Source organism: Phodopus roborovskii, unplaced genomic scaffold (genome assembly GCF_943737965.1).
Source record: "Phodopus roborovskii unplaced genomic scaffold, PHOROB, whole genome shotgun sequence".
Classification (NCBI taxonomy): Eukaryota; Metazoa; Chordata; class Mammalia; order Rodentia; family Cricetidae; genus Phodopus; species Phodopus roborovskii.
Window position 1 is genome coordinate 12965580 of NW_026126567.1, and position 143689 is coordinate 13109268.

At 46.2% G+C, this 143689-nt stretch overlaps 4 protein-coding genes and 1 non-coding gene across 5 annotated transcripts in view; 3 read left to right on the forward strand and 2 right to left on the reverse strand.

The window, feature by feature from the left end:
* Positions 1 to 7, forward strand: part of CUNH8orf76 (chromosome unknown C8orf76 homolog) — a 15617-nt gene extending 15610 nt beyond the window's left edge. The window contains exon 6 of the mRNA XM_051202566.1: positions 1 to 7. This exon is cut by the window's left edge and continues 243 nt beyond it. The gene's annotated coding sequence lies outside the window, so the exon portion shown is untranslated.
* Positions 8 to 14954: 14947 nt separating this feature from the next.
* Positions 14955 to 37378, reverse strand: Fam83a (family with sequence similarity 83 member A). The gene is made up of 4 exons (XM_051202447.1): positions 36849 to 37378; positions 30635 to 30802; positions 28688 to 28812; positions 14955 to 15483 (listed from the first exon to the last, which is right to left on the reverse strand). The coding sequence occupies exons 1-4, from the start codon at positions 37329 to 37331 to the stop codon at positions 14958 to 14960; spliced, it is 1302 nt and encodes a 433-aa protein (XP_051058404.1). The 5' UTR covers positions 37332 to 37378; the 3' UTR covers positions 14955 to 14957.
* Positions 37379 to 49143: 11765 nt separating this feature from the next.
* Positions 49144 to 49216, forward strand: Trnam-cau (transfer RNA methionine (anticodon CAU)). Its single transcript has one exon. It is a non-coding gene; the product is annotated as a tRNA-Met (tRNA).
* A 4536-nt stretch (positions 49217 to 53752) lies between these two features.
* Tbc1d31 (TBC1 domain family member 31) lies at positions 53753 to 104418 on the reverse strand. Its single transcript, XM_051202521.1, has 22 exons — positions 104288 to 104418; positions 98296 to 98442; positions 94015 to 94130; positions 92361 to 92539; positions 84375 to 84526; positions 80547 to 80706; positions 78820 to 79020; positions 75611 to 75787; positions 73705 to 73784; positions 73478 to 73624; positions 70153 to 70286; positions 68261 to 68394; positions 67522 to 67701; positions 66181 to 66413; positions 65550 to 65702; positions 63499 to 63634; positions 60792 to 60884; positions 58328 to 58468; positions 56910 to 57104; positions 55954 to 56092; positions 55518 to 55613; positions 53753 to 54182 (listed from the first exon to the last, which is right to left on the reverse strand). The coding sequence occupies exons 1-22, from the start codon at positions 104362 to 104364 to the stop codon at positions 54049 to 54051; spliced, it is 3204 nt and encodes a 1067-aa protein (XP_051058478.1). The 5' UTR covers positions 104365 to 104418; the 3' UTR covers positions 53753 to 54048.
* An 11288-nt stretch (positions 104419 to 115706) lies between these two features.
* On the forward strand, positions 115707 to 140749 carry Derl1 (derlin 1). Its single transcript, XM_051202437.1, has 8 exons — positions 115707 to 116033; positions 124936 to 125047; positions 130350 to 130414; positions 131344 to 131370; positions 131852 to 131947; positions 132972 to 133024; positions 134927 to 135037; positions 138584 to 140749. Exons 1-8 carry the CDS (start codon positions 115881 to 115883, stop codon positions 138720 to 138722), a joined length of 756 nt encoding a protein of 251 aa, XP_051058394.1. The 5' UTR covers positions 115707 to 115880; the 3' UTR covers positions 138723 to 140749.
* The last annotated feature ends 2940 nt before the right edge of the window (positions 140750 to 143689 follow it).

Sequence of the window (143689 nt, forward strand, 5' to 3'; positions counted from 1 at the left end):
TTACTTTAGACGAGGTCTATGTAATCACTGAAAACTGAAATACAGATGATTCTTTATATAGCTTGTAAAAACTTCTCTCCTGGGTTATTTCAACCGTTTCCAGTTCATGTTTATTTTTGTGTTTCTGAAGCCCTCAAGTACTGTCTTGTAGGTCTGTGACAACTTAGCAGGTGCTTCTTGGGAAAGCGATAAAGGGACTGTGCTAGCTTTTTTCACTGCTGACGTAGAGCTTTAAGTTAGAGGGTTGATTGTGGCTGATGGTTCCCGAGGTTTCTGTCCATCACAGTGAGGACAAGGCTCACAGTGGCCAGGAAGCAGAGGGAGACAGAGAAGGGCCTCAAGGTCATGCCCACAGGGACCTACTTCCTCCAGCTAGGACCCACCACCCAAAGTTTCTACTACTCCCTGCAGGCCCTCCAGCTGGTGACCAAGCCCTCAATGGTGGGTCTGTGTGGAATTTCCTAGTCAAGTCCTGGCAAAGGCTCTTACTGTACTGTCAAAAGGCCATTGCAAAGGTCTGTTGCGATACTGCAGGAGTCTATAGCTCAGGTGCATCCATTAGACATGGCCAAGAATACTGAAGTGTAGGAGTAAACCAGCTGTGTCAAGAGCTGCAGAGGGCCAGGTTTTACCTCCTTGCTAGCTTCCTGGATGCTGGCAGAAGACAGGACACTCTGAGTCAGAGACGGGATTCTGTCACTCAGGGCCCAGCAGGCAGAATGAGCCCGGGCATATTTGTGTCCGCTCCTTTTGCCTCTAGGTCCCCAGGAGGCTGGCTGTGCATGTGGGCACACAGGAGTGCTTCCTGACACACTGCGAATGGACAGTGCTGTAACACACGTGACCTTGCCCTTCAGGAGAAGAACCCTGGGCTTAGCAAGTCCAGATTACTGGAGTGAGCAGCTCAGCTCTCTGACGTATCCTTTAGCCACATGTACCACGACCCCCAGAATTGTCTGCATTTACAAAGGGCCATTTTCTTACTCAGGGAACTATCCAGGATGGAGTTGCTCACTTGTAGGGGATAAGGTAGTTCTCACTCCGTGTTATCTTTTATTCAGTTTCAGTGGAGAGATGTTCCCAGCCCCCGGGGGCGGTTCCCGGGATTCCCTCTCATCCTGGCTGGCTTCACCTTCCCTCTGCCCTCCCCAGACAGACGGGGCTGCCGGCACTGAGTCTAATGACTCTCAGTGAATTGGTCAGCTTGACCAGCAAATGCGAGTTTACTTTCTCACATAGGAAACAAGACTGTACAATTAACAGGCATCAAAGTTTCAGAAACAGTTAACAATGGAGCACCCATTCAGCCATTGGTTACTGAGCGCATATTACATGTCACTCCTTGTATGATTCTGAGGGGACATGAGCTGGAGTTGGTGGTCTAGCAATGGATCACCCTCGGGGACATGAACTGACATGGCTTGCCATGCCCCTGCTAGTGTAGCCACCGGAGCTCCCTTGTCCACAGTTCCTCCCCTTAGCCTTCCGATGGACCCTTCTCCATCCTCATCAGGTGGCCAATTCACAGGTTTGGTTTCCTAGAAATCTCCCTGACCCACAAATGATGTTTGGCCTCCTTTCATTATTTCCAAGGCTGTTTTCTGTGATAGACTCAGCATTTCATCAATAGAGAGACTTCCTAGTTTATACCTTTATCCCAGGGAAAAATACCGGTGTCTTACTAAAAGATTCACTTTTAAGATTGCTGGGCGTTGGTGGTGCAGGCCTTTAATCCCAGCACTCGGGAGGCAGAGGCAGGCAGAATCTCTGTGAGTTTGAGGCCAACTTGGTCTACAGAGTTCCAGGACAGGCTCCAAAGCTACACAGAGAAACCCCATCTTGGCAAACCAAAAATAAATAAATAAATACATAAATATTAAAAGAAAAAAAAAAGAATTGCTGATACTTTGGGTTTGCATAAACGCTAATGTGCCATAGGTCTGACACAGGGCCGAGGAAGCCCCAGCACCTGCCTGCTTCTCTTTCTGCAGCCAACCCCTTTTGCCCTGTATGCCTACATTGCCTGGGATTGCTTCCTGCTCTCCCCCAGCCCTGGGCCCTAGCCCTCCAGCCTCACTTAGCCTGCGTTCAGGTCTTTGGTCTCCCTGCCAGCCCTCCACCTCCACCCCGTGGCCCGCTGGTTTCCGGCACGTCTCACACACAGCTAACTGGCACCTGGACTTCCTGGCAGTACAGCGCTGACGTGAGAACCAGGCTGATCGAACTCCAAAGCCTGAGCTGTCACTAAGGGCGTGAGAGGCGTCAGGCCAGGGTACCTACCTGGCTTTCATCACCCGAGTTACTGGATCGCTTCCAGCGCAGATGGGAAAGGTAATGAGTTGGGTCATAACTCTCTGCCTCTGTCTGTTCACACACCTCCACCCTCTTGCCAACGAGTGAATCACCCGCGGTGAGTGCATGCCTGCGACAGGTGTTACTGTCTGATCTCCGGCAGATGTCGAATTAGCTGCTCCTCTCTTGTGCTGACCAAATATGGGGAAATGATCATTCGGGCTCCGAGTTGGAGAATACAGTCCATAATAGCAGTGAAGGCCTGGGAGCTGGCATATGAGGCAGCTGCTCACGTGGGGTCTACAGTCAGGGAGGAGAGATGGATGTGTGTGCTCACTCGGCTCCTCTGTGTTGTCTAGCATCTCTGCCCTTGTGGTGATGCAGAATGCATTTACCGTGAGTTGCCCTCCTCAGTTAAACGTCTCTTGAAAAACCCTTCAGACACACCCAGGAGTTTGTGGCCCAGGTGATTCCAAATCCTGTCACGGTGACAATGAAGATTAACTGTCTTAGAGACCTTGTATGCTTAGATGCCGTCACTTCAGTCTCTCTCCCAAATAGGACTCTGTTTTGGTTGAAGGACACTAGCAGGCCAGAGCATGGCAAATGTGGTGCTGACAGGTTTTGCCTTTTACCCTTTCCCCCATTGCTAAACCGTTAGATGACATTCCTAAAGCCAGTCCCCAAGGTTCATTTCTTTATTTGGCCACTGATTCATTCTTGAGATAAAAATATCAGAAGGCCGACAATCAAAATTCAAAATTTATTATTTGGGACTGGAGAGATGGCTCAGTGGTTAAGAGCACTGGCTGCTCTTCCAAAGGACCTGAGTTCAGTTCCCAGCATGCACATGGCAGCTCACAACTGTTTGTAACTCCAGTTCCAGGACATCTGATACCCTCACGTAGACACGTGCAGCAAGACACCAATAAACATTAGACAAAAATCTTGTTGTTGTTTTCGGGACAGGGTTTCTCTGTGTTGCTTTGGAGCCTGACCTGGAACTAGCTCTTGTAGATCAAGCTGGACTCAAACTCACAGAGATCTACCTGTCTCTGCTTCCTGAGTGCTGGGATTAACCCAGCTACAAAAATAAATCTTAAAAAAAAGTAAATAAACAAAATTCATTATTTGGCTAATATGCCCAGGATTTACCAAATCATCCTCCCTAACCCAAGCTTCCCCCTTTCCTCCTTAAAAACCCACTTCTGCAAATAACAAACAAAAACATCTGTTTACTGCTGCTGGTGGTTCTGTCTGCCTTCGTATCCTCCTCCATCTCTTTTGTGCTGAGAATCTGGTGTCTGGGGGTATCCGAGGGGGCCGACCTCCCTTACACTGGTTATTTGAGCTGGTAAATGTCTTCTGTCAATTTCTTCCTTACACATCTACAAGCTTCCAATGGGAGCTAGGATCTTACCAAGGCCATTCTCAAACTCCTGCATGGTGGCCTCCTGCCCACTGGCAGCCCAGCTCCCTCTACTTCCCTTGGTATTAGCTGTGGCTCTGTTCACGTCCCTGGGCTCTACGACCCCACGCATCGCCAGCTCTGCCCATCTAGCTGCCTCTACTGGGAACTCTCTCCAGCCCGTGTTTCCTTCCTGAGGATCTCAGTGTGTTCCCGAACCCTACATTTGTTGGGTCCCTGTTCAAATGTTGCAGTGCCCTGTGCTTTCCCAGAGCCTGTGGAATTAATAATGCACTGTGGAATTACCACTAGACAGAGCATCAGCCCTAGGACCAGCTCTTTTGTTTGCCTTTTATGTGGGAGCCTCCCTAGAGTGTCAGCCCCTGGGAGAGGCCACTTGAGGTATGGTGGGATCGAAACTCAGAAGCCAGTCCCGGCAGAGTCAGGCCACCAGTGTCAAAGATGTTTCCAACATCTGTACAGCATGACACTTTATAATAGGTGTGCTTTGCTTTGGGGAAACCGTGGGTCATCACACCCTAGCAAATGAATATAAGCTCGTGTTTACAGAAAGATGGTCTCCAAAAGCTTAGTGCACGGAAGTATTTTATTTCCACCCAGCAGCTTTCCAGAGCCTTATGGGTTGGTAGGAAAGAAAGCAAGCCAGCAAAGAAACAAGGGGACACAAAACCTCACAAAAGCCACTGCTGCGGGCCATGCACTTGTCAAATCGGGCTGTGCCTTCCAGGAGTATGGCTGCTCTCTCCTTCCCTGATTCTGTCTTCTGGCTAGCTTAGCGTTTAGGACCCAGCAAAGCTAATAGGAATGTCCTGAGTGAGCCAAGTGGCAGTCCAGTGAATGGCACCTCAATTCCATCCTCTCCTATTTTGGTCACTGGAAGACTGCTGCAGGAGTTGGGAGCCCAAGTGGGAGGGGGGATAGGTGGATTGGAGTGGTGGGGTGGCTAGAAGATACTCTATTTTTCCTTCATTCTTCCTTCCTCCTTGGTACCGGGCGGCTTCATCTTCTGAAGCTTTGGTAGTATTGGTGCTGCTGCTCTTCTGGGAGAACTGGCTTCTCCTGAAGTGTGTTTGGGGGGCATCTGGCCCCGAGAGTCAGACTATTAGAGGAGTCAGAGAGAGTTTTCTAACTCAACCATGCTCAGCTGCTTGGGAGCAGGCACTGCATGCTTCAAAGTAGAAAGCCAGACGAATAGATCTGCAGAGAGAAAGCATGGAAGATGCCCCAAGGCAGAGAACAGTCATCTTTGCTAGTGGACTCTAGGGCCTTTCTCATACCTCCAAAGAAACTCTGAGAAGCTGCAGGAGAAGGATGTCCCCCACCTCCACCCGAGTTATCCAGGTTCTAATACCCAGGACCTGCAAATACATCAGTTTATGTGGCGAAGGGGAGGGAGGGTTGCTAAACAGCGGAGTTCAGGAAGTTTATCTGGGAGGATACAGGCAGAAAGGAGGAAGTCACCAGATCTTGAGAACTGGAAGGCGGAGGCATGTGGAATGAGTCAGCCAGAGAGATGCTTCAAAGATGGGGTAAGAGGCGACCAGCCAAGAAATCCCTGTAGTCCGCAGAAACTAGAAAAAGCACAGAAATAGGTTCATTCCTAGAATTTCCAGGAACATAGCTTTGTTGATCCTGGGTTTTTTTTTTTTTTTTTAAAGCCCAGACTAAGCGTCAGTTTTCTGGATATAGAATGGGTAGGAGACCCATTTGTATTAGGTTACTGCCATTGTGGTCATTGGTTACAGCTGCAAGAAAAGTGAACGCATGAAACAATCCCACCCAGGATTTATGGCTGCCTGTGCTGGCTTCTATTTTTTTCTCTAGGTTATCTCAGAAGTCAGAAGTCTATTGCTTTTCTCTTTTCCTTTCTTTCTTTCCTTCCCCTTCTTTTTTTTTTTTTTTTTTGTTTTTTGTTTTTTGTTTTTTGTTTTTTGTTTTTTGTTTTTTGTTTGTTTTTCAAGACAGGGTTTCTCTGTGTAGCTTTGGAGCTTTTCCTGGAACTCACTCTGTACACTAGGCTGGCCTTGAACTCACAGAGATAGACCTGCCCCTGCCTCCCAAGTGCTGGGATCAAAGGCATGCGCCGCCGCCACCACCACACCACCCGGCTGGCTATTGCTTTTCTAAATAATACTCCTTCAGTCATTTGTTCCATGGTGAAATCTTGACTAAGCACTGTAGGAGGCATCAAAGAGAAGAGGCAATACCCGCTTTTAAGGGGGTCACAGGTAGCCAAAAGAGGAGACCATCAGAAGGAGTGGAGGAGAAGGAGAAGGGCCTGGATATTGCAGACGTACAGAGGAGGGCTGCAGCTTTCATAGCAGGTTCTGGAAGGTGGGGAGGTCTGAGTTGGATTTTGGAAGAAGAGAAAGTCTGCAGCGGGCTCAGTGGGCAACGAGACAGCTGCCTCTGAACCCTCAGTTGAGGCATGGGAGGAGCAGAGGCCTGAGGGGAAATGAAGGCTGGCCAGCGGGATTAGTGGGATCGAAGGGTGGATGATGAGGTGTCGGCACAGTTAAGACAGCTCCATCCAAACTGTAGATTGTCAAAACCAGGCTAAGTCTGACCTTCTCCCGGGGCATTGGCTATGGGAGGTACAGGACAGGGTTGTTTCCCTTTGGCTGTTTCCAGTTTCTGGCTGTTATGAATGAAGCTGCTATGAACATAGTTGAGCAAGTGTCCTTGTGGTGTAATCCTGTCATTGTAAATCTTGATTGTCAACCCGAACCTTGGAAACAAACCTTGGGCATGTCTACCCATGTTCCCAGTGAGGTTTGACTGAGATAAGCCCTACCTTGAGTGTAAGCAGCTGCTATGGAACAATCTTTGTACACGGTAAATATGTGTTGCTTTCATTGTTAGTAAAAAGCTGATTGGCTGATAGGTAGGCAGATTTTTGGAGCAGAGAGAACACTGGGAAGGAGGGTAGAGTTAGAGGAGTTGCCAGCCAGGTGGAAAGGAAACAGGACATGCCGGAGAGGTAAATGCCAGCACATAGACTAATAGAAATTGATGAATTTGAGTTGCAAGAGTTAGTTAGTAATAAGCCTGAGCTATCGGCCATCCAAAAGGCCCCAGAGCCCTAGAGAACTGTAGAATTTGTCAATCTCTAGAAGTTTCTCACCAAAGTTAGACTATAGCCAGGCTCTCTCCCAGGCCTGTGCCCACTGTCTGACAGGGTCTTCCTGCCTAACCTGGGGCTGGCTTCTCACTTTTACACCTCAATGCCTCGGGATCACCCTCATAGAATCCTAGAATCCTGGGAGTTTCTCCTGTAGTGGATTTTCACATCTCACCTTCCACCCCACAAGTGCTCTCCAACTCCAGTCATCTCTCTTAGCGCTCTCCATTCCCCTCCAACCGGGTCCCTCCTGTTCCCATTCCCGCCTGCCCCAGTCCACTCACAACACCTCTTCTATATCCCCTTCCCATGCAGATCCATGCACACCTCTTTGGGTCTCCCTTTTACTTAGCTTTTGTGGGCCTGTGGATTGTAGCACGATTATCCTTTACTTTCCAGACAATTTCCACTTATGAGTGAGTACCTACTATGTTTGTCTTTCTGGGTTGGGTTATCTCTCTCAGGATGATGTTTTTTTCTAGTTCCATCCATTTGCCTTCAAATTTCATGCTGTTATTGTTTTTTAACAGCTGAGTAATAATACTAATGCTGCATTGTGTAAACGAACCACATTTTCTTCATCCATTCTCCAGTTTGAGGGACAGCTAGGTTGTTCCCAGTTTCCAGCTATTATGAATAATGCTGCTATGAACATTGTTCAGCAAATGACTGTGTGGTGTGATGAAGCGTCTTTTGGGGGCATGCCCAAGAATGGTGTAGCTGGGTCTTGAGGCAGATCAATTCCCAGTTTTCTGAGGAACCACCACATTGGTTTCCACAGTGGTTATACAAGTTTGCACTCCCATCAACAATGAGAGAGTTTTCCCCTTACTCCACATCCTTGTCTTGGGTTAGAAAGCCGGGCCTCCTCTGGCACCTGAACTTCCATAAAAGGCCTGCTTGTTAGGGACTAAGTGGTGTGCCCCTAAATTCCTGTTGTAAGAGCCTAACCCCTAGTGCCTCAGAATGCGACTCCTTAGAGACAGGACCTGCAAAGTCATAAAGGAGCAGAACCAACAGACAAGAGGGGAAGAGAAGGAGAGGAGGAGAGGGTGACAGAGACAGAAAGGATGAGTAGCTAATAAAACACTGACGAGTCATGGAGACTGGCAAGTCCCAAGACCTTCAGGTGCTTCTGCAAGGGAAAACGGACTAGTTTCTGGATGTGGCCACGGGCTCAGGGACAGCAAACTGCTGTAGGTCAGGTTCAAAAGAAAAAGAGAGAGGTGCTTTAGCTTGAGATCTCAGAAGTCTCTCTTGGTTGAGGAAGGGCCATCTTTTTATTGCATTTGGCTTCAGCTCACTAGATGAGGCCTGCCCACTCTGAGGAGGGAAGTCTGCTTTTCTAAGTCTAGGAGTTAATCCTGGCCAGAGACAATGTCTTACCAGACATCTGGGTATCCCACAGCCTAGTCATGTCAACGCAAAATAAACCATTTGAAGCCCTCCCTTATCGTCCTGACACCCAGCTCCTTCCACCCCCCACTCCTTCCAACTGGACTAGTATACTTAGAAGGGCATTCGGGGACAGGCATGCTGAAGTAATCTTGTGGGTTTTCTTTTTCTTTTCTGTGCCGATGAATGACAAAAAGCCTTAAAAAACTGTAGGGAGCGAGAATCTATTTTGGATTTCAGAGGCTGCCGCCTGAAGTAAAACTGGCTCTGTTGTTTCTGTGAGGTCGAACATCACAGTGGAGATAGAACAAAAGTATTCACTTACAGCAGAGAGAGAGAGGAAGGGGTAGGAGAGAGAGAGACAGAGACAGAGAGGGAAAGAGACAGACAGGGAGAAACACAGACAGAAAGACAGAGATAGACAGAGACAGAAAGAGAGACAGAGAAATAGAGACAAAGAAAAATAGACAGAGACAGAAAGAGAGACAGAGAAATAGAGACAAAGAAAAACAGACAGAGACAGAAAGAGAGACAGAGAAATAGAGACAAAGAGAGAGAAAGACAGACAGAGACAGACACACAGACACAGGGAAAGACAGGCAAACAGAGACACACACAGAGAGAGACTGACACACATACAGAGAAAGACAGACAGAGACACAGAGAGAGAAAGGCTGAGACACAGGCTAGGTATTCTTTCAAAGGCGTGCCCCTATATCAGTTACTTTCCTGGGACTGTGATAAAACACCATGACCAAGGCAACTTATAGAAGAAAGAGTTTATTTGGGTTCATGATTCCAGAGGGATAGGGTCCGTGATGGTGGAGTTAAGGGAGGAGCGGACATGGTAACTGACACAGAAGTGGGGAGCACTTCTTAAAGTGCAAGCAGGAAGCAGAGAGCATGCTGGGAACGGCCCAAGGCCTTTGCACTCCCAGAGCCCACTCTTAGTGACGTAGTTTCTTCAGTGTGGCCACACTTCCCAAGCCTCCCAGTGTTGCCAACTTGGAACCAATATTCCAGTGCTTCGGACTATCTCGGGCTCCTCACTCAAATCGCCACATTTCCAGTGTCTTTGTTGTACAGCAAGACTAATTTCCATCACCTCTCGGTACTCTAGTCAAAATTCAGATTCTTCAGTAGATTCCGCCACTGGTTGACCACGGCCTTCAAGGAACTGATCATGTAGGGGAAAGCCCCCACAGACATCCCCAGAGGCAGCCTTTACCGTTCTCCTTGGAGGTGTCTTCCATCCTAAGTGGAGGGTCAAGATCCCCACCACAGGGGTCTGCAGTGGGACAGGGGCCTTCTATGGCGATCTGTTGTTTATAATCTAATAAAGCTTGTCCAAAGGGCCAGAATGCAAAGCCAGCCACACTAGTTAGCTATAGAAGCTGGGCAGAGGTGGCACACGCCTTTAATCCCAGGGCTCAGGAGACAGAGGTGATGGATCTCTCTGAGTTCAAAGCCACCCAGGGCTACACAAGATGGAAGCTTTCTAAAAGAGAAACAGAGCTCATGCCTTTAATCCCAGCACTAGTGCGGTATGTAAGGAAGAAGCAAATGAGCAAGGAGATTTTCCTTTCCAGCCACAGGGAGGACAGGGTCTCCCCAGCTCTCGGAAGAGGTAAGAGCTACCTTACCTTTGCTCCTCTGATCTCCAGCTTGGACCCCAATATCTGTCTCTGGGTTTTGATTATTCACGCTACAGCCCTCTGCAAAGGAGAGAGACACTGAGGAACAGACCCAGCTGGCTCTCGATCTCGGGTTTCAGAACTTGCTGCTGAGGCTGCCTGGTTGGAGGTTTGTGGCAGAGGCTCCATGCATGACCTGTCCCCTGAGAGGGTGCGCTCGCCCCTCCCCCTTGGCACCTCCCTTGGCCTTGCTACTTCCTCCACACTGCCCTGCAGTCAAAGGAGAGGCCCGGGCAGTGCTCCTCGGGGGAGACAGGAGACTGCAGGGCAGGGGGCCTGGGCGTCTTCACAAGTAGCTGCTTCAGTGGGAACATCTAGAAATCTGTCCCCGAGCTAAAGCCACTAGTCTAGAAGGCAGAGACCCCCTCTCCTGTCTCGGGGACGACAGTGAAGGGGCCATCCTCAGCCCTGCGCACACATGGAACCGCTGTGCTCCAGCCGTCTGTGCAGGACTTCTGTCGGGCACACCAGTCAGCGCTGCCCGGCCATCGTCACCATCTCTGCAGAGGGAGGATGGTTGGGCACTCTGAGGAGCTCACTCTACCTTAGGATACACTGGGCGACAGCTTGCATCTCCGCTCGCCCATACGTGTTTACATTCCTGATGACAGTTTTTCTGACACACAGACTCTCTTGAGGAGAAAGCTGAGAAAGTGACTGACAGTTTCTCTGTGTCCGACAGCTTTTTGGACCAAGCCCAGAAAAACGAAGTGTTTGAAGAAGCTGCTTTGGCATTTTGATGCCAGGCCGGCAGGGCAAGCTGTGAAGCCACACGAAGGTGGGAGCTCCTTTTCCCTGCCCTGTTGAGGCAGTCTTGGGGTGTCACAGTGGCCATCTGGCCTGCTGGAGGAACCCTTCCCACCAGCACTGAGCTGAGGAAACTTGTTAATACACGTGGGCTAGCCATGGCATTGCTGCTGGCCTGCTGGGGCCTGCAGAGACACTGTTGTCTCTGGGCTCTTACAGTATAGATGGAGAAATACAAGGTCAACGTTGTATGAAGACCAGTATTGCAACAGACACTGTCAAAGAGAGAGATTCTGGAAGCATGTGGTCATTAGCCAACGCGTCCAGTCAGAGCGGCATTCCTGTAGGTGAAGCACCCCCTTCTGTTGGACCCTCTGCAATACACAAGTCCGACCATTCCTTTCATTTTCTTGTGGACTCTCTGGAGACCTTCATGGGCAGGTCCTTCCTACGAGGCCTCAGGGTAGAGGGATGTGCCCGTGGAGGAGGTCCAGGTGCCATTGTTGAACTTTGCTCTGTAGTAGAGGCTGCTGATTAAGGTCCTGATTAAGGTGAGGGAGACCCCGAGGGGATTATAACCTCACATGGAATTAAAGATAGCATGAAAACAATAGGGGATGGATGGGTATGTGCACCTTTGTATTCCACTGTAAAACCACATTTATATTCTATATGGTACGTGGACATTATTAATCCTTAGCGCGTACACACTGCCAATGGCCTGTGTGTTCTGAGTTAACTCGGCTTCTAGAGGAGTATGGACAGGGCTTATACCAGCAAACACTGACTATATTCAGGGTTCCATGAAGTGCCCGTGTCCAGACATTTGGAGCATAAAGGAGCGCAAGAGATTAGGTAATGAGAGGGATTCAGGCACAAGACTCAGAGATGTGTCTGAGAAAATCTCATCGCTAGGCATGGGGTACTTCCCTAGAAGTTGTTATCCAGAGAGGCCCCAAAGCCTCTCCAAAAGTATAGGTTGATTGCCATCACTCTTGGTTGCCTACCAGTGCTAGACAGTAAGGCTTTATTGCTGAAGACACAACACACTTTGGTTTTAGGACACAGAGAAATGAAGCTCAAACTCACCTGAAGACTTCCTCCCTGCTAGCTAGCACTCACTGAGCTAAAAGGTGTTGTGAAGGTTGCAGGGGGTCAGGGGAGGGCAGAAAAGATAGCAATGCTAAACCTTTGGACATCCCTGGATCCTGTTACATCAACCTGCCAGGAAAGATGTGCCCACTGGTACAATATTGGCACAAAGGGTATGGGGGTAACCAACTGCTTTTGAACCATTAGGATTTGAAGCCTACTCCACCCAAGGGAATTCATGCCTGGTACCATAAACTTTGCCAAAAGCCAATGACTGGAGAGATCATAGACCTTAGCGGGAACCTACTACGGTTTTGCTATGTTGTCTAGCTGCATTCTGGCTGTTGATGTTTGTATTCGTCAGTCTTGGCCAGAGAAACTTCTCTGTGCAATGGTCACTGGTAAATGCAGAGACTCATCACTTTTCAGAGTGCTGAGAATAAATTACTATTGAGAGCCCAGCCTTAAATGGGACATTTACATCTACACACACACACACACACACACACACACACACACACTCACTCACACACTGCATGGCTCAGGAGCATCATGGGAAAGGGGGCAGGAAGAATGTAAGAGGGAATTGTTGTCTTCTGGGCATGGCGTGACCAATTTCACCCACAAATTCAATGGAGCTGTGGTGACTTGCACAAGACCTGGGTAAGATCAAGCCAGCAAGAACAGTCAGCATTCCAACTGGCAGCACCAAGTGGGCACGGTGGTTCCTGGGAGCTGGTTGTTGGGGTGTGTAGGGTCCAGTTTACATGTTTGGAATTGCCCAAGGTTAACTAAAAATGTTCCTTACAAAATATGGCTGACCGCTTGGCCAGAGGAGCAGGACTGACCCCCTGAAGTCCGTCTTTGTCCCCACTTCTCTGTAAAGCCTACTGGGTGGGAGATGGTATGCTAAGGTTGCTGTTTTCCTAGTCATTAACCCACTGCCAACTCAGTCTCAGGCTCGGCTCCTCCCTCTGCCCCTTGTGGCCAAGAGCAGGAGCTCAGGACCAAGCTTGGCAACACTTGAACTTTGGATGTAGTCTGGCTCTGATTTTCCACCATCCACTGCCAGGTGCTGAAAACTTTGGCTGCTCTGTGGTGGGAGTTGGGTCTCCAGAAGGGAGCTCCAGCCACCCCCAAAGGATGTCTCTGCGTCAAGCCAGTGGGTCTCAGAGGTCCTACCAGCCAGGTTAAGCTGGACCATGATGTAAAAGAGACACTCCCCACATCCCAGGGACGTGTTCCTTGACATCGGGTAAACACTGGAAGGCAGGTGATGGCAATGGGGGGGGTGTCCTATGGACAGGGGAGGGGGAGTTCCTATGGACTGAGGCTGCTGCAGAAGCGTAGTTGGCAGAGGAGAGCTTCAGCCTGTCATGTCCTTTTGATTGCAAACCACTCTGCCTGGTGGTGAGCCTTACGTGCAATGCTGGCCTACTGTCCCTCCAGCAGGCTGTCACCAAACTATTAATTAAGGCTCAATACAGTAGAAATTGTGTATTTTGAATAGCCTAAGATAGTGATAGGTCACTAGGGGAAACTTCTGCCTGAGAATGGCCAGGAACTGGATGTGTCTTCCTTCTTCAGGGCTGAGTCCATTCCAGCATACATGGGCAGGCCTTAGGATGGAGACTTTGGGGGGTTTTGCTACCTGTGAGCTCTCTCTGCTTTCAACTTTCTCAGCCAACTGTGAAATCCAATTTAGAACTCAGCCAGGCCTGGTAAATCCACCTTCATCTGGGTGTCAGCAGGGTAACAGCAGCCTCAGATGGTTCAGAGAGTAAGGGAACATGCCATCAACCCTCAAGGCCTGACTTTGACCCCTGGGCCCCACATGGTAGAAGGAGAAACCTGAACGCCATACACATGTTGTCCTCTGGCCTTCACACATGCATTGCACACACACACACACACACACACACACACACTACATACTTTTAAAAACTCAGAAGCCAAGTATGAGTTTTTTTGTGTTTTTTGGGTTTTTTTTAATTGTTGGAACTAAGAGAGAGCAAAGTCAAGGGAGGATGGAAACAGAATTTTAAAGAAACAAACAGAAACCAGGGTGGCCCTGCCTTTGCCAAGAGTGTTGGATAAACAGGGCAGAGGGATGGATGGGTTGGAAACTGAGTGTGCCATAGCTGTTGGAAACGGGACAGGAGGAAGGAAGGGCTGGTCTCCTCAGGGCTGTTAAGTCCTCCTCAGTAAAGCTCAGGGTTTTGTTGCGATGTGTTATGGATGACAGGAGGGGTGTGTGTGTGTGTGTGTGTGTGTGTGTGTGTGTGTGCGTGTGAGCGCGCTCCAGGTCCCAGGAACCTGCCTTCTTTTCGCTGGACCAGCCTGGAGTTTATCTGGTCCCCCATTGTCCCCCTCCCCCAGCTGTCCTAATGGAGGGTTAGCGCTCACATTCTCTAGGAATGAACTAATGATGGCCTGTGAGGCTTCCACATCTATTTCTCAGGGCATCAACAGGATGAGCAGAGATCCCAGAGGTGGAGGCGGGTGGCTGTACTGGGCCCACTGAACCTAACTTTGAAACGTTGTCCAAGGCTGCCCTGGGCCTTGCTGAAGGGCATTCTCGGGCGTGACAACTCAAGTCCCTGCAGCCAGCCCAGATTCCAAGGCCTCCCAGACCAGAGTCAGTTAAAGCGCCTTGTGGCATCGCCTGCTGGCTGCAGCTTTAGGTGACCCCACATAATCACAGTTTCTGGGGTCTCACTACTGATCCATCAGGTCTGGGGAACTCCAGTTTTAAGACACCTACTGGGCAGTGTCATTTCCTACCAGAAACATCCAGAATGTTCGCACACTTGTTACCTTTCTGAATCTTTGGGGGAAGAAGAATCTGTTTTATCAAAGTCCAGGATGGCCTTTGGAAGATGGGTTCTCAGTCACATCTTGTCACTGAGGGCTGTCCAGTGCCTCCCTGGAATCTTCTGGAATGAATGGGCTACTTAGGCCTACCGAGGAGAACCGAGGAACTGATACAGTTTGTCAAGAGGATGGTCTCAGGCCTGGGAACATTCAGAAGTGGTAATAACCCACCCCCTCCCCCACCAAACCCCAGTGCTTTTAGCTCTTAGGGGATCAGACTCGATCCTACTGGTCGTTAGGCATGGCCCGTGAGTCAGAAAATCCAGCAGTGCAAAGTCCTCACCCCCCAGGGGCAAGGAGGGGAAAGGGCCCTTCAAAAGTGAGGCAAGGCCTGTAAAAACGGCCTCCAGGGGTGAATGGCCCTGGGCGCCAGGCTGAGCTGCTGCAGCTGCAGCTGGGTGGGCCTGTAGGCGACGAAACTGCTGTAGAGAGGGGGTGCTCCCTCGGGGGGCCTCATGGGGACCAAAAGGGTCTGAGGGGCCAAGGCTCTCCGCGGGCCCTGATAGAGCTGGGACCTGGGAACCGCGGGTGGGATGGGGGTCAGGGCACTGCCCGGCCTTGGGGATATGGGCCGGCTGTGGTTGAGGGGATTGCTGTCGGAGGACAGGCTGCTGAAGGGGTTGGAGGAGGTGCGGCCACTGGCAGAGCCGCTGCTGCAACTGAGGCGGTCATTGGCGGCTCCCTTCGGGACCGGGACCGCTAGCTTCGGGGACTTAAGGCCCATCACAGGCTTGGAAGAGGCGTAGAGGCGTCGGAACTCCTCATCAAACAGCTCGATAGCCCGGCCGGTGAACTTGGAGAGGATGTTTCTGTGCACATGTCCACACAGCCAAGAGAAGCTGGAGGGGAGAGCAGACAGGGCATCATCAGTGTTGGGTTTGTGTGAGCCGCTCACCGGGGCCACCTCGGCACAAGCAAGCACCTGAGCAGGAGCCCTGATAATTGGTTATGGAAACCCTGCATATTGTCTCCCCCTTTGCAAAAGGCAGCACTGAGGCCCGGAGACCTGGACATGCTTGAAGATGAGTCATCAAGGTGTCAGAATAAGTCTTTGGCTTCAAAGTTCCTAACACACCCAGTGTATCCATCCATCCATCCATCCATCCATCCATCCATCCATCCATCCACACTCCGTGTGGCCTGTACGCGCACACACACACACACACACACACACACACACACACACACACACACACACACACACACACACACGGAGACAGATAGCCACCCTAAGGGCCAGAAAATGGCCGAGTGTGAGCTGAGTCTGCTCTACCTCCATTCTCCTCAGAGGAGTCACCTGATGGAGCTAATATTGGGGGTCTTCAGTGTTCCTGAACCTGTAACACAGGAACCTGCCTCCCTCCAACATCTGTCAGCTAGGAGAACAGCTTCCCAAGCAGGCAAAAGGGGACTGAGCGTTGGATGCCCCTGCTGTGTTTCCATGGGAATCTAGACTGCCCTTCAGGCCCGGAGGGGCAGCACTGGCGTTTTATCTCAGCGCTCAGGAAGTAGAGGAGGAATGATTGTGAGTCCCTGAGTCTCAGGCTAGCTGCATCACCCCAATGAATGAATGAATGAATGAATGAATGAATGAATGCTCTTGAATGAGGACTTAGCCCATTTTGCTCCTTGAGAATCGCACAATGGAATGCAGGGTGAGCCCACAGGAACCCCCTGGTAACTACAGCTGCAATTTATGAGAGAAAGTCCCCCAGACATCCAGGGATGGACACCTTCAAGGAAGGTCTTGGTTTGAAGTGGAAACAAAATACCGGAGACATTTATGCCTTCTTTTTATGAGTTTCTTATTCTAGCAAATGCTTTTCCATTTTGGACGGGCAACCTCGATTTCCTGAGAAGCTGAGAGCAAGGGAGATTCCCGCCAAGAGAAGGCTGGGGGTCCCAGGCTGCTTACCCAAATGGGCCACCGCTAGGGCAGGAACAGTGAACAGTGTAGGGGAAAAGTCCAGAGTCCCCGAGGTGTGGGCAGTGCCTGAACTGATGAGAGACTCTGCTCCTGCCCTCTGCCTGCCTCACCAAGCTGCAATGGCCCAGTGGGGCTCCCTGTACTGTGGGCAGGCCCACACAGGCCAGGATAATCCTTGGAACAATTGGGATGCTTTCTTTAAACGTCTCCTCCCACCCAGGAGCACCCAGAGCAGAGATGCCGGCCTCTGAGGGCTGAGTGCAGGCCAGCCTGGAGGCAGGGGAGGAGGTGAGCAGTCAGCCTTGCCGCCTTAGACTGGGAAACCAATCTTGCAGGGTTGTTTGGTATCAGACAAGATCAAGACACATAGGTGTGTACCTTGTTCCACAAAACATACCCAAAGACGCACCTGGAACTTCTTAGTACATGCAGCAAGCCTTTAATACAGTTAGTCCTCTTGCTGTGGTGACCCCCCAGCCTTAAAATTATTTCCACTGCTATCCATAAGTGTAATCTTGCTACTCCTATGAATCATAATGTGAATATCTGATTACAGGATATCTGATGCTCAGTTCCCAAAGGGGTCCCAACCTACAGTTTGAGAACCACTGTCTTAGGCCGGTCATGCCCCTCCATCCCCTGTGTGTCCTACTCACTCTGCACCTATGTTTTACGGGGCTCATACACTTCTTTCACCAAACTCAGGGGAAGGAATGACTTTTGCTGTTTGCTGAGTTTAGTAGCCCACTCTTCTTCCTGGCCTATTGATGGCCTATTTAATTAATGTGTTTATTCTTTTTCCTGTTTTACATAATGTTATCAGCGCTGCCGGAAATGAAAGCTAGCTGCCTTCAATGTCTTGTTTATTATCGTTGTGCATGTGTGTGTGATACAGGCAGCGTCTGCGGTGTGCATGTGGCAGCCGCTGGACAACTTTCGGGAGTCTGCTCTCTCCTTCCCTGGCTGGTTTTGGGGACAGAACTCGGGTCATTAGGCTGGCATGACAAGTGCCTTTACCCAGTGAGCCGTGTCACCAGCCTAGCCTCTGGATCCCAGCCCACACCTAGTCTTCCCAGCATCCTTGTCCTAGGGCCCTGAGCTAGAAAAGTCAGTGTAACGTGTCCCAATGACTATAGCATCTGTGTTAGTTACCCTGTCATTGTCGCGACCAAAACTGCCAGAAATAACTCTGGGACAAGAGCTTTGGTTCTGCTCACGGTGGCGAGGATTTCAGTGAGTCACAGGGAAGGCATGGCAGCGTTCCCGGAGGCTGGAACTTGTGGTGGAGATGTTCACATGGTGGTGGATTAGGATTAGGAAGCAGAGAGAGGCAGCCAGAGCCGGGGCCAGGCCATAACCCTCAAAGACGAATGTCATTTAGCCTAGTTCCACCATGGAGGCTCCACGCCTACAGGCTCCACAGCCCTCCAAACAGCACCACTACCGTAGAGAATCTACACCGGAACCACAAGTCTATTGGGGACATTTTTCTCAAACCATACTACTAGTCCCTGCTTTCCTAGTCCATAGTTAGACATAATGCTTTTATACTTCTATTTATTCTTAAAAGCAAAAGTTTTATTTTAGTTGTTTCTTTTTTAAACATATACACAATCTCCTAGGATTTTTCTTTTAATATTACATTGCTAAGATGTATCCACTTTGTTGCTTCTTGCTGTACACTTTTGACCGGCACATGCTATTCTGTTGGCACTGATTAGGCAGGCATCAGGTTGCTCCTGTCATCAACTGTACTGTTTTACATTTCCCATATGTGTATCCCATGTACACGTGAACAAGTTTCTCTTGCTATATTCCTGGGACTACAACTGTCAGGCAATAAGAGCTGGATGCTCACCTTGAGGGAAAATCCCAAACACCTTCCAGAGCCATCCTCTAGAGCAAAAGCATTTCACATTTTCAGGGTTTAAAACCTTCCCTGGTGTCACAGGCCTATAATCTCTGCCCCTTGGGAGGCCAAGGAAGGAAGGCAGAGGAAGGAAGGCAGTTAATTTTGATCTCGTGTCGAAATTCAAAGTAAAAAGAGGGCTGGGGACGAAGCTCTGCAGTAGTGCATTTGTCTAGCTGGATGACCACCTGGGTTTGCTTCCCAGGGAAGAAAACCAAAAAGACCGTTCTTGGATTTTCACCTAACCCTGCACACCCCAGCATGCTTGCATCCCCAACCAATGCAGGGCAACATGGACTCCGTGGAACATCCCATTCATCGTCTTCTTATCCCACCCTCTTCTCTGTAGCCCAAACAGGTCCAGAGTAAATAGCCCGACTCTTCCCTTCCCCAGACTAAGAAAGAGCTTCTAGACTTAGACAACTTCCTAGGGGAGGCCTTACCCTCTCTGAGGAGCAGATGGGGGGGGGGAGTAGAGGGAGCCGGAGGAGAGGAGGGAGGGGGAACTGGGATTGGCATGTAAACAATAAATTTAGGAGAGAGAGAGAGAGCTGCTAGCGTTAGGGCCAGTGGACATATGCCCAGTGTTACCTGTGCCTGCTGCTCTGCTGGGTACACACTGTCTCGGGAAACCTGGCCCTGCTCGCGGGCACCGTCCTCCAGTGAGCCCCACAGAAGGGATGAAACTCAGGAAGGGGCCTCTTCTCCTGGAATAATGCTCCACAAGCCATTACATTAATGTGCTCATAGTAATCTAAGTGTTTTTCTTATTCACCTGAACCCAATTGGAGAGGTCAGATCACTCTGGACAGGAGATCTGGGTGGGTTGGGCTGGTGAAACAAACTCACTGTTTAGCAAACCCTACCTGTAGTTTTAGCTAGCACAATACATGACAATGTACACGTCAATTGGTTGTTTTGAGACAGGGTCTCACTCTGTAGCCCAGACTGCCCAGAACTCATAGCAATTCTCCTGCCTCATCACTCTGGGTGCTGGAATTACAGCATGCAAGAGCCACTACACTTAACATCAGTAACTTTTAAATTAAAAAAAAAATAATGAGCCGGGTGTTGGTGGTGCACGCCTTTAATCCCAGCACTCAGGAAGCAGAGGCAGGCAGATCTCTGTGGGTTTGAGGCCAACTTGGTTTACAGAGCTAGTTCCAGGACAGGCTCCGAAGCAATACAGAGAAACCCTGTCTCGAAAAACAAACAAAAATAGTGTGTAGTGTGTGTGTGTGTGTGAGTGTGTCTGTGCATGCAGATGTGTGAGTGTGTCTGTGCATGCAGATGTGTGAGTGTCTGTGCATGCAGATGTGTGTGAGTGAGTGTGTCTGTGCACGCCACAGCTCTGGAGGGAGGTCAGGGGACTCTCAGAGGTCTGTCCTCCCCTCCCACTGTGAGCTCCAGGATAGTGGAACTGAGGTCATCAGGCTTAGTGAGATGTACCTTTACCTGCTGAGCCATCATGCTGGCCCTAATACCAACGTCTTAAGCAAACCTTTTTTTGTGCAGCTTATGCCAGGCAGTTAAGTGTCTGCCCTTGTCATTTACTTGATCTTCCCCGAAGCCTAATGGAGAATTATTCCATTTTGTGTGGATGAGGAAGCAGGCTGAGAGGGGAGTGCACGGCCAACAAGCTCAAGTTCTTATTCTTTTCAGGGAAGATGTGACACCTATGATTATGCTGACTCCGTTCAGAAGTGAACACAGTGCCAATTTGGGGATTAGATGCTGAAATGGTCTACACTTTGAGAAGTTAAAGATCAGCAGAGATTGTGTTTCCCTTGACACTCAAGGGGATGGCACAGGACCAGTTCTAATCTCCCTGCAACAGTTAAGATTCTGTCAGCCCCTTCAGCAACAGCATCCACTTTTGTTTTGTTTTGTTTTTAATCTCCCCATCCACCAGCTCAGCACATTTCTTGAGGACGATACTCCTAGACCCTCTCTCATCCTTCCTGGTGGTAGCTCTAACAGGCCCTGAATAACTGGTGTTTGAAAGAGACAGCAGAAGAAACAGAAACAGGAAGACAGACATTCCTAGGGAATAGCTTGTATAATTAATTAACACCCTAACTACAGTCCAAAACTTATGCAAAAGTGCCTACACACAGATGCAAAAACACTTTAAACAGGATAAACCAAGGATAGTAACTTTAGTAAGATTAAGACTAAAGAAAGGCAAACAGCATCTGGAGGAGGCTGCTGAGTATTTTCAGTCACTGTGGCATTAGATTAAGTGACTTCTTTGGTTAGGGTCTCAGGACAGCTGAAGCAGTCTGTGGTAGGCAAGTGTTCTGGGTTACGCTGCTTGATGGGGTCTTCTTCCCAGAGTGTCACCATTATGCTGAATACTGCCCCCCCCCCTTTAGGTGTCTCTCAAAATCCTTACACCCAAGAGTGCAGAGTAGCTGAAAGCCCAGGATGACCAGGTCCTTGTATACAACAAGATATCAAAACCCCTTCCATCCAGGGCCAAGACGCTCTCGCCTGATGCGATTCCCAGTGAGGCCACTGCATGCCTTGGCGTCAGATATCCTGACAGCTCTGTTGCAGCTCTGGTCATCTAGAGTCACCTAGAGCAGGCAGAGCTTTTACCAGTCCTGACAGGACTGCTTCGAAGGCACCAGAACTTTGTCATTTGCCAATTATCATAGAGAAAAGAGTATCAGACCAACACACAAACTAACACAAAACCAGCACGCCAAGCATGAGCTCAAAACAGAAATGTAAAAAGAAAGTGACCTCCAAAGAAAGCCACAGAAACAGCTAACCCAGGCTCATGGAAGCTCACACACAGACTCTGGACCGACGATTAGGAAGCCTGCATGGGATAGACATAGGCCCTCTACATATGTGTGACAGCTGTGTTGCTAGGTCTACTTGTAGAACTCCTAACAGTGGGGTCAGGCCTCTCCCTACTTGAGCTGGCTTTGGGGAATCTAGTTCCCATACTGGGGTGCCTGGCTCAGCCTTAACAAAGGGAGGAGCTTGGTCCTACCTCAACTTGATATGCCATGCTTAGTTGACACCCATGGGAGACCTCTCCTTTTTTGAACAGAAACGGAGGAGGAATGGATAGGGCATGGGCAGAGGGAAGGCTGGGGGAGGAGATGGTAGGGGAGGAGGGAACTTTAATTGGGATGTAAAATAAATGAAAAAAATTAATTAATCAAAAAAAGAAAAGAAAACAGTGACCTCAGAGTGTTAAGTGACCCTCGGGCATTTGAAGGGCAGATCAAGCTTTTGTTAATAGTTATATGTATGCAACTCCAGATGTCACTGCCTGCCCAGATCCTTCTCGAGCCAGTTACTAATGCAGAGTTTATAGAATCAGAATGGAATACCCTACAATGAATACCCTATAATGATGGGTGAATATCCATACTGCTAGTTAAGCCCCAGATGTGGGGACTGTCCTGGAACTCTCTCTTGTAGACCAGGGTGGCCTAGAACTCACAGAGATCCTCCTGCCTCTGCCTCCCAAGTGCTAGGATTAAAGGTGTGTGTCACCACTGCCCGGCCACAGATGTGGACTCTTTATTCCACAACTACAGATAAAGTATCTGTAGAAGCAAATGGCTGCAAAGGTCCAGGCACACACTCTTTCCTCCACAATTTTCAACTGAAACCAAAGTGGTCCCTATGCGATAAGAAGTCCAAATGTACCTTGATTGTCTCAAACCTCCTTACACATGAATGCTGACTGCCCAGAGAAAGTGCAGCCCACACCGCACTGAGAAAGGGGGGGAATTCCAGCATCCCAGCAGCTGCCAGAATTCCCAGTATTCCAGCTGCAGGGTTGTCTGGCCAGCTTGGAATTCACACTCCTGACTGGCTCTCCCAAAACTGCTATCGGAGTCTGGAATCTGTGCCTTTTTCATAGCAAAAGAAAACTGGCAGGCAGGAATGAGTGAAGGGAGGTGAATTTACTTACAGTTCTGGCTAGAACTGGGGCGAGAAAAGTTGTTAGCACGACTGACATTTTATAGAACAGATGACCAAAAGCCAGGAAGCATGCAGATAAGCATGCAGGGTCAGTGACAGCCCCTGATGGTCTGGACCTGCTCAGGCTGGACTCTGAGTAACAGGAGGACTGCTAGCAGATAAAAAAAACAGAAACTCAGCATTCCCCAGAAGCCTGTGAGGCTGGTGTCTGTCTGTCTGTCAGGAAAAGCCATTGCTTCCCTTCTTTGTGCCCTATAGCTAATGACCTCCAGCAATAAGCACCTAGCTCCAGATGAACTCAGACAAGCCTGTAACAGATCCAAGTCTCCATGCACACACGCACGCACGCACACGCACACACACAGAGACAGCCTTGGCAATTTGATCCCCAATAAACCTTTCTTTCTACCCACAGAGTGGTCTAGTTGAGTGGTTTCACTGTATTCTCCCTCACGCAGATGATTCAATAGTGAGATAACCAATCAGAACTTCCTGGGAGGTGAGACCCTCTCTGGGGTCATGCCTTCAGCCAGTCTCTCCCCCGGGGTGGGACCTGTGGCAGGATACAATTCTTTAGGGGCCATCTTCCTCATCATCCTTGTGATAATTTTCGTCAACTACTCTGTGGTTATGTGAAGGGAAAGCAGCCGATGGATTCTAAGAGGCACGTTTTATCTGTGCACTCTGTTTCTCAGGCTAGAGCAACTGTCAGCAACTCAGCCGTCGGCTAAACCAGCCCTCCTCTCTCCACAGAGGCAAAGCCCCAGTTCTAAAAGGACGCTGTGAGATGCTGCAGACGGACCATCCCAGTGAATGGCTGAGCAAGCTGTGGTACATCCATACAGCGGGACATTGCTGAGCTCTCAAAGGGATAAAATACGGATGTATGTCACAGCTGGTAGAATCCCCAGTCACAGAATAGTGCATGACTCATCTATGAGATGTCCAGAGCAATGAACTCATACAAAACACAGAGCAGTCGTCACTAGGGGTAGACAAGAAGAGGAAATGAGAGCGACTTCTCCGTGGCTATGGAGTTTCCTGGGGGTGAGGAAGACATTGCATAGCTGTATGGTGATGGTTGTGTCTGCCACTGAATCAAACACTTTGAAATGATTAACTTCATGTTACGTGCATTTCAATGTAATAATAATAGTAATAGGAAAATGTTTGGCTGGAGCTTCTAGCTTGGTCCCAAGAAAGCCCCACTCCTGCGTCTCCAAACTACCCCCCTCTCAGAGAATCTGCAACAATGGGAAGGCTCCAAAAAGCCCACATCCCTGGTGACTTTAGGGGTAGCTCCACCCCTAAAGTCCCGCCTAAATCGTATCATACTTGGGCACAAAGCCAGCTTGTGGCAGACACATCGTCACCCCTAGACTACAGGGTACGCAGGTGGCCTCCTTTAGTTCAGCCACGTGATTTTCTCTGTCCCTTCTCCTGCCTCAGTCTCTGGGGCCTGGAGGACTCACCCAGGCATTGCTTTGCCCAAAATAAACCCTCTCTTTTACTTTTTAAATTCAGCTTGATCTGGCTTACTAGCTGGTCAGAGAAACCTATTCCAGGGTACAGAAAACCTATTATAGGAAAGAGCTCAATAACATACTTCAGGCACATTTTTTTGTATCAAGGGCAACTGTCAGAGTATAGCAGAAAGTCTGAAGGTAGGGGTGTTATAGTTTGGATATGGTGAGCGTCTGCCAAAGACCCATGCATCAAGTGTAAGGAGGCAGGGCTGGAGGAGAGGACTTTAGGGAACGGCGAGGCAGGCCCTTGAGCGGCATTATGGCAGGCTGGAGAAATGGCAGTGGATGGCACCCAGATGGCCACATGGTGGCTCCCAGCCATTTTTAACCCCAGTTCAGGGGATCTGATGCCCTCTCTGGCCTCTCCAGGCACCAGAAGCCACAAGGCGCGCGCGCGCGCACACACACACACACACACACACACACACACACACACACACACACAAGCAAAACGCCCATATACATGAGTAAAATAATGATTAAAAAAAAAAAAAAAGCACCGCAACCCTGCCTTTTCTGTTTCTTACCCTGATTTTTGATGTGAGAGTTGGTTTCTACTCATACGCCTGTCATAGTGGACCACCTTCACCCAAGGCCAGGCTCATCTTCCCAACTATAAACCAAACAAAACCTTTCCCTGTACAAAGTTAGTTGTGTTAGAACTAAAAACAAACAGAAACCAAGTTCATGCGTATCTGATTAAAGCAAGCTGTATTTAGAACTGGTCGGCTGGCTGCCTCTCCCCGAGCCGGGATTTCAGAGAGCAGCCCCTCCGTGGCTTTTGAAGTCTCTTTTAGGGGAAGGGTTGGGGTGGACAGGAAACAGCTGTCAGGATAATTAGCTGTTAGCACCTGGAGAGAAGAGAGGGGGGGACTCAGGGCTCCATGCTGCGTGTGGGTAGTTAGGTGTGATAGAAGGCTCCAGACTGCTACCTGAGGAGTAGATAAGAGCAGGAGTAGGAGTCATCAGGGTATCTGGGAAGATGCCTTTCGGTAAAGCAAAAAGGCAATCATATACCACAAGTGCAGGACTTCGGCAAGGCAAGGGGGCAGACGTACTTCATGGGGTCACAAGTTCAGCGTAGGCTGATAAACATGGTTTGCAGGCTACATTAGGCTTAGGAAACAGAGATGTATTCTTGTAGGGGGTGTAGACTTAATAACGCTGTAGAACAATATAGCTCCTTAACAACATCGCAGCTCCTGATTGGGTTTCCCAGTAGCCTCTGATAATACAAATGATCTAGGAAAAGGGATCCTTGTGTTAGAATGCAATGTTGATGTCACAGGTTAAAAATCTGAATATGATGATACAGGCAGTGATTAGTTTCGAGGGCGGAGCTCGAAACCATGCCAGCCATGGTTTCGATCAGAAATTCCTTCCAGGGGCTCTGTCTGTTTGAACTCTGGTCCCCAGATGGTGGCATTGCTTTGGGAGGCTGTGGAACCTTTAGAAAGTGGGGACAACAGGCAGTAGGGTGCACACCTTTCATCTCAGCACTTTGGAGGCAGAGGCGGGTGGGTTTCAGTGAGTTGGGGGTCATCTTGGTGTACAAAGAGAGTTCCAGGGCAGCTAGGACTGTCACACAGAGGAACCCTGTCCCGAAAAAACAGAAATACACAAACGGAAGACTACAGATACCTCCCTCATCCCTTTCGCTGTGCGTGGGTGGTGAACACAGATGTTCTTCGTATGCATTATGATTTCATAGTGTATATTATGAAAGTACATCTGTGCTTCAGTCTGTACGGAGCAATCTGCTTGTAGCTCAGCACCTACACCCTGAGTTAACCTACAATCTATGTATCAAACACCAGGCCCAAGCTGAATGGAAATCTCAGTAGCCTTGATGCATGGAACCTTCAATCATACTATACAGAGAGATCCTAACAAGAACAGGCAGAATCTCAGAGGCAAAGTGGACTGCCTGACGGATGGGTGGACCGCCTGACAGATGGATGGACTGCCTGATGGATGGGTGGACCGCCTGATAGCTTTTGTCCCTCTTCTCTCTAATCGGCTGGCTGAAGATGAGATGGAAGACATCTTTGGGCTGGTAGTCCAAGGTCTTCTCAAGAGATTCAGTTTCTTATTTTTTTTTGTTTGTTTTTGCCTAGATAATAGGTGTCTGAGAGCCAGGAAATAGACCGTTGTTAGACTCTGTGTTGGCTACCAGGTCTGCCCTGGACTTCCTAGCCTTCAGGAGTGTGGGACATAAATTAATACTGTTCATAAGCTACCCAGCTTCTGGTATTTTTGTTATAGCTACACAAGTAATCTGAGATGCTATGCAAACATTAGTCATCAAAGTACGATTTGTACTAAAAAACATTAATAAGCTGAAGAAACTCATTCCCCCCCCCCCAAGACAGGGTTTCTCTGTGTAGCTTTGTAGACCAGGCTGGCCTCAAACTCACAGAGATCCCCCTGCCTTTGCCTTCCAAGTGCTGGGATTAAAGGCGTGCGCCACCACCTGGCTAGAAAGCTCATTTTTTTAATGTTTTCTCCCACCGTTTCTCTTTCCCTTTATGCCCATTTCTCCTTGGCTAAAAGTTTAGTGATGGGAAATGTCTTTCTGTATATGTGTTTCTCTTACTGGTTGATGAATAAAACACTGATTGGTCAGGAGAGGCAGGAAGAGGCATGGCTACCAGACAAGAAGAATGCTGGGAAGAGGAAGGTAGAGAGGAGCCGCCAGAGAAAGAGACACCATGTAGCTGTTGGGAATGCCCGGCATTCTCCAGTAAGATAAGACCATGTAAAACTACAAAGATTAGTATTTAAGGGTTAATAATTAAGTGAGAGCTAGTCAGTAAGAAGCCTGAGCCATTGGCCAAACAGTTTATACTTAATATAAGTCTCTGCATGTTTATTTGGGGCTAAACGGCTGATGGACCAGGTGGGACAGAACCTCCATCTACAGTTTAGTGGTTGCTTCCTTCTGGCTGCATAGTGGTATCTCTGGTTCTGCAGCAATTTTTTGCATTAAGTAGCTAGTAGGACATTTAGTGTTCAAGTCTTGACATGTTTCAAAACAAATGGACTCTCTAAAGGAGACATGCAAAGGGTCCAAAAAGAACAAGGCCTTCACATCTTTAGCCCTCAGGGAAGTGCTTTTCAAACCCATGAAGAGAAAGCATGTGTGTGTCCAGGATGGCTGGGACCAAAGAGACAGGTAATGACAAACATCGCTCAAGGTCAGAGAGGCTGGTGCCTTCAGCCATTGCTGGAAGAAGCAGAAATGACATAGTTCCTTTGGAATAAATCTCCCTCAGTTCATCACAAACAGAAATGTAAAATTAATACCCAGCAATTCCACCACTAGGAATACACTCGTGAGAATTAAGAATGCCTCCACACAAAAAGTGGTACATGGGAATTCTCGCCTGAATGAGTCACTCCACGAGTTTGAGAAGCGGAAACAATACAAACGCCCATTCCCCAGGAGTGGGTGAATGAAATGCAGAGCACCCATAGCAGCCTTGCATTAAAGCATTACGCTGAGCGAAAGAGACCACTCACGAGAGACCACATACACCATTCCAGCCACACATAAAGTCCAGACGAGGCCAGGTCATCGAAACAGGAAGCAGATCCATGGTTGCTGTGGTAACTGTGAACCAGTTACTAACTGCTGGAGGAGAAGGGCAGAGACTGCTAATAGGAATGCGGCATCTCAAGATGATAACTGACCGTGGCGATGACGGTTAAGCAAGACTGTAAATACGCTAAGGAGAACCAAACTGCTCATTGAAGTTGGCGGAGTGGGTGAATCGGTAAATCTCAGTAGATGGGTTGTATTGAAGTCGTAAACGTTTGGAGGACAGGAGATGCCTCAGTTAGTACACAGCCTACTATGCAAGCAATGAGGGCCCCACTTAGGATCCCTAGCACGGATGTGAAGAAGCCAGGCGTGGTCACATGTGTCAGTAAACCAACCCAGGGAGGGTGGAGTCTGGAAGATCCCTGGAACTCCCTGGCCAGCCAGTGTAACCTTGGTGAATTCCAGGTTTAGGGAGAAACCCTGATGGGGATGTCCTTCTGTATCTATGTTTTTCTTATTGGTTGATGAATTAAACACTGTCTGGCCAATGAGGCAGGAAGGCAGGAGGAGACAAGGATGAGGAGTATTCTGGGAAAAGTAGGCAGAGAGAGCCCATCAAAGGAGTAACAGGTCCAGGCATTCTCTGGTTAGCCAAGACCATTAGTAGTTATGGGTTAATAATTAAGACAGAGCTAGCAAATAAGAAGCCCAAGCCACTGGCCGCAGTTTCATAATTAATGCATGTCTCTGTGTGTTTATTGGGGCCTGAGAAGGGTGGCAGGAACAGGTGGGAAAGATTCTCAGCAACAAAACCCTGTCCCCAAAGATAAGGTGGAAAGCCAGGAAGACGACGAAGTAACCTGTGTGTCCCCCACTCTATACATGTGAGTGTGCACTCACACATACAAACTAAAAAACAACTAAAATGGATCACGCCACACACAACAAAACAAATGCATTGCCTTCTAACAATTTATCCTAAGAGGGCTGAGAGGGTAAAAAGAGAATTCTGCGTCTGATTTCAGTACGAGGAAGAGGCCACGTTTCTCGATGCTTGCTCCATGCATTTGATGACCTCTGTGGAAAGGAAGAAGATATATACCCTGGGAGCCTCTGGGTCCAGCTAGCACCTCACTCAGCTCTTCATTACCAGGAAGCCTTGACAGCAGATGAAACCAGTCCTCACCTGTATGATCCAGATAAGACAAATCTCCAGTCTGAGATGATGAACTTCTCCTGGATTTGGCCAGCAAATTTCCTGCCTGACTTGGCACAATAAATTTCCCCTTCCACACTCCGGATGGAAATGTTCTGTTGGAGGCAAAGCGAGGTTGTCATTTCCTAACTGTGTTTATCAATAAACATGCAGGCTGTGACTGAACATGCCCCCCAATTCTATGTTGAAACCTAATCTCCAATGCGGCGGTTCCAGGGCCTTTGGGATGTAACTGGCTCATAAGGGTGGAGCTTCATAAAGGGGATTAGTGCCTTGTGTAATTGACCGGAGGGCTCCCCCTGCCATATGAGGAAGACACAGCGAGACAGGCATTTACAAACAAGGGCGGAGAGCCTCACCAAACACTGCATTTGCAGACATCTCCATCTTAGATTTCTCTGCCTCCAGAACTGTGAGAAATAAATCTTGGTTGTTTATAAGCCACCCTGTCTGTGACAGTCTGCTATAGCAGCCCAAACACACTGAGACAATTTGCATAGAAAATTGGAAGGATGCTCGGGAAGACTTTTATCTAAGCTTGGAGAGATTCTGTGCTATTTACATTCTTTGCTGGCCTAGTTTTCTGACAGTAGATGGTTACAGGGATAGAATTTCAATAAAAATAAGACAGCTGTTAAAAGACATGGCCTTGATGACCAAGGAGCCTTCATAGTCTAGGCCTTCATAAACCACAAAAGGTTTGTGTTATCAAGGAACAAGTCCATAGGTGACCTTAGTGGCACGGATTCCTTACTCTAAGCTGGCGGAGAGCTGGTCCAGTATAACAAGAGGAGGCAGTGTTGTGAAGGCCCCCGCGGACCCTGGGCCATTTGGAGAAAAGGTGTGTTCACAGTCCCAATCCTAACTCTGTATCTTTTCTCCCTAACAGCATCTGGTGTCTGCGCCTCAGCTGGACACCATGGGAGACTGTAGAAATGACAGAGCGGGAGCGTGTGGGGATTGATTTTAGGCGTGTGGCCAAGGGTTGTGGAATACTGCCAGGACACCACCAGCTCCAGTCCGTGGCCACCATTCTACGGGAAGGAAGGGCACTCTAGGGCCTCCAGAGGCGCCTCCCGGCATCTCAGTGACAAGGGGACACGCCCAGTGCTCTGTAGGTGTGGTCCGTGGAGGCAAGTCCTGCATTGACTCTCTCAATCTATTATGAGACCCAGGGAAGCCAGGCAGGTTCTGAGTAACTAGTTGTAGTCAGGGGCATCAGCAGAGATCCCTGAACTCAGTTGCCTCCCAGTCAGGGGGTGAGGGTCAGTATTTTGGAGGCAGATGTGTCCGAGCTGGAACCCAGACCATCCGTTAGCTAGGCCTATTCATGAAAGCTATGGCTAGTTTTCCTTTTTGACTTGGACTCAATGCTCTCGGTTAGACAATGCATGACTAATTAAATTCTTACCTCCATGTTTCTTTTCTTCCTGCCAGGAGAGGGAAGTGTGTATGTGTGTGTCTAGAGGAGAATCTACTTAAACTAAGAACATCAGCTTTCGGTTGGGTTCTGGGAGTTCAAGACACCCACCTCCTGGTCCTGGGAGATGCCCTGTGCTATGAGGTATATTGACTTTGTTTCCAGAACTGAGAGGAGGAGAGAAAAACGTAGCCTGCTTACAGGGTATTGGTGGTGCCCTGAAACTTCTCAGGCCCTATCCATCCATTCATTCAAGGGTTATAGGTGGGAATGGATTCATGCAGCTCAGGGTCTAACAATATCCTTAAGAATTCTCCAGTCCTTGTTCTCAACCACATGACCCTTAGAGTATAGCATAAGATGGAAGAGGGTTGGTTGACCTATAGAGAAATTTCAGCAAGAAATAAGCCTTCCCGAGATACTGGTGTGGGGCATGAGCCGCCACTGTGCTATCAGATGGATACTGGGTACCCTTAGAAGTGTCACTGGGCCCCTACCTTGAGATGAGTATCAGAGATCTGCACTTTGTCACACATCTCCTGGAAGAGCTCCACACCTCCCTGGTCCAGAAGCACACAGACGACTACCCCTCGCTTGTTGGCTGCCTCTAGAATGTCACAAAAGATCTCCACGTCTGTGAACACATCCATCAGGATGGCCAGGGTCTGCGCCAGGAGAGAGGGCTCCATTACCAGAGAAGTCAGGGCAGTGCTATCAGGCCTCAGCCAAACCTGCTAAGTCCGGGTGGGTCTCAGGGGGCTGAGGGGCAGGGTGGGGTAGGGGAGGGTCTGACTGGGCAGGATTAAAGGAAGGGAAGAGCGAGGCCAAAGTCCTGCCCCACCATGCCTGCCTAGGCACTTGTCTCCGCGCTGGAAAATTCTGAGGGGAAAAATTGAGAGGGGAGTAGGGAGGTGAAAGAAAACAAACCAACACCTTAGCAGGCTCAGAGGAGAGAAAGAAAACAAACATTGGGTAGTCTCAGCCATTGGAGTTAGACGGTACCTGGGACCACTGGGTTTCTCCCTCCCTCCCTCCCTCCTTCCCTCCCTCCCTCCTCCCTCCCTCCCTCTCTCCTTCCTATTTTGTTGTTTTTGTTTTTAGAGACAGTTTCTCTGTGTAGCTTTGGAGCCTGTCCTGGAGCTCGCTCTGTAGACCAGGCTGACCTTGAATTCATAGAGATCCGCCTGCCTCCTCCCAAACGCTGGGATAAAAGGCATGCACCACCATTGCCTGGCAGCCAGTGCTTTTCAAATGTTCTTAATCCCTTTAAAATTTTATTTATTTATGTTTCTCCTTCCTTTTCTCTCTTCTCCCTCCCTCCCCCTCTCTCTCATTGTGTGTGTGTGTGTGTGTGTGTGTGTATACACATGCAAGCATGCCATTGTGTGCACATAGAGATGAGAGGACCTCTTGCAGAGTGGATTCTCTGCTTCTATTTTGTGGTTCCCAATTCTTGGCTTGGCAGCAACTCTCTTTACTTGCTGAGTCATCTCTCACAGGTCCCTCCATGTTCTCCCCCCACCCCAGAGCCTCACTTCTTACACGACAAAGTTCTGTGTGCAAGAACCATAGTTAAACTAGATCCGAGAGAGCTACCCCAGTGGGATGGAGGAATCTTGATTTCCTAGAAGCCTCTGCATTGTCTGTCTCCTTAGAACTTCACTGAGATGTCCCACAGAGGACATCAAATTCCCACTCCTCTTCCTGCCAACAGCACTACAATTAGACTCGAAGGAATCATCTTTCCTCGATACTTTCTACGAATGTGATTAGGAAGCAGCTACTGGTAAACCACTGGTCACAGGCAGAACAGAAGACCAAGGCCAAAGCATTGGGAGTACCATATGCTTTCCTGACCACAGACAGAGACTGGTACAGAGATAGTCATAGCATCCACGTGGCTCTAATGAACGCTGGTCTAGGAGCTCTTGAGAAAAGGAGGCGTTTTACTTGTTTGCTTGTTCCCTCACTTACTTGCATTAGCTCCTAGTTGGTTCACTGGAGACACTGGTTTCCCGTATACGGCCCCTTGTGGAAACCATGCACAAAAATGACGCCAGCCTGGAGAAAGCTAGTCCGGGTAGTGCCCAGGGTCCTCAGCCACACCCGAACATTGGTTGCACCATACCTGAAGCCAAATCCATCCTCCTGTCTCAATCCTGAGTGTTGGGATTACAGGGGATACCTCAGTGCTAAGTTACTTCTGACCTTTCCAGATGTCAACAGATATTCTCCTCTAGGTTGTTGGATTTATTACCTTCCTAAAACCCTGACTGGGGTACAGTGACCATTCCGTTATTAGGAAGTCATTTAAAAAGATAATTCTGACTGATTATTGTGTTAAAATAACAAGACACCGTGGCATCTTTGTGGTCTGAAGTAAAGCCTGCTGAATGGAGTGCTCAACAAATGTGTGTTTGTTCTAAGCCACCAAATCTGTGGCGAGTTGTTTTACAGAGAGTCCCCAAACCATTGAGAGGACCTGCTGGGGATCAGTTCCCCAAACTCCACAAGGCAGCCCAAATACCCAAAAATGAGCTTGAACTGGAATATAGGAGGGTTTCTGGTGGTCACTTAAAAGCCAGCGTTCCTCAGGATGTTAAGTCAGTTCCTGTCCACCAAAGGGAGTCATTTCCTTTCGCTCCGGCTAATGGGACTTATGGCTTTCCAATTGGCATATGCCCATGGCACTTATGGAATATCAACAAGGTCCACACTAGACTCCAGGCTCCCTCAGTCCCTACTCACGACACTTGCTACACATTTAAAAGGCCCCTCAACAGTCTCCTGACCCTCCCCTCCCGTGTACAGCTGCCGCTCTTGGGGTCTTACTACGCTTGCTCTAGTCTCCGCCGCCTGCTACTCTCTCCTCTCTCCATGTCCAGTCTGCTGACCATGTTCAGTCTACTTCCTCCCTCTGCTCTGGATTCTTCCAGATGCCTCTGGCTGGTCTCCCTCTCATTTCTACAATAAAACCTGAAGGAGGAAGGTATTTTACAAGCAAAGCCTCAAAGACTGGCTCCAGAAACCTGCAGTTTTGAAGACATGGAAGGGACTCTAGTCAGATGGGGCAGTGTCTGCTCCTGCAACATGCTGTGTGGACCCCAAATCCTGGCCCTTGGGGGTCCCCAGGCTGGAAGCGCAGGGGTGGGAGGGGACCGGGATGATGACGGGGTCAGAACTGGCCCGGGGACCCTCAGTGCTGCTCTGTGCTCTGGCTTTCCTTTGCCTCTGTGTCCAGGGCCTTTGACCAATGAGTAATAACAGCAAAGGTTTGCTGAGCATCTCCTACTAGCCACAAGTTTGTCTCATGTGACTTCCTCAATACCAGCCCCCCAGCTCCCCAGGGAGGAGGAGCCAGGGGTACAGATAGCTTTCCACAACCACAGGGCTGGGATGTGGTCAGAGCTGCCATGGAAACCCATGTCTTCAACATTCTGCTCCACAGCCCTGAAGACTCTGATCGTCCTTTTGTCCAGCTGACTGTGTACACCAGTGGCAAGCTGAGGGATGGAGGCTACCCAAGGAATATTCTAGAATTTAAAAAGAAACATTCCAGTTCTGTTTTCCTGCCAGGAGAGCAACCCTACTTTTTCTCTGCCTCAGTTTACCTACACAGAGTATCTCCTTGCACTTTTAATAATTATCTACGATCTTCAGGGACTTTTGTCTATGGTATCTCACCTACTGCGATGAGAAACTAAACCCCAAAAATGTTTTTTTTTTTCCTCTGCTATTTGGAACTATCAGCCATCAAACCCTTTATAAAATAAATAACAGGTTTCAGGAAATAACCGTTTTCAAAGGCTGTGGCGGGCAGCATGACGTTGCCCCTCATATGCTGGATGTTTGTGTGCAATGTGTGCAGTGCTGGGGACCAAAGCCAGGACCTCACACGGGCTTAGCATTTTCGATAATCTATGATTGCCTCCACAGGGCCCTGCATCTTCTCCTCCCCTGCACAGCACTGAGAAGGCAATCACGGGGGCGTGGGGGAGGACGACTAAAGTGTGGCTCCATTAACTGTGTTTGCTAGCATGCCCCAGGCCCCAGGTTCAACCCCTAGCAGCGCATAAACTGGGTGTGTTGGTCACGCTTGCCATCCCAGCACTTAGGAGGCAGAGACGGGACCATCAGAGCCCATGTGAGGCTACTGGGGGGGGGAGGATAACTAAATCATTCCCCCACACACAGATAAGTACTTAGAACATAGCGTCACAGAAACACTGCAAAGCTCCCGGGGACTCTTGGGAAGGGCTATTTTTTTCTCACGCTTTTGCCCAACAAGGCACAACACACTTGCTGGCCTTGCAGCCTTCATCCTTGTCTGCTCCTGACTCTTTGGGGTCCCACTGGGTAGATGGTGATCTCCACGCCTCTAGGACACTCACCCCCCACCCCGCCGACCCTCCTGACTTCTTTCTGCCTGGAATTCTCCTTTCCTTCCTGGGGAAGGCTTACTCAGCCTCTGCCTCTCAGAGGCCACCCCTTCTCAGCACCCTGACTTAGTCACCATCTCCTGGGTCTGAGCTTGGCCCCACCTGCAGCTTGACCCCTGGCATACTCCAGGCCTCTCCCTCAGGGACAGGCAGCTGACAGGGACTTGCCTAAGGCAGGGAGACCTCGGGTTTGCTTTGCTGCCCTGGGCTGGGTGGAGTGAAGGAATTCAGCCTGAAGGGAAGGAAAGAGGGCGGATCCTGCTTCTTAGGGTGAGGAATGCTCTACAGTAGATGGTGCCTGGCCTGCCTCCCTGTCCTGTGGTGGTGGTGGGGTGCAGTTCCAGGAGATGGGGGAGCTCAAGCTCTTATCACCAGCTTCTATGATAGCCTGTCCATCACCTATCCATCTCTGCCATGATCTCTGTGGGAACAGGCTGCTCCTGAGCCTTCTTGTCTGTGTGCCTGAGTGTGTTGGAATGGGTGCTCATGTGCTCATATGAGCTTGGCATGTGTGAAGGATGTCACAATGTCAGCCTGCAGATGATGGGAAGGCAAAAATGTGAGTGAAGACTCAGGAGGCTCAGGCCAACAGGGACATTTAGGGGAACCCAGCCAAATGGGTCACCATAACTCACTCCAGAATACCTAGGGTCTTCCTACCTGCTAAGTGACCCTGGAGGTCCACACTTTTAGATGAAACACGCTGATTTTCAAGTTTCCTAAGATCCATAACATGCTGTGTCACACACAGAATGTTAGTAGGGTTTGGGCCAGGTAGCGAGAAGGAAACATCTCAAGCAGAGAGCTGGCTACCACAGCTAGCCCTGGCTTCTTTCTGGGGTGCTTCAGTGGCCCTGAAAGTGTGGCCGAGGGTTCCCTGTACACAATTCCCACCCTTAGGAGAGCACCAGTCATCCAGGAGACCAAAGCCAGTGCACTTAGCAACAGGCCAAAAGGAACCTCAGTGTTGCACGGCAGCTGAGCCCTGAGAGGTCACAGCACTTGCCTGAAGTGTCACAGGACAGCCCTAGGCTTCCCAGGCTCCTGACAGCCTGCCTGGGCCCATCTGTCAACTGCTGATGTCAACTATGTCACGAAATACAGTTCCCAAGCAGCCCCCGTCATACAGTGACTCCACCTATGACATCTCCGGTTTAATTTTCCGGAACGCTGCTCCCTCACAACCCTCCAGGCCCTCAGCCTTGGTGGCTTTCCCCAGCACTTTAAGATGTCACACGGTGTTGAGTCTGGGAGGGAATCCTGGCATGAGCCCAGGACCAGAGCCACGGGGGACAAAGGGGGGATAGGTCTTTATAGATCTCTTCTTCCCCCCAACAGTGGTAATGGGGATCAAACGAACATGGCCTCCTACACTCTAAACAAAGACTCCACCACAGAGCCACACCCACAACCCTAGATGACAGACTTTCTGCCCTGCAGCTTCAGGAAGGAGAGGTGGGCACCCACAACCCCCGTGGGAAGGAAGAGCTACCAGGAGGGGAGCCCTTCTACCCAGCCCCCCTGACAGGGCCAGCCACTGCGGGTGAGTGCCCGGGGCACTGGGAACTCCTGCCCTGTCTGCCAGGAGGCCTGGGGTCCCATCAGCTGGGCGCTTGTTCTGAAGGAATTTTTAGAGTCTACTTCACAGTCTTGTTAAAACATCAGCACTCTGGCAAGATCGAAACCTTCTCTGACCCCTCTTTTTTTTTTTTTTTTTTTTTTTTTTTTTTTTGCTTGGTACAGGGGCCACCGGAACACACAGAAACTCTGTCTTGAAAAAAAAAAAATGCAAAGAAAAGCAAACCCAAACAAAGAAAAAATGGGGCCACAGGGTCACTTGTGGGCAGCTGGGTCTAAACAGAGGCCGAGAGGACAAAGGGACAAGGATATGTGTGCCTTGATGAAGTGCCCCACCCTTCATTTGGACACACGCAGGCACACACGCAGGCAAGAGCAGCATGAACCAAGTGAAAAGCGGGGAAGGTAAGGGACAAGCATAGTAGTATACAAAACCCTGAAGCCAAGGCCAGGGATGGCAGGGGACTCAGGGTTGAGTGACAGGCAGTGGGAAGGGGCTGGAGGATGCGCAGAGAAACTTATCCTTCCCACACTGTAGTGCCGGGCATGGGTGTCAGTGGCCTAGGATCCAGGGACCAGGGGTCTGTGTTCTAGGGCAAACCGGTGAGAACAGGATGCATGCATCCCCCTAGCCCGGTTCTACCAGCCCTGCTCCCCACCCACGACCAAGCGGACACCAACTCTGCGTGGATACCTGGCTGGCCCGGGAGATGCAGCGGCGGACCAAATCTCTGATGTTGTTGTGCTTGTCCTTCTGGAAGTACACAATGGCGCTGGACTTTTCCCTCAGGTAGGGCTTCTCAGCCAAGGTCCAGTTGTGTAGCAGGGCTGGTTCGCTGACTTCCGAATCCACAAGGAAGTAGGTACTCGAATGTAGAGAGTAGGAGTCGAGTCCTTTGGAACCCGCCTCTGCCCCTCCTGCTGGATCTGGGGCACTGGGGGGTTCCTTGGTCTGGGCCTGGATATACTGGACCTCCACAGAGGACAGAAAGTCTAGCTCTCCTTCCTGGTTGAGAGCGTGCCTGTAAGCCTCAGCACCCCCATCCAAGAGGGCATCTGTGGCCAGCCGGACGCTCTCATTGGCACTAAAATCAGCTCTGGCTGGTCGGGTCCACTGGTTCTTGACATCTTCTAGACGTTTCCGGATCTTGCCCACTTGCCTTGACCTGCGGCTCATGCTGCTGTGATCCTCGGTCGCTGTAGGGAGGCCCGCCCTGGAGCTCTTCCAGGGAGAATGCAGTCAATACCAGGCAGGCAGGAATGGCGCTCCAGGTATTCCTAGGACACTAAGGGCTTTCCCATACTGGCCTACACAGTCCCTTCCTCCCCTTTTGCCTATTTGGAGAAAACGATTCCCAAAGCCCGCCCCGGACAGTGCTTCTCAGGGATCCTCACCTGCAGCCCAGCGATTGGTTTATCTCTGAGGGTCACCACCCTGCCTGCAAGCTAGAGGGCTGGATCAGTCACTGCCTTGGCACAGCCAGCCATGGGATCTTTCCTCTGCTTCAGCCGCAGGCTGAGCAGGCTTTCCCACTCAGTTGCACAACAGAGCCCCTGGGCCTCTGTTACGGTGAGGAGCCACTCCCCCAGCAGCACCAGTCCAAGAGATAGACGGGACCAAGGTGACTGTGTTCCAGTCCCCTCTGCTCCCTGGCTCAAACGCTAATGGGTTCATATAAGGCCAACAAAGTTCCTCAAGAACTACTCCTTTCATGCTTGCTTCCTCCTTATCCTAAGAAAGAGTTGTCTCTCTGGCTAAGATTTGCCATTGTGCCGTTTCTCAGTCTGCAAACAGTTTCCAGGTCCGGGGCTCAAGCTGACCTTTGGGAAGGATAGTTGCTGGACAGGGCTACTACTTCCTGACCTGGGAACCCATGGGATCCATCTGGGGGCTGGAGGAGGGGCACCACTTGTAAATGAACTCTGTGACTTCTGTGGCAGTAACCGGGCTTTCTCTTCAGACCAGATCCAGGCCAGCTGTGGGCTGGAACATCTGGAAGTTTGACTGGCTTGGATTGGGCTATGCAGGAAGGAGGCTGAGATGAGGGCTTGAGGACAGGTGTCTTGGAAGGGGATCTGAGAGAGCAAATGTTGAGAGGGTCACAGGGGAAGGGGGTTACACAGCAGGGAAGGACAATTGTCTTGTGAAGGTTAGCTTGTAGGCCACTCTGGCCATTGGTGGTTCATGGACACGATAGAACACATACAGGGTTGTTCTCCGAGCATTAAGACAGAGTCACATCATAACCTTCCTCCCTGAAGGCTGAGAGCTCCGAGGTGTTTTATCTGCCAGTCCATCATCTAGCAATGATCGAGGGCCTCTCAGACCCGGGTTTACCCCAGCACCTGGCCTGCTGGGAGCTCACTGAGGGTAGCCCTGTGGGGACAAAGTGGCAGGTGCTTACAGGAAAATGTAACCGTGCGAGGGGTAACACTAGAGGACAAAAGCCAGGCCCTGGCAATACCTGCTAAGGACCTGTGCCAGGAGACTCGAATCGAGTGTTTGTCAAGGAGCCAGAGCACGGGGAAGAGCATGGGGATGCCTCTGGGGTGTTGCCACTCTCTGGAGGAAGAAGACATAGACATCTAGGACCTTAGAGAAGTGGCCCAGGTGGCTTGGTCCAGCAGGGCAGTCATATTGTTTAAATTAAAGTCTGATCCAAAGACAAGAAAAGCAATTTTAAAAGGAATTTCTTTCCTCTTAGGACAGTCACTGAGAGATGTTTTTCAGAGAACACCCGAGAAACCGAGGCACAGGGAGGGAGGACTAATCAAATCCCTCCAGCACCCAGCAGCAGAGTCCAGACTGCGCTTCCCTACAAACAGATTGGGCAACTGCCAGATTTCATGTGTGTGTTTGAGACGGGGTCTCCCTCACTAGTCCAGGCTGGCCTGGAACTCAGAATTTGTTCATGCTGATTTAAACCTGTAGTGACCCTCCTGTTTCAGCCTCCTGAGCGCTGAGATTACAGGCATAATCTTAAAACAAGGGGAGGGGTCAGAGAAGGTTTCACTCTTGCCAGAGTGCTGATGTTTTAACAAGACTGTGAAGTAGACTCTAAAAATTCCTTCAGAACAAGCGCCCAGCTGATGGGACCCCAGGCCTCCTGGCAGACAGGGCAGGAGTTCCCAGTGCCCCGGGCACTCACCCGCAGTGGCTGGCCCTGTCAGGGGGGCTGGGTAGAAGGGCTCCCCTCCTGGTAGCTCTTCCTTCCCACGGGGGTTGTGGGTGCCCACCTCTCCTTCCTGAAGCTGCAGGGCAGAAAATCTGTCATCTAGGGTTGTGGGTGTGGCTCTGTGGTGGAGTCTTTGTTTAGAGTGTAGGAGGCCATGTTCGTTTGATCCCCATTACCACTGTTGGGGGTGGAAGAAAAGACCTATAAAGACGTATCCCCCCTTCCCTGCCCCCTCACAAGTGAGAATCCTCTCTTGGGAACTGAGACATTTGGGGTGGTAGTAGGGGCAGGCAAGGCATGTCTTGGCTTCTTGGCACCCAGAATGTCTATCTCAGTTAGGAATTAAGCACAAAATAAGTCATTAAGTCAGCGTCTATCAGAACAGTAAATGGTTAAGAGAGCCCGATCGAGGAGGGGGCTGGTGTGGATAGAAGACACTCTCACAGGGTTCCAGGGCCTGCTTGTGTACTGGAAGGGAAGATCTAGAGGCTGAGGCTGGGCCCTGGGGAGTGGCATGTCCCCTGTCACTTCACATCAAGGCCTGTAGCGGCGAGAGAATCATATAGTCTTGTTACCCAGTGACCCGAGATGCAGAATTAAATTGAAAATTAGTTGGCGTATTAATTAGACAGGCAAATCGTTCCCTGCCAACACCAATCAATTCCTTCTGCACAGATCAGCGAAGGCAGGGCAGGGTGGGGTGTTCTCCAAGCTGTGTCCGCCGGATGCCAAGGCAGAGTAGTTGGGGAAGAGAAGTGTCTGGGGTCCCTGCCAGGCACCCCGAATGCCCCCTACCCACAGAACCTTTGCTTTTCAGGGAGGCCTCCCTCCACGTTGGACCCCACTGGCCTCATCTCTAGCGTCTTACAAGGTCCCAGAGCCATCCCCAGAATCCCCCACTGCAAGGCCAGTGCCTCGACTCCAGATCCACTGTTTGAGATTTCTGACGTGAACAAAGACTACAGGAGCTCCTAGTTTTCTTTAGTATCAAGGAGCTTTTTAAAAATTAAGTTATCACCTACATGCACTAAAATGCGTCATTGTGAATGTGCTGCCCCAGAACCAAACAACATCCTCGTCTCCACTAAATCCTCTCAGGATCCTTCCAATGTCAGATCTCTCCCCACCCCCCCCCCCCAGCCTCGGAAAACCACCAATCACATATCTGTCTCTAAATAATTTTGCTTGTCCTTAAACGTCTCATAAATAGAAGCACACAGGCTTAGACTCCTGAAGCTTAGACTCCTGAATCTGGCTTCTTTTGTTGAGCATAATGCACTGCGCCTCACCCACCCTGTGCATCAGTAGACGGCTAATGTTTATGGCTGTATAGTATTTCATTCGTTGATATACCATAGCTTGTTTACACCTCCCAGTGAAAGGACACTGGGCTGTTTCTCACATGAAGGGTTTATGAATAAAGCTGCTATAAATAACCACATGCAGAATTTCATATAAATGACGTTTATGTACATCAGGTAATTATCTAGGACAATGGTAGATGTTCTTGTAACTCTGTAAGAGACTGCTGCACTGTCTTGTAAAATCTGAACCCTTCTGTGTGCCCATCAGCAATGAATGAAACTGTTCGCTCCACACTGTTCATGCACAAACTTTGTGTGTGTGTGTGTGTGCATGCACACGCGTGCACGCACATGTCTACGTGCACATTGCACATGTGTGTGTAGACATTCATATCTGTGTATACCTGCTGAATGTGTGGAGGCCAGAGGTTAATTGCAGGATATTTTCCACACTTTCTTCTCTGTCTTTTCTTCAAGGTCTCCTTGAGCTTGGAATCTCTGATCCACACTATCCCGGCTGGCCATGGAGCCCTGGGATCTGCCCACCACTACCCCATCTGTGTAGGGGCTATAAGTGCACGTACCACACTTGATGTTACAGGACTTGTGGGGGTCTGAACTCAGGTCCTCATGCTTGCACAGAAAGAATTCTATCCAGTGAGTCATCTTCCCTGTTCCAGCGTATAAATTTTAGGAAATAAGATCATGTGTTGCTGGTGACCACAGTTATGTAATTTGCAGACACAACAATGAAATACATAGACTCCCTTGTCCAAAACAGAAGGAAAGAAAATACCATTGGTGATGCCAAGCTAGAGGCTTTTGTCATGCTTCTCCATGGGTTATTTTGCCTTTTAAATGTGCTCTTTGATGTTTTACTGTGTTGTGTGGTGTGTTTGTGTGTATGCTGAGCAGAAATGAAGGTCTAGATATGTGGCAGAATTTACGGGTTCAGGGTTGCAAGCATTAATTACCTCAGTCATTCCACAAATGCCTGCTGCAGATGTGGGGATGCCGTGTTAGTGGGGCCAGGTGGCCACACAAGAACTAATGCCCACTGGGCCCCTGACCTTCTAATAAGAGGCACGTTGTAATTAGACTTTCTCTCTGGAAGGCCGCTAAGCCTGATGAGGCAACTCCGTCAAGGGTAGTTGTGCAATCCAGGCACAACACTACGTTTGAAGGATGGTCGGGGAGCCGATTTCCCCGATATGAGTTGAAAGGAACGGTGCTTGGCAGCCCAACCCTGTGAGCTGGCATGTCAAAGCCACACACCCATTAGCTCTGTGAACCGGGGGCCCCATGGCTCTGGGCGCCAGCACTGCCCTTATTGACTGAAGACACTGCCTGTCCCCTGCAACTGCTGTTATACGGGTTGGAACTGGAACAAAACTCCTACCGTGTTCTGGGTTTGAATTTGGAAGGTGCCCCCGGGGCACCCACACCCACCTGCCTCACCTGGCAATAGGTGTGGGGTGGAAGGGCCCTGCCAGGTGAGTATGTAACCCTTTCTCCCCTGGCTAGGGGTTCTTGCTGTCCTGCCCACCCAGGACATGGAGAGTAAGTAGATGGGGGTTGTGAGTCTGCTCCTGGATAATTAACGGAAAGGCACATTTGGAGAAAGAGGCCCCAGCGTGCAACCTTGTATACCTTCAATCACATGAAATCGGAGGCACGGAAGTGGACCTGCCCTGTCTTCAAGGGGAGATCTGTCTCTGCAGCAGGGAAGTGTCTCTTGCAATCAATCCTCCAATGCCCAAGCCCTCCCAGTCCCCACAGAGGAGCCGCAAGCCCCAATGCAAGCAAAGACAGCAGTTTGGAAACTGCCAAGTTAATCCCAGCAGTTGGGAGGCAGAGGCAGGCAGATCTCTGTGAGTTCCAGGCCAGCCTGCCACACACACACACACACACACACACACACACACACACACACACACACACACACGGGGGGGGGCGGGATAAATATAAAAATGTAACAAAGGAAAGAAAAGAAACCATGAAATCGAGCATGGGGCTTGAAAACAAAGCAACCGTGCGCCTGAACTATGGCGGATGCTGCGGTGGGGGGGGGGGGGGACAGGGACTGTGCGAACAGCACAGAGTGTGACTCCGCCTGGCTCAAGGGCAGAAGCCTCAGGAGTGGCTAGTGGGGACTGGGGAGGATGTCTGGCTCCGTTCGGGGTGAGGGTGAGGTGAGATGAGCCATAGAGGGCAGGCCTGGAGATACAGGAGGACGTGGCTCCTCCCATGGGCGGTGGAGCGGGAGGCTTTGGCAGGATATAGTCAATGTCAGTGTAGCATTAGTAATGGCTACTCTAGAAGCATGGAGCCCGCGGAGCTCCTGGGGACATCTGCCGGACAGCAGGGGCGGGGCTGCCTCTTCCTCTGTCAGGGTGGACGCAGGGTGACAGCAGCATATGCCTCCTGCCTGGCTGTCCATTCATCAAGCTGAACGGGACTGGGAAGGCTGTGACCCTTCTGATGCCCAGGGCGCAGGGCAGAGGAGCGGCTGGCTGAGCAGTCTGCCTTCTGACCCCTTGTCTCCACGCCCCTGCTCCTTCTGCTTCCGTGCATGGCTGCCCCCTTCCCTCAGTCTTGTTACAGCCACAACAATAAAATGGCACTCCTGGGAGCCAACCCAGGCAGGTTGCATACCTCAGCGGTAATAGACCAGCACAGGGACCCTTATTCCCAGAAGACCACGGCACAATTTCAGCCCCTGAGGGCCTTCTCGATAACTTCCCTTTTTCTATGATTCCCAGCTCTCCTCTGTTCTTAGTTTAAGCAGAGGTGGCTGGATGAGCTGTGGGAGAGAAGAGAGGTTAAACATCCTGGTGGCCCTTCCCATCTGTATTGATGAACGTTTTCTTGCTTCACCAGGTCTCACGGCCCTTCTCAACCCCAAATAAACACGCAGAGACTTATATTAACTATGGAGCTATTGGCCAATGGCTAGGGCTTCTTACTGGCTAGCTCTCTCTCTTGTTAGCCCATTTTTCTTCATCTAAATATTTCTACAAGGTCTTATCTTACCAGAGAACGCCTGGCGAGTCCTATCTTCCCGATCCCTACATGGCTTCTCCTTTCTGCTCTCTCTCTGCCTACCTTTCCCAGAATTCTCCTCGTCCCCTAGACCCGCCTATCTTCCTGCATCTATTAGCCAAACAGTGTTTTATTCATCAGCCAATAAGAGAAACATCTATACAGAAAGACAACCCCCATCACATCTGAGCTCCTGGGAGGATGAAAGATTCCCCTGGGGTGAGAGGGTAGGAAGAACCTGTTTTATTTTAGTCAGCCCAGAAGTTCTTTGGCCCACCCACTGTCCACCACATCAATTCATAGGAACAAGAACATTCATATTTCTGCTGTGTTTGTTACTAATGAAAATTAATCTCCTGGAGTTAGAAGACCTTCCTGTGGTACCTACAGCCATTGTCACAAAGGTCCCCAGAGTGGGTAGCACGACCGGTTGAAGCCTGCTCTCTCCCTGGGTTGGTGGCTGAATGGCCCAGATTATATTCAAGTGTCACTGGTGTTTCTTTCTTCCCTGAGTCCCTCTTTCTTTCTTCCTTCCTTCCTTCCTTCCTTCCTTCCTTCCTTCCTTCCTTCCTTCCTTTCTTTCTTTCTTCTTTTCTTTTTTCGAGACAGGGTTGCTTTGGAGCCTGTCCTGGGACTAACTCTGTAGGCCAGGCTGGCCTTGAACTCACAGAGATCCACCTGCCTCTGCTCCCCAAGTGCTGGGATTAAAGGCGTGGGCCACCAGTGCTGGACAGGACAGCCTCCAAAAGCCACAGAGAAACCCTGTCTTGGAAAAACAAAAAATCAACAAAAAAATTTTTTTTCATTTTACATAGTAGCCCCAGTTCCCCCTTTCTCCTGTCGCCCCACCTATCCCCATCCCACGCCCACCCACTCCTCCCTTGGGGAGTCAACAAAGTCTGCGTATGGAATGGAGGCAGGACCAAGCCCCTCCCTGCTGTATCAAGGCTGAGCGAGGCATCCCACCACAGCGAATGGGCTCATGCCCTGGATCCCTCTTACTGGACGTGGACAGCTGGGCTGTCTGCCTCCTGCCCCCCCCCCCCAGCGTCCTTCTGTGTGTGCCCAGGTTCTACTGCTCTCTGATAGACGCTTCAGGCAGTTACAACGATCAAGGGAGAGCTGAGCTGCATGGGTTACCAGGTGTGATGACTGTTCCTGGTTGTCGACTTGACTACATCTGGAATTAACTAAAACCCAAGCAGCGGGGTACCCATGTGGGATTTGAAGTGGGAAGACTGGCCTTTGAGTCAGCTCTCTTGTGGTGCCTTTCATAAAGGGCATCGCGGGAGGATGCTTTCGCTCTTTGCCTGCTTGCTGTCACCCTCACTGGCGAGCCCATTCCTTCACCCGCATAAGAGCCTACGTCTTCAGGATTCCAGCATCTTCTGAAGACCAGTGGAGACATCTAGGCTCATGGACTGAACTGCTGGCTTCTTGGACCTTCCGTTGGTAGACAGCCATTGTTGCACTAGCTGGACCACGGCCTGTAAGCCACTCCAACAAATCCCCTTTATCCTCGAAAGATCCCGACTAAGATAGTAGGGAAAGAGTCACAGCTTACGGTTAAGTGGAAACAAGAATGATCCCATCTAAACCCCAGGTGTTAACTTCCACCTTTGTGGGGGACTCTGCTCTGCTTCCTAGCATAAGGATGAGGAGGGAGCTATTCACTCACATACCTATGTGAAGGTTAGGTTGCATTGCTATTCTCAAGTCCTCCCTTGGAACTCGGTCTCTCTGTCTCTCTGTCTCTCTCTCTCTCTGTCTCTGTCTCTCTCATGTTGAATGCTATTTACCTGACTCAATGACTTTGAACTTGGCCATGTTCTTTTTGCTTGACCCAGGATCTTGTTCATATTAGGCAGACAGGCATTCTACCCAGCCTTCATTATTAAGACGGGGCTCACTAAGATGCCCAAGATAACCTTGAACTTACTTTGTAGACCAGGCAGGCCTTGAGCTTGTGACCTTCCTCCTTAAGTCTCCTATGTAGCTAAGACTTACAGGCCTTTCTGTATCTAATGAGATGATCATGTGGTTTTTGTCTTTCAGTCTTTTTATAAGGTGGATTATATTTATCTATTTACATATGTTGAGCCTTTCCTGCATCTCTGGGATGAAGCCTATTTGATCACATTGGATGAACTTTTTGATGTATTATTGGATTTGGTTTGCAGGTAATTTATTGAATACTTTTCATCTATGTTCATAAGGGAAACTGGTCTGCAATTCTTTCTTTGTTTGGTCTTTGTGTGGTTTGGATAACTGTAGCCTTGTAAAATAAATTAGGCAATGTTCCTTCTGTTTCTGTTTTGTGGAGTAATTTGAGTAGTATTGTAGTAAACTCTTTGAAAATCTGATAGATTTCTATTCTAAAGCCATCTGGCCCTGGGAGACTTTTTTGTTTGTTTGTTTGGTTTTTTCCATCATTTTACCCTGATGTGATGTCTAGCCTTGATGTTAAGGTGTGTTTCTTGGAAGCAGCAATAGCATGGATTCTGTTTTCAGGTCTGTTCTGGGAGTTAGTATCTTTTTATTGGAGAATTGATATCATTGATGCTGAGAGTTATCAGTGAGCAGCGTTTATTGATTCTCATTTTTCTACTGTGATGGGAGATGGAGGGAGGAAGGGATGGGTGTATGTGCTCCTTTTCAGGGACTTGATGGAGTCATTGAGTTGTTTAGCTCCTGAGCTTCAGGAACTCCTGTGGGAAGTTCTTACACATTTTTGTTGTTGAGCTGTGCATTAAACGATCAGTAAACACATTCAAGCATGCACCATGCATGGGAGAATCAAGCTCTGTGTGTTGTGAGTAGAACAGAGGCCTGAATTTGAGCTCACTCATCTACAGTGCAGGGAGCGGGCCTCAGTGGCATCGATCTGCTTCAGGGTTGTTACATACAGGGAAGGAAAGAGCCCACATGCTGGAGGCTGTGCCAAAGAAATAACCTGTTTCACTGGGAGGAGAAATGGGTGGGGAAAGAAATAACAAGTCTCTCTGAGGCTGTGACCTCTGGCCTGGCTGAAGAAGGAATAAGTCCCAGGAGTAAAGCCACCTGAGGATAGAGAGGGCAGTCATGTGGCTCCTGCAGCTTGTGCACAGGTGGAAGGCGGGAAAGGCTCTGATCTAAGATCCCAGAATGTATACCTGGACAGCCTTGTCAGCCTGTGTGTCTTGAGACACGGCTTGTTCACTCCCAGCCGAGCCTGTGACCCTATGGAATACGTGTCACTGTCCACTCTTTATTCTGGACTCAACACACACAGCCAGGGGCTCAATCCCGAGTATCCATGTGGGATGCTGTTGGGTTCTGTAGCAGCAGGGCCCGCTCAAGGTACTGGGAAGCTGGGCACCCCACAATCTTTGATGGTAAGTGGTACCCTGTCTTAGTTACTGCTCTGTTCTTGTGAGGAGACATCTTAACCAAGGCAACTTATAAAAGAAAGCATTTAATTGGTGGTTGGCTTACGGTTTCAGAAGATTAATCCATGACCCGCATGGCAGCAGACAGGCATGGTGCTGGAGCAGTAGCTAGAGCTCACGTCTTACCTGCATCATGGGGGCAGAGATTTCCAGATTGGGCCGGGTGTGGACACCTCCTCCAACAAGCCCACACCTCCCAGTTTTTCCTCAACAGTCCACCAACGGGGAACGAAGCGTTCGAATATGTGAGCCTACAGGGGCCATTCTCATTCAGACTGACCTGGATTATAGATTTCTAGCCCTCCACGATTCATCACTGATTTTAGTGTTTTAGGTTTTGTTGTGAGGTTTAGTGTGCAAACACTAACACTTTTAAGCAGCCACCTCCCCGCCCACTTATTTCACAGAGGAGGTGGCCCATACCCAGACCTGTATTTATCATCTTTGCTGGCTGTCCCTCTCACCCTGGACTGACAAATTCTTGTTGCATGTTGATGTCTTGACCCTTCAGAGGACATCTGGGCTGCTTCCCATTCTCTGCAAGTCAGCACATGGCAGAACCAGGGTAGGCATTGTGTGCTATCTGCCGGGTTGTTTTTCTGTCCCGGGACTGCCAGGACCGTGAGCACACCTCCTCTTGCCTGGGATCTGGAGTGCCCAGCTTCAGGCTTTATTCCAGAGGCCCAACCAAGGCTAGGTTAGTTTGGGGCTTCCCACCACGAGCTGTGGGCTGAAGATTTCCTAGGCCTCTGCATGGTAAGAGTCTGGACAGCTCTCTTCCCTGCTTGTCCCTGTTCCATTCCCTTAGGTCAGGTGACTCCCTGACCATCGCCTCCTGCCCCCTGCCCCCTCATGCGGCATGGAATCTCCCCCAAAGCTGGTGAGATACCTCTCCCCATCAACTCTAGTGCCTGCAGCCACGTGGAATGCCTGCAACTCTTTACAGTCAGGTGTCCCCTCCGCACCACAACCTGCGCTCTCCTGGTCTGGGTGCTGGGAACAGACTTGAATGTCCTCAACTTCGTCAGCTGGGTCCTGTCACTCAGCTGGGCTTCTGTCACTCAGCTGGGGCCGGGATCCCCCCTCCTCAGTCCTGTCTGTCATTCTCTAAACCTCCTCAGACCCTCGGACCCTTCAGATCTGAGGATTCCAGTAGCCCACCCCAGCACGTCTGTCCACGACCAAACGTCTCCTCCTAGTCCCATTTACAGTTTAGCCAGGCGTGCCACGCCTCCCGACACGTGGAGGCCGAAACTCATCCCCAGCCACACAGCCGCTTCGGAGCCAACCAGGGGTACATGAGACCCTGTCTCAAATAATCCCACACACTCAGCCGCCCACCAAACGACAGAATAGTGGCGAGATTTGCAAATCCCCAGCCCTTTTCCTTTCGTAATTGTGGCATGTCACTGGTGATAACGCCAAAGAGAAGAACCCCAGCCGTTCTCCAGTGACATGAAGTTTCTTTGCATGGAATGAATGCATTTAAGTGAGCTTCTATTAAGAGCCGGGGGAGGGGTGGGGTGGAGTTGCAGAATCTCAGGTGCTAGGGCTGGGGCTTGTAACCTTTCCGGGGCTGGACCGCGCAGAGATCCCGGCGACCTCAGGAGAAAGCCTGGTGGAAGCTGCGCTGGGAGGTTGAGGGGTGGGGTGTGGGGTGCGGTGTGGGGATGAGACGCAGAACTGTGTGCACTCCTACGCACATGCTTGCAAATCATGACCGTAGGCTCCTTGGGCGCAGATGCTCCAGGCTGAGTGTCCCGGAGAACGAGGCCAGGACACCGCAGGCGCCTAATGAGTGTTTCGTGCGGTCACGGGTGTGTAAACTCTGAATACAAGTGAGTTCACCACGGCCTCTGTCTCCCAGGCTCCCCTTACCATGACTGTGTTTTTGATGGAGAGAGGCACTGGCGAAGGTCCCGCAAGTCCCTGAGGGCTCTGGGGTGGGATCAGAGCGACACGAAACTCAAGTCTCCGAGCATGCGCATTGGGCATTTCCAACAGAGTCTTCAGAATCTGGCCGGAAGCAGCGCATAGGTGCCTCGTTAGCGCAGTAGGTAGCGCGTCAGTCTCATAATCTGAAGGTCGTGAGTTCGATCCTCACACGGGGCACAATACTTTTGGTAGCTTCTCGTCCAAATAGACTCCCTTGCCAGAAATGAATTTTGCACTTTTCCAGGTCCTGAAAGTGAATCGGTCGCAGCACAGAGATTGCTTTGGCACGTTCTAGGAGGAGGACCTGTACCTGCTGCTCCAGTCCTTGCGATTGTGAGCTGGCGATCGCCGGCCATGAGGACACCCCCGGCTTAGATGGTTAGGGTCTTTGGTTCCCTGGGGTGCTGCGGTGCAACCCGCAAGGAGCAGGCGGGCGGAGAGCGGTGGGGACCCGCCCAGGCGCGAGGACTTCAGGGGCCCCGACCACTCGTGCCGGGCCACCACGGGGCGCACAGCAAGTTACATGGGGACGTGTGTGATGTAACCCACCCCACCTTCCAAGCTGCGACCCTGCCCGGGATACCTGTGGCCGGGAGGACTCTGCCCGGAGTAACAGCCCTTCTTCAGTGGTGGGAACAGTGTAGGGAGCCTGCCATTTTCCGGGGTGCGTTTAGTCCGGTGGCCGATTCAGGTACCCCGAAGACAGGCACGGCTTAGTTTCCTGGCTCCCTCTCCACCCTGGGATTCCAAACCCTCACCCCCCGACCCCTGGGTCGCCACAAGCCCCAACTGGTCCGCAGTCATGTCATTTCGTTGTCTAGTCATCCCTGACAGGCTTGAGGTTCTCTTTCCCTTCTTTTCATTCAGTAAAGAGCCCTTGGGGAAGGCTTAGAGAACATTTAGGGGCAACGGGGCTTCGCCACAGCAGGGCCTTCCTTGAGGCGGCTCTGTCCCCCCTTCAGCCACGAGGTTTGGGGCGGGGAATGGGAACTTTGGTAAGTGGACACGGCCGGGTTTCAGGTCCACCGTGTGACTCAAGCCGGGCTCTGGGCCATTGGGTCTGCAGTCTTTCCCTTACATACACACACCAAGCTACAGTCTGCCCGTCTCCTTCGTCCTTAGAGACACAGTCAACAGGCAAAGGGCCCCGACTAGTAAGTACTGCCTTGCTGTCACCCACCACAGGCTTGGGGAACTGAAAAAACCACTGGGTCCCTGCTACCACAGACTACTTATGACCATAGGTGGTGGCATTTCTTACTGTCACCCGTGGCCGGCAGAGTTACCACGGAGTTTCTCAGCTTTGTGGATGATTCCACCGTTGGATGCCTTACTGAAGGCCATCTGGAGGTGTGTGGGTTCATGTCATAAACACACGATTCTGTTCCTAGCTTCCTAAGCTTTGAAGACCACTGTCCACAGCAGGGATTTCTAACTTAATGGAGGCACTGAACCCTCACCAAAACTCCTGGATATCTTGCTGTTACCCCCATGGAGATCTTGGGGGTATCCTTCCACAGAATCACCCATCCCATAAGGTCATACATAGATGGGGTAGATGCTAGGGTGGGCCAACGCTGAATCTTTGTGTATGCTCAGCTGTCAGCTCCGGACAGTGTGGGTCCCTGACAAGCTCAGGTAGAAATGCCTCTCTTGTTAGTCTGTCCTACTGGCATATTCTCCTTGGGCATTTGGTACCTTCCAGTGTTCTCATCTATACTGGTTTCCTTACGTGTTTATTACGTCTTTTGTTCCACTTGCCATGCTTAGTTGTGTGGATTGGACCCAGACTGGTACAATGAGATGAAGGGTCAGATTCAGAATCTCTGCTCGGTGCACCCCCGTTCATACATCAAGCCACACAATGCTCGTCCATGTCAGCTGCTGCAGCTGTCACTTTGGGGAGAAAGACCTTTACCAAACCTTGTTCAGCACTGGAGAAAAGTCTTATGAATGCATGAATATAGATGTGAAAAGTCCTCTGATCAGATAGTGACGGATCCAAGGCCATTCAGTTTACACCATAGGGGCTGGTTGGTAAAGCTCAGCTGATTCAGTCCCAACATGAGGATCTGAGTTCAATCCCCAGGACCTGTGGGGTTAAGGCCTTCTGTATCTATGTTTCTCTTATTGGTTGATGAATAAAATACTGTCTTGCCAATGAGGCAGGAAGATAAGCGGGACTGGGATGAGGAGAATCCTGGGAAAAGTAGGCAGTGGGGGCTAGCCAGAACAGTTGCCAGGTAGGCCACGGAAGGAGTAACAGGTCTGGACCCTTCTTCCGGAACGACCACGTGGAAATACTTAGACTGATAGAAATGGGTTAATAATTAAGACAGAGCTAGCCGATAAGAAGCCCAAATCATTGGCCAATAGTTTTACAATGAATGGGGCTGAAGGGCAGTGGGACCAGCTGGGACAAAGAACTTCTTCTAGTAACAGAACCTACATTAAAAAAAAAAAAAGTCTGGACATGGTGTGTACATTTATAATCCCAGACAGAGATGTGGAAGCAGGTGGGTCCCTGGGGTTGACTCACTGGCTAGCCAGACTCGCCTATTTGCTAAGTTTCAGGCTAGCGAGAGGCCATGTCTCAAAAAACAAGGCAGAGGGGACTTGGGAACTGTTGTCTGGGGTTGTCCTCTGACCTCCATTTGGTAACACCTTATTTGTGCCTTATTAAAGCTAGCCTGAGGATTCAGAAAGCAAAATCGTCCAGGTCAGGCAGAGCTGGCACACACCTTTAATCCCAGGACTCAGGAGACAGGCAGATTGATTTTCTGAGTTCATGGACATCCTGGCCTATACAAAGGTGGAGAATAACAGAGTTCACGCCTTTGGTCACAGCACTGGAACCACACGCCTTTAGTCCCAGCACTAGGGAGGTGGAGACAGGATATTGCTGGGTGGAGAGAGGAATAAAAGGAGAAGACAGGAATTGAGAACCTTTTGCCTCTGAGGATTCATGGAGACAGGATTGCCATTTCAGCTGGGCAGAGGTAAGATCTAGTTTGCCTGCTTTGCTTCTCTGGTCTCCAGCCTGAAGGTTGAACCCCAATATCTGTCTCTGGGTTTTTACTTTTTGTGTTACATCCCCACATGCACATAACCATGTATATGTGTATAACTCCCCAATCATGTTGGAGTGTAGCCAGATGTGGACTTAGCCAATTAGCCGAAGCCCAAAGAGAAGTCTTACCAACAGAGCAATTATGCATAAGTCATTCACACACTCAAGAATAGGCCTTAGAAACTCTTTGGGTGCAATCAGAATGGGAACATTTTAGTCAAGTTCAATGTTTATTCAATTGCAGAGAATTCACATTTTTAAAAAAGTTCAAGAAAGTTCAGAAAACAAAGAAAGAGCCCTGGGTAAGACTGTGGATGGGGAGTTAAGAAGCAGGAAGAGGCAACTGGAAATGTCTTTTATTATATATTTAGTTGAATATGATAGCCACTGAAATGCCCACTCAGAGCAGGTGGCTATCCCGCCCGGGTCTGAAGGCTACTAAAGCAGTGACTTTAGCAAGATCACTGTAGGGCTCAGAAAACAAGAGAAGGCAAGAGAAAACTGCCTTGACCAAACTACTGTGGCAGTAGTCCTGAATGCCTTCTGCCACAAGGATGGAAAATTAAAAAAATGAGGTGCTACATGTCCAAGAACATGGGTACAGACATGGACATGGATGGACACACACACACACAAAGGTAATTTGAGTAGGTCCGAATTCTAGTCACAGAGGACCTAAAAGGAACTGGAGAGATGACGCAGCAGTTATGACACATTCTTCCAAAGAACCTGGGTTTGGTCCCTAATACTCACAAGATGGCTCATAACCACCTGTAACCCTTGTTCCTGGGGATCTGACACCTTCTGACCTGTCTGGGTTCCCGCACGCACGTAGTGTACACCAACCCACACAGGCAGACACATACACACAGATAAATGCTTTTCTTTGTTGACACGCTGGCGATACACAGCTGACTATGGCAGGCATTTTAGAACTTGAACTAAAGTGTCCACCATAGTCTACATTCTGTACCTGTTTCTGTGGCAAAACACCACCAACTGCCTGCACTGTAGCCCTGAAAATATCCAGGCTTAGGGACTGCTCCTGGGAAGCCAATGTCTGTACAAAGACAGGGTGGTATTTTACTCCTGTGCCTCTGTGGACAAAGGAGATCATTTTTCAGAAGCATTTGGGAAGATTATTCTTAGTGACCCCAGAAAACAGAATCGCAACAGCGCACCACACAGACCCTCTCTGTCTAGTGCTGGGCCAGGAACTTCAGATACAAGCTGGCAATTCTCGTTTGTCCCTCAGGGAGGAAGGAAGCCTGGGAGCCCCCTGCAGCGCTGGCAGTGCAGTACTGCCTGCTGTCAGCAGAGGGCAGGAGAAGCTGAGCCAGAGACTGTGCTGTGCTGGGTGGGGTCACACAAAAGAGGCCCCACAGCCCTCACTGCCGGAAGTGCAGAGCAGGCAGCTGCCATGCCCTCAATCCCACAACTGCAGGGTTCTAGCCCAATCCTGCTTGTTGCTGCTGCAGAAACCCAGTTTGCTTGTTTGAAGTAAAGTGCTTTTATTTACTTACGATGGGCACACGAGTGTGTGATAGTCAGAGAACAACGTGGTTTTCTCTTTCCACCCTGTGAGGCCATGAACTCAGGCCATCGGGCTTGGAGCATGTACCTGGACTCACTCGGTAGTCTCCCTGACCGTGGAGTCCTGTTCTTTATTTATTCTTTATCTTTAAAATAAACCCCATCTCATTAGCTAAAGGCTGTGAAGTCTGTGCTGGCTTTAATAGTTTCCAAACACCTTTACTGTGGAACACTCTGGAAGCCTTTTACATGCCAAAAGCATTAACATTCAATAGAAAACATAATTTTATAGACATATTTCTCTATACAAAAGGTCCTTTATAAAAATCTAGAATAAATAATTGAAAAATCAGTGCCATTGATTTAAAAAAGGTATCTCTTTGATTGTTTCATGGTGAAATGTGTTCTATGTCACCATAAGATGAGGGGGCTGACACCTGTTCTGAGCCTGGGCGGTGAGTCTCTGGCGAAGACTGCGCACTCTCTTGAGAAGATCATGTTCCATGTGGTCCCATTCTGTCGCTTTCCTGCTTGGAAAACCTTGAATACAAAATTTAGTTATCAGCAGTTGAGCTTTCTGATGCACTAATGCAGTATTTACCTACAGTGGGATCATGTTACAAAAGTCAGTAACAAAACCAATACCCTAACAAAAATCCTGAACAAAAAGGTCAGCTTTTTTGCTATTGCTGTTGCTGAACTGGATGAATGTCAGCGGAGAACTTAACAGCTTTCAGCTACTGAGCACACAGCATATGTGTAAATTAGGTACAAAGCTTGGCTGGGAAGCTGAATGGTTCAGGACAGCACACACGCCACCAAGATGCTCAATGGAAAGGAGAAAGGACAGACTCCAAGTTATGAGCTGAACCTCAGTCCACAGCAACTTTCCCAAATACAGGGTGTTCTAGCAGCAGCTAAAGTCAGGGAGGTCCCGAACTAAAGTAACACCCTGTTCAAGTTATAGCACTTCATCCCGATGGAGGAGCTGGTAACAATGAGTCAGACTCGAGGGAGCACACTTTACATAGTTAAACAGCTCCAGTTTCTGAATTTCACTCCCAAATGAAGGCAGCTTTCATTTTGCTGTCAAATCACCCAAACTCAGTTGGCTCTTCCCTGTTACCTGGCCTAAGTCTAAACTCTACTGGGGCTGCTGGTGTGTGTGTGTGTGTGTGTGTGTGTGTGTGTGTGGTCCCCTCTTGGGGGAAGACAGTGAACCACAAGAGGCAAAGGTTTAGCTCTGGGGTGTCAGGGAGAGACCAGATGTGAACCTCGTACATTCCACCGGCCTCCTAGAGGATCCTTGGCTTAATTCTTACTCTGGCATAGAACTTCTGGATCCATACAATAGGACTCAGCAAAAATACTTCATGTAGTATGGAATGTCATGACTTGTCATTAGCAATACCTCTGATAAAGCTTGTCTTCTAAGAGACCTCACAAGACCAAAAAAAAAAAAAAATCGCATTTTGCCTTGATCTATACAAAGCCTTATTGGAAAGCCAGTTAAGAGTCTAATAGGTGGGGGTGGGGTGGGGGTGAGGTGGGGGAGTGGGGGGGTAGGGGTGGGGGTGGGAGGATGTGGGGGGTGTGAGGGTGGGGTGTTGGAGTGTTGGATCTATGTTACAGTCTATTCAGTGTCGCCCAGGCTGTTTTGGGGCAGTGGTGCTGGGTTGAAGAAATGGAGTCACGTGACCTCTGTCTCAGGCTCCTCCCCATCCTGTCTTCCCCAGCAGAGCTGTGTCCTTTCTGGGCTTCCTCCTGCCAGTGCCCAGGAAACCACACCTGTGCTGCCCTTGCTCCTTCAGCCTGCACTCTGCATAAATATTGTGAAATAGGCAAGGACAGCGTCTGCCTTATTTATCAACTTACTCTGTGCTGCAGGGTCCATTTCAGAAACGTCATTGAATTGTGAGGTTTGGGGCAAATAGCTTGAGGCCATGCGTTCCCTTTGCAACCAGGGCACTTCTGCTAGGAAAGGGAAGAGAGGAGAGAGGGGTGAGAACGAGCAGGAACCGTGCTGGGCAAACTCACCTGCAGGAGTGGTTACCAACCCTGCCCTTCCTGGTTCTTTGCTGGCACTGAACTTAGGGCTCCTTGCACACTAGGCAAGCCCTCTAATGACAAGCTCTATCCCTCGCTCAAGGCTGTTTTCTATCAGTTCAACCCCCATCCTCCCTTCCCTTGTACCTCTCCTCCCCAAAAGGGCACTACTTCCTTTTAGCCAAGCACAACTTGATGAAGGCAACAGAACAGGCCTGTAGAATTTATCCCTGGTAGCCGCACAGACCCCGCGGGTACCACTCACCTTCACTCGGTGGCTCTCCACTATGTTCCAAAGCTGCACTCGTCTCCTGCTTTAGGAACCACTTTCTGCAGGCATCTGAGTGGGCACAGGCTCTCCTTTCTGACTGCAAATGAAACTCCTTTTCTTCAGCTTCCTTCCACTGCACACAAGAAGGACAAACACACCCTCAGAAACGGGAAACAGACTTCTCTGCGGTCGTGAAACACGCAGGACCTGTGGGACTCGGGGTGTCTGTGGTGGCCTGTGGCTATATTAGAACCCCGAGAGCAGAGGCAGGTCTCGCTAGCAGTGATGCAGCAACTGTTCTTCACAGGTTCTAGGCCTTATGAGACCCAGCTAGCTGCCCACTGGCGGGAATTAGTTTCCTTTACTGTGAGGCCTAAGTAACAGACTACAAAATTCAGAGAAGCAATGTTTGCTTGGCTCTGATCATAAAAATCTAGTCATTTCTACTAGCCCCAGCTCTTTCCCTATAAAATGAGGAAATTCATCTTAAAATGATGTCAGGGATGACTGACTAGTGAATTTCAAGCCCCCCGGAAACAAGAAAACTACTTCCATCCTCCTTAACGCTAACGCTACTGGCTGCAGGTCTGCCACTCAAATTCATTTTTACATTTTAATTATAAAGAGCTGGGGAAGTTAAGGCAGTAATACTATGAAATCAGCAAGAACGAACCCAGGAGCTGACAGGCCGAGATGACAATACGAACCAGAAAGATACCGGTTACGTGCGTGCAAGCACCTCGGTGTTAGGTGACGTTCTTGCATACCATCACATAACATAACAAGATACAGCCTTGTATCTTGATCACTAATGGGCTAGGGGCATAACTCAGTGGCAGAGTGCCTGCCTGTATTGGAAAGGCCCTGCCTGGTCCAGTCATCGTCCAGCCAGCCAGCAAAGGAAGAGATTAGCTTAGCATACCAACAATACCTTTGTAAGTTTCCCTCACCTTCTTAGCTTCCTCCTCCACCATCGCATTTAGGATCTGCATTTCTTTCCTCCTGTTCTTCCGGAGGAGAGTGGCGACTTCTTGGTAGCCCTCGCTGCGCTGTAGATCGTCATATTTCTGTTTATGTAAAGCTTGAAGCTTCCAGTCAGCGTTCAGGCAGGCTTGCTCAGCTTTTGCCAAATTGTCCTCAATTACCTAAGAAAAAGAAATTTCAGCAACAAGATGAAATCATGTAAGACATGGACGTCTGTCCACTCACTGTCTGCTAGCTGTTTGCTGTGGTAACAGTCACCAGGGTGTTTAAACCAACTGAGTTCCCGGCCCCACCATAAACCAGTTAAATCCATCAGTGCACCAGCTGAGCAGACACACGTGGGGTGGGGGATGGGACTGTGAGTTCAAGGCCAGCTCAAGATCAGGTGTTAAGTCTCCCGAAGTGACTGCTTTTCAGCCAACACTGAGAACTTTCAGGCTAGAGAAAAGGCAAGGCTCAACAACTTCTCTTTTTAACACCCTGAAAAGCAGTTAGAAAAAGTCCGTTTTCAGATGCACAAAAACCTGTGAGAGAAACAAAACAGGATGGTACCTCAGAGGGATCAGCTCTCAGACGGGTGCAGAAGGTGCCTCTGAGCCCCACCATTCCTGATTTTTAGAACAGAGCCAGTCTGGTATACACTCACTTAACACTGTGTTACAGGGACCTTGGAGAAAGTTCTCAAAATCTCAAGTCCTACCTCAACCCACTTCAGCTAGCATTTCTGAAAGGGCACTTCGTAAGAGATTCTATAAAATAATTGGAAAAAAAATTTTTTTTGAATCCCAGCACTTGGGAGGTAAAAGCAGGTGGATCTCTGAGAGTTCAAGGCCAGCCTGGTCTACAGAGCCAGTTCCAGGACAGCCAGGGCTACTACACGGAGAAAGCCTGTCTCAAAAAACAAACTATAAAACAATTGGAATTTTTTTTTTCTTAAGGCTTCACCAATATACTGCACCCTCAAATCTGGCACAATCCCTTCATTCTATGCCAGTGTTTCCAAGCCCGACGGGCATCCCACATTGCTTGATAAAAGTTACGAATTTCCTACAGGGAAAAGTCTGGAAAAGTTTGGCTTGTACACAAGGCAGAGCCTTGAGGCTGTGCGACCTTGTGCTCTCAGGGACAGTTCCTGAGGAGAGCACAGCAGGACTGAATAATGTGTAAGTTATGAGTTCTCCCATGCTTAATGTTCTCTCAAAGGGCATGTCAGACGAATGAGGCCAATGCACTCAACAACCCATGAACGCAGAGCCCGGGAGCCCCTAAGACTCAGGCAAACGAAACAAATGCATTACTGCAAGTTCAAAAACTTCCAAATGTGTATTCTCAGAAGGTCAGCCCTCAGCTCCTGCTGTGGACTCCAGGTTCAGTAGGCTCTCACCCTCTGAGTCCTTCTGCTCCCCATCTGGCTGGATTCTAGCAGATTCTGGAACATGTGTTCTTCAAGAGCCACTTTCTGCCTATGGGCATCTGCATCTTCTCGGATTTCCTTTGCAATAGCATCTTGACTTCTAGAAAGATCCTGTAGAACACAAAGGGACTTTGCTTTCTTCAGACCCCAAGGACATTTGTAACCATCTCATTGTCAAGTAAAAAGGAAACAGGTGACTTCACTGACTGGGACCCTGAGAAACTTCTCCATAATGCATTGAGAATGGCAAGCATGTCGGAATCATCGTCTAAATTCTACAAGTTAACAGGGGTATGGCATGCTGGAGAATGTGGCTTAGGATCCATTCCCACCCACCCCCAGCTCTGCATCAGACTTTGAAAACCAGCAGCCGTGGCTGGCCACCCTGGAGACCGTGTGGAAGGTACTAGCCAAGGGCTGTGTGCGCAGACCTGAGAGGGTCCCATGCTCACGCTCTGGTTATCATTGCAGTTTCACACAATCAGAAAGTAAAGTCAAAGCTGGGGCTGCAAGTCACCTGGCTGAGTGCTAGGTATGCACAACAACCCCGCAGGGCTCCTCAGCATTCTATAGTGTGTTATTACCCAGCTATGGAAAGGAATAAAGCACTGAGCTATGCTACGGCATGGATAAACCTTGACAACATTCCGGAAAGAAGCCAGTTAGAGAAGATATTGTATATATGCTGCATCTAAAGGAAATATCTAGGATAGACCAATCCATAGAGTCGGAAAAAAGATCAGTAGTTGCTCTGGGTGGGGGAATGGAAAGCTGGGGCATGTGGGAAGTGAACAGCCCTCATGATGATCTAAGTTAAAAGCAGACGGAACACAAACTGTATGTACCAGGAGTCTCACTGACCACTGTGAATGACATTAGCTGCTTTTTTCTTACAGTATTGGGATAAGCACAGGGCCTGTGTGGTCTATCATGTGTTTTACCACTAAATAGAGCCCTGGGAGTTACTTCCTTTTAAGATTTACTTTTAAATCATGTGTGTGTGTGTGTGTCTGTGTGTGTATGTGTGTGTGTGTGTGTGTGTGTGTGTGTGTGAAGCATGGGTGTCCTCAGAAGACTTGGAATTAGAGTTATTGGTAGCTGGGAGCCACCTGATGTGGTGCTGGGAAATGAACTCTGGTCCTCAGCAAGAGCAGTACATACTCTTAATGACTGAACTTACTCAGTGTTAAATCTATAAGATGAAATCCCAGCCCCCAGCAATTCTTTCTTTAAAAAACATTGTTTGACGTGTATGAATGTTCTGCTTGCATGGATTTATATGTGCCACATGTATGCAATGCCCATGGAGGCCAGAAGAGGGAGCTGGAGCCCCTGGGGCTGGCGTTACAGGTCACAGATGGTGGTGAGCTGCCACGTGAGCTCTGAACTGCTGTGCCGCTGCTCAAGGCCCAGGGGTTATTTCTTGACTCAGAGATTTGTATTTTTCTAATCATCTCCAAGCAGCTTAACTTACCCTCACAATTACCTAAAAATAAAAGTATTTTTCAGTGACATACAGAAGAGGCACATGTACAAAGATGTTTATTGCTAAATTATAAACCACTTTGCCTGTGTTGTTTTAAGTGTACTTGTGTGTGTATAATGCCTGTAGAGGGCACTGGATTACCCCAGCCTGCACCCTGGAACTGGGTTACACATGATTTCTAGCTGAAGTGTATGCACCTGGAACTGAACCTGGGTCCTCTGGAAGAAAGCCAGGGCTCTTACCCACTGAGCTGTCTCTCCAGCCCAAACATCTGAGTTTAGATCATGCTTAGCTCAACAACAACTACTGCAGATAACTGTGAGGATCCATAGCCATTCAGAAAAAGAATCACATCATGCTATTTGAATTATCACTGAACGAGTAACAAAATGGTTTTCTCAAATAAAAACTTGCATTAATAGTTCTTTTCAATGACAAAAACTGAAATATATACCCTAACTGCGCGTTTGCTGACTTAATTTCGGACAATTCAGATACGGAGTATCTCACATTTCTTGCTTCATGCTCCTATGCTCTCAAAGGATCAGGGAATCCCTCTAATCTAAATGTCCCACAAGCAGCGGTTCAGATTGGGAGGGCCCCGGATCTGGGCACCGTGCACCTCACAGGGTGGGAAAGTTCCCACTCAGGTCTTCAGATAGGGTGATTTCAGCCACTGCCACACAAATGCCCGCCGGGGAGTTCAGCAAACAGAAGCCATCCTGAGGCCAAAGCTGGGCTCCAGCTGGTGCCGCAGACCTGTGACTACACTGTGGGGATCTGGGAATCTGAGTATTACACATACTGCATTCCGACATTTGCTAACCTACAATCCATGATGACAGGATAGTCTGCTTCGGTAAATAAAACGAACAGGGCAAGCCACAAATGAGCAGCCTCTAGGGGCTGAAGGGCAGCACTTTTCTCCCGGAGGGAGCTGGCTCCTACCTTCTCATAAAGTCGTTTTTGTGATTCGAGTTCCAGCTGTCTCATTTCCAGGTCTTTGGCTGTGGCAGCAATTTCTTGATCTCTCATTTGTATCTGCGGACCAATCACAAATTGTCAAGGCCCCACAGAACTCACCGCACAATTTTGAAGGGATTTATAATATTGTAATCTGGGTAGCCCAATTAATAGCACTCCAAAAACAACAACCACCAGGAACTGGGTTCAAAACAGAGTAACTGGCAGCGCAGTAGTACTCTCATGGAATCTAGGGCGAATCTGGGCTAAGCTTATTTTTTAGAAAGCATGCACAAGCGCCATATGCCCACGTAGACAGACTGACTAGCAGATGGCAGCTCTTCCCTGTACATTAAGCAGCTCCCTGTTAAAGGAAAATGCAAGTTAGGGAGGAGAGAAATAATGTTTACTCTTATTAAAACAACATATTGTTTAATTTAAAAAATTAAGCTTCTAAATTATTTTATAAATTTGACTTCGCAACTCCTAAGTCCAGGCTGAAGTTTCCTGTGACCTGACGGGATCATGTTCACCTGGAGCTCACTGTTCCCAAGTCTCATTACTAGGGGGCCTCACTTCTGTAAGACAGGGGTTGGATAAGGGACTCTTTATAGCGTCTTCCTAAGTATTTGGATCCTACAGACCCAGTTATTTTGAGGGTGAGAATAGAGTACATGATGTGTATTTGGAAAATGAAACTATCACCAATTAATTATCCAACTGGCAATCCCCATCATTCATTCAGCAAAGGTTTAACAACTGTAGCATTATCACTACCAAATATCTGTTGACTAAAATGCAAGCTATTAAATCCTCATAAGAAGCAATAAAAATGAGGACACTGTGGGATGCAGAGACACACGTTTAAGGGGTAAAATAAACACTGTGCAATTGACCTTAAGGAAGCTACAGGAACGCAGTAGCTAAGATCAGGCCTGAGCATGAAGCCGGAGCCCTGGCCACACAGAGAGGGGAAGCAGAGGCTGGGCACAGCACCGCATGCTGTGGAGGTCCAGTCACTTGATTATGAATTCTCAGAGATAGAGACAGCACACACCAAGACCACCAGTCCGTGAGTAGCCCTTCGCATGGCCCTGCCGGAGCTGGGCGGGCAGAACACACAGCATGCACAGGAGCAGGCAGCCAGGGTAGCAGGGCCTCTCTGCTGCCACTCAGAGGATTCGGGATGCCCTACGGTACAGCAAGTGGGTTTGGGATGGCGACATCAGACTTCTGAGCATGGACCACTTTTGGGAAGGTACTCAGACTTTTTATGAAGAACACAAAGCTGTTACTTTGATTCACTGGATGAAGTACCTTAAAAGAGCTGCAGCTTGTAAAAGCCAATTAAAATTAATTGGCCTTAAACAAGAGGTATTGAGGTAAATGTTTTATAAGGCCAGGTTTTAAGTTTCCAAAATTAATGCATAAATTTAATAATGAGGAGAATTTCAACTGGATGGGAGTGGGGATTCAGGAAGATCAAAGTCTCTGGAATGTAAATGTTTGAGATATTGAGTCAAAGAACAACTTGTGAGGATTAGGCCCAGCTTAAAGAGCCACAGCTGCTGTCACCCATTGTGGTGCTGAACAGCAACAAACAAGGGAGAAGAGGATACACAAGGAGTCTGTGCAGTAGTAACCTCAGCAGGCAACTAAGCTAACACTCAACAAGGACGTTGGGACAGCAGCATGCAGCATGCGTTCTATAAGGAGGTGAGCTTGGTCCCTGGCTCACTCCTCACAGTCAATCTTCAGAGACACTCGGGGCTGGCAAACCTTTTCCACAAAGCATCGGATGGTAAATAGTTTAGGCTTTGAGGGTCACAAGGTTTTTGACACAACCACACACCTTGCCAATAATTTAAAAACTAAGATACTGTTAGAAACAAACAAAAAATGACACCATAAACATTTTTTAAGAGGCAAGCAGTAAAAGCCAGCTGAAAATATTTACCTCAAACAAGGGTTAACATCCCAGCCACACAATGCATGGCCATCACCAGCTATGTGTGACTGCTGGGTAAAAAAAAAAAAAAAAAAAAAAAAAAAACTGTAAAGGCCAAGGGCAAAGGAATGCAGGCCGCTGCCTGTCTGGTCAGAAATGTCACTGTTCATCTACAGACATTTCCTCTTCAGAGACAGACTGACCGGGCTTTTGTTTTTAGAAAATGGTTAATTACAGACTTCCTGTATTTCTCTACAGGTGGAGTAACTATGTTTATATTTTCTTATGTATGCATTTTTATTTGCCTTCTATTTCTGTGGCACATTATAAAACCTGACTGTTTAATGTCTTTCCATGCTGCGTTCCATATTGTGGCTGTGTAGTATTTCTCTAGTGAATACACCACAGTTAGTCACTTACACACTTAAGATATGCATACCCCAGACATTGTAGCTTTAGAACTGAGGAAGCACAAAAACCCAGCTCTCTAACTCCAGATGTTCCGTACTGGAAATCCTTTTTGTATTGATCACATGTGAACTTTATAAAAGAGAAGAGAATTTCCGCAGCTCACAACTTGTAGAAAGTCACTATACCAGAACTAATTTCCTGGTATAGGAATGGCAGAAAGTTAGAGGAGGAGCTGTTTAGCAAGCATGGTGGGCACTAGCATCATGGCGTGGTTTGAAGGTGCTCGTGACATGGGGGTGAAGGGAGAGCTCGATTAAGATGAAGCTGAAAAACCTTTCTCTCAATCTCGTCCTCCAGCCTGCGCAGCTCCATTTCACGCTGATCTTGCTGGAGCTTCAGAAGGCGTCTCCTGGCAGCATCCTGTAAGTGCATTTCCTTTATCTTCAGCTCTCTTTTCACCGCAGCTAGCCTGAAAAACAAACTGTATCAAAGCACTTTCCAGTACATCTCTGATTCTTTCTTCTTCCCCACTGAGTTGCCTGTGCTGTTGGGATACACTTTGTTCACTGCAACACAATTGTGTATACAATAAACAAAGTCAGTACTCGAGGGCCATGGTCAAGTGCATCCGGCCAGCCTTCTGACTCTACCTTCCACTGGTCTACCTGTGCAGCTTTCCCTGCCCCCGATGGAATCTGGGGGCCTCTTGCATGCACAGCAAGCGCGTTACCAGCAAGCTGCAGGCCGGCGCGATCGCATCACTTCAGCACAAGTGATGCGCTTTAACCACTACAATGGCGTCAAGCAGGGTACCCACATCCTTTATAGTTCTAGTGGAGGCCATCAGTTCTGAAATTGCAGTTCTGTAACTGCCCATAGAAATGAGGATCAATAGACTTGGAGACAAGTCAGTTTCCTAAGCTGACTGTGGAGGTACACGACACACCTCAGTGCTAGGGAAGCTCGGGCAAGGGATTTCCTCTCTGCCGAAGTTTACATACTTAAAACTTAATTTCATTTATTTGCCTGCGTGTATGTATGTGCACCACATGCATTCCTGGAGCCTGTAGAGGCCACAAGAGGCACTGGATCCTAGGAACTGAAGTTACAGATGGTTGGGAATATCTTGTGGGTGCTGGCATCCAAACCCAGGTCCTCTACAAGGGCAGCAAATACTCTTAACCACTGAGCCATCTGTCCAGCCTCTTGTCAAAGATCCTGTTTGTTTGTTTGCTGTGAGACAGGGTCTCTCTATGCAACCCTGGCTGTCCTGGCTCTCCTTGAACTAAGAGTTCTACATGCCTCTGCATCCTAAGTGGTGGCATTAGAAACATGCACAACCACACCTGGCATTGCCCAAGTTTTAAACGCACGAGGAAATAAATGGTTTAAGTTTTTGGATCATTTTAAAAATTACATTGCACTAGGAGATGGTGGCTCGTGCCTTTAATCCTAGCACTTGGTAGGCAGATACAGGCAGATCCCCATGAGTTTGAGGCCAGTCTGGTATACCCTGTCTTGAAAAAAAAAAAAAAAGTCAGGTACTGGTGGCTCATGCCTTTAATCCTAGTACTAGGGAGGTAGAGGCAGGGGATCTCTGTGAGTTCAAAGTCAGCCTGGTCTACAAAGGGAGTTCCAGAACAACCAGGGCTGTTACACAGAGAAACCCTGTCTTGAAAAAACAAAAACAAAATTACATTGCACCAAGAGTGATTTTCCAATACTCTATTACAAAGCTTATCAGCTTACCATAGAAAGTTTTTTTTGTTTGTTTGATTTTGTTTTGTTTTTTAAATAGAGACTCGGTCTCACACTGTAGCCCACCTAGGGTGGTCTGGAATCCCACTATGAAGTTCAGACTAGCCTGAAACCGGCAATCCTCCTGCCTCGGTGTTGCCTCCCAGGGTGTTGGGATGAAGGGCATGAATTATATTTGGGTTAGAATGAATATTGCTAAATAATGGTTTTCAAAATACACTATAGCTTATATTACTTCTGAAAATTCATGCAGGGGCCAGATTCAACATTGCTTTAGAATTAATTTTACTGCCTATAAGTTTAGATGGCACATACACTTTATTACCTTACACATTTGCTTAATGGAAATTACACTGGGTAACTTTACATACAATGTTCTATGTAAGAGAAGGAGAGGGAGCAGAACTTATCTGACCCCTGTCCTAGGTTTCCCAGAGCAGTAGGCTGCACCTGCGTCCTGCTGGGCCATGAGGACTCACCTGTGTCCTGCGGGGTCATGAGGACTCACCTGTGTCCTGCGGGGCCATGAGGACTGCACCTGTGTCCTGCGGGGCCGTGAGGACTGCACCTGTGTCCTGCTGAGTCATGAGGACTCACCTGTGTCCTGCTGGGCCATGAGGACTCACCTGTGTCTCTGCTGGGTCATTTTCTCCTCCTCCTGCAGAAGCATCTCTCTTCTGGTCTCCTCAGCTCTACGGAGCAGCTCTTGCTTCTGGTACCAAGCCTCATCCTCAGCCCTCTGTTCATCTACTTCAGCTTGCATATTTTCAACTGTCTGCCTGGAGTAGACAATATTAGTATTATAAAAAAGGCAAACAAGAAAGTTAAGTGCTTTAATTCAAAACATCCCAGATATAAAATGTAGGACCTGTTGAAAGTACAACATGTGGTTTTATTTTCAGGTACAGGAGAAACTAGACCTCTTTAGAGACATTTCTAGCCTTCAAATTTGGATTTTACACACACACTTTCGAATTCAAATGGATTTCTCATTAAAACTTCCACCCGGAGCAGGAAAACAGGCTCAGGTTAAGATCGTGTGCTCTCTTGCAGAGGACCCGGTTGATTCCCAGCACCCATACCTGGTAACTCACAATGATCTGTAACTCCAGGGGATCTGGTGCCCTTTGGCCTCAGCTGGGCACCTGCACACACAATGCCCACAAGCTCATACAGGGACATTCTAAAGAAGAAAACCTTATTTATAATGTCTAATTCATATCATGATTATTTATATGTCTAATCACACATGGTTACCTCTCTCTCAAGAAATCCAATTCGTCATTCCTGATCCTTTCTCGTTCCTGTGTCTGATAGTCCACAATAAACTTTGGATACTGATTAAATATGGGGTATTGCCCTTTTGTCAATGCAACAAAAGCATCCAGCATGCTACTTGGATGAATATCAGTAGGCGTAGTCTCCATGAGACGATACACTTCTCTAATCACAACGTTTATGTCCAGGTTATTCCGATGGTGAAAAAAATACTGGAAGACAATGTGAATTTTCAATCAGGGTTTAGTTGGTAAAGCACACTATTACTCAGAAGAGGCAGTCAGAGTGAGGAGACACACTCAAGGGGCAGGGGAAGCAGAGCAAGGGACCTTGGGGAGTTACAGGGGACGGTGGCAAAGGCGAGGCCTGAACGGTGAAGACAGAGTTCAGGGAGCACAGGGAAGGGAAGGAGAGGCTCTGAGTGTGTGCGTGTGGGTGGGGGCTGGGTGTGTGTGTGGTCTGTGGGGAGGGTTCTGTGGGTCTGTGTGTGTGGTCTGTGTGTATGGGGCTCTGCGTGGGAGGAGGGGCTGTGTATGTGTGTGTGTCTGTATGTGTGGGAGGGGCTCTATGTGTGTGTGTGGGGGGGGCTCTGTGTGTGTGTGTGTGTGTGTGTGGGGACCCTGTGTGTGTGTAGGTGTGTGTGGTGGTGGCTGGGGACCAGTTACAGAAATAATTTGCTTTTCTGTCACTGTGTAACAGCTCGGCTGGCCAAGATTTTGCTATAAAGCCTAGGCTGGCCTCAAACTTGTGATCCTCCTGCCTCAGCCTTCCCAATGCTGATGTCACAGGTCACTCGTCTTTAACTGTTGCACTCGGGAGGCAAAGGCAGAGGACTCTCATGAGTTACAGAGTGAGACTGAGCCAGCCTGGGCTACATACCAAGACCCTGTCTCAAAAATCCCAAACAGGCCGAGCACAATCAAACTCCCAGGTACTATTCTACACACACCTCCAGATGACCACAGACCACAGGGACTGCTAATGAGATTGCTCAACCAAGAGAACAACCAACCAAGTGTTCAATGCTCTTTACAGACGAAAAACAACGCGGTTATCACAACCCGCTTGTCAATAATCTACACAAGGTCCAACTTTGTATCTATTGCATTTCTACTACTTAGCACTAATGCCTGATCCAGTAGACGCTCAGTCAGGAAATGTCCCTCTTGGTGTAAACAAGTGCGATTTGAGAGCCCTTGTGTGGGTTTCTTGTTGGCTTGGTGGGGATGGGGCGGAACCCAGGGCCTCGTGTGTAGGCAAGCACTCCACCACTGACAGGGCTTCCAGCCTAGAGAGCCTTCTCTGCGGACGGGTATTTACCTCAAAATCGTCCTTAAGAGTCGAGTTGAGCAAAGGTGCTCTGGAGCAGGTATTGTAGGCCACCACGGTCATCAGGAGGAAGGAGGGGTGATTGGAGAAGACATTATCAAACAACCGGAGCCACTCCTCTCTTGTCAGCACTTCTGAGAACACAGTTTCAAGGAGAGGCCAGGCGTACAGCTAAAGCACACAAGAAAAACATACGGTAGGCAATCTAAGAGTCGAGGAGGCATTGGCAGTTTAAGCTATGCAGTAAATACATTCAGCGCATAGTTACGAAGAGAGCTAATTTGGACAACGCCTCTGTGCCCCCCCCCCCCCCCGGCAGAGAGCAAACAGGGCCTGGTGTACACACAAGGCAAGTACACCACTGAGCTGCATCCTCAGCCCCTATCTGGATTCTCTTCATAGACATTCAGGAAGGTAACTTAAAGAAGAATGGCCAATTGTTAAAAATACAGATCTTGTGGCACGACAGCTCTGTGCCCACAGCTGTTTGCCATCAAGCTGGTGATGGGGGTGTAAGTCCTGCATACATGCCCACAAATGTGTACACACACCCACATATACACAAACACACTATATTAACTCAATTTACATATTATAAAAATTACCAAGTAAAATCTACCTTTCATTATTCACTGGGGGGAAATACTGTTTTATCCATACCAGAGTCAAAATAAATGACCCCACGCGGAAGCCCTCTATTTCTTACCTGGGAAGCCCCTCTATTTCTTACCTGGGAAGTCACACCTCGATCTATAAAGTGCTGTAGCAGTTCCTTGTCATGAAATGCCAAAACATTTTCTATCATGCTAAGAATATTGATGGGAGGGTTAGGAAAGTACTCAAACCAATGTTGACACCAATTGACTACAAAGGAAAAAAATCAGAGAATTTGTCTTTAAATATTTTTATGTATTATAAAAGGATTTTTTTTTCTTGAGGCAGTCTGTGTGTGTGTGTGTGTGTGTGTGTGTGTGTGTGTGTGTGTGTGTGTTCATATCCCAGGCTCAAACTTCTGATCCTATCTCAGTCAACCTCATGTTATGATTACAGGCAACCACACTAGGTCAGACACAGGTGCCTTCTACACACTACTCAACGCCAACCACTACCCCCAGCCTGTTTACTCATTTAGTTAGTTACAGGTTCTACGGCAGGCCTTGAATTTGTGGTCCACCTGCCCCAGGCTCTGGATTGGCTGGGATCACAGGCCAGCATTTTTTGCTCTTTAATATGCTCATGAATAAGGAAGAGATAATATCTTTTTAGTTTTTACCACAACATGGTTTCAAAACTCCATGGTGTTGAAATAGTAACTTAGGCATAAAGAAAATTTGCCAATTTCTTCAGGGCAGTTGTGAAAATGTGTCAATAAAAACACATGTACACACATACCACACACACACACACACTTTCAAAACATTCCCTTTTTTTTGGTTTTCTGAGACAGGGTTTCTTTGGAGCCTGTCCTGGAACTAGATCTATAGACCAGGCTGGCCTCCAACTAACAGAGACCTGCCTATCTCTGCCTCCCAAGTGCTGGGGTTAAAGCCACCACTGCCTGGCTTCCAAACCATTCCTAATCCAACATGTTAGACCCTCTGGTTCCTGCTGACTCCCATATTTTCTAGTCTTTGATTAACAAAGGGATTTTCTCAGAAAAGGCTATGTGTTTATGTTTACCCTTATTGTTAGCTTGATAGGACTTAAAGTCATGTAGGAGACAAACTTCTAGGCATGTCTGTGAGGACATTTCCAAAGAAGTTTCAAAGAGGTACAGAGTCATTATCAACAGGTGGCTCTGTTCCATAGACGGGGCTCTAGGAGGAATACAAGGGAAGTACTCGCACTGGCCCTAAAGGATGCTGTGTGATCGGCTGCCTCACGCTCCGTGGCCATGACTCTCCTCCCAGGATGCACCATGAGTCTCTTTCCTTAAGCTGCATCTGTCAGGTGTTTGTCACAGCAGCCAGAAAAGCTGCATTTCTGGATGTTATGACCTCCCATCTCAAATCATCAGAAGCTTCATTAGCAGAGTTTTATATAGTTCCAATTCTAGAACCTATTATTTCATTTATTATCATACATTTAAATTTGAGCTAATGAGCAATTGCTGCTGTTAGAATGACACACACAGTGGATGACCAGAAGCAGACTGCCTCAGAACGTGGGTTCTCTATGCCTCGGTCTCATCTTTAGAAAGGGGATAATCTTATATAATCACACAGGTAAAACACTGTGTCACATACATTGCTTAATTATGAGCCTCAGATGGTGGGGATGAGGGCAGCAGCCAGCACTACCCAGCAGGCATTGTGTGAAAAAGAGCTCCACCCTACAGCGGGTCTATGAAAAGCAACCAATCCCCACTAAGTGTGAGACCTACTTCCGTCTAACTGAATCCAGTCCCCAACAATACTGTCCCCGAATTCCAGCCCTCCACACATAAATGACGGATTCTATGGCAGGCCTTGAACTTGTGGTCTACTTTTTGCTCTAAACTTGACTGTTTCATAGTTTTTGATCCAAAAATAAAGAGATTTAGATTCCCTAAGTGAGACAAAGTGCCAGGAAGACATGAGAGACTCCGTTCTCCACATGGTTCTGCAGTTGTGAAGTACTTACTTATTAGAGTAGCAATAACTTCAAAACAGATGAGCTGATTGTTCTGGAATAACTTTACAAATGGAAAGGCCAAGAGTGGAAGATACGGTGTGTCGCTGAAGATCGAGGACCAGTGAGCTAAGGCAGAGAGGGTTCTGGAAATAGAGAAAGCAAATAAAGCCCAGAAAGGGACTGCACCAGTAGAATGTCTGAGTAACTCACTCAGCCTGGGTGGAGACTTTCTCCCTCACCCCATCACACAGTCCCCTCTAGAAGCACTGGGTGGTGGCGGCACCCGCCTTTGATCCCAGCAAGGAGGAGGCAGGGGCAGACAGATCTCTGGGAACTGGAAGCCAGCCTGGTCTACATTGTGAGGTTCAGGCCAGCCAGGGACACATAGTGAGATCCCATCTCAAAATAAAACCAAAACAAACAAAACACACACACAAAAACAACAACCCCAATCCGCCCTCACCACCACAAGAACTCAACCCCATATACAAGTGGTGGTAATACACAGACACTGCTCCTTGCCTTGAGTTTTCAGTCAATACTACACCATGCCCTCAGGATGTTTTCTGGGGGCCTACAAGAGCCTTGTGCTGAGGTATCTTACTTATTTAAATAAGATTCCTGTCATTGGGCCTTAGGGTCTTCTGCTTTCATAAACAATGATGCTCTGAGTATCTTACACATGCATCCTTTTCATGTGGGAACAGACTTGGGTAACACGTAAGACATGCACAGCTGCAATTTCAATAGCCGATGGCATGTATGCTCCACAGGATGTCTGTTTACATTGCTGACAGTGTGAAGGATGTCTGTTTACATTGCCACCAACACCGTGAAGGACGGTCTGTTTTCTCAAGACTCTTGAAAGTCTTATCAACATGCCATGATGGTTATTCTTGGTTGTCAACTTGACTACATCTGGAAATAACTAAAACTGGAGTGGCTGGGACACTTGTGATGGATTTTTTCTTGATTAAATCATTTGAAGTGGGAAGACCCACCTTATCCAGGTTCTACCTTCTGGTGGCAGCCTGTGCAAAGGAAGGGGGAAGGAAGCTTCTTCTCTTTGTCTTCTTGCCTTCACTCTTGCTGTCAGTCCATTCTCTCACAGGCATGAGAGCTATTTTTTCAAGACCGGAGTACACTAAGACCAGCTAAGACATCAAGCCTCATGGACTGAACAACTCCTGGATTCTTGGACTTCCCATTGGTAGACAGCCATTGTTGGACTCAGACTGTGAGCCATTCTAGTAAATCCCCTTTCTGAACGTGTGTGTGTGTGTGTGTGTGTGTGTGTGTGTGTGTGTGTATTTGTTCTATCAGTTCTGTTCCTCTAGAGAATGCTGACTCATACACATTTCTGTTGAACTTATTTTTTAAATTTAGTATTTCTATTACATTTTATTATGATGATGATGATTTTTGTTTTTTGAGGCCGGTTTTCTCTGAGTAGCCCTGGCTGTCTTGGGACTCCCTCTATAGAGCAGGTTGCTGTGAGTAGCCCTGGCTGTCCTAGAACTGGCTTTGTAGACACCTATTGCACAGGATGGTTACAATGGTAAAATGAGCAGAGAAAAGTGAAACCCTGTTCTCTTTCCTGATCCAGTCCACTGCAAAGGCCTATGTTTAAATCTAGGTTTATAATGTATAAACTTATTATTTGGGGCACTCTAAGATTTACCATTTTGAAAACAGGAACCTTGTCTTTCTTTGTGTGTGTGTGTGTGTTTTCATGTGGGGAGGTACAGGTGTGTGAGGAGCCCTGCCCATGTGAGGCGGTCAGGGGACAATCTCAGCTGTTGTCCTCAGGTGTCCTTCATGTTTTGTTTGAGGCAGGGTCTCTTCCTGGCCCAGAACGTCAGCGATGGAGCTGGACTCACTGACCACTGAGCTTCCAGGGATCTGCCTCCATTGTAGCACCACTGGGATTGCAAACATGCACCCGCACCCCAGATTTTTATGTGGGTTCTGGGGATTTAACTCAGATCCTGCAAGACACGTGCTTTATGAACTGAACTATTTCCCTAACCCCCCACCACCCCCGGACAATTTTTTTTAATAGAAATTTTCCGCATAAGAGAGAAGGAATGACAGAATGGTCATTCTGTCAGATGGCCAGTGTTTTGTTAATCTCTGGGATGCAATGAACGAATCCAGATGATGATCGTCAATGACCAGGCCCACTTCAAGAGAGAAACAATCAGTGGCTACAACCCTCCTAACGTGAGTACACGAAACCACCAACAATGTCACCCTGCAAACCACCAAGTGGGGACAATGGCAGTGTGCATGCTCAGGTTAGAGGAATGCTGCCTCCAGCCTTTAGAGGCATGCGTGTAAACGTCTAGCACGGTATGTGCATGTACGTCCAGGCAGGCAGCGGGAGACTACTGTGGAGAGGGTGGGATGATGGAACAAGATGGGCCACGAGCTGGCAACTGCGGAAGCTAGCGATGGCACAGGCTTATCGTTAAGGTGTCCCAGTTTTCACAAGCTTGTATCTTTTCATCATAAAAACTTAACTCTGAAAAAGGCCTTGGATTCTAGAGACTAGAAGCAATTTCAGCCCCCAATAAAAGTGACCGGATCACATCACCCAACCACTCCATGCCTTAGTTTCTCTACCTTTAATATAAATTAAATACGTATGTACCTAACAATGAAGACATTTGTGCTCAGCCTTGTGACACGACATGATGTCACCTACAGAGTTCACACTTGAGAATTGTGTGATCCAGTTACAGAAAAAAAAGAATCTCACAATGTTTTAATTAAGTTTCCAGTTTTGTGCTGAGTCACCTTCACAGCCATGCTCAGCTTGGTGCATCGAGAGGGCTGCAGCTGGCGCACTTGCGTACCTGGAAATACTAGGCTTAAGATTAGCATTTACCAAGTGTCTACTATGTAAGCATTCCAAGTGACACTGTCTTCAAATACCCCAATACTCTCACAATGCCAGGTTATGAGCTCCAACCTCATAAGGATGGGGGAGGAAAGACATACCCTTTATCATTTATTAGACGATGGACTCAAGAGTCCAAAGCTGGGTCATCTGTCTTAACGCCCAAGCTCTTTCCATTACTTTGCAGGAACATAACACAAACTAACATCCATACATGACGCATGTATGTTTTGTTTTTAAAATAACCCTACATATCTGGAACATAACACAAACTAACATCCATACATGACGCGTGTATGTTTTGTTTTTAAAATAACTCTACATATCAGGCAAGGACGGTCAACACTGACCAAGCAGGACTCTGAGAGGGGTATGGGAGCCCACACTTCTTGGCTCACATCCCTGCACATCGCTGCCGTGTGCTGAACGTACCTTTGCAATACTCTGAGCAGTTTTCTGCTTTTGATGGGGTATTTCTTCTGAAGGTTGAGATAAGCCACATGGGTGCCCTTGTCCACCAAGCTACTAAATGCAGCATGGTTTTCAGGCAGTTGTAGTAAAGAGCGCCAAATAAACATTCTGAAATAAAACATTAATTTTAAATAAGAAAAACTTGCTTTGAGTAAGACTGACTTAGATTGGAAGGATTGGAGGTTTACCTGTATTTTGTTGGATATTCCCCATAGCCTTTTAATAAGATCTGCAAACGTTTTTTATTTAATCCTTCCGACAATTCATTCTATAAAAAAATCGTATCAGCAAGTGACAATTGTGCAAATGACAACGTGGTACTCTAGCTCACAGTAACTTGCAAACTTTAGAGCACAGCCCTCGAGAAAGGCACGATGGCAATCTCAGCACCCAGACACTGGGCTGGAGGATCACGAGTCTGAAGCCAGCCTGTGCTGCAGGGAAGACCCTGTCTCAAACAACGGAGCAAAACTGAATACAATACACAGAAAGAAATGTTCCCGGCCCCAGGCCCTGGCACACAAGTTTCCTCCCTCCTCCCCTCAAGTCTAGCCATCCATAGCAAATGAAATCCACTCCTATCACCCTCCTAACAAAGCACCAAGCATGAAGACACCAGCATAACACAATGTGAGCTGCTTTTCACTAAGTGGAGTCTGCTTTATATGCGGAAGCTTTATAATTTAAATGCTTATAGAAAAAATTATTAAAATCAATGTGAAAGCTACCAAGTGTGCTGAGTTATGGAATAACTAGAACTCTCTCTTCTGCCTTAGGAATGTGAATTACCTCAACGGCTTAGGAAAACAGACAGTATTTACTAAAAAAAAAAAAAACCTATGGTGTATCAAGGGGCTAAGGTGTGAGGCAGAGCACATACTTAGTACATACGTGTAATGCAGAGTTCAATCTCCAGCAAAGAGAGCCTGCTCACGGAGGCAAAGGGCGTGTCTAAGAGGGAGTGGTAACATCCCATTCTTTGGTGTGGGTGCTGGCAGCATGGGCACACCCAGTTTGGGATAATTCACTGTGTACTTCACGTGTGTATTGTATTGTCAATAAGAAGGCATTTCGAAGAAAATGTTAAACATTTTGATGAATTTCCTTTCTGTTTCAATATACTACATATGCTTTGTAGAAATAAACATTAAAAAAGAATAGAAAATCCATTTTAGTAAAGAACATGGGTCAATGAGATGATCTGAGATGGCTCAGTGTTTTGGTACCTAAGTCTGACCCTGGGAACCCACAGTGGAAGGAGAGAACTGCCTTCAAAGTTGCCCTGATCTCAACAAGGTCACATATGCCAGCACGCGTGCACACACTCACACACATGCACACACACACACAATTTTAAAAATCAAAACTTTCTGAACTCTTTCTCTCAAGGCGATCCCACTACTGGCTGCCTCCAAGGGGTACAATGACAAACTCCAGAGGGCGTAGGTAAAAAGCATGCTTCCTGCTTTCCCTTCATAACCTTCTACAGCAGCACTAACAGAAATCCAACACAAGTCACAAATGGAATGTGATAAAGGTTGACAGAAACAGAAAAAAATCAATTTCATAATATAATTTAAACCAACATAACCAAAATAATCACTTTAACACATGACCGCTATAAAATCAATTCATAAGATAGTTCATATTCTATGCTTTCCTACTTTCTTACTGCATGTGTTTTACAGTTAAAGCATCTTTTAAAAACATTTATTTATTTAGTATGTGCATATGGAATGTATGTGCATGCATGTGCACGTGTGTTTTTATTCCACAACACACGTGAAGATCAAAGGACAATTGCCAGAGTTGGTTTTTTTCCCCTACTATGTGGGGTCCAAGGATGGAACTCAGCTGTCAGGGTTTGTTGTGTGTGTTTTGTTTTGAGATAGCGTCTCACTGTGTAACCCAGGTTGATCCCAAACTCACAATCCTGCCTCTACCTCACACGTGTGCGCTGGGATTACAGGTGTGTGCCACCATGATAGGCTAAGTCTAGATTCAGAGTACCACACCAGCCACACACCAGCCCAGATGAGATGAGCTGACAGCAGGGTCTCAGCCAGCTGGAGTTTAACTATAATGTATTCTTACCTCTTTGTTTTCTAAATCACCCGTCAGGTCTCGCTTGAGTATTCTGGTTTGAGTTTTGCTCTCTTTAGATTTTGCTGGCCGCTGTACTCTTCCTGACCCCATTTTCATCTTAAGAGCACTGGAACTCAGTGCATTACTAGGCAAATCTTCAATCACTTTAACTAAGGGAGGAGGCGGCTGAAAGAGGAGATAAAAGATCCCATGTATTTATGGACCTATATGTGTCTTCCACAGTGGGTATTCTTGGAAGGTAGGCGATTCATCAACTTTACATCAACAGCATGCTTTACTTTGTACACAGCTGTCAAATTCCCTTAAAGAATAAATAAATATACATGATTATGAACAATAAGTAGAATTTATTCCCAAAAGGTTGCAAACCCCTTTGCACAGAACGATGAAGTCAGCACATGACATGACACAGAGAAGGCATGGCTAGACGGATGTCCTGGGGGGATGCTGAGGAAAGCACCCCAACAGAACAGGCCCAGGGCTCAAGAGAAAGTCCTGCAGGAGCGCGGCGGGGTCCCCTGAACTGCCAGAGGTCAGGGACTGCGGTCTGCACAGCCACGGCTGTGGGTCCCTTCCCCCATCAACTGCTTAAGAGGCAGCTCAGGCAAGACCAGGCAGAGCTAAGAGCTCACCTTTAGGGGCTGTCAAGTGGGGAAATCTAACAATTTACTCCCTACAACATTTCTTTCCTTCACAAAGGGCACTCTGAAATCAAAAGGTCTTCCTTATTCAAAGGAAATGAACACGTGGGGTCACATGGGCTGAGATCTAAACACAAGGCACAGAGCCCACTTCTGTGATTTAATTCTTCACCTCGGGATGGAATCAAAACGACTCGACCGAATTATGGTCATCCTCTAACACTGCTGAACTGTTCATTCCTTAACTTCAGTCCATTCTAAGTTCCCACTGAAGTCTCAGTTCTGAAATGACTTCCTCATCCTTGGCTTCAAGCACAACCTCCCCGAGGCTAGAGCTGGGGCACTGGACTCAACCCCTCTTCTGTCATGAACACGGAACAATCCATTGTCTCCATTAGAACATTAGAAGTTCTCTAATGACAACGAGGCACAGTAAAACTCGGAAGAAAGGGGCCCAGGAGGGTCAAGGTTTGTACAGGAAATGTGGCTAGACATCCACACAGCTGTAACAGCCGCAGACACACCGGACAATGTGCCCTAAAAGTAAAAGAGGGTTCCACTTTGGAGCTCGCTTTCCTTGGCTGTGTTCCCAGGTGCTGGGCACAGCAGTGTAAGCAGGTGGCTCACATTGAACAGAAAAACCAAACAAAAAGGCTAAAGACACTCAGTAAGAGCACTTAATACACCCATGATTTTAAAAAATAACATATATTAAATGTTCCAACATATAAAAAGCACAGAGCTTGATATCTATAATTGCATATTTTATATAATATAGTTTATATGTAAGAACAGATTATAACCTCATATGGTAAAAATACATACAAACACACATTCATGAACACATATATTACATGAATCTTGTCATTTCAAGTATAAAATCACATAGAATTATCTCAAGCTCTGAATGAGTAGAAACAGAACCGCTGGCTCCAGGAAAAGTTAGAGAGCCGCAGTCACACGTCATCAACTGACTTGCACTACATAGCCTTGTTTTGATATGGTTTCTGTTTAAAGAAATCTTACTTGAAATACATTATTGACTTCAAAGCTAATAGCAATAGAACTCATGTCTAAATGAATTTAGGATAGATATTTTCCCTCTAAAGATGCACACAGCACAGCTTTCTGTGCTTAAGAAATCCAAACTGTGCCTCAGAACTATTCTTGGGGGGGGGGGGGCGGGCAGCATGAATAATGAAATCACAATAAAAAGATCCAAAGTCTAAAATGCAAGACTTGTGACTTTATACACAGACTTGGAAAGATACTGTGCTTGTAGTATGAGAGGTAAACAATAAAAGCCTTGTCCTACTCAACTTTAGCTGGGTCCAAGGGTATTAAATGAGTGTGGGAAAATGCAAGAGGGAAGCTACTAAGTATTAACAAACGATAAGGACAGGTGAGTGGCTCAGATGGGACAGACAACAATACACAGGCCTGATGACCTGAGTTCTACCCCTGGGTCCCACAATGTGGATGGAGAGAACCGCCTCCTGAGAGCTGACCTGTGACCACCAAACTCATGCATGGCCCACATGCGCCTACACCTACACTAAACATTTATTAACATTACTAACATGATAAAACATTTATAGCTAAAACATTAAGAAATGATGACAATGGGCTGGAGAGATAGTGGTTGAGAGCGCTAGATGCTCTTCCAGAGGACCTGGGTTCAATTCCTAGCACACACAGTAGCTCACAACTGTTTGTAACTCCAGTCGCAGGGGATTGGACACCATCACACAGACATACATGCAGGCAAAACACCAATGTGCACACAAAAAAATCATTAAAAAAAGATGATGAAAACATTATTTTAGATAAATGTCAGTAGAAGATGGACTGAGGAGAGGGGGTAGCCCTTAATACTGATTTTAGGAACTTTGTTTAAATTACTCTAAGTTGGAATTAGTTAATAAAGACCAAGATAGAGAACAGGTCGCAAAGTCAGATGATAGACAGAGAAGATGATAACAGATAGATGATAAGAGACAGATGATAGACAAACAGTAAGATACTAGACAGATAAGAAGATAGACAGTAACAGAGATGATGAATAGATACATGATAGGTAATAGATTAGACAGACAGTAACAGACTGACCATGGATAGCTACATGATAGGTAATAGATAAGATAGAGGATAGATAGACAATAGGTGGAGGTAGATTTTATATATATATATATATATATATATATATAATTTAAGAAATCCCATGACTTAGCAGACTAGATTAGAAAAGAAACAAAAAAGGTCACAGCATCAAGGCTTGTAACCTACAAGATGAGAAGAAAGAGCAAGCCAAAACAAAGCCACGGGATTAAAGACTTCATCTGTAAGAGAGACCCAGGGTTACACTAATGGGCTGAGCACCATGCTGAGAAGGAGCCTGGTGAGGAATCAGAGCTGGAGATGCAACTCTTGCAGAGCCAGGATATAGCAAAAACCAGATGTCCTGGAGACGTTGGAGAACAGCACAGAAGAAACACTGCATTCTTGGTGGCACCATACTGAAGTGCAGAGAGCAGATTCCGTTCCTGGATGACATACCTTATTTATTTCTTGTGTTAAAGCCTGAACCGAATATATGTTCAGGCTTCCATTTTCCATAATAGATGCTATGTATCGACCGTGTGGGCTAATTACTGATGAGCTAATTCCTTCTTCAACACTCCCAATTTCGAAGAGAAGTTTACAAGTCTGGATGTTGACAAATCGCATAATCCCATCTTGACTCAGCACACCAAGAACCTGAGTACACAGAAATAATGGGGCTGTCACATTTGAAAGCCAAATGCCTTTATGTGTATAAAGAGAGACTATGCACATGTGTGTTCATTTACACACATGCCATGTAACTATATTTTAAAACTAATGTATTTGTTTTAAATAATTTCTAAGAGGGCAGCTCAACTTCCAGTGAGCCACTGCGCATTCTAAGAGCACTAAGGATGGCTTGTGTGGCTGTGCCTGACTCTGGCACTCGGTATGGAGACCCCCCTGGGAAACTGTGGAAGGCTCTGGCTCCCAAGCAGGCTGCCTCCTTTACTGAGACACAGGATCAGTTGCTGACCCTCCCCTCCACACTGCTGTAAAGAGACCCATGTGCTCTTACCGAAGGCTCCCTACTCTACCAATCCTCAGCTGTCTAACTGATATTTGTAGGATGGACTGAGATTATGGGTTGTATACTAGATTATGGTACAGGAGTAGGGGCACAGCTAGGCTTCAAAGGGAAAATAATTTAAGTCATATAATTTGAAAACATTCCATGGATAAACCCTCTTGCACCCGTGGGCTAGGGAACAATGGCTGTAAGCTATACCACATATGATTCGTTGACATTCCAGCATTGTGTTGTTGTGTGGTGTTAACAGGAAAAACATGCTTGTCCACTGGCTGGCTGGCTGGCACAGCCCTCCACATGTGCAGCACACAGGCTGTCCTGAGGGGAATTTGGAAAGACCCTGTTCTAATTACAGACGTCTTTGTGAGACTACGTCAACTCTGGGACTTTTATGTTACAAACAGGATATGGAAAATGATATTTGCAAAGATGTATTGTTATCCAGTGAGGCATCATTTATAATGAAAAGGATTTAGAATATATTAAGTGCCCAATAACAGAGGGATAGTTAAAAGAAAAACATGAAATAAAGGCGTTTTGTACTAATAAAGAATCATTACCAAAGAAGGTATAAGGCTGTGTAGAGAGAGAAGACATGTTACATATAACAATAGTAGTGATAGGTAGGAGTGAATAACTAGATGAAGAGGGGACAGGATGGGGCTTACCACCGATGCCGTTTTGTAAGTTTACAATTCCAACCCTAAGAATGAATTAACAATATAGAAATCTTAAGTAAAACAAATAAGATGCCCATGTGCTTACATACTGCATGTGTGTGTATAACTACATAAAACACACATGAATTTAACTTGGAAATTCATGACTGTCAGTTTAAAGCTAAAACAATTATTATCAGTAATATTAAATAAAGAACACAAGATTTTGAGTTCTTTCTTCACACATACACAAACATACTTAGAATTTTAGAATCCTGTTAGTCATGCTGTGAGTTACAGAAGAGCCCACGAAGATGAAGCTGGGATGCAGTTGAGGTGGGGCATTATGGGGAGGTGGAGGGAGGAAGTGTGGTGGGCATGGCTAATATAACATTGTATAAAGGTGGAATCTTTCAAGAATAAGGAAGAAGAGAAGCGTGTGAACAAGAAGCCAACATGCCCTGGAAGCGGGAGCTGGCTCTGTTACTAACCTGATTAGACCCAGCGTCAAAGCTATCAGGGAGGAATTCCAGATGGCGCACAGCTCGGACCTTAGTGGGCATCTGGACGATTCTGAAGAGCTCTGTGGTCTCCAAGCACCACAGGTGCAGGTGGTTGGATTTGCCTCCAGCAGCCAAGGTTCGGCCATCTCTACATTTAAAACCAAAACCAAAACAGTGAGGGCACAACATCCGTGCATGCGTGCGTGTGTGCGCGCATATGTGTGTAAGTACTCCCTGCAGGGATGTGTGTGTGGAAGTACTCCCCCCCCCCCAGCTCTGTGTGTGTGTAAGTACTCCCTGCAGAGATGCATGTGAGGTAAACTACAGACTACAGTCATGATACCCACGGGCACCTCTGGCCGTATGCAACTCCTGAACTCTGGGAACACATTATTCTCCCCAGAAATGGAAAGCTTTATGTGGCCTGTGGACCACACAAGGCGGCTCAGGCTTTCTGAAGAGCTGGAATTTGTAGCCATTGCTGATTTGTTGAATGAGTTACCAGGGACTGAGGCATGTTTATATTTTAAACATCGTTTTTAAAGATTTATTTATTAGCCAGGCAATATTAACATGCACCTTAATTCCACCACGTGGGAGGCAGAGGCCAGCAGATCTTTGTGAGTCTGAGGTCAGCCTGGTCCATAAAGTGAGTTCTAGGACAGCCCTTTAGAGCTAAACTGAGAAACCCTGTCTTGAAAAACCATTTGTATGAATGTTTTGCCTGAATGTTTGCATGGGCATCATTTATATGCCTGGTGCCCTTAAAGGCCAGAAGAGGGCTCTGGAACCCCCAGAACTGGAGTTATGGGTGGACCTGAATCACCATGTGGGTGCTGGGAACCTGATGTCCTGTGCAAGAAAAAGGCAAACAAATAAACAAACTTGACGCCAGCCGGAGGAAATTTTGTACAGCTGTAAGCAGAGGCCCCAAACGCTGCAAAGGAAGACTTGCTCATGGAATGACATGAACAGACCAACTGTAGGAACATTTGCAGAAATTCTACATTCACTAGTAAAAGTACTGAGGAAGGAAGGTAATTCTTATATAAGGAGAGGTAAGAAACAGTCTGATGGGAGCGGAGGGAAGGAAGAGACAAGAAAGAGAGGGAGGAGGCCCGCAGCAGGTGCCATCCCGGGTGACAAGGCAGGAGTGTGGATTTACTGAGTACAGTGGAAAGTTCAAAAGGGAATTAGAAAAGTGATACCATGTGTAATGGTGTGCAGACTCCACTCTACTGGGCTGGCAGAGACATCTAGGAAGCAGGAATAAAGACAGACCAATCAGTATATTACAGTGTCTGCAAGAGACTAGGATAAGAATTCTATGCCAGTGGGGGAGAGGGGAGGAACATGAAAAATTCACTATATGTTTGGTAGAGTTGGTGAGATTTCCTTAAGGCCTAAGAAAAAAATGGGAGATTTTGGGAGGCAAAGGCAGGCAGATCTCAGTGAGTTCGAAGCCAGTCTGATCTACAGTGCAAGAGAAACCTTGTCTTGAAAAATCACAAAACAACAACAAACCCAAAAGCAAAAAAAAACAAAAAAACAAAAACAAACAAACAAACAAACAAACAAAAACCAACCAACCAAACAACCAACCAACCAACCAACCAACCAACCAACCAAACAACCATCCATCCATCCATCCAACCAACCAACCAACCAACCAACCAACCAACCAACCAACCAAACAAACAAACAACCAAACAAACAAACAACCAAACAAACAACCAACCAAACAAACAAAAAACCCAACTCATCTCCTAGTCATCCACAGGGTCTGGGAAGGGTTATAAATGACTAGCCCATCCATGAGTCTCCCTGGCATTTAGGGTTTCAAATCATCCTTTCCCTTCATCTCAAACTCACTCTTTAGAGAAACAGCTGATTGTGGGCTTGGAACAATCTGGAACACTCAGACACACCAGAGAGCAGAGAGCCCAGCAGCTCTGGCAGTATCACAGATGACAGGGCAATATCAAAAGGGTTTAAACAAATTTGAAGAGAGTCCCACTGTTGGGAAACGAGAGAACCAGGTATAACTACCACGGCTTGAGGCTTTCCAAGGGCAGTAAATTCATGAGTCTGAAAAGATTAATGATGGGGCGGGGGCTAATGGCTTTCTTTGGAAGATGCCAATAAACTAATGCATTACTTTGAAAACTGGTTTTAGAAAAAAAGGGGAAGCATTAGGCTGGCTGAGGCAGGAAGATAGCCATGAGTTTGAGGTATGCCTGTGCCACAGAGGTAGATCCTGTCTCAAAATAAAACAAAACAAAAACAAACAAACAAACAAACAAAAAACCAAGCAAACCCCAAAATAATAGCAAAACAACAAAGGGAAAGCAGGGGTAGGGGATCAAGCATCAATCTGCCCATCCACTGTTTTCCACAAGCTATGTCAAAGTGAGTAACGTTGGCTTTTAGAATTTCTGATTCATAAGTGGCGAGCGGCAGAATCTGAAGCGAAGGAACAATAGAAAAGGAACTAGAGTGAGGGGCATCAGAACTGAAGCTATTACTAGGCCAAGAGTGACGGAGCTAGAGTAGCTAACGAACCAAGGACAAGAGGACTGCACAGCACTAATGTTCTAGTACCTCACACCATGCTGAGGGAGGTGGTGAGTACAGACTCCACCCAGGTTCTGAGAGACCCCGGCCCACGCTGCTCCTGATAAAAGTGCTTAAACCACCATGTCTTCGCCTTTACCTGGGTAGAGCCCTTGTTTTCAGGAAATACAGGGGTAAGCAGTGCAGGGGACGAGATGACAAACGGTCACATCGAGCAGCACCACACGGAGAAAGATCAGACTACAGAAACAGTTGTGTCCTCATACCTTCCCTGATGGTGTGTGTGTGTGTGTGTGTGTGTGTGTGTGTGTGTGTGTGTGTGTGCAGGTGCATGTGGAGGCTGAAAGACATACACACAAGCTATCTGTCTGTCTGTTGTCTGTCTCATTTTGAAGCAGGGACTCTCCATGGCCTGGAACTTGGCCAACAGCTAGGCTGGTTGGCCAACAAACCCTACAGACTTGCTCGCCAGCACCTTCCCAGTTGTGTGATTACAAGAATATACCACCACACCTAGCTTTTTAAAACCAAGCCAAACAAACAAACAACCCCCCAAACCATGAGTTTTAAGGATTGAATTCAAGTCTTTAAGACCTTGCAAATGTTTATTTATTGAACAACTTACCTAGTCCCTCAACCACAAGAAAAAATCTTCTTGAGCTACACCAGCCAAATGAGATGTGTTCAGCTTGCTGTACTCCCAAATTGGAGCACAGCTGTCATCAGCACCAGCGATTTGACAAATAACATACGTCTGAGCAATGGCTATAGGACAATTTTAAAAAGCGCTTGCTAATTTGTACAATTTGATCATAATAGTATGGTTATGTTCCCCAAAGGTAGAAATACACATTGAAATATCTACCAACAAAATGACACATGTAAGCTTTGCTCCTAAGCAATACAACAGAGAAATGGACAGACACAGAAACAGGAACAGACTTGGCTGACAACTGTACACTCCTCAGGAGTCTGTAGATTTCTCCATTTCTACATATACTTAAAAGTTTGCACAAGAGCTGGGCAGTGGTGCTGCACGCCTCTAATCCCAGCACTTGGTAGGCAGAGGCAAGGAGTGTGGTCTACAGAGCTAGTTCTAGGACTACCAGGGCTACACAGAGAAACCCTGTCTTGAAAGTTTGCACAATAAAGCCAAATGTCTTCGGATCACAGTTAAATCTGAAGGAATTGTTTTTTTCCAGATTCTGAATGGAAACTAAATTTCTTAAAAAGACCCATTACCTGGTCACAGCAAACACTTTGTACACGATGCTAGAGCCTTCGGGTGGAGCTGGCAATTGGTACTTGCAGAACAGAGTATCGCACTCCCAGGCGAAGATGGAGTTATCTTTAAAGCAGCTGAGGATGGTGTTACTGAACGGAAGAAAGAAAACCTAGAGACGGAAAAGGGCACTTTTCACTCCAGGTCCACGCAGCCCTCTTAAAGTTAAAACTATGCACTGCCATTTCCTCCATGTTAAGCTGATCTTCTTACACTAGCGAGAACACACGTTAATATGACAGCACAGTACCAGTATTTGATAAGCTATTAAATAAGCAAAAATGGAAAATCCTTTCAACTAAAAAGTTGACTGAAGTGACGAAGTACACAAAATTCGAAATAACAGTTTAAAATTTGTCAGCTTGCATCTAAAAAATCTGATGAAAATTAGATATCTCTGAATCAAATGTTTTACAGCTAATGAGCATATTTATATACCTGTGCAAATGACAATGTACTGATGGATGGTACAGTCATCTGCCTATTGTCCCACGGACGTGAGGAAGATGGTGGAAGGTGCAGTACCACTCACTGCTCAGTGTCCTCAGTCTCTGTGATGCTGGTGCAATGTCAGTACGAGGCGTGACTGACGCACAGGACCTCACGCGCTAATAATAAGTGACTGTTCTGGTCCACACGCCTACTCTACTCTCAATCCCGCTTCAGTTTATAACCCTCCCACTTTTCTTTAAAACTTGTTGCTTCAGGCGCCTCATGCCCCATGTTTCATGACTACATCAAGAGATTCCCCCCCCCACCAAGTCCTTGATCTGTACCATGCAGACTGTGTAAATATGTCACCATGTTCACGCAACAAATCTGTTCAACAAGGCATCTCTCAAAACACCCTCATCGTTTAGGGATTATGACTCTATAGTCAAACGAACACTATTAAAAACATTAACCTCGCTAGAGAACACTACATGTTGGTGGAAGCCTAGGAGAGGCTCTGTCATAGTCTGCTGCTAGATAAGATACTACAACAGGCCTGGAGAGCCTCCAAAGCATCCCCACTGAGCTAGCCAACTAACTGGCAAGACTAAGTCCTCTGGGGATAACCGAAAAGGTGAAGATAAATGCAAACATTCTGTATACGAGGAAATGAAAGTGTACATACAACCACAATTATTACCCGATGTAACGTATTTAATAAAGAACCGAGGGAGAAGCCCATTGATAGCAGAGCGGAAGAGAGCTTTTATTCTGCTCCCCACTTTTCTGTTACACAAGCTTTAACCAGTCTCTTTTGAATACTAAAGTATTGCTAGGGCTAGGGGTGTGCTTGTGGCTCAACAGTAGAGTGATTGTCTAGCATGCCAGAAGCTCCTCAATTCCATCCTTGGCACCCCAGGACAAAAACCGAAACACTGAAATTGATCACCAACAACTCTCTGAGTCTATCTGTATAAAACGTGTATATGTGCATATTTATGCCACAGGTAACCGTGTACACGGAATAAAGCACCGTGTTAAGGTCACCGTCAACAAGGCACATAAAAGCCTCACTGAAAGTACACAAGATGCCGACAGAGCAGGATCAGAAGGGTCCATCCTCACCTGTGCTCGGCTCACTCTGCCGCAGGCCATCGCTGGCCTTCTGATACAGACTCAGGATGTGAGAAGATTTATAACATGCTCTTATAGAAAGACTCTGCAACGAATATATTACAATCCATAACGAATGCATTACACTTTTAAAACTGGTGTCAAAAAGTGACTCAGAAAATTCTTCCTTTAATTAGCAGTCATTTCTTTGGAGAAAAGTAATAAAGTTTATTCCTACCGGGAGCAGCAAAGGCCTAAAAGCTAATGAGCACCAACTGCTATTTTAGGTGAATAGCTGTGATAAGATTATTGCCTCCATGATTATTCATTACCAGATTTGTGATTTTAATTGCTAGATTTTAATGATTATAAAATTGTTCCTAATGAAACATGTCATTATTATTTAGATAATGTCATCTCCTGACAACATTAAGTACTTAGAAAAAAACTTCCAAAAAATTAACAAAATGCACAGGAGGGGGACAATTGAGCTCAAGTGGCCTGACTTGTTTCCTTGTGGAATATGACAACTCTAAGCTTTCTGTATTTGTCATTTTCTGTTGCCATGACGAAATACTGTTGGCTAGGTAATTTGTAAAGAAATATGTATTTAGCTCACAGTTCTGGAGGGCAGAGAGCTTAGTGCCTGCCAGCCTGCTCCTGCTAGGCTCTGGTGGGTCTCGAGGAGGCACAGTGGCAGGGTCTGCAGAGGGCGCCAGAGAGCTCCAGCAACAAGGCTTCCTTGCTTTCTCTCTGCGGTTACACCTCTCCTTTCTGCCTTCCCGTCTTTCTCTCAGGGTTCCTAAGACTATTTGATGCTCTAAGGCAGTAGTTCTCAATCTTCCTCATGCTGAGACCCTTTAACACAGTTCGTGTTGCAGTGACCCCCAACCATAAAATCATTGCATTGCTACTTCATTACTGTAATTTTGCTACTGTTATGAATTGTAAATATCGGATATGCAGGTTATCTGATGTGTGACCCCTGTGAAAGGGTCGTTCAACTCCCAAAGGGGTCGCTTGTGCCCCACAGGTTAAGATCCCAGCACTCTAAGAGTGGACCATCTTAGAGGTTCTGCTAGGCACCGGCATGGCCACATCTGGGACAAATTTCAGCACACACACCTTTGGGAGACAAGCACACCCAACCAAGCACTTTCTGGTCAATTTGCTTACTAACAGCTCAGAAATCCTGGCTTTCTCTGTGGTAGGAGTCTTGCCTGTCATGTGCAACACTCTGTGTGCGCTGAAAAACTAAGGACAGAACCAAAGCCAGAGATGGTGGCACAGTCCTGAATCCCAGCCAGAGAGGCTGTGCCGGGAGAGTAAGTGAAGGACAGCCTAGGCTAAACAGTGAGCCCTCATTTCAAAACCAAAACCGGAACAACAATCCAGGACAGTCGCAGTAACAGACTGACGTACAAGAACCTTCCTTAGGAAACATTTTCTGACGGGCATCATGAAGTGTTTTCCCATGTACATATTGAAGGAAAGTAATCACAAATACAAGGGTACAGTTCCAAATCCCAACTGAAGAACTGAACACAACAGCATCACAAGAACCAGGAGTTACTCATTTGAAGAGGTGTACCTCTTTATCTCTTGCACTTTAAATGGGACCTTTATTTACACCGATGACACACAAGACTCTCAAAGAAACTTTGGGTCTTCACTATGAAGTTAATTTCATGATGGCACCTTTAATCTAGACCCGTGTCCCTTTATGTTTTTCTGTGACAGGTTCCAATGAAATCACAGTATAGTACCATGGACTGCACTGCAGTAAGTCAGGTTTGGATTCTCACCAAAACCACTCCTTAAGCCATGTGACACTGGACCAGTTACTTAATGATTCTGAATTTTAGTTTTCCTTTTGGAAAGCGGTATGCCTTTTAGGATTATTTAAGATGAAAATGGCTGAAGCATGCTTGAATAATCTCAGCACTCAGAGCCTAGGTCAATATAAAGAGCTTGACCCCACCTCAAGTTCTAGACCAGCCTCAGCTGCATAGCTTGATCTGTCATAAGGAAGCGAGGGAGGGCGGTGCGAAGCTGCAGACTAGGCATCCAACAACTGGCATCTCTTACTACCTGTGATTGTTTTAAGATGAGGTACACACTGAGTTGCCTGGGCTGGCTTTGAATTCAAAATTCTCCAGAGGACTGACTCTATGGGTAAAAGCACTTGCCACCAAGCCTGACAACCCGAGTTCAAGTCCCAGGGCCCACGTGGTAGAAGAGAGAACTGACTTGTGGAAATTGTCCTTTGACCCCTACAAGTACAACATGGCATGCTTGTGTGTGTGCATGCACACACAATAAATACACAGATGCAAAACCTACTTTTAACATCTTGTGTTACACGTGAGGTCATCCTGCCTGAGCCTCCGAAGCATCTGAGACGAGGGTGTGCACCACTGTGCCTGGCTGACTTTTAATCGCTGCTATACTACACACAAAATGCAGTGGAAATGAGTTTGGAGTGGCAGTCCTTCAAGAACACTTTAAGAGCTGGCTGCAGGCAGGCAGAGCTCCTCAGCAACCTAACACATGGCCCTAGGCTCACTTCCCACCCCACCCCCAGAAAAGAACCCACAACACCTAAGAACCACAGAGAACACTGGAATCAAAGATCCACAGTCATCTATCTGGACATCTCAGGAGCAAAGACGGTTCAGAGTCAGCATTATTACCAGCTTGAGAAGGGGCTGCAATACGATACACACACTAGGACAGGATGTGGTCTGGCCAGCAGCTCATCCTCACACACATTCGTGTTCTAGGCTGTGCCAGCTCAGTTCAGATTAGGCTGCCAGATCATATTTTAATATAAACTGAGTTAAACACCTGTGAGCTTTAAATTATTAGTAAAGAAAAATAATGTTGCTATGCAGATTTTAAAGAGCGCTCAGGGTGCAGCGACGTTGGTAGAACGCTTGCCCACCATGCATGAAGCCCTGGACTCAAGCTCCCAGCACACTGCAGGCAAAGGCTGGAAATCAAGTTCAAGGCCATCATTAGATACACAGTGAGTTCAAGGCCAGGCTGGGCTATGTCAACCTGTCCCACATTCATAATACACACACACACACACACACACACACACACACACACACACCAATTTTACTGAGCACTGTGTAGAGTGCCCTGCATATATTGTCACCTTAAACACCGATGTCATCCCTGAGGTAGGTACAGCTACTATTCTGATCCCACACTGGCTAAACACGGTGTGGAGATTACCGGGAATCTACTCAAGCCTTTCGACTAACTTCTTGCTTCTAAGAACTACAGAGGACAGGAAACAAGTTAAACCCTGATGGGAGGGGCAGGACCAGGGCAGGGATGAGGCCTCTCCCAAGTGACTGACCTTTAAAGAAACTGGTATCACCGGGACACTGAATGGGACATGGCTTTAGATTAAAAGTACTATCATGACATTAACTTCCCAGTATTATCAAAGTAAATAAAAGTTCCACTTAAAGTACAAAATCAAAACTTGGAATAAAATTATTCTGTCAGTTAAAATTTGGTCAGAATTAAAGCTTTAATTTGAAGACTGGGTTACATTTAGCTTCCATTTCTAGCAAAAACTATTTGCCCATCTCCAAATTTTGCATAGCCTGGGAACAAAGAATATTTTTATATATTTATTCTTTTTTTTTTTTTTTTTTTGGTTTGTGGAGACAGTGTTTCTCTGTAGCTTTGGAGCCTATCCCGGAACGCACTCTGTAGACCAGGCTGACCTTGAACTCACAGAGATCCTCCCACCTCTGCCTCCTGGATGCTGGGATGAAAGGTATGAGCCACTATCACCTGCCCCCACCTCCTTTTTAATGGCTATGCACATCTGACTGGCTTGAGGCAATCCTATGGCCTCCTGGGTGCTGAGATTACAAGCATAGGCTGCACACCAGTTTTAAACAGTTTCATTTTAAAGGGCTATATAATTTTGGGTTTGTATTGTATTTGTGCACATGTGTTTGTATGTCATACGTGACAGCGCACACATGGTGAGGGGACAACATGCAGAGTCAGTTCCTTCTCCACCCTGGGGGTCCAAGGGATCCAACTGAGGTCATCGGCTTTGGTGGGAAGCGCCTTTACTTGCTGAGCCATCTTGTTTGATGAGCTATCTCTCTTTAAGATAGGGTTTGCGGTAACCTACATACTACAGTGTTCCACTATTCTACAAACAGCTACACGCATGCATCACAGTGTAAACACACACACACACACACGCACGCACGCACGCACGCACGCACGCACACGCACACACACACGCACACACACACACACACACACACACACACACACACACACACACTGTCTCTCTCTCCCTCTGAACTCTAGGGACACTTTTAACTAAATGTCTGAGTGACCAGACAAAGTTCATGCTGGCAAACATGCTAAGAGCAGAGGTTCCTGTCACCGTTCCACAGCCGTCTCCATCGAAGGTTCAACTCCCATTCCTCTCCCAGCTTTGGGATTTAGAATTCAATTTGAGTGCTAAAGCAATTAAAGAAGAAAAGACCTACTAAGACATTTGGTTCAAGTCCCTAAGGAACACGCTGGCAACAGCTTCCATCTTCTTTTTAATTATTGAGAGCAGACAGATGAACTCTGGGATTTCCATGGAGGCAGCAGGATAAGTTTTGGGTTGACATGCAACATTAGCTGCTCATGTTAATACCAAAGAGAATAAGGGCAGACCACATTACAACACAGCCTACATAAAGCAACTAACTAACTAACTAACTAACTAACTAACTAACTAACTAACTAAATAAATAAATAAATAAAGCAATTCATCTCAGGGAGACACAGCTACTACTAAAAACAGTATTTAATCAGGGAAAAAAATATAAACACTGAAAGCAAGGTAAATGGATCTTCCAAAGGTGACGTGAATATAGATATATACATATATATGTATATATGTATAGATATATAAACAAAATATGTAGCAGATCTTATATACATTATTATCAAATAGTTTGATTTATATGAGCTTTATAATAGATCGAACCAAACCACAGTTAAAAAAAAAATCAGAAATATCCATGAAAGGATGTGATGAACAATGCACACTGCAAAGTAGCTCATTCTGTATTCATGTAATTATGAACTGAGAAAAGAATATAAATACATGTAATAAAATGAATTCAATGCATGTGATTGTTGGCTAAATTAAAATGGAGTTAAGTCAGCATTTGTGTATGTAGTACTGAATCCTGATTTGTCTCGAGCATGCCATCCTCCTCTACCCAACCTTCAGTCCATGTGCTGGCAGTCACTCTGGTAATTAAATGCTAATGACAATCACTTGATGGACCCTGATTGATTGATTGCCCTGCTTTATTTTGGTTTTCCCTCTGGAGGCCTAATAGGATGTATGCTACTTATTTATTTATTTATTTATTTAGTCAGCTTACTCCTTAAAAAATCTGGCTTCACTACGCAGGGATTTTATTTTCATGTTATTTTTCTTTTTCCTTTAAATTTAAGAAGCAGGTGACTATTGCTAGTAGCAAAAGTCACCAGTAAGCTAAGACGTGTTTGGCTTAGTATTTGGCTCAGACAGTTCTGAACCCAAATATCAGTGGAGACACCTGGATTAATTAAACACAGTGTTGTATGAACAGCTTTGGTCATTCCCATTGTGTGGCTTCCATCATGGAAGAGTGACCTCAATACAGACTCACATTTAATAAATTTTACATGCAAAAAAAAAATGAATCCTCAATAAAAAGCATATTTTCATCTCCTTTGTAAAGAGAGGAAGGATATGATGAAAATACCTCAGGCAACAGTAAGCCCAACCCTCCCTCATCTCAAGTTTACACATCTGTCCTACTCACCAAATTTCATATGTAAATATTCTATCAACAAATAATTCAACTGTGACTGATTAAATGCAGGCTTACGTACTTGAGTACAATGAAGTTTGCATTTAAGTTTAAACTTATTTTAAAATACACAAGTAACAACCAGTGATCAGAGGGACAGGGATGGTCATACAGTAACATGTAACAAACTGTACCGTGGAGTAACATGTTAATGAAGGACTCTAGAAGACAAGTATCTGTCCATGATTACTATGAAATTCTTGTAAATCTGCTGTATGTTTAAAGTTGTTCATAGCAAACTGGGAAAGGGTTAGAAATTGAAACGTCTTAAAATCGGCCACTTACGATGGCGTAAGTTTCACAGCTGTAATAATTTAACAGAAACATTTCAGTGCTCTGAACACAACTGCAAACAACCGTTAATCCCGACTCGTTGGCCAGGGTTGTGTTGTAAGAACGCTGCTACTGAAGATACAACAAATCATCACTATTCCACCCCTCTGAATCCTGTGACCCAGCAACTAGCAGGAGAGGCACAAGGCAAGCACTGACCTTCTGTATCCCCACAGACTGGCGGATATTCAGCTTTCTTTTCCGCTGGAAAGTATCCAGGTCCCAGAGCTGAGCTGTGTCAGAGGATGTAGTGATGGCGTATCTCCCGGATGCGTGCACAGAGATGGAACACACTGACGACTCATGTCCTCTCATCCAGCTAACCAGCTCCTTGGTGACTGTGGTGACAGGAAAATTGTTACACGTGAAGTATCACTCACTGGTTAATAAAACACTACACATAAACACAATGCACAGACTCATTCAACTGATGGACAGGGGTCAATAAAGGCGTCTCCGGGAGCCTGTGGCTAACGTTTACCACACGGAGTGTTAGTATGATATAACCGTGGAAAGCTCATATGAGACCTACTGAGGACCTCAACCTCCCAGGGCCCCCCAGATGACAGGTGTGTGACACTATGCCTGGCAAAGTTAATTATTTAAATCAAACTTAAGCTTGTCCCCACCATGTTAAGCCTGTTCTTTATGTTATCACACGAGGTCACAGTATCAGCCCTGCTTGTATAAGCTGAGCCCGGAAGCTCAGGGCGTAGATGGCATTTCTCCAGTGTTGACAGCTTTTGAATTTGTTCTCTTTTTTTCCTTTGCCTTTCCCCCATTTCTTGCCTGGATTGTTACAGCCCCATCCAATCACTTCTGCTGTTCTCTTCCAGGGCATGGGTCACAGCCTCAAACTATTTGTAGAGCAGAGACTCAGACATACCACACTGTATAGCACACTGCAACATAAAGCTGTTACTATGCGACAGCACCCAAGCCCCAGTGTCCCACCGAGGCCATTCTGTTTACTTCTGATTGGCTTGAAGAATAAGGGGTGTAATTTATAACATTCCAGGATGCTTATTTAAAAAAAAAATCTATGTAATGTGTTTTGCAATATATATGGGACTTTTTGTTAATTAATGATTTTTTTTTGGGATAACTATAGTAAAGAACTGGGCTTTGAAAGAGAGATCTTTGAACTCCCGGAGTTTCCCACATGACAGGAATACCTTTATTACTCAGCTACCGTTAGCTACAAATAAATAAATGGCTTCTACTAAGGACGCAAGACTTGTGGCTGGTCTTACCAGAAAGACCAGCAACATTAACAGACTGAATATCAAGAGGGCATAGGCAATACTTCAACCCTGGTGATAATGGGGTGAGGGATGTTACCGTCAGATTGCCCTCACATCTATGCACAGGCAATAATTCAATTAATTATGTGTGTGTGACGGAGCCTCAACCGAAGCTTGAGCAAACTTCCTGGCTCAGTAAGAACCAGCAGAGTCACAGCGTGTAGGTGCTGGGAGGGTGACTCATCACGGAAGGCGATGGCCGTGTCCTTTTAGGAGCCTCCCAGATCCGACCCTACGCATCTCTCCACTGCTGGCTCTAATGGACATCCTATAGCAAGACTGTGGTCAGTCACATGCACAAAGCTTTAGTTCCCAAGTCTTCTGGAAGGTTTGGAATTGAAGGTGGTTGGAAACTCTGAATCAGCTAACCTGAGCAGGAATCGTCCCCAGGCTTGTGGCTACCCGAAGTGACAACACTCCTGACCCAGCTGCTCCAGAGACTACACAGCACCTCAAAGTCTGCTAGCCTATATTTCGCTCCACTTCAAAAGACAAATCGGACTTCTTACCTGTATCAAAACATTTAACAGAATAGTCAGCTAATGCCACAAGGAACTCGGACTTCCTGCGAAGATTAAAGGCCAGAGCTGTGCAAGCCTGTGCCGTTCGCTGTACAAGAGCAAACCTATAAGAAATAGCTGTGTTAGTATCAGAAATTCTACCAGTGATCATAAACTTTACGATGGTAGAGTCTTGGAGGAGAAAATGAGACTTAGGAAATGGTGGGTTAAAAATAGACATGATGGTTTAAGAGGCCACCCACTGTGAATGATGAAGGTATTCCTATCACCTGAAAATGAATGCCAGGTCAGGGTTACCTCTCAGGAACCCTGTGAAGGAGACTGGATTCTGCTTCCCCAGCTGGGAAGCCACTCATTAGTTTCTATTAATTCAGTACAGCAGAATTACAATTGCCACACCTTTTGAGAAGATATTTATGGAAGCCAAGGTAAGTGACAGAGGGACTGAGAAAAAAGGTGACGGTTATAAAAGCTACTAGAGAAAACATGAGCCAGAGACACGAGCACAAAGTGGAAAGGACACACAGGAGCGGCTATGTCAGGCCAAGAGAGATCTGGCATGCAGAAAACATGGGGGAAGAGAAGGAATCAGATTTCTCAAGTGTAAACGGAAGATAAGAATAGGAATCCTAGGGGTTTGTTGTGATCAAATTAAACAATACATTATGAGTTCTTAAGAGAGAGCTTGGCACATAATTAGAATTTCATTTACATAATATTAAGCTTCTGAGCTTAGGAAAAAGAGCAGGAGCTTGAGAATAGGGAACCTTAAATCTTATCTTAAAGGTGTTGTGTTCAAGGCCCCCGCACAATGTTTATATAAATTTAAATTTTCTAGGAGGTATGTTATAGTAAAGAAAAAGATACAATTAATTTAAATATTCAAATCCCAAATAATCAAATATTCCATTTTCTTTTTCAAACTGAGTCTTCAAACTCCAGTGTGTATTTCAGCATCACACTTTCAATGTATCTGGTCACCTTCTGAAGGTTCAAGGGCTGTACACAGCTAATGGCTGTCACAAAGCTCCACACAGGGTACATCGGGAAGTAAAGTCTACATTGTGTTTACAAGACATCCAAGGTTCCGCTGGTGATGAGATCATTAAAAAGAGCACTTGGAATGCAGAGGGGAAACCCCAGGGCAGGCGCCTGAGCAACACGAGGTATAGGGTAGGCACTGGAAGAGGCCAGCAACACAGGCAAGGAAGGACCAGAGAGGTGGGCAAAACAGCAGAGCAGCTCGAAGCCTAGGACGGAAGGGGAAGTAAGTACTAGTCTTTCGCTATAAAGCAAGCTGGAGAGACCATTGTGTGGTCCAATAAGAAGGCTCTGGGGGGAGCTCAGTAGAGTGGGCTAATAATCACAACTGATTTCATGGGTCTGCAGCTCACTGATGAGCTCAGCCATGAGCATTCACTTGAAAACACACCACTTTGGTCTAAGGATTATTTTGAGCTGAAAACATTAAGAAGCAGATATAAGCAAAGCTAGATGCCTTTTTCTTATTGATCTGTCCGGTCTGCATATATCTGAATAAACTTACAAGGGCGTCTATCACAAAGGACAAAGGTCAATTAAAAGAGTAACTGTGGACCTTTATCAGCTTGGGGATGGCGTCACAGGAATTAACATAATATACCTTTATTCCACATAAATTTGCCTTCCCACGATTCATTGCCTTTTGAGAGAGGCAAGTCTTTTCCCGTTCACTTCTCGGAGGTTTTATTGTTTTCTGTTGCAAATAAGCTGGAATGTGGCTACGCTCTCAACACCTGTATGGCACTCTGTAAAAGCCTGTCTCCCTTGCCAGTCTGTCTTTGGCTCTGAGAACCCTGGCTCACAGCTTAGCAAGGCAGGGGGAAATTACTTTTCCTCCCCTATTGTGGGAAGCAACGAGACACCAGACAAACCCAGCAGAGAGACCCAGATGTGAAGTCCCAGGGGAGACTGAAGACAGGGTGGACACAGAGAAAGCAGCTCTTTCTGTGAACAAGATGAAACGTTACCGATGGCGGGATTCACAGGCACAGAGGCTGCAACGGGGAAGAAGAAACATGGGCTTTGGCATCTGTTTTCTCACACATCAGGAGGCTGAGCAGTGAGACTAAGACCTGTGTCCAACACAAGCAGGCAAGGAAATTACAAAGCTTTTCCAGCAGTAACTGGAGAATGGCAAAGGAATAAGGAACCACTGTGGACCGCTGAATTGCAACATGCTACGGCGCAATGGGAGCACCAACTAGCATCTGGTTGTTGCCAACAGGAGCCGGGAGCGAGAGATAGAGCAACTCAGGGTGAGGCTGCCAAGGTGAGCGAGGAAGGCTGAGGACAGGACCTCTGGCTTCGTTGCTATTTTTAGTAAAGAGCAGAAGTGATCACCAGCAGATTTCTAACAGACTGCACATAAATCTGTGGCTTGTGTTCCTGATCAGAGAGAGAAGTCACCAACACCGTGTATTCCCACCACCTAATCATCCCAGTCCTTTTACATCCCTCCGGTTGTCTCACAGCATGCCTGACAGAAGGATGGCCTCTTCCCTCTCCCTCCATCTGCAAGTTCTACCGCCTTTACCCAGCATTCTCGACCGGGACCTGTGTGACACCTGCAGGACAGTCCTTAGTGAATGCCCGTACAGGCTGCATCCAGGGTCTATCTTCTGCAAGAACTGCACAGAACTGTGCACCTCTTACTGTATCCGGCCACACAGCTTTTCACAGGTTCTATTAACTTTAATAACTTGATTTCTACAGTGTGTGCCAGGCCTTTTTGTTTTAACCATTATTCTGTTTCTTCTATAGTTAAGAATTTTGTGGTGAGGCGGAAGCTGCCCAGTAGCAGGGTGCACACCATGTAAACCTTGAGCTCACCCCAGTACCAGAAAATAAATGAAACAATTGTGTGGGGAGAAAAATGTCTGACTGTGCCATATTCAGGTCCACAGTAAACCGCTGATTACAGCAGGGACATGTGGATTTTGATTGACATCAGAGGGTATGACACATTACTTTCAGTACTTACTGTAATGCTCAAATTATCTCCACCAAGGGCGCTTCTTCATGCTGGCTTCTGTGTCCTGACATGTCCTTACTACTCTCTGGATGATTTTTTCTATCTGTGAAATGTTAAGAGGCTTGCCCTATACTGCGCCCACCCCATTTCTGAAACTAGCCCCTTCTGCAAGGATCTCTGGTTTCTTTTCTCAAGGAATAGCTCTGGGATCCAAGAACTGGCATTCTTGATGGCATTCACTGCTCCTGCCATGTCATCCTGGCCCTCTGAGAAGGCAACACAAGGGAAAATTTACATGGATAATGTGCTTCTAGCCACACAGGTGTCTGTGTTTATTTCTATCTGCTCAGATATTCAAACCCAGAGTCCATGTGATAAATTCAACTCTAATCGAAAACCAAAAGGTTCATTCTGGCTTTCTTCTTTTCTTTACATCGAGTCTTTCCTCGGTGTAGGAACCAGGTTCCTATTCTCCCAGTGTTTCCTTACTCATCAAGGCTCTCTAAGCTCACGCCCATCACTGACACCTGCCCCATGCAGACACCTCTGGACTGTTGCTAGTCATTCCCTCCCACCTTGCCTCATGACATGGGTACTTAGAGACCGAGTCTACTTAGTAATCACTTCTGGAGGAAATGGTCGAGGAAGGAGGATGGTGATAATTCTTAGATCATCTATACACTACAACAAAAATGTTCAAAGGAGATCAACTTCTAGGCTGCCGAATAAGGCGCCAGAACTTAACAATAAACTAGCAGTGATGGAGAATTTGAATAAAGAAAAAGCAAGCAGAGCTGGCAAGATGCCCAGTGGGTAAAGGTGCTATAAAGCCCAACGGCCCGACTTCAGACCCTGGACCCACATGGAGGAAGGTGAGAATCAACTTTTTGATGTTACCCTTCGACCTGCTGCTACACCCATGCTGTGGTGGCAGGATATGCATGCACATGCATTGATAATAAAATGCAACATAGCTTCTTTTCAATGAAAGGCAGTGCAAGCAGTCGGGATGATGGCTGCCAGCAAGGGGGAGGTTGAGGTAGGATCGCTGCAAGTCAAGGCCTACCTGGGATCTAACGAGACCCTGTAAAACCAGCCCTTTATTCCTCCTTTCCTCCTGGGTTCAGCTCTAACTTCAGCACTAACAGCAGCATTCCAAGAACTCAGTAGCATTCTGTCAATTAGTGGTAGGTAACGAACTACAAACAGTCAATAGCTTTGTAATGATAAGGTCCATATCAAAAGCATTGGCTTACCTGTTTCCATGCAAGTCAAAAGCATAGATGTTCCCCTGGTGGTCCCCAGCAAGGAAGGAATCACCCGAGCCATCAAAAGCCACGTTCAAAAACCGCAAAACTTTCGGATGGTATTCAGAAGTGCTGTGAACAATGTTCACTATAATCCTGCAAAACACAACATTGCATTCCACGTCACATACCAGCTTTACACATAGGGTTCTACTGAAGGCTCTCTGCCTGCTTATTCTTCCCGTTACACTTCCTCCTCTTCCCCAGAATCCATCTTATAAGGACTTCTGAACAGTTCAGAAAGCCATACATTAAGAAAGAAGCTGGCACTCATTTATCCATCAGTTTATTCTGAAACACCGTAGAAATGAAGAAGCCAGGCATTAGGAATAACTGGCAGACAAAGTTCCTGCCCCGCTGACACTTAGATACATACGAATAGCCTATGTTGTGATGCATAGGCAACAGGGTATGAGAGCTTGTTCCTGTAATAGAAAATTGCTAACAGACCTACACAATACCCTATCAGGTGTGTGCTGTGAGGGTTACTTATTCACCACTGTATTCCTGCACCTGAGCTGCAATACACAGCACACTCTCACCACGCCTGTGGAGGGCTTTAAGTTGCTCTTTCAAAACCCCTATGGATCACACTTCTCAAAAGATAAGAAATGGAGTTCATTCTTCAATTGTATCCTACAGAAAAATATAGCACACATTAAAGCTACATGAAAATTTAAACATTTTAACCTCGGGCTTTACATTGCTCATACATAAATTCAAACAAACACAAACATTCAGTTAAAAATGAAAATGCCAAAGACAAGGTGTATGCACGGGAAAGAAGATAAACACACATATACTGCTGTGTGCAGAGAACAGGGACAAAGCTGACTTTCTCCTACTCTTCTATATTTGATACATAGCTGTTAATAATCATACACTACTTTTATAGGCAAACTTTGTAAAGAATGTACAGCAATATTTGTATAAATTTACTATTTTTTTTTAGGATTTTTGGGCTCTGGCCAAACTGTTTATAAAAGTTACAGCACTGGGTCAGTGGGATGGCTCAGCAGGCGGAGACGACTGCCACCAAGCCTGGGGACCTGAGTTTGATTCCCCAGGCCCACGTGATGGAAGGAGAGAAATGACATCCACAAGTGGTCTTCCAGCCGACACATATATGCCACGCTACATGTACACCAAATTCAAGAAAAAAGCTAGCAGCACAAAATGGTCCTTTACTACATAGAGAGTTGCATAGCGATGCACACCTATAATCCCAGGACTCGGGGTGGAAGCAGGACTTGAACTTGGGCTACACAGTGAGATCACATCTCAGGAACAAAGGGAAAAGAGAAGACAGCGTGCATAGCCATTCTGGTCTTGAAGAACAGTACAATCCCAGTCTGTTTAAATTATTTACCTGGGGCTGGAGAGATGGCTCAGAGGTTAAGAGCACTGGCTGCCCTTCCAGAGGTCCTGAGTTCAATTCCCAGCAACCACATGGCGGGTCACAACCATCTATGACATCTGGTGCCCTCTTCTGGCCTGCAGGCATGCATGCAGACAGAACACTGTACATACATATAATAAATAAGATCTTAATAAAATAAAATTGTGTGTGTGTGTGTGTGTGTGTGTGTGTGTGTGTGTGTGTGTGTATGTATGTGCCCTGGCATGTGGAGGTCACAGGACAACTTATAGGAATCAGTGTTCTCCTTCTACCTTATGAACCCCAGAAGCTTAAGAGGTCTCAAGCTGGTAATGTCAGCACTCCCCTCTTTATTTTAGTATTTAATCATGAAAATGCATGAGAGTCTTTTAAAAATCATTTGCTGTATTCATATGGGTCTTTTGATTGAATGTATGTCTGTGTACCCCACCCATGCCTGGTGCCTGCAGATGCCAGAAGAAGACGCTAAATTCCCCTGGAGTCACAGATGGTTGTAAGATACCAAATGGGTACTGGGAATTAAACCTGGATCTCCTGCAAGAGCAGCCAATGCACTTAAGCTCTGAGCCATCTCTCCAGACCCCTGTATAAGAGTTTTAATATTGCAAATTAAAATCTCATTTTAAAAAAACCTTACAGAATGTGCAAAATTGATTATGTGGATTAAACATTTTCTTATTGGTAAAGCACTTGCCTAGATTGAATACTCAGCAGTGAAAAAAATTATTTTCTTCATGTTTATCTAAATATATAGCTCCTTAGATCAATTTGGGACATAGAAAAATTCTTACAATGCTCATTTTTATGTAGTTCCAAGGCGTTAAAATACAAAAATTAGCTGGGTAGTGGTGGGACACATTTTTAATCCCATCACTCAGGAAGCAGAGGCAGGTGGATCTCTGAGTTCAAGGCCAGCCTGATCTACAGAGTGAGTTCCAGGACAGCCAGGGATATTACACAAAGAAACCAAAACAATGACGACAAATTAAGCCAATCATGGTGGTACACATGCACTGTACATCTGCAATCCTAGCAACTGGGGTGTGGAGGCAGGAGGATCTCAAGTTTAAGGTCATTCCCAGCTAAAATGAGTTTGAGGCCAGAATAGGCAAAGGAGACCCTGTGCCAAAATAAGTAAGGAAGAATAAAACAAAATTTATCCTGAAATAACACCAAAATACCTTTGGGGCTGATGGTTCAGTCAGCAAAGTGCCTAATGCAAAAGCATGAGGACCTGAGTCTGGATCCTCACACACCCACGACGACCTGTGCACGATACCCACATCCATAACCCCAGGGATGGAGAATGGGAGACAGGCAGCGGCTGGAGCTCACTGGCCAGCCAGTGGGTTCAGGGAGAGTCTATGACTCAAAACCCAGGGGCAGAGCAAAGAAAGAGGACACCTGATGCTGATCTCTGGCCTTCACCAGCACAGCTGCACATCCACACATGAGCACACACACAAACAACACACACACACACACACACACACAAAAAAAAAACAACATACACACACATAAACAACACACACACAAACAACATACACACACACAAACAACATACACACACATAAACATACACACATACACAAATAACATACACATATAAACACACACACAAACAACATACATACATAAACAACATACATACACAAACATACAAACACACACAAACAACATACACACACAGATAACACAAACACACACACAGAAATAACATACACACACATAAACAATATACAAACACATACACAAACATACAAACATACACACAAACAACATACACACACAGATAACACACAAACACAGACACAAACATACACAAATAACACAAACACAAAAATAACATACAAATGAACACACAAATAACATACAAAAATAACACACAAATCACATATACAGACAATAACATACACACACAGCACACACACAAATCACTTGCAAACACACAAATTACATTTACACACAAATCACATACAAACACACATATAATATACAGACACACAAATAACATGCAAACACACAAATAACACAAACACATACGAACAACACACAAGTAACATACAAACACACACACACACTCATACAACCAAGTAAACTCAACAAATAACTTTTCCCTCTCAGCCCTTTTTTCTGTGACATTACAGTTTGAGGCTAGAAATCAGATGACAATCGTTCACAATATTAATAGCCAGGCATGGTGGGTAGGACCTTTAATCCTAGCACTGTGGAAGCCCAAGGCAGAAGAAGGATCACAAATTACTACCCAGGCTGGGCTAAAAGGTGAGAACTAAAGCCAGGCTGTCAGGACGGCTCAGCCAGGAAAGGTGCTTGCTGCCAAGCCCAACGACCCTAGTTCAATCCCCAGGATCCTCATTCACCACGGGAGGTGAGACTCTCCCTAAAGCTGTCCTCTGACTTCCACATGTACACTGCGGCATGCACATACAATAAATAAATAAATGTGATAAACAAAACCAGCCAACCCACAAAAATAAGATTATGGTAGAGTAGAATTCAGCTAAGTGTGACTGTCCCTGCTTAGTGACTGATCGATCGATTATCTGCTCCAAGGACACAGCTGGTAAACGTGTACTTCCTTTAACAAATCTCCTGGCTCAGCTTTGTCTCTCTCAACTCATAGCAACATTTTATTTAAAAAATGTAATTATTGCTGGACGGTGGTGGCACACACCTTTGATCTCAGCACCAAGAACGCAGAGGCAGGTGGATCTCTGTGAGTTCAAAGCCAGGCTGGTCTACAGAGCGAGTTCCAGGACAGCAAAGGCTACACAGAGAAGCCCTGTCTCAAACCCCCCTCCCCAAAATGTAATTATCAATGTGCACGTGTGTTTGCCATACAGAACATGTGGAGGTAGAGGCCAGCTTTGTGGAGTTGTGGGTACCCTGTCAATTTGGCACAAGCCTAGGATCACCCTAGAACAAAGCCTCAGCTGAGGAAGGGGTTAGGCTAGACGTGTTGGTGTGTCTGCAGGGGACTGATTCGATTGGGTGGCACCATTCCTTGGGCAGGTAGTCCTCAGCTGTATTTCCCATGAGCTAGCTGAGCATAACCCAGTGAGGGTCAGCCAGCAAGCAGGGTTCCTTTGTAGTTTCTGTTTCAAGTTCCTGCCCTGACTTCACTCAGTGATGGGCTGTGACTCAGAAATGTAAGCCAAATAAATCCTTTCCTCAGGCAGCCAGTCGTAAGCAGCAAGCATCTTTATCTACCTTACAATCTCCCTGGCCCAACAATGGGTTTAAATCAGCGGTTCTCAACCTTCCTAATGCTTCGACCCTTTAACACAGGGCCTCATGCTGTGGTGACACGCCAACCATAAAATTATTTTCATTGCTACTTCATAACTGAAAATATGCTACCGCTATGAACTGTAATATAAACATCCATATTTTCCAATAAAAGGGTTGTTTGCAGGTTGAGGACCACGAATTTAAAAACTATGTTTTCATAGAAGTACATAATATTTTTTTAATCTTACATATCTATTGAGATAATCTCTAGCAGCAAGAAATGGCATAGTGACCATACTTCTCAGACTTTTTTAGAGAAGCTAAAGGTAGAGAGTGCTACTTACACAAACTCCACATTTGGAAATGGAAAAGCTGGAGAACCTCTATTGTTGACAACATTTGTTTATTCAATAGGTTGGTGGGTCAATAATAGTAGTGATAAAGGGTGGTCAGCCACCAGAAACCGAAGTGGCTGGCTGGTCAAGTAAGTGGCTGACCCAACACTTTTAACCGCGTTTTCAGCCTACAAAGTTACTTATTTTGATTTCTGGAGAAGCAACTGAAAGATAAACAGAAAAGTCTCTAGAGTACAAAAACAAACCTCGAGACATGAACCCAAACCTGAAGTCCGTGCAAACCTAGGCAATCAGAAACACCAAGATCACTTAACACATGCACCATGGGAACCAAAACAAACGTATCACTGTGGCAGACTCCCGCTGACGTCACACAGAAGGCCGGGTCTCAAACCTGGCGACTACTCTAAACTGAAGGAAAAGTGCAGGCGCTGTAGAAGGCCCCGCCTGGTTGACAGCCCCAGCGACACACAGTCCTCGGTGCAAACTGAAGAACTTAAGTTTGTTCCAGCGTTGTCCCATAGTGCCCAGCCCACACCAGGCTCTCCACATTATAGATGTGTGCGATGACTTAAGGACGGCCAGCTTCTGCTTTTGGACATAGACGTGCATTGCCTTCTTTGCTCCCATCACCTCCTGGAGTCTTTCCCCAGCGGGAACAGGCATTCATAAATGCAAGCAGGAGGAGTTCTGGCACTCAGCAGAACTGCAAACTCTTTTGCATAAACAGACCGCTGCCCGTGGCCAGGGACCAGAACCCGGGACGCATCTGCAACCTACGGCTTCCGGAGCTGCTTGCTCCTCCTGCGGTCCCAACCCAGGGCTGGGGCGCTGGCGGGAGTGAGAACCCTGGGCTGGCACCCACCGCCACGCTCCGGGTCTCAGCCTCCCGCGGACCCGCCCCCTCGCCGGTGTCCGCAGCCCGCGGCCTCACCCGTCGTGCGTGGCCGGCGATGGCTTGCGGTGCCATATCTTGCCGCTCTCCTTGTTGCCCAGGTCAGTGCTCTGCATGTCCAAGCCCCACTGGGGACCACCGCCAGCCCGGTGGGCAACCGTCCCGAGAGCTTCCCGGCAGCCCCCGCGCGCCCAACCCGGGAAATTCGAGCGGCCGCCCTGGGTCTCCGCCCCTGAGGGCCGAACCAATCCCACGGCGGACGCCCTTTCTAGTTACGACCAATCGGAACGCGGGATCCGGCCACATCCGCCCAGGTGGTCCCTCCGCTCCGGACGGTGGAATCGGCCAACGACTTCTGCCGGGGCTCCACCCCTTTTCTGCGGCTTCTTCCAAGCCTGCGACCTAAAGGCTTCTGGGAGTCGTAGTTTTCTGGAGACGAAACTGGGGACCAGGTCTCTGACCGCCTCCAGGCTCAAATAGACCTCCAAAGAGTTTTTCTCCCGAGAGCCCCTGCCTCTTGCTTTCCGTTCTAAATTGCTTTTAGAGAATAAGGGGTTTATAGAAACAACTAATAGAGAAGCAAAAAGACAAGTGCGTTGAGAATAGAGTTCCTTCCCTAGAACTTACAGGCTTGGCGGAACCTCCTAGATAAATATTCCGTTCTTTTTGTCATAGTCACCATGGTTTAATTGTATACATTTACAAGACACTCCCACATTCGTTTCCAGTCACCAGTCACAATCTAGAAAAGGAGAAATGTCGAGAACCAGCTGCAATGGCATTCGCATCCGGATTCTTTTTTTTTTTTTTCAAAATTCACTTAACATTTATCTAGTGCTTACTACCTGCGTGCTTAACATACTAACTCACTTAATTTGTAGAGAAATGTAGCAATTCAAGTAACACCAGTGCTGTATGAAGTTGCGAATCAGTTTCATATAAAATTCTCCCACATTTGGCATATTAAAAAAAAAACAAACAAAAAACAGAAATACATCCATCCTCTCAGCATTCAGGGTCAATGGTGTTGTCAACAAAGATGTTCTTCTTTGTCTGGGATACCCACCTTCTGCTTGCTGCAAATCCCTCTGTATTTTTCTCATATGTGGAAATAAATGGGAAAATCATAATTAAAAACTAAATGAGTTTTTCAAACTAGAGTAAAAACATCTTTAAGGAACCAGGACTTGAACTGACCTCACTGAGTCTACAGCCTGGGAAACTGACCTTTGCCTGATGAGCATATTGCTCTTGAGACTTAAGGAGTGTACCCACACACTATCAGGTTTTACTCGAGAGATATTAGCTGTGTGTATATATTTCCTTCTTATTGCACCTGTCACATAGCTCCTGCTCTTCAATAGAAGCTCTTTTTTTTTAAAAGTTTTTTAATGTATGAATGTTCTTTTTTAAAATTTTTTTAATGTTCTATCTGCATGTACAACTTTACGCCAGAAGAGGGCATCAGATCCCACCATAGATAGTTGTGAACCACCATGTGGTTGCTGGGAATTGAACTCTATAGTCTGGAAGAGCATCCAATGCTCTTAATTCCATCTAGTGATCTTAACTGCTGAGCCATCTCCCCAACTCCCAACAGAAGCTTCTTACAGCTGCTTACTGCTTTGCAGTGAACCAGCGCTTCTGACCCACACATGTTCCCATTTTCCCGATTTTGCTTGGAACAATCATGCAAGACCGTTTGAATCTATGTCTCCTGAATTGCAGTTCTTAAGTCTCTAACAAGGGTCCCTTGAAGTCTCAGAGATCAAATTAATTGTCATTTACTGGGGCACTTATAATTGGATTTCGGATTCACAAGAATAATCCAGAATGATATTCTTTTTTTTTTTTTTAACTTATTTTATATGCTTTGGTGTGAAGGTGTCAGATACCCTGGAAATAGAGTTACAGATAGGTGTGAGCTGCCATGTAGGTGCTGGGAATCGAACCCAGGTTCTCTGGAAGAGCAGCCAGTGTTCTTAACCGCTGAGCCATTTCTCTAGACCCTAGAATGATATTCTTATATGAAAATCCTTAACTTAATCACATCCTCAAAGATGTGTGTGTGCTCTCACACCCGTGTGTTTGCATGTGTTTAATAAGCTTCATGTATACTGAGAGATTGGCATGTGGGCATATATGAGGGGCAGGGGTGAAGCATTTGATTTACTATAGGTAAGTACTATAATTGTCCCTATTTTCTAGACAAGGCAATTGAAGCAGGGGCAAAGCCAAGACAGAATTCTAATCCCTCCTTTTCTCATCACCATGATTTTCAACAACAGAAAAGCAACAAAAAAGGCAGTACTTGGCCAAGCATGGTGACACACGATCCTAGACTGTGGGAGGCTGAGGCAGGATGATTTTGAATTGGAGGCCATCATTCTGAGCCACAGAGTGATTCTTTAGTTCAGAAAAACAATCATGTGGCTCATTGGTCAATAACAGACACACACAGATACACCACATATATTAGCTTTATTTACATAAATTATATAAGCATGTAAAATTCCTCTACATTAGCTGGACAGTGGTGGCTCATGCCTTTGATCCCAGCATTTGGGAGGCAGAGGCAGGCAGATCCATATGTCTGCTGAGAGAGTTCCAGGATAGCCAGGACTACTCACAGAAACCCTGTAAAAATTTTTTCTGACTATTTCTTCTCTCTAATATTTTTCTATCCCCTTTCTATTTGGTGTACAGCAACTGCTGATTATTATCTGTCCCTCAATTATTTTCTAGAAATTTAGATAAATGGAGTCTTACTCATCACCCCCTTATTTTTCTCCTCCACCTGGATTCTTTCACATACCATGAGTTTGAAAGTATTTGTTTTGTTGGGATACTAATTAGCCATCATTTTTATTGCTAAGTGGTGTCTCATTATACCTATATAATATTTACCCATTCATGACACTTACTCCACGTAAAGCTGTTGTAAGTGGTCCTTTGATTTTTTTCGGGGAGGGGGCGTTATTGAAAATGGAGCCATTGCCTCGTGTGACAGACATCAGTTTCCCTTTTCAGGAAAACAGGCAGATGTGTTCAGCACACGTGCGCCATTTCCCTCTCCGCCCTCAGAGCAAGAATTCAGGTGCTCCATGTTTGTGACGAATCTGTGTCATTCTGGCCACTCTGGGAATATCCCAGTATCCATGGTGATTTCAGTTTCGTCTTCTGAAAACACAAATGAGGCTCAGCATCTTTTCATGTGATTATTTGTGTTCCACGTGTATTCTTGGTAAATCCTTTATGTGTCTTTAATTGGATTGTTTGAATTGTTATTATTGTACTTTGAGAGTTATTCATATATCCTAAATACAAGCTTCTTACTGTACATATATATGCTTTGCAAATATTTTCCTAGTCTGTGGCTTATTTTTCCAGATTTAAAAACAAAGCAAAACAAAACAAAAAACAATGCCTGTCAAACAGTGGAAGATATTAATGAAGATCACCCTATTATAGTTTCATCTTTGGAGGGGGGGTTGGGATCACATTTGGGGTGGGGCTCGATTGGTGGTGATTGCTGTGCTGAGTGTAAAGCCCCCAGAATATACACAAATAGGCTGAGTGTGGTGGTGCACACTGGCAATCCCAGTGCTGCGGAGGTAGAGACTGCAGGCAGAGGGGCCTCACAGCCTGCCTCGAGTTTGTGGGAGGCTGCCCCCCTCCCAATGAGATAGATGGTTTCTGAGGAAGGACACTCACTGTTGACCTCTGGCCTCCTCATGCTCATGCACACGTGTGTACATACCCACACATACAAAGTGCACCCGGCTACTAATCTATTCCTCTTATAGATCCTGAACTCCATCCAGACAAAAATGCCTTTTTGCCTTTCACGTTTCAAAGCCACCAATAACAATAGTAGCTACAATTGTTACTATTGAGTAAATGGCAGAACAATAACAACAATAGTAGCAACTTTTGCTACTATTAATGAAGCAGGATGCCCCCCCCCAAAGGTCAGGAAGTACAAGTATACAGGCAGCCATTTGATGGCGTTCCAATCCTGCAATGAAATTATCCATTGTTTCTAGATGCCCTTTTGTGTGCAGTGAGGAGAGCACTTAAAAGAGCTTGAGCGTTGGGCTGGGGAGATGGCTCAGCTGGTGAACCTTTTGTTAGGCAAGTGTGAGGACCTGGGTTTGAACACCCAAACCCAACAGAAAAGCGGGGCATGGCAGCATGAGTCTGTAATCGCAGCAAATGGTGAAGTGGGAGGTGGAGAGAGTACCAGGAAACTCCCGGGCTTACTGGGCAGTGAACAGTATGGAGACCTTGTCGCAAACAAGACAGAAGGCAGGGACTGACTCCTGAGGATGCCCTGTGACCTTCATGCACATGATGTGACGGGTGAACATCCACACTCACATATGTGAGTAAGAGCACACACACACACACACACACACACACACACACACTTGAGACTTGAGACAGGAAAAGCTGGGGGAGGGGAGGAGCTGTCATTCCCAGGAAGACCAAAGGGATAGGGAGTCGGCTAGGGCAGGGTGTGAAGAAGGACTGCAAGCAGGCAGCAGCTGTGTGGCTGCCATATTGTTTAGCCAGGCTGACTTTGCAAAATAAGCAGTTCGGTTTGGTCAGTGCAATGCCTGTGTCAGCTGATGCAGCTGCCAGCTGATGCAGACCTAGGCAACGCTTTCCATCCCGCTGATGACACAGCTATGTGACCTGGTGACAGGGAGGGAAGAGGCCGAAGCCACTGTAGGTAAACGTGACACCGGGCCTTTCCCACTCCCCTCAAAACGGGAGAAAAAGAGAAATGTGTTCCAAGCCGCTTGAATAAACATCCATGCCTAGGTATTCTCCTAAAGCATACATGAAAGCAAGCATGTGGAAGGGAAGGATTTGGCACTTATGGCTGAAACAGTACAATATCCCAGGAGGGGGCAGAAATGTGATGCTGTTCTCCACAGGCAGCAGGATCATGTCCACACACAATGAGAAAACAATAATAAAAAATCTATGCTGACATAGGTCAGGGTTTCTCTTTTTGTTGTTGTTTGTTTTGTTTTTCAAAGCCAGGTTTCTCTGTGTAGCCCCTGGCTGTCCTGGCACTTGCTCTGAAGACCATGTTGTCTTGAATTCAGGGATCTGCCTGTCTCTGTCACCAGAGTGCTGGGATTAAAGACATGGGTTGCCATGTTCAGTTTTGACTGGGGTTTATAAAAGGAACCTTGACCAAAAAAAAGAGAGAGGAGAGTGAAGCCTCCTAGCCCACGAAAGAATGAGCCTGCAATTTCCAGTCTTCCCAGCCTTTCCCAGAGCCAGAGAGGAGGAGTGGATTGAGTTAACAGTCTCTGTCACATTTAATGCTGTCCTAAAAGCCAGCACAGTCTAGAGACACTTGGGCCTAAGCCACACTGCATAATACTCCATCTTAAGGGGGCATAATTTTATGATTCCCCTGTTTTTGGCAGGTGGTTTTAAAAAGCGATTTGCAAACCAGAGGAATGGCTCTGATTGTGCTACTGTGGACATTAGTATTTTCCAGTTCAGAAAAATTCTATAGGTCAAGCCTAAACCATCAACAATATATTCTGCAGTGAAGACTTCCTTGGGCAAGATGGCCATGAAGTCAGAATGTTGGGATTATTGCATACAGTACTGAATAATTAGCCTGATTCACAGGCTTCTAGCAGCATCTGTGGGCTCAGAGGGCAAGCCATCAATCAAGCATGACAGGACTCTAGTAAACCAGGAGTAAAGCTCCTGTAATTGCTGTGAGGAAGGAAGACATGCTGATTGAGGGAAATGCTTATTATCGAGGAAACTGCTGTGGGTGCTACAGCATCTTTCCTCTGGTGCCTATGTCTTCCTCTGTATGCAGAGAAGCCATCCACCCACATAAGGGTGACCTAGAAGAAAGCTGCACCCAACGCCCTGTCCTCCGGAAAAAAAAAAAAAGTCACCTCTGAACTGCTGTTCAGGGCCTCTTGTCTTCTGTGTAGCCTTCCTTGGTGTTAAAGTCATCTTTTCAAAGCACTAAGGGAGGTTTCCCTGTGTGTGTGTGTGTGTGTGTGTGTGTGTGTGTGCGCACACACACACACACACACACACACAGTGGGGGGAGAGGTCAACCCTAAGTTGTTCCTCAGGTACTGATCACTTTGTTTTTTTGAAACAGAGTCTCTCATTGGCCAAAAGCTGGCCAGGGCCGAGATTTCAAGTGTGTATCCCCATGCTCAGCCTTTTGCATGGGTCTGGGGAATTCTATGCAAAGAAATAGGTGTGAGGGTTAGGGCTGACTGGCATCTGTGCCAGGTATGGATTTGTTCTTTTTCTTTCCATAAGGCGTTTTTAAATAATATCGCTTTAAAGAAATCCCACAGAATCTTGTATCTACATTGCACGTTAAGTAGGAGCCTCATTCTTTCCCTCCTCTGCCCTGCTCGTCTACAGTAAACTTATGCTCGTCAGATTTACCCCTCAAGTAGAAGTTTGAAAATATGGATTAGAAACTGAAAGACACTGGACTCAGAATACCCATATTCTTTGAACCCACTGTTGATAAGGACTCTAACTGTGGGCAAAGAATTGGGTGTCTCCGTGTCTTGATTACTTCATCTGTAAAATCAGAATAATAACAGAACTCAATTTGGAACTGTGAAGGATCCAGAACAGTGTCTGACATACAGGCATCATGTAAGCCCTGCTCAAGAGGGTAACGTGCTGCAAACGTTTAGCTGCTGGCTCTCTGGGCTACAGAAGAAACCCAAACTGTGGCATCTATAGTTTGCCAGTTCTGTGGTGTAAATATTCCTATGTTGGCCAGTTTCGAGATAATCAAAATGGTGTCCCTGGTTTCTCAGCTGAGCTATAATATGTTAGACATAGATAACCTCAAGCTTGCAGATAATAACATGTGTCACAGTAATCAAGACATATTTGTTACCTCTTAAACCTATATTTTAATGTAAGCCTGTGTCATTTGGTTTTTACTAACAGCTGTGTTTAATCCTCGACTCGGTGCATTTCTGGGAATGTGGCTTAGCTATATAAGCTGGGAGGAGCTGCTTCACATAACTGCACTGTACTCACATGGGCATTTGGTTATGTTATTCAGCTGATTCCTACTATATAACAAACCACCTGAAAATGTACCGCCTTAAAAACAGCACTGTCCGGTCTCTCACTCTTGTGTAGCTGTGCCCAGCCGGACCCTTCTGGCCCACATGATACAGCCTAGGTCGTTTGTGACTGCATTGAATTGGAAGCTCAGCTGGGGCTGGAACATCTGAGATGGGTTCTCATCTACCCATACCTTTCTCCATGGGATCTTTCACTATTAAGCAGTCTATTTAGAACTTCTCTGTGTAGCTCTGTAGACCAGGCTGGCCTCGAACTCACAGAGATCCGCCTGCCTCTGCTTCCCAAGTGCTGGGATCAAAGGCATGCGCCACCACCACCCGGATCAAGATAGGATTTTATTAAAGATTCTTTGTTCAACAGTTTTCCACAGATGGCAGCAGGAAATCCCATGGGTACATTTGGAGAGAGAGAGTGTGTGTATGTATGTGTGTGTGAGAGAGAATGTGTGTGTGGGTCTCTGTGTGTGTGAGATTGAGAGTGTATGTGTGTGTGTGTCTGTGTGTGTGAGATTGAGAGAGTGTGTGTGTGTGTATGTATGTGTGTGTGAGTGTGTGTGTGTGTGGGTCTCTGTGTGTGTGAGATTGAGAGAGTGTGTGTGTGTCTCTGTGTGTGTGAGATTGAGAGAGAGAGAGTGTGTGTGTGTGGGTCTCTGTGTGTGTGAGATTGAGAGTGTATGTGTGTGTGTGTCTGTGTGTGTGAGATTGAGAGAGAGTGTGTGTGTATGTATGTGTGTGTGTGTGTGTGGGTCTCTGTGTGTGTGAGATTGAGAGAGAGTGTGTGTGTGTCTGTGTGTGTGAGATTGAGAGAGAGTGTGTGTGTATGTATGTGTGTGTGGGGGGGGGTCTCTGTGTGTGTGAGATTGAGAGAGAGTGTGTGCTTGTATAAATGTGCAGCTGCAAAAGGAGGAGGGGCGTGGGCAGGCATCACCAGTGTCACATCTAATCTGGGCTTCTTAGTTGGGGTGATTTCACCCCATCCACTCACAGGGCATTTGACAAGGCCTGCAACACTGCAGTTGTCACAATTGGGGACAGGTGTTGTTAGCAGTCTGAGGGTGCTGCTAACCAAGTTGAGGCCCCAGTGCATTGGTCAGAGCCTCACAGAGAACAAACCAAGCCAAACTGTCAGCAGTGACCCCACTGAGGCACTCTGGGTGCAGCTCACACAGGCACAGCACTGACTGTTGAGTATGCATATTCTCTTCCCAATGCATTCCCTTTATTGCTTTTGACAGCATGGACAAAACATACAATAATCTCTGCTCTCTCTAAATGTGCGTTCGGCCTATTTGGACTGCCTTCAAACACACATGACAGATGTAGCATCCTGGGCTCAGATGCATTGCCAGTCAGGCGTATGCATACTTACACATCAACAGCAATAACATCTGTCTGTGCCAGGAGATTCACAGCATCTCCAATGACCTCATTTCCCCTATCTCTGACTCCCATAGAGATGCTCTCTCCTCTCTTCTCTGCTCCAACAGTTTGAATCCTTACGGTACAAAGGTTCCCTGTGCTGGGTTTGTACAGGGGATATTCATTCATTAGTTAATAGTTGTTCATTGAGCTGCTACTGTGTACAAGAGCTGCTCATTGGGATGTAGTAGTGAATGAAACAAAGTCGCATTTGCATAGAGCTTACTTTCTAGTTAGACAAAAAGCAAGTGGGTTTTGTTTTGTTTTGAGGCAGACTCAGTATGTATCCCTGGCTGTCCTGGAACTTTGTGTGTAGGCCAACCTAGACCCAATTCCTGGTTTGATACTATGCCCATTTAGCAAAGTGATAAAATGTTCATCTCTTGGGGCTGCGACTCCCTAACCATAGATTCTTGGCCAGAATCAATACTTATTATTTTATTTATTTTCCTTCTCTTTTTGTCCCTTTGCATACATACATATTATGTCTTCCAGGTTAGTGTTTCTGTGTGAATGTGTCTGTTTCTTGTGCCTTCTCTTGGGCTCTTTTCATTGTGTTTGTTTTGTCCAATGTGTTAGTTTTTGTTTTATCTCACTGTATTTTACTTTGTTTTATTATTATTACTTATAAACCTGTTTTCTTACTATTTATTTATATTCATATTTTTTAGGTGCATTGGAGTTTTGCTTGTATGTATGTCGGTGATGGTGTTAGATCCCCTGGGGCTGGAGTTACAGATAGCTGAGAGCTGCCATGTGGTTGCTGGAAATTGAACTTGGTTCCTTTGGAAGAGCATCCAGTGCTCGTTATGGATCATCTCCCAGCCTCTGCTTTTTTTTTTTGAGATAGTCTTGCTATATAGCCCAGAGTGGCCTGAAACTCTTGCTTTCAAGCTCCCTGAGTGTTGGGATTGTACAACTGTCCCACCACAGCTACCTTGTGGTGGATGGTACCTTTGTGTGGATGGCAGGGCTTGAGGAGCTGAGCTGGCACTCTCCCAGCTGAGCCATCTCTGCACTCCATTACAGGCAAGGGAACCAAAGGCCTGGAGGTTACATGATTTTTCACAGCATGATAGTGCCAAGAAGTGGTTTTTTTTCACAATATAAACTTCAGTGTTTCTAAACTGGGAAGTGATGGTACAAGCCTTTGATCCCAGCATTCGGGAGGCAGAGGCAGAGGGATCTCTGTGAGTTCGAAGCCAGTCTGCACAGAGAAACCCCATCTTGAAAAAAATAAAAATCAAACAACAAAAACCTCTAGTGTTTCTAAAGCTGGCAGCCAAGTCCAGGCCACTTACTCAGTGAATCCGGGAACACAGCCTGGACTTTGGCTACATAATATTTTTGTCCTTTTCTCATGGATCTCATTAGTAGAACTTTCCATAGCCATGTTGGATAGCCAGTTTTTCTTATTCCTTATACCTTACTTAAAATGACAGTGCTGGGGACCGCAAGAGGCAGGCATGATGACTTTCTTGTAAGGCTGTGTCATTTGAACTGTCCTGACTATGTATGAATCAGTTTCTTCATATTCTTGAGATCCTGTAGGACCCCAAATTTTGGATCTTCTCATTAAACTGTGAAATATTTAGCACCTTTCTCTAGAGAAATGTGCATTTCTTAACACTCAAAGTGGGGAGTGACCACAATTCTTTGAAATAATGGAACATTGGGAACTGTGGAAATGGACCCATGCACCTTATCTTTGCCTGGAGGATGTGAGCCTCCCGGGTCACTTGGACCTAAGATTTTCAATTAATTCACAAAGTTAAACAGTAATTTTTCAGACCCCAAATTCTATATTTAAGTTTGAGGGTTTTTCCCCTCTCACTGAGTCTGCCTCTTATTTTAGGCCCAGGCAGATGGTAATCAAACATTGCACACAACTCTGCTGAGCTTTGCCTTGAATCTACAAAGCACTGCTTCTTCTAGTTGCTGCCAACCACGCCCCTCTTCCTCTCCCATCCCATAATGATGCTTTTGTTTAGTGAGATGGGTCCGGGTTGTTTTGGTGAACAATCTCTCTTATTGCAGCAAGTTCAAACATCTTGTTCACTACAGGTCAGTTTATAGCAGTATTCTCTATGGAAGCTTTCACTGCTCCCACACCATAGGTCCTGCCCAAGGCAACAGCAACAAAGTAAATTAAAAGTTCTAGTTCTAGTGACATCGGTATCTTTCCATCGATTGGTTTTTTTTTTTTAAATTTCTATTTATTTATTTTTTTTAAAGCAATCATCTTCATCAGTAGCTAATTTAAAGGCCCTCGAGAAACCAGATTAAAAGTCAAGGCCAAGCCCCCTCTCAGTTCCTTTTGCACCCCCGTTAAAAGCAGTCTTTTCTCTTCATGAAAAATTCTTCTCCTAGATTTCTGTCCAGCCACTCTGCTCAGAAGGCCATTCTTAAAAATGCGGGTCTCAAATCGTCTCAAGATTTTCCAGTCCTCCGCTGCACTCTTCCCCATCATCTCAAATTTTCTCCATATCCTTCTCCGAAGAATTTTTTTTTCCGTGACTCATTTATCGATCTGACCTGAGAGTGCAAAGTCCAGGTGCATCCCCAGTGTCAGAAACCTGCCTGAAGTTGTGAACAAACGCCCGAAGCTGTAACTAAATGGGAACTGTCCTCTTCCCCTTTAAGTACACACTCGCCAAGACGCTCCCACTGGGATTACAACTCCAGCGAGAACTGGGTGAAGGGCGTGAGACCTGCCCATTGGCTTGAAATACTTGCGTTGCTCCGGGCAACCACTGTTTCCCCACTAGACGTCTCGCCGTTGCTGTCACCCCGCCAGTCGCGCTGGCCCACACCCGGGACGTCGAGCTCCTCGGCTGCGCTCTTAAAGACGACGCTGGCCCTTTAAGCCGGGAGGGCATTTCTGGTCACGTGGCCCGCGGCCACCGGAAGGGGAAGTTTCCCTTGTGAGCGCTGCCTCGCTCGTCCGAATTCGGTGGCGCCACGTCCGTCGGTCTCCGCCTCCTGCACAGCGGCTGCGCTCCGACTTTCCCTGGCCGGGCCGCTCGGCCGAGGAGCGCGGGGGTGGACACGGGAGGACGCGCGGCGCTGCGCAGCCGGCCACCTGACGGGTGACCATGTCGGACATCGGGGACTGGTTCAGGAGCATCCCGGCCATCACGCGCTACTGGTTTGCTGCCACCATCGCGGTCCCTCTGATCGGCAAGCTCGGTATCATCAGCCCGGCCTACTTCTTCCTCTGGCCCGAAGCCTTCCTCTACCGCTTCCAGGTAGTAGCTGGCGTCGGGCAGTGGAGACTACAGCCCCCAGGTGTCCCCGCGGCGGCGGGACCGGGTCGGCAGGCTGCGGGGCGCGCTGGGGCTGGTGGGATGTGTAGTGCGTCGGGCTCCAGAGGCTTAAGGCTTGGTCCTCTGGGTCTGGGGTGGTGTGAGGGTGGTCCTGGGGTCCGCCTGGATAACTTGGAGTCGCGGATTGGTGTGCTGGGCAGTGACTCAGGATACTCGTGGGCTTCCCGCCTTCCTCACGCTGAAGGAAATAGTGAGAAGGCAAGTTAGTGATAGTTACCAGTCTGTTGTCAGATTGGGCCCACCTGCCTTAATGTCCTTTGCCCTCCGACTATCTCCACCGTGGTAGTGTCTCCTTGACAGACTTATGTTATACATGGGTTGTTTGCGTGTTTACAGTTTCTCTCTCCGCCTTATGGAAGTGGTTTAAGTCAGAGATCAAAAAAAAAAAAAAAAAAAAAAAAAAAAGTGTGAATGTATGTGTATTTCCTGCCGGCCCTAACCCAGCACCTGGCACCTGCCATAGAGTATTTAAATGTATCAGTGAATGAGTAAACTTCTCAGGAAATGGGAGACGTCATTTTTCTTAAGCTTTCAGGAAAACATTTAAATTTCCATTCTAGGCCAAAGAATATTAATTTCCTAGAGGTTATTTTTATCCTTTCTGTGATATAAAAATTTAATCAGGGGAGGCTCAGATTCCAAGAGTAGGTACGAATCTGAACACATTCCTTGCTTGGCCTTCTTTTTTCTACTCTTCACTGGGGGTTATTTTCTAGTGTTTGCTGATTTCTTGTTTTCCTGACCTGGATGTTGGGATGTGCTCCAGGAATCCATTATAGGAGCCCTCTGTAGTCATTCCCTAACCGAGGAGTCAGATCTTTACCAGTCATGGGCATAAATACATGACTGGGATAATGTCAGATCCACAGGGATCCCTAGTGTAGTGGTAGAAATCACCACTTGGTGACCAGTAGACTTTTAACCAAGTCTCCTTTTGTCTTTCCCTTAGAAGTAAATAGCAACTGCATTACTAGAGGAGTTTAAGCTAACAGTCGTAGAGACATCCCTGAGTTATTTTTTGCTTTAACTTTCTTTTCTAGTGCTGGGAATCAAACCCAGGGCATAGCACATGCTAGGTACGTGCTCTCACATTGAGAGACATACTGTGTACAGGCCCTTGACTTCTTTTTCCCAGCCCAGAATCTATCAAGAAGGTCTTTTTGATTCCACCTCAACTGGATGGCCGGAATACAGGCCTTTTGCAGTCTCCATCGCAAGCTGTTAGCATGGCGGCTTTGCTCTATTTGTTCTCAGTGGGCAGCTAGAGTGATCCTGTGAAAACATAAATTATGTCCTGTCAGTCTCCCTAGAACCCTCCAGTGTCTGAAATTCAGTGAGTAAAACCCTTGCCTGCTTGCTGCTGACCTAAGTCGACCCCAGGGCTTTTGCACATGTATTTTTCTATTGAGGAAGATAAGCATGGTTCACTCATTGACCTCTGTGTGTCTTTCGGGCCTCTGCCCAAATGCCATTTTACTCTTAAGGCCTTCTGTGATTGCCCTCCTTCACTTTTTCCTGCCAAATGCTGTTAGTTGGTATTTGTTAGTCCATTTCCCATCCGAGAACAAGGTTTTTTGGGATCTTTACTGCTGCCTTTGTTACCTAGACTAGTGCTGGGCACAGAATAGTTGCTTATGTATTGCTTGAGTTGATGGAAATAATTGGACACTTATGTCCTGGGTACTTGACGACAATAGTGAAGTAGACAGAGGTTCCTGAGCCTGTGGAAAAAGGAGAATGAGTTAAGGTAGGATGGCACACGGTTTCCAATGACTTGCTTTAATAACCATGTTTTGGCAGAGTGCTGTTGTGCACCTTGTACCTGGTGGCATGTTGGGTAATGTGTGTGCATGAGGAGTGTTGGCTGTGAATCATTTTATGAGAACGTGGTGGAAACGGACTCTGAGCCAGCTTGTGAAATCTCGCTCACCAGATTGGTAGAATAGTGAACATCAAAAGCCTTTCTGATAAGCTACAGCCACAGCAGTATCAAAGCTGTCAAAGTGTTAAACCGACTAGAGACATCATTTGTGTCACACCTCAAGTATGGATACATCAGCCCCTCATGCAGATTTGTAACCAACCTAGTGGAAACAATGCAAGAAAGATGGAGAAGCACAGCAGGTGTGCTCTCCTCTCACAGTTTCTGCAGGAGAAGCCCCTCCTGAGGCACTCCATCTGTGTCAGCTCAAAGAAATTGTGGCATAATTGGTTTAGAATTGTACATTCACAATTTGAAGGAACTAAAGGTGTTTTCCTCCTCTGTGATTACTTTTGTGTATTGTGATGCTTTCTAACTATGAAGTTTCAAGTGCTGTTTCTCTGGTTTGGATAACAAAACACAGTAAATGTGCTAAGACTCGCTACTTGGCTGTCCACAGTTTCTCCCTATCAAATACTTCCCAGTGATGGACTGTCTTCATATTTGCCCTGAAGCCAGAGAGGAGGCAGTTTTCCTGATGCCTTAGTATTTGCTGAGTTATATGTCCCCTGTGAGCCTGCACGGTTTCATTTTCTAAAAACAAAACAGCGCTTTTCTATATGTCTGTTATCTGGCCTTCCACAGCTGTCTTGAGATAAGGGCTGGCTGTTTATGAACACTGCAGCTGGTTTCTGTCTTGCTAGTTAAGAATGGTCTAAGTTGTCTTAAATCCCTTGCTAGCCTCTCTCCCCCAAGTGTTTAGCAGAACATTTTGAAAAGTGATTTCTTTGAAATTAGTTACAGAAAATGATTTTTCTTTTTTCCCTAGATCTGGAAGACCATAAAACTTCATGTAGTTGAGTCATTTAGGAAAGCAAGATGGCAGGCTTTCAAGTATTTCAAATAGTTGGATCTTGTCATCAAGGCCCCAGCTCAGACCCTTGTTTGTGCCATGAACCAAGTCTCTATTTGTCTGGACCTACACTACCTTTACCTAAAAGCAGAGATAATATAATGACATGCTAAGTCACCAGAGTTATAGAACTCTGTTGACTATAGAGCTCTTCATCAGTTTAATGCTTTTCTTGGAAGGAGAAGAGTAGAAATTACATAAAATGAATATGTTAATTATAAGGCAAGTCCTGATTTCAGAAACATAAGCCAAAGTGCTTTCAAATCAAGGAAATACATTAGCTGTTTCATACCTCTCTTAAGTATAACACACAGAAAATTGTTTACATAATAACCAATAGTCTTAATAAGCAAACTTTTGAGGTAGTGACCATTTTTATTTATTATTAGTAGTAAGAGATTTTAATATTAATTTTAAATTAGATTAGAAATATAATCCATGAATAATAATAATAAAGTAATTGTTATTATTATTTAATCTCTGTAAAAGAACCCCATCTTACTAGGCATGGTGGTACAACCTGTAATTCTGGCACTGGGGAAGCAGAGGTCGGGCTGGGCTGGCTGTACAGCAGGTTTCAGGCTAGCTTTGCTACAGAGTGCGACCCTATTCCAAGAGAGTGAAAAATAAACAACAACTACAAGAATGGGAAAGGTCACTGGGGCCTAGGGATGTGGCTCAGTTGGCATGGTGCTTGCCTGGGCATCCACAAGGCCTTTAGGCTGATCCCTAATACCACATAAACACCGCCTAGGCAAGATGGTGGAGGCAGGAGGATCACAAATTCACCATCATCCTTGGCCGTATAATAGTGTCAGGGATAGTTGTCTCCTCTAATAGAACTAACAAACCACAACAAAAGGCCCCTAACTTAGAATGGGAGACAAGAATCCACAGCTTCTCTAACTTGTTTCCCTGAATCAGAAGTGGCCCGGCCACGCCTGTGCTGCAGGCTGGTGCTTAATTTCCCAGCTTTGTTTACAGGTTGACTTAAGAGAGTTGAGTTACGCTTTGTATGTAGCTGGAAGAAGAATTCTTGAACTGTAGGCTGACATGGCAGTAGCAGCAAGAGGTCTAGCACCATCATTCAGCACACAGAGACATCATCGTTTTACTCGAAGACCGTGCGCGCATGTGTGTGTGTGTGTGTGAGAGAGAGAGAGAGACAGAGAGAGATGTGTGTGTGCATGCTCAAGAATACAAGTGTGAAGGCACTTGTTTTTTGAGACAAGCTCTCTCCCTGGGACTTGGTGCTCACTGATTAGACTAGGCTGGTTGGCCTGCAAGCCCCAGGTGCTTACCTGGTTCCATCTTCCCAGTGCTGGAATCACAGGTGTGTAAAGCCACAGGGCCTGGCTTTTTACAGGGTTCCAGGTATTGATCTCTGCCCTCATCTCCTTTCCCTGTCCCTTCCCCAATGCTGACTCTCTTGGCTTCAAAATCACCCTTTTTGTTTCAGACAAATCTTTTCTCACTTTCCTATCCCACTTTGATTCTGGATGGCATTTGCAATTATCTCATTAGCGGGTTATTTGGGAAGTTTTAGGTAAATGACAGACACGGTTGGAAGAGTAACTGAAGAATAATAGGCCTTTTTGAGGGTTTATATGACTGAACACGTTCTGGTTCTCAGATTACCTGATTCTATTTAGGGCCTAGCTTCTCTCTCTCCCACTCACATGTTTTTCTCTTGAAGAACACAACACACACGCACGCGCACATGTGCAGCTGGGCATGGTGGCACAGACCTGTTTGAACACCTGGTAGGTTGAGGCAGGAGGAATAGCAGTGTAGATGGTTAGTACTAGGTTAGTACTAGGGCCAGTCAGCATTACATAGCAAGACCGTGTCTCAAAACCAAACCAAACCAAACCAAACCAAACCACAGTCCTCCCCCAAAGAACCTCATCCCCACCAGGGCCAGGAAAACCCCACTGTGCATTAAGGGTCTGGTCTTGGGATGCTGAATGATGAAAGAGTCTCCCCACCAAGTCCTCCTAGTGGGAGCGAGGCACAGTTCTGTGCCAGTCTGGGTTCCTGTGCTGTGCCTGGCTGCTCCTTTGACTTTCCAGAGTTGAGAGTGTACTTTTCTACTCATGGCTCTGCAAACAGAGCCTGTTTCCTATCCTATTTACATGTCAGATAGAGGAAGGAAAAGGCTGCAAGAGACTCAGAAATAAATAGTGTAGCCTGCTGAAAACACCCAGTGCTTAGTGATTTCAAATTATAATTTTAAAGTAATACAAAAATACTAAGTGTCTCAGATGAATGAAAGCAAGGGGAAGCTTAATGAACGGGGTAGAGAAGTGAGGTATTTGACAGACACTGATTTCTGAAGAGCAGGTGCACACAGTGGCTAAAAATAGTGTGTCATCAGCGGTAGAGAGAATGTAGTCAGGGGGAAAAAAACCCAGGTTTCTTTTCTAAAATCAGGTCTTGAGTAATTTCAAGGAATATGGGAGTGGGTGAAATGTGAATTTTTAAAAATCAGGTCAGTGGGTGTTTTCTGAAAGGCTATAGTAGCACACCTCCATAAATGGTTTAATTTTTTTTTCTTTTAAACAGAGCACATTTTCAGTCCACTTTCTTAATTGCAACCTTTGGAGCCTTGTAAGGTAAAGGATGAGGGCAGGTATTTCCAGGGCAAATACCATACATAGGGTAAACAAAGCCGGCTCAAAAGTCGAGACATACAAGATTTCAAGGCTAGGAACTTGCTTCTGCCCTGTACTATAGTGTTTTTTTTTTTTTGTTTGTTTGTTTGCAAGCGGGGGTGGGGTGGGGACAGGGGGCAGGTAGGTTTACTCTTAGTTCCTTTCTGGATCATACAAGGGTAGCAGTTTTGGAAATTTTTATTAATTGTAGTTGTGATACTGATGTCTCTTAGGAGAGGCATTGTAAAAATGAGGATTTAGTCTTAAAAATTCTAGAGTCATGCTAGGACAGTTGGGTCTGGACTGGTTACATTGTTTCCTTATCTGTAAAACCCACCTTCTGAGTCATTGAGCATAAATAAGCCAATAAGCCAAGTGGCATGCTAATTCATTCGTTTGTTTGTTTGTTTGTTTTTTAAGCCATTAATCAAGGTCTGGGGGTATATTAGACTTAGTTGATAGAGCATTTACCTAGAATATTCAGGGCCTAGTTCCATTCCCAGGTTCCCTTAAAGAAAACAAAATAACAAAAAAGTCATTAACCAACTGAGGGCCGTACATGTCTTTCCCCCTTATACTTTGAAATTGAGGCTGAGAAATGTTGACTATACAGCAACTCATGTTCAGGGCCTCTCGTGCCGTGGGCCTCTTGTGCCGTCTGCAGTGCTGGTTCTGTGGTCAAGTTGTGAATGGAGGTGACTGTACCTGTTGCTTTAATGCGGGGTTCTTGGAAGGTCATGCTTTCTCTGTACAGAGCATTAAGCTCTGAGGGTTCCACTTCTGTCCATGGAGAATGGACTTGGCAGCTCTGTTCTCGCAGACTCTGTTATCTTCTATTTCAGCAGCCCTGGATCATTAGCAACCCTCTTCTATTTATTGTGCTCTTACAGTTCTTGGGGGCTTTGTGCCAAGAGTGTATTTTCTCTTCCTTGTGCCAACTCTTGCTCATTTTGACAGTTTTCCCTTGATTGATGCAGCCATGCTTTTCCTGCTTGGCAAGTGATAGTGTGCCTTAAGACACGTAGCTTTTAGGCCAGAGGTCAGCACTATGTTCTTTACCAGCCTAGGAGGCCATCACTTTATTATTACTGTTTAATAATGTTTTGGAGACAGGAGCCAGTGAATGGTAAGGTAAAAGAAGATAGAAAATTTTATTTGAGCATAGGCTTGGGAAGCGCAAGAGGTTCAATTTCCAGATTTAACCTGTTTTGATGGTTGATTATAAAAGGAAGATGGGAAAGTTGTGTAGAAAACTGTGACAGTCAGGCAAGAGTATGCCAGTGTCACATTGATGAAAATAGAGATGTTGGGTCTGATTTACTTTGGAATAGTATTGAGACTAGCCAGGAAAAGAATTTGTGAAGGGGGGGAGGGAGAAGGTTATATTTCCTTAGATATGGAAATACATTATTAAAACAGAAATTAAAATAACTTACTATAGGCATTCATTCTAAAAGATCTAACCTGAAAGTAGGCCTTAAAATGAATTAGCCTTTCACATAATTGGAGAAAATACATTTGCTTTAATGGAGACCAGAAGGCAAATGACCATCTAGAAAAATCAGTTGGATCTGTTCCTTATTCTGTATAAATTGTAAAGGTGTTGCAGTAAAATTGAACATGTTTTTATCCTTGGAAAAAAAATCTTAGAAAAAATTTTGTAAGCATGGTAGTGATGGGTTTTACCTGTTTGCTAAACTTTTATGTTGAACAAACAGCAAAAGTCCTATTAAAAGTCAGTGTCTTTAAAAATAAAGACACCATAAAATAGATATTACTGTATGAAATACAGCAAAAGTACTATAAAAGCATGAGTCTAATGACAGAAAAGAAAATAACATGCACCAAGAAAATTCCATAATATATAAAGAAATGCCAATCTATCAGGGAAGTGGATGTTTTTAAAATGTAAAAAGAAAATATAATTAGAAAATACAGGAAGATGCTTGGCTTTCTCAAAGCAAATACAAATTAGTTTTCAGGTTAGTGACTGTAAAATACTCTCTGTGGTGAATAAGTGTACAAAGATGGCACTTATCTACATTTTAGGAGGAGGTATAAATTAATTAAACATCTCTGTAGACATTTGGCAATATTTACCAAAATAAGTGCATATGTCTGTTGATCTAACAGATTGATTCACAGGCATTTAGTCTCTCTCTCTCTCTCTCTCTCTCTCTCTCTCTCTCTCTCTCTCGCTCTCTCGCTCTCTCTCTCTCTCTGTGTGTGTGTGTTTGTAGAGGATATACAAAAATATTCATCATGGCATCATAACAGTTTAAGCAAAGTTTGGATATCCACATAAACAGTGAAGCCAATAGAAATATTTTGTCAAGGGAATGAAGAAATGAAACTGCAATTTAAAGTATGGCAAAGAAGGAAGAATGTTAGAATATCCAGTAAATGGGCCACACATGGAAGCATGCTCTTAGAATCTTAACACTCAGAAGCTGAGATGGGCTGATTCAACAGTCCAGCATAGCTTGAGCTTTGAGACTCTGCTTCAAAAACAAAGCAAAGGCCAGGTACGGTGGTGCATGCCTTTGATCCCAGCACTTGGGAAACAGAGGCAGGTAGATCTCTGAATTCAAGGTCAGCCTGGTCTACATAATGAGTTCCAGGACAGCCAGGGCTACACAGAGAAACCCTGTCTCAACAAACCAAAAATAAAAGCTAGGCCTTGTGGTACTGGCAGCCTTGTAATCCTAGTAACTCTTGATGCTGAGGCAGGAGGACTGAAAGTTGAAGAACTAAATCTGCTATAGAATAAGTTCAGGCCCAGCCTAGGCAAAATGTAGTGAGTCCTTCTCTCAAACTAAAATGTGAAAAGAGGGCTTAGATGTACTTCAGTGATAGAGCACTTAACCTAGCATGTCTGGGTTCAGGTCACAGTATTGCCCCCAAAGGAAATCAGATTGAAGTCGGAACTTGTGCGCGTGCGCTGTGTTACATTCTTTTGTGCCCATATTGCTTATTTAGCACATTGGAATGATTCCTGCTAACCTCTATCTAGCTTTTGAGTGTGATACTTTTACTTTAGGATTATCTGTAAGCCTGATCTCAGGCAACACTGTCCATATATTACATAGTACCGTTTTTATTAACTTGTTTAAAAATGTTTATTGATGGCTTTGATGCTTTCTTATTTCACTGATCTGTGAACTGATGTTGTATAAGCTGGAATTCTGTTTTCTCAAATTGTGTTGATGTCACTTTAGCGCTCATTGAAAAGATAGTTTGATTTTATTTAGTTAAAAGCAAAAAGCAAAAAAAAAAAAAGTTTGGTCCAGCTCTGAGAAACTGATAGCTGTTGTTCTGTTGTTTTGATCTGTTCAGATATGGAGGCCATTCACTGCCACCTTCTATTTCCCCGTGGGTCCAGGAACTGGATTTCTTTATTTGGTCAATTTATATTTCTTATATCAGTACTCTACACGGCTTGAAGCAGGTAAGTTATCTATCTATCGTTGTTTTAAGTATTGTTTGATTCTGACTTTCTCATTCATATGTTTACTTGGGTTTTGGGGGCTATTAGTGGTATGGGTGCCGTGGCAGGAATGGGTAGTGGTGATTCTTACATGCACACTGAATCATGACTGTTAGGCACTTAGACTGAGTTCTGTTTGTGTACTGACTCCCTGCTTTGGAGTTGGGGTCTTACTATCTATCCCTGGCTTGACTCGGAAGGTTTCCAGTTCAAGAGATCCACCTGCCTCTGCCTCCTGAGTGTGGGATTAAAGGTGTCACACCAAATTAAAGGTATGCATGCACTGCCAGTCAGATTGAGTTTTTACTCACAGTTTGTTGTGTTATAGAAGCAATTGACAGAAAACCAGAATTTCTCATGTCTTCCTCATCCTTGTCCTGCTAGGGTAAAACTGGGCTAGCGTATATGCATCTCTTGTCTGAGGGTGAAAGGCCTACTTTGTGAAGTCAGGGCCTAGTCTCGATCTCGGTGGTAAAGCACCCGCTTGGGGCAGGAGAGGATGGCTGAAGGTAAAGTGCAAGCCTGAGGATTTGATCTCAGATCCTTTTAGCTATGTAAATAAGCTGAGTGTGACCCTGCACCTGTAGTTCAGTGCTAGCCCACCCAAGCATCCGGGGCTCTCTGGCCACCTGGTGGAGTCGCTTGGTAAACTCCAGTTCCAGTGCCTTCTAAAAATAAGGTGGCCAACAGTAGAGCAGAGTACTGGCTGTTGACCTCTGGCCTCCACACATGCACCGTGGGCACCTGCATGTGCACATGTGTATACACCACACATGCACTTTATGCAGCCATAATGGTACTGTGTAGTCTTTCAAATATAACTTCTCCTGTGATATAATGGAGAAGCAGTACAGTGGTTTTAAATGTGTCTTGTTGAATTATGTAGTTCCTGCAATACTTTAAATGCTATTTTGAGTTGCTTATACAAAGAAGCAGTAAATTGATACTCTGTCAAAATACAGATATACTTTTGTTGAGTGTAAATAATTTACAAAGATTGGCTGACTTTGGAGATTTTATAAAACTGCTGGCTCTTACCTAGGTCTGGTTTCTGAACCATCCTTGAGTCTGCTCAATTATTTGACAATTGTGACTCTGTCTAACAGCTGCAGAGACAGAGTGGGGTGGACATTTGCTGTGAAATACAACTTTTGAAAAGAACTCACTGTTTCAGTACAAAGCATAAGATGGGGTCCCAGACCTTTGTAGATAAACAGAAAGGACTGAGACCAGTAAGGTAGTCCAGCTGGTAAAGGTGCTTGCCACCATGGCTGGCAACCTGAGGTTGATTCCCGGAAGCCCACATAATGGAAGGATGGAACTGACTGCCAGCAAGTTATCCTCTGACCTCTACTGAATGCATGCTGATGTACATGCCTACACACACACAGACACATACATACACACAAACACTCACACACACATAAACGCACACACACAGACACATACACACACACAGACAGACACATACACACAGACCCTCACACACACATAAACACACACACATGCAAACACAGACACACATATAAACATAGTCTCTCTCTCTCACACACACACACACACAGAGTGTGCTAGGCCTCAGTATACCAGGCCTTGCCTCCTTTCTCCCAGAACCTATGTTTTTTACTTTCCCTTGCTGAGTTCTTGGTAGTAGTGCTTAGCATTCTACTGTCCTGGTTTGTCTAAGGATGATTAAGCTGTTGGAGTAACTTGTAGGTTAAGTGTGGATGATCCAGGACAAGTTAGTGACACTTTTCCTGTGGGGGAAAATGGAAACATGTACAAAATTAGAGAAGAGGTTCCGTGACCCTTTTTCTTCTTATTCTCATCTACAAGACTTCATCTCACATCACATTCATTTTTAGCCCTTTGTAAGCACGTGATTCAGTGTGCTTGTGACCATCACAGCAGTTTAATTTCACAGTGTTTCATGTGCATCCCTTCAGTGGACCCAAAGCAGTTGCTCTCCATCCCTAACTCCCCATCCCCACCCCCAGCTCTGGCTATCACTTTCTGTGTGGGTTTGCCTATGTAGGCCATTTCTCATGTCAGTTTGTAACTGGCTTCTTTAACTGTGTTAGCGTTGTCAGTACTCACTCATGTTGTAGTGTGTCGGTGTGACTCTCTGTTTGACTGTCACCCCCCAGCCACAGTTCTCTCTGTTTTGTCTGTTGTTTGAAGCAGTACCCAGCACACCTCCGAAGGCAAGCCTTAGGGACTCACTGACTGTGGAAGCCAGACCTGAGCTGTGATAGTCACGGGCCTCCTTCTGCTTGTTTCTTGTGCTCTAACATCACTTACCCACTCTATTAACTTGGCCAGGTAACACAGACTGATCTGTAATATTTTGTATATGAGCAACAGGTAAGAGAAACCTGTCAGTTACTAGACTACTGGATGTTTTTGTTTGCTTAGGTCCTTAGAGGTGGCTTCCTTTTTTTCTAGTCACAGCATTTTTGAAATGCTCAAGCTGAGTGGCATTTTTTTTTAAAGATTAATTTACTTTTTATAGCCCAATTCCAGTTGGCATTTTTTTTTTAAAGATTTATTTTATTTATTGCATACACAGTATTGTGCCTGCATGTTTGTTTGCAGGCCAGAAGAGGGCACCAGATCTCATTATAGATGGCTGTGTACCACCATGTGGGTGCTGGGAATTGAACTCTGTGCTCTTAATCTCTAAGCCATCTTTCCAGCCCACTGAGAGGCATTTTTGAAAGTTCCTCTGAGATAAAAAGTTGCTCTCTATATCTGTGGGTTCTGTGCCCTGAGTCAACTGCTTGAAAAAATTGAAAATATCTGGAAAGTGAGTCTACTGAACTTGTAGAGTTTTCCTCTCATCCTTATTTCCCAAACAGCATATAGTAACGGCTGTGTCATATGATTTACATTGTAAGGGACCATAAGTAATCTGGCTTATTTGACAGTATATGTCAGAGTATGTAGTTTCTGTGCAAACACAATACCATTTTATCCAAGGATAGTGAACATTTGTAGGTTTTAGCATGTAGGGAAGTTCTTGAATCCCATCTTCCATGGATGCCAAGGGAGGGTGCTAACCCACAGCCCATCCAGCCTCCTCACTTGAGTCTGAAGCACACACTTCAGTTAGTGTGTATGTAGACTTGTACATCAGTTTGTAACATTTGCTTGCCCCTGAGTGCCTGTGCCTGTACTAGTGCCAGTGCCTTCCACACAAGCCATAGGAAGCCACCAGCTTCCTTTCTGGGTCTTTCGTTTACCTGTACCAGTAAGTGCTGGTAATAATTGTGATAGGATGTGCCACGTGTGGCCTTTGTGACTGTTTTCTTTTCCTGTGTGACATGTCTTTAAGGTTCTTCTGTATAGCATGTAGTTGTAGTTTATTCCTCTTCATTGTCAAATTATATACTGTTGTTGCATTCTGTTCATCTGTTGACTTGGTGGGCACTTGACTTCAGTTCATTTTGTGGTCTCTATGACGAATGCTGCTGTGAACATTGCTGTGGAGAGGAATCTTTGATATCATCCTATTTAACTCTCTAGTTTACATGCAGGAAAACAGTTGTTCTGAGCAGTGGTCCCAAGGTCACCGCTAGTTGAGATAACATGGGTGGAGTGGAAGCCAGGTTTTCATTTTCTCTGTACTCCACACAGCCTTAAGTTAATATGCCAACTGCCTATTTTCCTGTCTGGCTAATTTGTGAAGAATGAGCCAGTGATGGCACACAACTTTAATCCCAGTCCTTGGGAGGCAGAGGCAGGCGGATCTTATGCAGGTGAGTTGGTGGCCAGCCTGGCCCTACAGAGCCAGTTCCAGAACAGCCAGGACTGTTAAACAGAAAAACACTGTCTTGAAAAACTAAACAAACAAACACACACACACCAAAAAAACAAAAAACAAAAAGAAGCAGTGTTGGCTTCAGAGGGCTCTGATTTGCATTGAAAGACTAGAGTTAAAGACCAGTTACTTGTGAACTCCTAGTTGTTTGCACGCCAGTTTATGTGATCACAGTATCTTAGTATGCAATCTAACGAATCCTTAGAGGTCACAGAGCCAGAACCATACCAGAAAAGCACAGCTCTTCTGCAGATTCACAAGTCTGGTAAGGAGCTCAGCTGTATTTGTGGCTGAAGCATGCCTTTGGGTAGGGAGCGAGAGAGGCAAAGGAGAGTAGGAGCGGAGGATGGTCCCTCCTTCCTCTTCCCCTCCTTTCCATCTTCTGTCTTGAGAACAGGAACTTGCTATGTATATATGGCCCTGGGCTGGTCCAGGCTTCCTGAGTCCTAGGATTACAGGTGCACACCACTAAAGCTGTTGCCCTGTTTTCTCTCCCCTTAAGACCCATCCTCTGTCTTTGTGATTCTTGTTTACAGGTTTGAAGAACTGACTACCTGTGTCTTGTAGAGTGTGGAGAGAGCTGGGGTGACTTCCTGGTCACTTTTGTATCTTCCCCCTGCTTCTCTTAAAGTGCCCTGACTGAGATGTGAGACTTGTCCCTAGCCTAGCCAGCTGACTGTTGGTCTTTCTCCCTTGGAATGAAGCATTCTTAGCAATGGCACAATGCCAAAAGCATCGAACCAGTTCTTAGCCTCCACCATGCCTCGGACAAGCGAGTGGCTTGAGTCATGTGACTTATTATTTAAGTAAGGGATCATAGACCTGTCCCTTGCACTTCACAGATGCCCTATGGAGAAAGTCAGCGTGGAGAGGTCCGGCCATTCCTTTGTCTGGTCGTTCCCTTCCAGAGTGTAAGATCCAGTAATAGATGCTGAATCTGCTCTGCATGGCAGCCCAGGGCTGGACAGGTGGCAGTGCGTCTGTCTGGTGTTAATAGTGACAACAGCAGCAGCTAATGCCCCTGTCATAACAACGGGCTCCCAGCAGTTGTGCTGCAGGAATGACAGTGGTAGCCAAAATGGACAAGAGTCCTGACAAGCTTCAGTCTGTAAGTGAGAGACAGGAATTGACCACATTTCAAGGTGTGCTCGTTAGATTATGTTAGGGCCATGAAGGAAAGTGAAAGGGCCTCACTGGTGTCTGGGATTGGCTGTCCCCCTTGGGTCTGTTTCTGGAAGTCAATCAGCAGAGCATAAATTGGGCATAGTTAGATGCCTGTGGTTCAGTTTTATTGCCATGGTATAGACTTTGGTAAAAATTCACTTTTTCTTTAAAGAAGTGATGCTAAATGTTTTTAATAAGAATTTTGAAATATTTTTCTCCCTAGATGCTATTTCCTCCCTCAGTTCTGGACCCTGATGTTTGCCTTGTGTTTGTTTCTAGGAGCTTTTGATGGGAGGCCAGCAGACTATTTATTCATGCTCCTCTTTAACTGGATTTGCATCGTGGTATCCTTCAGTGCTATTTTGGGCCGGAAATGAGCTCCTCCACCCCTCTTTTTTAAGGTTTTGAGAAATAGAATTCTATGAAAACATTTCAATCAATTTTAATACCATTAAAAAAAAAACTGTGGTTAATGAAAATAACTGATATTCTTTTTTTAAAGCTAGGGTAAATTGTAAGCTTTATGGATGTCTCCTCTTAGTATTGCCTCTGGGATTTTTTTTTTTCCATATTCAATTGAGTTTTTTTGCTGTCTCCTTGAGTCCAGTTCTCTGTGTTCTCTGGGATGATAGTTTGTCAACTGAAGCACAGAGACTCCGTGCCATGAGACAGCTTTTGAAATCTGTGGCTTTTACAAGAAAATTAATTTTCTGACTTCATTGCCGTCTGTCTTTTGAGTTCTAAATAATAATCCAGTCCCTCCATATCCTACTCTGGGCATAGTGCATCTTTCTGTGAGGTACAGTTGATAAGCAAACAGTTGGATCTGACTGCCATTTAAAGTTGGCCAAGAGCCAGAAAAATATAGGGCAAGGGATACACTCTCTCCTTTAAGAGAATGAATTAAAAAAAAACAAAAAGTTATGGGCTTATTCACGCTGTAAATCCCTGAGTTCCTGAGTGTGAGCAGGGTCAGGTGCTTTAACTCACAGACATCTCTACCCTGTACTTGAAGGAGAGAGGCTAAAACAGTAGCAGGGTACCGTGTTCATGTCTCTGTGTCCTGTTCTGCTGACTGTACAGGATAGTGGGATATTTATGCCAGGTTATCAGAACTTTTGTGTGTTCCCAGATCATTGTAAGTAATCCGGTTGATAGACAAATGTTCTCCTTTGGAACAGTGCACTGAAATTCCCCTGGAGGGAAATAATCAGATCAACCTTGATATCCATAGAACACTTTCCACATATAATCTTTAACTTTACAAACCAAGATTACTGGCTTAGCAATGGATATGCAGGTAAGGCTCAACTATCTGCCCTTCTGTAAGTTTCAGAAGCTGAGATGAACGATATTGACTGTATAAAATGATAACTGCTATTGTCTTGAACATACTGTTAGCTAAGCCTTTGAGACTCTTGTAGGCGTTATCTAAATCATTGGCTTTTCTGTTTATTTCTGGCTTATGCTTGAACACTCATAGTAATGGCTATGCAGTGTTCTTTGGGCAAGTGTGAGGTTATGTATTCTTTGAAAACAGATTATATAGTTAAGGAAAAACTCTTCTCCCCCAATCACAGCTTACACTGACGTCTTTGATTTCATGTAAAAACTGTATTGATTATAGATTTTTATGGAATTCATTGTATGATAAGTGATGCGGTTAGTTTGTCATTTTAATTAGTGTCCTTTGCAGACTTTGGGGGCGGGCGGTGTGGACAGCTGACACTAACCTGGGGTGTGTGCTCCTGGAGCAGAGGTTCATGTGTTGACTCTTGCAGCTGCTGATGATTCCTCTGATCATGTCAGTGCTCTATGTCTGGGCCCAGCTGAACAGAGACCTGATTGTGTCATTTTGGTTTGGAACACGATTTAAGGTACTTCACCTAGGTGGGGCAAAACTCAGCCTTTGTCTTTTAGCAATCCCCCTCAAGCTCCAATGTGTACCTTCAGACATTTCCAGAAGGGGTCACTGCAGAGTAGTATAGCACAGGCAGGTGTCTTCCTCCCCCTCCTCAGTCCTGCTCCTAGCCATCCCAGAATCCCTTGCTTGATATTGCTTCCAGGAATCCCTTTGAACCTCAGGCTCCTCAGGGATGTGGGGTGTGTGTGTGTGTGTGTGTGTGTGTGTGTGTGTGTGAGAGAGAGAGAGAGGGGGGGGAGAGGGAGAGGGAGAGGGGGAGAGGACACAAGAGAAATTGCAAGACAAGATAACCTGCAGGAACCCTGCCATTCCTAATCTTTTTGTCACTCTTGCACTCCCTTTTAGGTCCTAAGTACTTTTCCTAGACTAGCACCCTCAAATGCTACCTGTAATGTCCTACTCATTACAGAACTGAACATTGCTTGAGTCTCCTGCCAGGAGTTAGACTTGTCCTGTCTGGGGGATTTCATAGTACTTACCTCAGTTAGCTTACAGCTATTTATATATAACCTTCTATTTACTAGTTTGTGAAGTTCCCTTGAAGTTCACTCAGTTTGGAATGAGGGTTAAAGTTTGTTCTAGGGCCCAGATGTCAGATTTGGAAAGCTAATGTCTTACTGAGACATCCACACACCATGTTAGATAAAGCTTCAAGTTAATTATTTGTGACTATGTGCTGGTTGGAGTGGTTGGAGTCATAGTTTTTTTTTTTTTTTTAACCATCATCCATAAGGCACTTGTTTATTTCTTTGTTAATATTAACTCAGGAGTATTGTATCTGAAAGGACTCCTCCCATGCAATTTCAGGTATACAAATAAGTATAGTTTTAGATAGGAAGATGCAAGTATGATAGGAATGATGTTAGATCTGAGAAGTTTCTATAAAGCCCTGGTTGGTATTTTCTTCTGCAGTTTTAGTTCCCCTGTGTTGTGGTGTCTTCATATGTGGCTGTTCACATTTGTGTCCTCTTTCCTAGGCCTGTTATTTACCTTGGGTTATCCTTGGATTCAACTATATCATTGGAGGCTCGTAAGTAATGTTTCATCTATTGGACTGGAAACCAATCTTTGGGAAACTTAGTTCATCTTTGTCTTTCTTTCCTCATCTTTTAAAGATGTTAAAGAATCTCATTGTTGATACGTTAGAACCTTGTGAAGATGCTTGGATATGATTGGCTGCACAGCAGGACTTTAAACACCTTTGACATTGGATGGCTATCGTTTGTTAGCTTGTCACCACATACACTGTGTTTCTAGATACATGTCTTTGAATATATATGCCTTTCTGTATTCAGTATCCATACTGAGCAAATACAAAACTAATTTGCCTTGATTCCTCTTAGGAACTTATCCATAAGATTACTCTATCGCATATTTATAAGACACTTCCAAAATGCCTTGGACATAGTGTACAGCCGCAGAAATGGAGAGTCTCAGATAAGAAGTGTCTTGTACATGGCTTGATGGTCTAGAACTTTTGCCAGGCAGAACTTTTGCTGAGATGTAGGGAAACCTTTGATGTGTTCAGAGAGGGACCAATTAGATTGAGCTGTCATGGGCTGGAGAGACAGCAGTGGTCCAGACCAGGTACTGCTCTTGCAGAGGACCCAAGTTTGGTTCCCAGCGCTTATGTCAGGCAGCTCACAACTGCCTGTGGCTTTAGCTGAGTATTTGAGATCTCTGGCCTGCTTGGGGACTTGTGTCCATGTGTACACACACATAGGCCTGTGTATACAATTACAAGTAAGTTTTAAAGTTTCTTCTGCCCACCTCTAATCTCAAGACTTGGGAGGCAGAGGCAGGCTCTGTGAGTTCAAGGCCAGCCTGCTCCGCATAGTGATTTCCAGGGAAACCAGAGCTACATAGAGGAAAAAAAAATATGTCTCAAAAAATCCAAAACAAAAGAGTGAGAATATTCTTCTTCAAAATGAAACAAAGCACAAGCTAGAGATATATTAAGAGTTCCCATTTCTTACATTACCAAATATTTTCAAAAGTTAGTAGAGTCTAAAAGTACTAGTCCTTTCCTATATGAGATGTATTTGCCTTGTGTGGTCCTTACTCCTCCTGTGTATTTACAGAGAGAAGTGAGTGGTCTAAACAAAAAGACTGTGTAGATCATAGCACGTTTTGAGATTGGTAAATCCCCCTCCACCCCTCCACCTACAAGGGTAGAAGTTACAGGTGTTGGTTTGCTCAGGCCAAACCACATGTGGATGAAGATAAGAGTGAAATGTAATAGCAGCAGTGGATCGTGAGGTGATTGTGTGAGCCCTGGGAAGTGAAGAAGGCAGTACTTATTTTAGGATGCAGGACAAAGCTCAGCTGTCCCAAGTGGTCTCTGTGTGTCTCATCTTACTGTCAGGCATGCAACAGAAGTACAAGTCACAGCTCCAGAAATCAGAGCAGTCAGTTGTTATCTACCTTTCTACCCTCCCTGCTCTGTCCTTGGTAGCTTGCATGTTCGTCTGTTTTACAAATACTGTATGTTTTAGGTAATTCAGAGTCACTTGCTTTTCACCTTCCCTAACTCCTGAAACAGGCTGGGACAAAGATAATATTTTGAGGGTGGGCTGGGGACTTGGAGGAGATTTCAGAGGTGCTACTGACCTTGAAAAGCTGTGGGCCTCATTAGTCCTTCAAGCCTGATTTCCCTCTCCCTCGGAATACATTTGTCACTCACACTGTAAAAGGGCCCATTGTAGAGCTGTCACTGAGTCCCAGGGACTGTAATAGACTAGAGCGAGGCCGGCTCATTCCCATGCTCTTAGCTGTGCATGGTGCAGCTCCCTGTGCTGTAGAGCTGTCACTGGGTCCCAGGGACTGTAACGGACGAGAGCGAGGCTGGTTCTCTTTCCCATGCTCTTAGTTGCATGTGGTGTAGCTCCTGGTGCTACCACATGTCTTTGCACTGACCTGACTCTCTTTGCAGGGTGATTAATGAGCTCATTGGAAACCTCGTTGGACATCTGTATTTCTTCCTGATGTTCAGATACCCAATGGACTTGGGAGGAAGGAACTTCCTGTCCACACCTCAGTTTTTGTAAGTTTTTCCTCTTAATTTTGCTGTGCTGTCCTGTGGTTTCAAGTATCTCGATTGGAGTTTAGTGAGGAGACACACTTTGTTGCCCTTCCTAAGGAGAGAAGTGTGAGCCAATAAAGTTCTCACTGTGGCCACAGTCAGGGTATCAGGGATTGGCCACACTCCTCTGTCTGTTTCATGATAGAAGAAACCATCACAAACAGACGAGCTGTGCCGAGCAGGCCCAGGTCCTTGATTCTGCTTCAGAATGCCACGTAGTGGGCTGGGCGGGGGGGGGGCACAATTAGAACAACACCACCTTTTTTCTTGGACCATTGGTTCCGCCCATGATGTTGGCTAAGTAAAGTTAGCTCACTATTTACAGTTTTTAAGATGTGTTTTTATTTGTTTTTGTTTTAGGGATAGATAGGGTTCCTGCTGTGTAGCTCAGGCTAGCCTCAAGCTCTCCATCCTTCTGCTTCAGTCTCCGAGTGATGGAACTATGGTGTGCTGCCACCCTGCCTGGTTTAAAATTTTATATACTAGAAGTGTTGTAGATTGCTTTAAAGTTAAAATTAGAGACTTGAGATTTGTGTAGCAGTCTCAAGTCCTTGGAAGTAGGTGCTTCACTGCTTTCTTCCTTTAGAATGAACTAAGTAGAGGAGGCCAAGGGTTGTAGCTTTTGGGGAATGGATGGCATTCCCTTTGTGTACTACTCTTGATACTGGTCAAGTGACTTATTAAAACCTCCAACCTTTGGTTCATAGTCTGAATTGAGAGGCTGCCCTGTCTCACAGGAGTGGATAAAATAAAGCAGGGTTCATTATTGGAGGCATAGTTGGTGGATTGTGGGTTAATGGCATAGGCCTGGGATCTGGGTTAATAAAAGCCATGGACCTAATATTGTGGGGAGGACTGGTGACTGAGAGACTGAGAAGAGATGCTCAAACACTGAGTGTGTAAGTAACATGACCATTCTGTCAGTGAAGAGACCAGTTAAGTCACCATGTGGGTGTCACAGCCTGCCTGACAAGCACACCTAATTTTGTGCAGGGATAGGAAGTAGTCACTTACATTAAGAATTGAAACACCGAACCTCTTTGAATCAAGGCATTATTTTAATGCTTGCAGTGCTGTCTTTTTTCCAAGGGGTGGGTGAGGAGCAGTAACACCTGAGTAGTCTTTGCCCCAGCTCTGTACAGGTTAGGGTATGTTTGTGGAAGATATTTGATTGTGAACTATAATATATATATATTATACAGTGGCTTGTTTTTAAAAGAAAATAAGAAATTTGTTTCTCTTCTTGCCTCTGGGGCACCTTCAGGCTGGAAAAACCCAAATGACCAGTGTGTTTGTGGTCACCAAAGGACACAACAGCGGCAGGCTTGGGTCTGAGATCTAGGCTATCGAATAGGTGTGACAGATGCACCCACTTAAAAAGCTTGCACTCTGGGGAGTCACCAACAGTCACTCTGCCTTAAATGGCTAGTTTCTGACTTAACAGTTTACAGATATTTTTGAATTGTGGACAAAAGTGTAGAAAATTCTAATGGCAAAATCAGCAGCACACTGGAGCCCTCCTTCCTACCCCTGGAGCTTTCTCTGTTGGTGGACGCCCTTCTGTGAAATTCTGCATAAAGATCAGATGGCAAAATGGAGCTCCTTGCAAAAGCAGTAACTGCTTTGGAATTACCATAAATTTTTGTTGATTATGTATAATTGGGTGTCTTTTTATTCTAATTACTGGCATTTAATTTCACTCTCAGCTTAAGCAATGGAGCTGGCTTCTATATTGTCTTGTGTGTGCAGCAGAGTGAGACAGCCTGGCTGCCTTTTTCAAGTGCTATGTTTTTTTATGTACTTTAGAGGAACAGTACTGTACAAGAAGTCATGGATGTTGACAAATTTGGCGCCTGGAAATGACACTTCAGTTTCATGATAAAACTGTATTTTATTTTTTAACTTTTTTAGAGACAGATTTTTGCTATGGACTTCCCTATGGCTGAGGCTTTGTCATCCTGCCAGCCTCCCAAGTGCTGGGAGTGTAGGCCCATGTCACCATGTGTCACCATGTCCGACTGTGTGTTTAAGAGAGGAGTTGACCTGGAGAATTCTAAGATACCATATTGTGCACTCCATGTAAAGGGCAGCCATATCTTTTCTTCTATACTGCTTTCTTCAGAGTTAATTTTCTGTTTAAGAGGGATCATTCTTTAAAATGCTACACACTGATGCAGCTGCTGATGTTTCAACAGTGGTACCCACTGTACTGCTGCTGTTTCATAGTGAGTGTCAACGAGTGTGTAAAGTACTGGCTTAGCATCGGGTGCCAGGGCTTGACTACTGACCATTATTCCTGAAGAGCTCACTCAGGTCTTACTGATTTTCTTGTTGATTTAATAAGTGTTATGACTGGGAACTGTGGCTCATGCCTCTAATCTCAGGTACTTGGGAGGGTGAGAGCAGAGGTTCTGGAGTTCAAGGCCAGCCTGGGCAACTTGGTGGGACCTTGATCCAAAAAAAAAAAAAAAAAAAAAATTACAAAAGGGCTGTGAGCATAGCTCAGTTGTAGAGTGTTTGCCTGATAGTCCTGAGGTTTTGGATTCAACCTCCAGAAGAGCCAAAAGAGAGAGAAAAAGGAAGAGGTGTGTGTGTGTGTGTGTGTGTGTGTGTGTGTTTAATATCCTCACAGAGTTGTTGGGACAGTCCAGTGAGTTTCTAAACATGGCATACCACAGGTGCTCTTTGAAGAGTAAGTTGCTTTCTTGTAAGGCTGTGCTGTTGTTGGGTGTTGATGTGGGTAGTCACTTGTCATGACTTATTCTGGGTACAAAGGGTTTAAAACCAGAGTTTCAGTTTGTACTCCCTGCCTCCCAGCAAAAAATTAAACTTCCGGAGCCCCATGACTAAAACAAGTTCAAACACAGTTAATTTACTAATGCAGATAGTGAAGAGAAACGTTGCTTGATGTTACTGAGAACAAAGACGGGTTGAAGTTTTGTTAGCTGTCCTGTGATGCCTGGCTTATTAATTTGTAAGGTGAGAGATCATGTGACCTTTGGGCCTTGGTGTCGGCACTGTCTGAGATGGGAAGGGCGCAGGTGGAAGGCAGGTGATGAGTAAACTAGAACTACACCCATAGCTTCAAGACAGAAAGCGCTGGCCCAGACTGGTAGACTCAGCCCAGCGCTGTGGAGATGGCTGAGCTGGGCTCAGGCAGGCTGCCTCGGGTTTGTCCTCTGAAAGCCAAGTGAATTCATTTTGAGTTTTTTGATCCAGTCTGACCCATATGCTGGTACACCAAGAAGCCGTTAGCGGTAAGTGTGCTTCTTGGGTTTGTATGTGATCTTTTTCGTGAATTTAACTGAAAGCTCCTTAAAGTTAAGAAATCGCCCTAGAACTAAATAATCTAAACAGTTGCCATCTGTGGCCAGGGCTTGGCACTAAGTGCTGAAAAGGAAAGCTAAAAAAGACGGTGTCCCTGGACTCTTGTCAGTGTGACAGATGTCTGGAAGACCCAGGAGATGGAGATGGTCCACAAGTGACTGTTGTCTTTTTTCTCTCTAGGTACCGCTGGCTACCCAGCAGGAGAGGAGGGATGTCTGGGTTTGGTGTGCCCCCTGCTAGCGTGAGGCGAGCTGCTGACCAGAATGGTGGAGGCGGGAGACACAACTGGGGCCAGGGCTTCCGACTTGGAGACCAGTGAGGAGCAGTCCCTGGCCTGCCCACCAGCCAAGCGAAGCCGATGACAGTGCCCTCCCAGTGCCGGGCCCGCTTAACGGCCAAGTTTTCGCTGCCGCTCTTGGACCTGACCCACGCTGAATGTAGTCTTTCAGTACAAGATGAGATTTTTAACCCTGAAGGAAAATACAAGTGTTGCTCAAGTTTCATGCTTCCCATTCAAGTCCTTACTGCTGTGAAGAACAAATATCAGCTGTGCAGATTTCAAAACCGACTCATTTGCTGGTGTCTTCTCTTCTTCCCTTTCTGTCTGAATAATGGGCTGGCCAAGTGGGGTTGCTTAGCCAAGCCCGGTCAGAGGGTCCCTTCCACTTTCTCACATGCGTCCCCAGAGTTGCAGCTAGAGTTGTTCCCAGAATGGTTTTGCCTTTGACAAACTCTTATTTATTGACTTTTGCCAAAGCTTGGTCACAAAGAGCTTGTTGACACTTGGTTCTCAGCTGTTACTGGCGGGACTGTAACAGTAGGGAGAAGACTGGAGCAGCGGATGAAGAGTTTTCTCAGCTGTGGGGACTGTATCAGCCTGACAGCAGCGCAGCCATTTGCCGCCGCCTCAGACATTTTTATAGAAAAAGCACCACTGAGTCAGTGAGGGCCCAGACTGGAATAATGCGGTTTAGGGGTTGTTGCCAGCCTCTTTTCTCCAGCTAAGCCAAGTGATCAGAGCCAGAGCAGAATCGCTCTAACAGAGTGGGTTATCCCTGATCTCTCTGTGTTTCTTCCATGGGGTGTACTGGCTTTGTGTACCCAGAGCAGTTGTGGTGTGCTGTGTTGTGTTAGGTTCCAAATCACCTTGGCCAGACAGTTGTCCCTGAAGGGAGGCCAGCCTCAGGGCATTGATTCCGTTTCCTCCTCATTGAGGGCGTGTGTTCATTGAGTCAGTGGAGGAGAGTGTCAGACTTTTACATTTTTCTTCCATTGTGTTTGTCCCTTAACTTTTGGTTAAGTGTTTTATATGGCGAGGGAAGTACAGCTCTTTGGATGTGTGTCAATCAGTTTTTAAGGCTAACAGGCACACCTGCCTGTGTTAGTCACGTGGAATTAGAAGTTCACTAGCTTTAGAATTATCCCTGTCTCTATTGTCTTGGGTCTTGCATGTATACACTTTGTGAATCGGCCCTACTCCCTTTTTATAGGTGGGCTTTTGCCTGCTGAGCTCAGTTCATCACTAAATAAAGTTTTCTGAAGGCTACAGTGCTTTACATAGTTACTTTATGCTTTTATTCTGAAAGCAGACTGCTGGGAGCAGTGTCGTATGGCCGCTACACTTTGAATGCTGTCAAAAGGTTTCTGACATTTCGGTTGGTTCCTTGCAGGAAATGGCCCTAACAGTATGACTTGTCTTTCTCTGAGCATTAAAACTATGATGTATTTATATTAGGAAGTGGGAGTTTGAAAAAGAGCTCCCTTTTCATAAGTTTGTGTGCCTCTCCATATTTAATTTATATGATAAACTTTTGGGTGGAGAGAGGCTGAACCTAGACTCTCTGGCTTTCCTGCTGACCTGAGGCTGTGATAACATGTGTTTGTAAAATTCCAGACGCCACTCTCCCTGTACCATTGTACATCTGTCGCTGTGCAAGGTGGAGGCCGGAACACAGAAAGGGCTCTACCAGGGAGCGAGATCCTTCCATGCTCTCTTACCAGGCTGGCTCCTGAGAGCACTGGTTGTTCTAAGGGGTCTGCAGGTGTGTAGACTTTCCTGTTCAAGGCAAAACGTTGATTAGGGTTTTCCTCCTGGACATGGTTAGGAAGCTGATAATTTTATTTTCTTGCCTGGATTACCAGTACTCCCTGGATAGTTTTACCAAAGCAAGCTGTTTGAGTTTTGACTTAACAAGGTAAGACATCACAATGGGTTCTCTTTATGAATGTGAAAAAAACAAAACAAAACAAAACAAAACACAAAACCTATTTTGTACAGACAGCTTTCGGTTTTGTAACTAATCCTTTTTACTGGTAAATATTGTAAATTAAAATGTGCAACTTGAAGGCTATGTTATGTCTCCATACCTCTGCTGTGCTGTGTTATACGATGTAATTTATGTTACTGTCTTCACTGGGTCAGTTTTATGTGATCTCCAGTAGTTTTTGATTAGCAGGACACAGCAAGCAAGCCTTTTTGTATATGATTGTTGTTCATATATTAGAAAATGTCAGAATTCCTGGAAGAATTAGTACTGAGTTTTCCTTTGTGTGTGTGAGTGTGTGTGAGTGTATGAGTGTGTAAGAAAGGGTGTGTGAGTGAATTTGTGAGAAAGAGTGTGAATGTATATGAGTGTGTGTGTGTGTGTGTGTGGTATGTATGTATGAATGTATGTATGTATGTATGTATGTATGTATTGGGTCTTGGTACATAGCCCTGACTGTCTATAAACTTGGGATACTCCTGCTTTGGCCTCCCAACTTCTGAAATTGGGTGTAAATCACCACCTCTAGGTTGGGTTTCTATTTAATGAAGCAGGGTGCTTCCAAATTTTAGGTTTTCACCCATGAGTGTGAATGTTGGAACTCTGGAATTACATAACCCTTTCCTTAATGTGAGGGCTGCAGACTAGAACACACACGCTTAGTTTTTTATCTTAAAGGTGAACAGTTTGAGTGTGGCTTCCTGGCCTTTCGATGCATTTATTCCGAGATAGAGCAACACAAGGAGGCAGAGAAGTGATGGAACAAGACGAAAGGTCCTGTTTGTCTGTAAAGACAGAATGTTGCCAGTCCCCTGCTCTTCTGAGCACCGATAGGCAATCTAATCGGCAATGTCCCACGACATTTTACATTTTCAGTAGCAACAATACTGAATAATGAAGCTTGATAACCCTTGGGAAAAGGTGCCCGTCTTTCTGTACTTCCCACTGGCAGTATCTTAGAAGCCTGGCCTGGGCAAATGTGATTGCTGGCAGTTTGTTTGTTTGCTTTCCAGAGTGGCTGTGGGTTGGGGTTGGGTGAGACTGTGCCCTGTGGTCCCCGGGGTGTGTGACTTAAGTCCAGGACTCTTGCCCAGGTGCTTCCCTTCCTCTTTATTGTGTTCTCTCTGGTCTGTCCTGCCGTGTCAATGTCTGTATTCAGGTGTATTCCATTGTGACTATTTTAGGACTCCATGGCAGCTTTTCTGACAGGAAACTCATTTGGGATGGCGGGGAGGAAGAGTCATTATCTTCTGTTACTTCCTTTCTCTGTGTTTTCAAAGTTCCTGGTGATTCTGACATTCAGTTGGCTTTGGGAACCAATGTTTAAACCAACTTTTTTCTTTTATTAAATGTGTCCTTTGGTAATTCCATTCACGTGTCTGTATAGTACATTTTGATTATTGTCACTCTTATCCTGACTTATCCCTCTCACGCCCATTACCAGCCCCCTACCAGTCCCTTTCCCACATTCATAGAGTTGGGTTTTGTGACCCAGAGTGTAACCAGGGCTGTTTGTGTATTTATAGGTTTGCTGCTATTTACTGGAGCATGATGAACTCATCAGTGGGTATACAATTGAAGGCAATGTCTGCCCTCTCCCAGAATGCATCAGCAGCTCATAGTTCCAACAGGGAAAGCAGGGTCACATGGACCCTTTTTGATCTATGATTGACTCTTGCCAAGCTCAGCCTAGTGCAGGCCCATTGCTGGCAGCTCTTGCTGTTGTGAGATTATGATTGAGAGGACTGTGCCACACCTATGCGGTTTTGTAGATCTCCCTTTCTTCCAGCTCTTAACATTTCTTCCCGTTCCTTCTGCACTGCAGCCTTAGGGGGAATTATATTGATGTCCTGTTGAGAGCTAAGCCCTCAACTGTAACTTAGTATCTTCAGCAATTCTTTCTTCATTGGCTACCTTTCATTGTATTTAGAAGGCAGCTTGATACTGTGTCAGTTTAGCTAAATAGTGAAGGCAGCTTGATACTGTGTCCGTTTAGCTAAATAGTAAATTTCCAGTAGGGCCTAAGACTTCGGCCATGAGTTTTTAACTGTTTATAGTGTTGGGCATGGTTTCTTTTTATGGAATGGGTCTCAAAACCAGAGTGCTTAGTTGCCCCCTACAACAATTGTGCTATAATTAGTAGACAAATCTTACTTGGCAGGTTGTTATTGTAGCTCATAGGGTTTTTAGCTGGATAGGGCCACTCTCTCATCTTTACATTGTACCTTCTGGTACTATGACAGCTAGCTATCCAGGAGGAAACCTCCAGCTCAGATCCAGTTTGATTTCTCTGTTTCTTATACCCAATGTTTGTGGTCTTCAACCAAAGGTTCTTATCAGCTAGTTCTCAGAGCAGCCAAGAGGTATTTCAAGGACCTATATTGTTTTGGAAACTTCTGGAGCCTCTCTGACCTACAGCTCATAAGGAGGTATCCCATACTTTGCACTAGGGTTTTGGTTTAATAACACCTGACATTTAGTTTCAGCATTATTCAACCATGGAGGCTTATCACCCTCCTAACTCTCGTATTTTTTTTTTTTTTTAACTCGGCTAACAAAGTTTCCATTTGGCTTTTTCCTGCACCCTTCACTCTGTAAACCAATTTTTGAAGTATTTTTTCCAGATAAGGAAAGACTCAAAAAATAAGTCATGCAGCTAAGTGCCAAAGACAAGAACCTAACTTCGTGCTGTTATTTATTGAAACCAAAGCCGATGCCAGTAGGACATGCTCTATCCTCAGGATGTGTGCGGTCCACATGGCCCGCCGTGGGTAATCTCATATTTGAAATTCATCAAGCCACCAGAATGGAAATGTTAGGCAAGAGGATCTTGGTGTTGAGGAATTGGTAGGCAATTATAGGCTAAGGTAGAGAGAAGCCGCTTGTTCTGGGGAGAGGCACTAGCAAGACTAATTAGGCTGCTAGGTGTAGCAGCTTGTGCCTGTAATCCTGTGTTGGGCTTGGCGGTATGGAGATGAGTGCGCCCTTGAAGCTCATTGACCTAGCCTGAATTGATGTGCTT

Bases quoted from the DNA above. Each gene is read 5' to 3' on its own strand.
- Tbc1d31 (XM_051202521.1), bottom strand. From the start codon at position 104,364: ATGCAGAGCACTGACCTGGGCAACAAGGAGAGCGGCAAGATATGGCAC. The intron at 68,395-70,152 runs GTAAGTACTTCA...TTTCCTTTGTAG, and splicing joins AGTTATTGCTACTCTAATAA to TCAATTGGTGTCAACATTGG. The intron at 60,885-63,498 runs GTTTTTCAGCTT...ATTGGTCCGCAG, and splicing joins AGGACGAGATTGAGAGAAAG to ATACAAATGAGAGATCAAGA.
- Fam83a (XM_051202447.1), bottom strand. From the start codon at position 37,331: ATGAGCCGCAGGTCAAGGCAAGTGGGCAAGATCCGGAAACGTCTAGAA. The intron at 28,813-30,634 runs GTAGGGGCCCAG...TGCCTCCAACAG, and splicing joins TCTCTGATACTCATCTCAAG to AACATTTCCATCCGGAGTGT. The intron at 15,484-28,687 runs GTGAGGACTGGT...TCTCCCCTCCAG, and splicing joins GTCTTATCTGGATCATACAG to CTTCTCTTGGCTGTGTGGAC.
- Derl1 (XM_051202437.1), top strand. From the start codon at position 115,881: ATGTCGGACATCGGGGACTGGTTCAGGAGCATCCCGGCCATCACGCGC. The intron at 131,371-131,851 runs GTAAGGCTCAAC...TGACTCTTGCAG, and splicing joins GCTTAGCAATGGATATGCAG to CTGCTGATGATTCCTCTGAT. The intron at 133,025-134,926 runs GTAAGTAATGTT...CTCTCTTTGCAG, and splicing joins AACTATATCATTGGAGGCTC to GGTGATTAATGAGCTCATTG.